Below are 139,724 nucleotides of genomic sequence, written 5' to 3'. Positions count from 1 at the left end.
GGCAAAGCAAAGGAGGGACAGGCAAGGTAAGCAAGGTGGGGGACAAAGGTCCTAGGCAGGTCAAGGCAGAGAAGGTGCATGCAAGGTAATGCACGACAAAGGATGGGTAGCAGAGCAAGGCAAGGCAAAGGTTGCCTTTAAAAAGCAAGGCAAGTAGGATGTAGGCAAGGGAAGGCGAGTAATAGGAGGAGCAGGCAAGGCAAGGCAAGGCTAGGCAAGGCAAGGCATGACCAGGCAAAAAGCAGCAGGAAAGTCAGGGTGGAGGATGGGTGAGCAAGGCAATGCAAAGCAGTGAAGTGTTATGTTGGGCAAGGGAAGAACATGGAGGGATGATTAAGGCAATATGTACTGCAGAAGGCAAGGCAAGGCAATGGAGGGGAGGGGAAGCGTTGGAAAAGTCCGGGCACCTCGGTGGGGGGAGAAATTGCAGCACAGCCAATATGGTTGATGTTGCAGTGGGGATACTGCAATATGCATATATCAAACCAGGAGTCCCATGGAAAGGAAATATATATGGACAGACAGATTCTTGATAGCTGTTTCAGAGAGATGTTTATTTCCCCAGCTGCATGGCTGGAGCTCTGCAGAGGAACTGTTCCAGTCACCGGACCAAGGGTCCTTCTACCCGCGCAGGGGAACACAAACCAACCTGAGGCTGAGCAGGGGCAGGGAAACCCCGTGTCTGTCCCCTCAGGGCCCCTCTCCCAGGGCTACACAGCGGGGAGAGGAGACCCCAACAGGTTGATAAAAGCAAGCTCTGTTTATTAGCAATCCAGAGGCACTTATATAGTATCCCAGCTTGTTAACTCTTAGGTGGCTTAAAACCTATCAAAGCGCATTTCTGCTTCTACATAATTAGACTACATTGGCAAGCTTCTACCTAGTTATGTTATGATTAAAAGAATTCAGAGTTCACCCTCCCTTCTCCGGGTCTTATCTGCACAGCTGCACATCCTCAAACTCCCTTCTTTTTCCCAGGCCTGTTTCTCACACAGGGATTTTCTCATGGAGACAGTTTCTCACACTAACCTTTGCTTGCAGGCCTATTGCTTGTATAGTTCTTTTATTGATCCCATAATTCTATCAATGACCCATGCCCCTGATCCTCTAACCATTCTTCAATAGGGAAGGACATGGATGGCAAATTAGGGAAAGGCAAGGAAATGGAAATACCTAGCTTGCCTATCCCCCACCATGGCATACCTAGATTTTTTCCCCTGCTCTTCCAATTCCTTGCTTCCCCATCCTTAGCCTTGCCTGGCCTTGCCTTCTCTAAACTGGCATTGCCTCACCAACCCCTCTTTGTCCTTCTGTCTTTTCTTCAACTCCATTGCTTTGCATTGCCTTTCTCAGCCATCTACCACCTTGAAATCCCTACCCCTTTTTTCTTGGCCTTACCTTGCCTTCTCCTCCTTGCTGTGCATGCTCCAAATTTGCATTGCCATACCAGCCTCTCTGTGCACTACCTTTGCCTGTATTAACACTCTATTGTGTTGTTTTGCCTTGCTCAACCATTCCCCACCTTGACTTCTCTACCCCTTTTTTCCTGGCCTGCCCTTACTTTGCAAGCCTCTCATTTGACTTGCCTTCCCTTGCCTCCCTCCACCTGGTCTTGTCTTGCAAATCCACCCCTTGCCATGCCTTGCCTTGCCATTCCTACCCAACTTCCACTTTCTTTGCCATTCATCTTCCTCCCCTGTCTTGCCTTCCCTACCAGTTCCTTTGCAACTGCCTTGGCATACCCATCTCCCACCATTATCTGCATAGCCCTTTCTTGCCTGCTCTTGCCTTGCCTAGCCCTTCCTCTCTCTGCCTGGCTAACTCACCCTGGACTTACTTTCTTATGCCCTGCCTGGCCTACAACTTCTGAACCTTCTTTTGTCTACCACTCTATTGCTTGCTTTGCCTTCCTTACCTCTCCTTTGACTTGCCTAGAATTGCCTACACTGACATTGCATGGCCTTGCCTTGCTTTCCATGCAGCAAGGCCAAGAGCAGTAGGCAAGGCAAGAGAGGCATAGGCAAAGGAGAAATAGGTAAGAGAAGGTAAAGTAAGGGTAAGCTAGGAAAAACTAGGCAAGGTACTGAAAGCAAGGCAAGGCCTAGTGACTCAGAGTACCTTTCCTTGGAAAGCAAAGGACGTAGTCCCCGTGTTGGCAGAGAAGATGATAAGGTGTCTTGGGGAGATAAACTCCAGCAAGAAATTTCTGTCCTGCCACCTTCTGTGTAGGAGCAATTGTTGGATGTGTTCGATACTGGAGGTGGTATCCAGCTTTCTACTGGTAAGTTCCTGAATGAGAAGGGCAATGCTTTTTCACTGGAAGGAACGCATGTAGCCCCAGTGTTGGAGGTGCAGAGAAGCAGCTGCCTAGTGGAGGTCAAGGGTGGCAGCAACTTTCTGTCCTGGCATATTTGGTGTGGAAGCACTCCCTCAGTTTGCATGCTGATGGAGTTGGTATCCATCTTTTGAAGGCAGCCTCCTGAAAGATTCCATTTGGCATGCAGTTGCTGCTTCACAGAGGTGGCCTTCTGAAATTCTGGCAGTACACTTATTTTGGACAAGGTAAGCAGCTATGCTCAGTCTTGGTGTGCAGCTGATCTGGTGCCCCTTATATGACACACGAGGGGACTCTCGCATGCTGTCTTGGTTTGAAAGACAGGTGCCTGCCAAGGAAGGCAGGAATTTCCCTCGGAATGGAGAATATGACCCCCTTTCCCTCCAAATTATTATAACTTTGAAATTTAGGGGCTTTCAGGCAAAGATATGGGAAAAGGAATAACAGTTCTTTACTAGTATGTATATGGATAACAAGGCAAACAAACAACAACAGCAGCAACAACAAACAGAACCAGAGACCCAGTGACAGCCTCCTCTTGGCCGCAGGCGCTTTCCCCTCGGTGCAGTTCCGGTCACGGCCGGCAGGGGCGCTGGTGGCTCCCGGCCGGGCAGGGCAGGTGCGGTGATTCCCCCCCGGCTGCAGGGGGTGCTGTGGCGTGAGTTCGGCTGTCTCTGTCTCCACATGGCAATGGCGGACGCAGCCGGCAGGAAGGGATGGAAAAGGGGCTTCCTTTACCAACCCGCAGTGGCAGCCGATCCCAGTGCCCCCTCTGGATAGTGAAAGGAGCTGTAGCAGGGACCTCGGAAGCAGCAAGCTGGAACGGCAGGGACGAGCAAAATCCCAGAGTGGTAAACGAGATGCATCAGAAACTCTGCAGCTATAGCTGGAACAGCGGGGCATCCTGGCAGGCAGGGGGTGTGGGGTTACAGTGTAGCAAAAAACTTGAAGCAGTAGCAGAGACACAGTGGGGCTGGGCAGTGGCAGCCCGGCTCCTGGACATGGCAGGGTGAGGCTCCGTTGGAGAGGGAAAGGGCTCGGGGTCCTGGGGTTTCCCCTGAGGCACCCGAGCAGATGGTGAAGGTCCTTTGTTTTTAGTGAGGTAGGGTGTTAGTAAGGTCCCAGTTCAATGGCCGCTCTCATTGAGCAAAGGCTCACCCACGGCAGGAGAAAACAGGGCAGGGCTGGGCTCTGGCAGCAGCAGAGAATTCCCCCCCCAAGCAGCAGCTTGACCATCCTCCTCCCAAGCCGACCGCGAGAGAGCTAGGAGCTATGCCCAGCCCCTTCCTCCAGCCCACATCTCATGGTATCTCTGCCCCTCCAAGAGAAACCCCTCAGCTATGATAGTAAAGTCAGCTGCACTCCCCCCCTTTCTCTATGGTTACTTCTTTTTCTTTCTTAAGCATTGTTTGTTACTGTTTCTTAGCAACAAAACGGGACAAAATTCCCTAAGAGAAAGAAAACAAAAAGGAAAAATCCTAACCTCCAAGAGATGCAAGTTTGGAACTTCCTAGGTGGCACAGGCTGATGCTAGGATGAGCGGGCAGGTTGGGAAAAAGCATGGCTTCCCCTTTCAAGAGGTTCCTGCAAACTCATGTGGGTGGCAGCAGGTCTTGGTGCCAGCAGCAGAGGAGGAGAGAGCAGTGACGGGTGGAAACCTTTCAACAGCAATGGGCACAGGCGGAGAAGGCAGGCAGAACTCAATCATAGTGCCAAGTTACTGCACAGAAAGAGATCCAGGGAAGACTGCCCAACTCCTTGTGGCACACCACATGACAGTCCAGGTCCCAGAGTGGAAGAGCCCACCTGCCAGCCAAAACTCTCCAACCCTAAAAATATGATGCTGGTATGCCAGGGACCATCAGCCACCCTTTTGTGTCTTGATTGCTGGCTATTCATCCAGAAACTACCCCCTCCTCCTCCCAGCACCTCCCCAATGACAATGGGAAGAAATTCACTGAGAGCCTAAACCCACAACAGAAGGTAAACCCAGTCATGAGTAGGCCAGGCAAGGGACAGGGAGGGCATGGCAAGAAAAAGCCAGACAAGAAAGGGGCAAGCAAGTCAAGGCAGGGAATGTGTATACAAGGAAATGCAATGAAAGGGATGGGTAGGCAAGGCAAGGCAGGAAGACAGAAGGTCAGCAAGAAAAAGCAAGACAAGGCAAGGCAAGGCAAGGGAATAGGTAAGGCAAGGCAAGGGGATAGGAAAGGCAAGGCAAATCAAAGTGGAGGAAGGCAAGGCCTGGGAAGAAAGGAGTAGGCAGGTCAAGGCAGGGAATCTGTGTGAAAGGCAGTGCAAGAGAAGAGAGGGGTAGGCAGAGTTAGAAAGTCAAGGGGTAGGTTTGAAAGGCAAGACAAAGTGAGAGACAGGCAAGCAATGCGAGTGCTAGGAGGAGCAAGTAGGCTAGGCAAAGCAAGGCCGGGCCGTAGGAAAAGGGACATCAAGGTGGGGGATGGGTAATTAAGGCATTACAAGGTAATGGAATGGTAGGAAGGGCAAGGGAAGTGTTACAGGGGGGATTACTGTAACACGCATATATCAAACCAGGAGTCCCGTGGAAAAGAAATATATATGGACAGATTCTTGGTAGATGTTTCAGAGATTTTATTTCTCCAGCCGCATGGCCGGAGCTCTGCCGGGGAACCCTCACAGTCTCGACTGAGGGTCCTTGCCCACGCAGGGAAACACAAACCAACCAATGGGGAAGGAGGCTGCCCAGGGGCTCGGGAAATCCCATGCCTCCCCTCAGGGCCCCTCTCCCAGGCCTACATGGCGGGGGGAGGAGACCCCGACGGGGAAGGTCATGGTGGTGTAATTAAGGCAATGCCAGGTTGGGGTAGGAAAGGCAAGGCAAGGCAAGGGAGGGCATGGATATGCAACACGATGCAAAGCAAGACACAGGCAGGGCAGAGCAAGGCAAAGGGTGTATTTGCCATAGAAAGCACTGGAGTGGTAGGCAGTGCACAGCAGGGCAAAGCGAGGGAGTTGCAGACACTTCAAGGCAAGACAAGGCAAAGGTAGGCAAGGAAAGAGAGTTGTATGCAAGGAAGGCAAGTAAAAGGAAGTGCAGGCAAAACAAGGCAAGGCCAGAAAAAAAGGGGAAGGGAAAGTCAAGGTGAGGGATGGGTATGCAACATCATTTAAGCATGGGAGGTGTAGGAAGAGAAAGGCAAGGTGGGAGTTGATAAGGCAATGGTAGGTTAGGGCAGGCAAGGCAAGTCCAAGAGACGGCAGGCAAGGGAAGGCAAAGGCCAGGCAAGAAAGTAGTAAAGCATTGATGAGGGATAGGTATCCAAGGTAGAAACGGGCAATGCAAAGGAAGGACATGAAGGAGAAGGCAAGGCAAGGCAGGACACTGGGGCAGTGAGGGAGTAAGGCAAGACAAGGGAGGGCTGGGAAAGGCTACACCAAACTTCCACAAAGCAGAAATTTTCTGTACATTTCCCTGGAAATATGTGGAGTTTCTCCCATGAGTAGGGACGCCAGCTTGGTGGTTACTCCCGCAGAGGTTAAGTGAAAGGGAACCATGTACTTTATCATCATTTTGGTAGTAAGTTACATTTGATTTCTAATCAATACGATATATGTTGCTAGCTTTAATATAGGTACCTTGATATTGTGCACTATTGTATGTTATGCTGTAATCTACTAGTAGTCCTTTTTAGTTTTATACTGTGTAGCAACTCTGATTAAGATCTCTCATTTGTTATCGCCTGTCTGTTTAATAAAGAATTAATTCTATAGGTAGACCTGATATGCCATCCTTGGAACTTGAGGGCCAGGGTGATTTCTAATATGTAGACTGTTGCCTAAGTCTAAGGCTAAGGCAGGGCTTGTCTGAAGCTCCTACTCATCCCATGACATTTTTGGTGTAGTTGAAGGCATGATGGCAAATGATTTCAGGAAGACAAAAGGCTTAGCAGATTACCTACAGAGGAACTGTACTCATATTGAAACCGATGATCCTTGGCCAGTAGATAACTGGTATGAGTGGGAAAAATACAAGAGAAAATAGATGAAAAAGGAGGATTGCTGAAAGATAAAAAAGGAAAAGGTATTTGTTACAGTAGGGATTCTGTAACATGATGTATCAAACAAGGAGGCCCGTGGAAAAGAAATATATATATATACAGACTGATTCTTGATAGATGTTTCAGAGATGTTTATTTCTCCAGCCGCATGGCCGGGGCTCTGCCAAGGAACTGCTCAATCACGGGACCTGAGGGTCCTTGCCTCCGCAGGAGAACACAAACCAACCAATAGGGAATGAGGCTGACCAGGGGCTAGGGAAACCCCGTGCCTCCCCCCCAGAGCCCCTCTCCCAGGGCTACATGGCAGGGGGGATGAACCCCAACACTTCACCCGTTTATTTTTAACAAAAAGAGATTTAAAACTTAACATTGAAAACAACAAGGACAGTTTCAAAACAAAACAAGCTACTCTCCTGAGTCTTTAAATGTCCAAACAGATTCTCCAGAACATCTTAAGGCTAACAGAAGGGAGACAGAACTCTCTGAGCATGCTTTGTGGGGAAACTGAGGCAGGAGAGGGTTTAATTTCTTCCCTCCCCCTTTTCATCCCCCCCTCGGTATTGGAGAGGAGTTGCAGGGAAAGGGAATTGTATAGGGAAGCCATGGGGTGAAAAACAGATTAGGAATAAACTGGGGATGGGGTAAACTTAGGAAAGGGTTCATATTGGGTAGAGAGTAAAAGGGGAAAGTAGGTTGTGGGTAGGGAAGTTGCTGGGATGGATATTGTTTATAATTTTGTGCATAACGGCTGCCTTTGACTGGAATACCTCCAGGCCCAGTTACATTTGCTGCTTGTAAACCCTTCTTTCCTTGTACTACATCAAATTATACAACTTCCCCATCTCCTACACTTTGCAGGTAATTTTTAGGGTTTTTCCTTTTAATGGCAGTTCTATGGATGAATAAATCTTCCCCTGTATCGTCTCATGTTATAAATCCATAGTTGTTTTTTACATCGTACCATTTCACAGTTCCTGTGATTTTCGTTGCTACAACTTCTCCTATCACATACTTGCGTGTTTGTCGTGGCTGCTTGTCCCGCGTGGCTGCTGCCTTGACCCCACATTGCAGCTGCTCCGTGCCCTCCGAGCGGCGCTGCTCTGGTGCGTGTCTGGGCTCTGTGCAGCCTCGTGTTGCCATCACCACCAGCCCTGCACCCTGCAAGCGGTTCTGCTCCGCCAACTCCATGCTGCTTTGAGAGCGGTCTCGTTTCGGCTCAGCACTGCATGGCTTCTCATGTCGCTATGGAAACCGCCGCTTCTCGCTTTACAGGGCTCTCTGAGCCATGTGCTCAGAGCGGGCTTCCACGCCGACCCCCGGTTCCTGGCTGCTTGTGGGGGCCGCCTCTCTGCTGCACGTGGCCCATGGCACCCGTGGCACCTGCAGCATTGCTCCCTCACTTGCAGTTGAGCAGCCAGGGACCCCGAGACAGGGATGGGGTCATCAATAAGGCACACTCCCCCGAGGGGGCCGGGCGCATCCAGCACAGGCACCTCCGCTGGCACAGCTGCAGTCACGTGCTCCTGGGATGGCCGCTGCGCGGCCTCAGCCACGGGATTACAGTCATCCTCTGCTCTAGGGGTAATGGGACCATACAAATGCTCCAAAAGAGCTTCAGTGATTACAAGGCATCCACAGAGAGGTTCTATCACTAATGCATGTTCTGTTTGATCCTTCATCTCACACAAGATCTTGGACCAAAAACACTCAAGACTAGTTCCAGGAGGATTAATACCAAAAAGTAAGTCTCGAGAAATATAGAAGAAATTTTTGAAAAGCCAGTTAAAAAATGTTCTAGATCTCCCGGAACAAATACTTTCTTGTTTTGTTGTTCAAGGATTCCTTTAACTTCTAGATACATTTCTTTCTGTGGTTCAGAGAGCCACATTTCCCACAATTCTTCCATAGTCCAGAGAGAATATCCAAACCAAGGTGAGAAGAGAGAGATCTAGAGTGGTTTTTACTCATGAATTTTCTGTCCTTAGGGATCATTATCTTGCCCGCAATTCCCCACCATTTGTTACAGTAGGGATTCTGTAACATGATGTATCAAACAAGGAGGCCCGTGGAAAAGAAATATATACATAGACTGATTCTTGATAGACGTTTCAGAGATGTTTATTTCTCCAGCCGCATGGCTGGGGCTCTGTCGAGGAACTGCTCAATCATGGGACCCGAGGGTCCTTGCCTCCGCAGGGGAACACAAAACAACCAATGGGGAATGAGGCTGACCAGGGGCTTAATACTGAAGGCTTAATGCAAACACAAGCTCACTCACTGCAGCCGTCCCAAATATTGCAAACCTCACTGCTATGCTGCAGGCATCTGTGCATAAGTAGATGGCAGTTCTGGTTATGAAAGACAGTTTTTATGGCCCCAACTCAGGAAGAAGATAAACCCAAACTTGCATACACTTGGGAAAGATCACCATATACCTTCAATCGCCTGCCCAAGGGTATAATCACTCACCCACAACAATACACAATGCTTTGGCTGAAATCCTTCAACAAATACAAATTCAGGAAGGATTACAGATTTATCAGTACACTGATGATGTATTGGTAGGAGGTGAGGAGGAAAGTGCAGTAAGATCAACAGCACAGGACATATGGAATAGGTTAAATGAAGAGGGGGTAGAAGTGCCTTCAACTAATTGTCAAGGTCCCTCTAATGAGGTGAAATTCCTGAGAACCTGGTGTGTAGCAGGACAAGCTGTAATTCCAGATGAAATAATTACAAAATTAGATGCTATATCTACCCCACTACTAAAAGGAAACTTCAAAATATCCTGGGTACTTTGGGATATAGGAGAAATCATGTTCCTGGATTTTCTATAACAATACCCTTGTACACATTAATGAGGGAAAATCAAACCTGGGAAAAGGGATTATTGTGTCTGACCCAAGCTCTTAAACAAGTAGAAAAATTCAACAGTGTCAGCCTGTAAAAATCCAAGGACCTTTCAATCTGTTAGCCAGCATTAAGAAAGGCAGTGCTCCACCAGAGGGAATTGCACAAGAACCAACATTGCACAAATGGTGTGCACGTATCTCAGGGGTCACAGATCAAATGGATGTCACTGAAGGGCCAACAAAACCTACAAAATTACAGATAGCTGTGACTCCAGACATGTTAACTTTACAACAGCCATATAAACCTGGTCCCATACTGGATACTCCTGTATTCACTTCAGATTCTGAAGTTAAAGATGTCTAATTTACTTGCACCTCAGCCAAACACATTGATGGTATATGAAAGTACAGAGCAGTTGCTCTTGAAACAAAGAAATTCACTCAACAGCAATGAATATCACTGTTAAGCAAGCATTCTTTATTTCAGGGCTGGGGCTGCAGCATGAGTGCTCCCAACCACTGGATGAATTAATGCAGTTTATATTTACAAGGCTGTTACATATTCATTACATAGAAAAAGAAATCAGTAACATAAAACCCACCTATTTAAAAAAGTCACTCTACGAACATGAGTTAACTGTTTCATGGTCTTTGCTGCCATCTGCTGTACTTTCATAAGAACACAGTCTGTCTGGTGTTCTTTGGTGGTCATTCCATAGACTTCATAGTTTGTCCTTTAATTAAACTTTCTGAATTGGTGCATGCTCAGTCTCTGTTACCTTGTTTTCAAACTAAAAAACTGGTGTTATTTCCTTATCATCCTAGATTACTTACTTCTCAGCCTTGAAGGTTGGTTGTTGATTGGCTGCTTATTTATTTTAAGGAATATTTATCCTCTCTTCTTACAAAGACATTACCAATTTGGTTACATTTTTCCTGAATATTTGTTAGTTTCTAGTTAAACATAATCTACAGATCCTGTTTTTCAACCTTGCTCTCTTTATCTTTGTTATGCGGTAGGGCAAAAGGTCTTAAAAACATTTTGTTAGTTAATTACAGATTTAGTCACATATGATGAGAACTCAGCAACTATCTTTCACTCTTAACATTGAAACAAGAGTGGAAGTAGTGGAAGAAGGAATAAGAAGTACACAGGTGGGAGAGCTGGAAGCTGTATGCTGGCGATAAAGGAGAAAGCAAGGATGACGTATGCTGATTCTTATGCAGTCTGGTGCCACATAGTGGTTGTGTCAGTGGGAAGCATTAGATTGGCAAGTGAATGGAAAAGAGGTTTGGCTCATTGGTTTCCCTGGAAATGTGCGGAGTTTCTCCCATGAGTAGGGACACCAGCTTGGCAGTTACTCCTGCAGAGGTTAAGTGAAAGGAAACCATGCACTTTATCATCATTTTTGTGGTAAGTTACATTTGATTTCTAATCAATATCATTTATTTTGCTAGCTTTAATATAGGTACCTTGATATTGTGCACTGTTGTATGTTATGCTGTAATCTACTAGTATTTCCTTTTTAAATTTTGTAGTGGGTAGAAAGTAACTCTGATTAAGATCTCTCATCTGTTATCGCCTGTCTGTTTAATAAAGAATTAATTTTATAGGTAGACCTGATCTGCCATCCTTAGAACTTGAGGGCCAGGGTGATTTCCAAAATGTAGACTGTTGCCTAAATCTAAGGCTAAGGCAGGGCTTGTCTGAAGGTCCCACTCATCCCATGACGTTGGCCTGGCTGGCCTTGACCTCCTGGGGGTTGCCTCTCAGCTAATGCTGACACACTGGGGCATCAGGCTTTTTTTTCTGCATAAAAGAACTGTCTTTCATGGCCAGGTGCCCAGGGCCAAAAGTGGGATGCTGCCTCCTAAAACTGTGAACGTCCAAGGACTGCTCCCAAAAGAAAGCTACCAGGACCAAGGGGTCTGGCTGGCCTTAGCTTCCCAGGGACCATCTCTTACCTACATTTGAGACACTGGGCTTTCCTTCCTGTGGACAAGCACTGTCCTTCACAGCATGCGACTGTTGAAGGGAAGTGGGATTCTGCCTCCTAAAACTGTGAACATCAGAGGATTGCCCCCAGATGAAAGCTACCAGGGCTGATGGGTCTGGATGATCTTGGCCTCCCAGGGACTGCCGCTCACACACACTGAAATGCCAAGCTTTCCTTCTTGTGGAAAAGAACCATCCTGTGTGGTCAGGAGCTTGTGGCCTAAAGTGGGATTCTGCCTCCTAAAACTGCAAACATCTGAGGATTGCTCCCAGTGAAAAACTGCCAAAATTGACAGGTCTGGCTGGCACTGGCCTCCTAGTAGCTGCCTCACAGCTGCCCCTGAGACACTGGTGCACATGACTTTTCTTCCTTTGGAAAAGCATGGTCATTTTTGGCCAGGAGCCCATTGTGCAAAGGGGAATTCCACCTCCTAAAATTGCAAATGTCCAAGGACTCCTCCCAGAAAAAACCTGCCAGGACCGGCAGTTCTGGCTGGCCTTGTCCTCCCAGGGCCACCTCTCAGCTGCCCCTGAGACACTGGAGCATTGGGCTTTCCTTCCTGCAGAAAAGAACCATCCTTCACAGCATGCACCTATGGAGGAGAGTGGGATTCCGCCTCCTTAAATTGCGAGTGTCTGAGGATTGCTCCCAGATGAAAGCTGCCAGGACCCATGTGTCTGGCTGGCCTTTGCTTCTGGGGACTGCCTCTCAGCTGCCCCTGACACACTGAAGTGAAAAGCTTTCTTTCCTGTGGAAAAGAGCCATCTTGCACAGCCAGGAACCCAGGCTCAAAAGTGGGCTTGCACCTCCTAAAATTCTGAATGTCCAAGGATTGCTCCCAGACAAAAACTTCCAGGACCAACAGGTCTGCCTGGCCTTGGTCTCCTGTGGGGTGCCTCTCAGCTGACCCCAGGACACAGGGGTGCTGGGCTTTATTCCTGTGGAAAAGAACCATCTATCATGGCTTGGAGCCTGTGGACAAAAGTGGGATTCCACCTCCTAAAATTCTGATCGTCCAAGGATGGATCCTAGAAGAAAGCCACTGTGTCTTAGGTTACAATGTAAGATGTAACCAAAAGTATGTATTCTATCACCATCTGTTAAAACCAAGTGTGGCAGTGTTCTTTGTCTCTTCTATGACACATCCCTGATAACTCCCTCTGGGAGTTATCTGCCCCTTCTGCTAATGGGCCATCCAGCCTCGCTGCATGACTCATCACATCCCATTGTGAGATGCTCTGCCCAGGGGGAGGAACCAAGCACTCTTACCTGGATATAATCTGAGGTTTGGAACACCACGCTCAGCCCTTACCTACTGGATTCCCAGAGGACAGGAGCTACATAGCAATCACTGGATCTTCAGAGGAAGACCAGACCCTTCTACAGGATCACCACCTCAACAGAACTGTATCTATCACTTCAAAGAGGACTGCAGCCACCACTTAATCAGACTGCTACCACCACCCTGACCAACAGGGTGTCAGGTCATATCCTTGACTCTGTCAGTTTAAGCCAGTGTTTCTGTATTATTGCCTTGTTGCATATACTAGTAAAGAACTGTTATTCCTGTTTCTCATATCTTTGCCTAAAAGTCCCTTAATTTCAAAATTATAGTAATTTGGAGGGAAGGGGGTTACATTTTCCATTCCAAGCGAGGCTCCTGCCTTCCTTAGCAGACACCTGTCTTTCAAACCAAGACACACCAGGACCAACAGGTCTGGCTGGTGTTTGTGGTGGCCGGTGAACACACATTATGAGGGAGAGAGAGTTTTCAGTAAGACAAACCCCTAGTACCACAAGAACCACTACCTGTTAGGGTGGCTGGAAGGGCTTCTCCCGGGATGCTTGTTCTGTTATGTTAATCTATCCCAGTTTGAATTCCCTGGTTGGCTGTTAGCCTCTACTCCTCATCACTCCCCCAGAGCTTCTCCATTGGTCCCTGTTCCCTAGTCCTGCCTTTTACCCACCCCTGGACAAGCACGCAAATGCCCTTCTCGACTCTTTGCTACTGACTATAATACTGAACCCACCTGTGCTTCTGTGGGTGCATGTGGGACCCCACAGAGCTGTATTAGCCGTTGGCCTCCCAGGGTCCACCTCTCAGATGCCCCCGAGACACTGGGGCACAGGGCCTTCTGTCCTGTGGAAAAGAGCCTTCCATTGCCTGTGGCCTAAAGTGGGATCCGTTTCCAAAATCCTGTACATCCCAGGATTGTTCCCAGAAGAAAGCTGCCAGGACCAATGGGTCCAGCTGGCCTTGGTTTCTCGGAGGCCACCTCTCAGCTGCCCCTGAGGCAACAGGACACCAGGCTTTCCTTCCTGTGGAAAAGCAATGCCCTTTGCAGCCAGGTGCCCATGATTGGGATTTGGATTCCGCATCCTAAAGCGATGATGGTCTGAGGACTGCTCTCAGATGAACACTGACAGAACCAACGGGTCTGGCTGGCCTTGGCCTCCCAGGGGGCCCACCTGTTAGCTGCCTACATGACACTGTGGTGCCAGGAATAATTTCCTGTGGAAAAGAGCCATTCTTCTTGTCCAGATACCCATGGCCAAAATTGGGATGCCAGGATGGCATCCACTCTCACCTGCCCGTGAGATGCAGAGAGAGGCTGAGCTGAGATCCCATCTCATCACCAGCCCTTTCTCCAGAAGCACTCACCCCACGGCAAGTCCCTCCCTGACCCTAACAACAAATGACAGTCAAAAGGTAAATCATTATCCTAATTTAGCACAAAAAAAAAAAAAACAAACCCACAGAGAGGTGACTTGGCCAGGGGATGCTGTGGCAGAACTAAGAACAGAAGGCAGAAAAACCTGTTTGTCAATTCTACCTCTTACCAGCATTACAGCTCCTGAAAACAACATAATGGAAATTTGCCTGCAAATAATCCAGCTCCTATTGCCCGTTATACCACCCCGGATGCTCTTCAGTGAAAAGATGCTATCACTTCCATGCATACTGTAAAAGAAATGCTAGAATCTGTCATTGGAAGATAGAAAAAACCTTTTCTGAGTCATAGAGTCTTGTGGGGACAAATAACATTCTAGCAATTTCCAGATACAAATTTACCTCCTTGTTTCTTCCTCTCTCCATGTGAGAGCTGGCTTCCATGAGCCATATCCAGATGAAACATTAGCTGTTTCCTTTTAAACCAATCATGCTAGTTTATCAGGATTGCTGTGGTAGCCCTGTGTATCGATTCTGTCAAACACTTCCCAGTCTGGGGTTGAGAAAGAGCAGTGAAGCACCAGGCTCCAGCGAGTAGACAAACTACAGGGATGTACCAAATGACCCACAGCCAGTTTGCTTCAGGAGAGGTAAAAGTGGGAGAAGACCAAATGGAGAAAGTACACCTGGCTGCTCAACAGGAACAAAGGGCAGGTGCCCAGGAGTGTGAGATGTGCTTGAGCTGACAGGCAGGCAGTAGGTGAGTCCCATACTACAGGACTAATCTTCATGGCCCACTGGCCCCAAACCCAGGCAGACAGCTGGAGCAGTGCAGGCAGGTCTCCATGCTGGGGGCCACCTGCTCCACCCAAACTGCTTGTTCCCACAAACCCAGCTTTGTCTGCCACTTGCTGTTGGAATGGGCTGTTTTCTACCACGCTCCACTGAGCCAACAGGGTCACAAGTGTGACAATGCTACCAAAAAGGAGAGGATGTGCTGAGCCAGGGAGACCCACAGAGATGTAAATGGGGACCAGGCTGCTGTGAATCTGTTCTGGAATTAAAGAGCAGCAATAAAATAACTGTTACCTTGTGAGCAGGGGTGACTTTGGAGACAGTTTCTGCTCACATACACCATCACGAAGCCTGTGGCCCTGCTGACAAGAACAGCACAGCCAAAACCTGTATGTCTGGCCTGGGCAAGGCTGAGTGTCTCTTCCCAGCTGGGAAGGAGTGAACAGGGTCACATCAAAGCACTTACATTCCAGTGCCCACAGTAAGAATGGATCTCTAAATCCAAACAAGTTCCCCCTGAGTTCTGCTACAGCTTCCCTCAATATTGGGCACCTCTTTTCCAGATTCCTTCATATTCCCTAGTGCCCTTCCCTTCCCTCACATTCCCTCTGCTGCTTCCCCTATGTTAGTCTGTCCTCCAGCCTCTTTGCAGATGCTGCTGACCACCTCCCCACCACAAGATAGAGCACCATCTCCTTCTCCAAAGGAAGTAAAATAACTCTCTGGTGATAAAACTTGCTTTTTTTTTTGTTATCAGATAGAGTTCAACATATAGCACCAGGATTGTTCATTGCTACTGTTCCTACTCCATGTGCATTAGTTGTCTGACCTTTAAGAAGGCCTCAATTTTTATTTTTTTTCCCTAACCCTTAAATGCTTAGGACCCTGTACAGGAAATGGTAAAGGTCTTCCCTTGGAACAATAAACATTTCTGATTATTCTTTCCTCTTACCACTTTCTCTGTTATCTGACTCACCCCTTCCGAAGATGTTTTCCTTGATGCTCTCCTACCCTCAGTTGTACATGGCCTGAGTGGATTTCTGTCATTTCACAGTGAGGGCAGATCTCTCTGAAATCAGTGCACCTGTGAACACAACTATGGGAACCTGGGGTGGGTATGCTCCAGAAGGAATTTCTGCATACAATAACTAGAAAAGGCTTGCCTCTCCAAGGATTTTGTCTCACAGTTAGCATGGCTCCAGCATAGATGCAGAGTGGGTTCAAAAGTACAGCAGAATATGCTTCCACAATCACTCAAGAGAACCTCCATCTTTTTGTGATGAAGGCTGCACATACAACATGCAATGGGAGAGGTTTTATCATTCAAGAAAGAGGCCTCTGACCTCTCCTCAGATTGTCTGTGCAGCAGCAAATACTGGGCACTGCAGGAACACGAGCTATCACTGTGTCTGGAACCAAATACCACATTAAGGAATGAGATAACTTCTCAATTGCTCTGCTCTATGGCCTGGATATTTGCTGTCTTTTGCCTGTTTGTTGCCTGGTCTGGGTTTAGGCCACCATGTTTTAAAGCACATAGCAGAATCACACCAGGCTTCCAGAAGTTTCTGGTTCCTAAAGGTAAGGCACTCAGCTGCAGCTGAAAGAAGAGTTAAAATACTTTCCTGTCACTGGAACCTGTTGGGGTTTTAGGAGCTCCCCTGGTTTTTTTTTGTTTTTTTCTGTTAAAGGAATTTTCCCCCATACATGTTGCTAGGGGAACAAATAGCCAGGTGCTTAAGAAGAACAAAAGACCTGGCTGCTCTTTTTGTTTCACCTGGGTGTGTGGTCAGTGGGTCTCGGTGGGAGAGAGTCTGCTTGCTTGGCTGCTTTTCCTCTCTACTGGAGAAGCCCTGGGATCCCAAGCCTGCCTTCCCTGCCCCGCTCGGAGCCAGGCCGTGGCCGCCCGGCCCCACCGCTACTTTGAGCCTTCGCTACGTTGTAGCCCTGCTTGCCCTGCCGGCCCAGACCTCCGGGGGTGGTTCCCCGCTTGGATACATCTCATCTGCCACCCGGGATTTGTGCTCGTCCCTGCCATTCCAGCCTGCCGTTCCAGCCTGCTGTTCCTGAGGGTCCGGCCGGACACTGGGATCAGCTGCCCAGCGGTTTGTGAAGCCTTTGTTCCATCCATCCCCAGGATCCCAGACCACCAGTGCCGCGTGCTCCCCGAGCTCGCTCCGGAGCGCCCCCTGCAGCCGCGGGGGAACCATCGCACCTGCCCCGCTCACCGGGAGCCGCCAGCGCCCCTGCCGGCTGCGAGCAGAACTGCACCCGAGGGGAAAGGGCCTGATAGCCGAGAAGGCTGGGACTGGGTTTGTGATTGTTTGCTGTTACTGCCATAGTTATTGTTGTTTGTTTGACTTGTTATATACATATAGACATATAATAGTAAAGAACTGTTATTTCTATTTCCCACATCTTTGCCTAAAAGCCCCCTTGATTTTAAAAATTATAATAACTCGGAGGGAAGGGGGTTGCATCTGCCATTCCAAAGGAGACTTCTGCCTTCCTTAGCAGACACCTGTCTTTCAAACCAAGAGATCTCTTGCTTTCTGCCCTCAAGTTACAAAGGCAAATGCAACAAATAAAGCAATAGTTAGCTGACAGTTGTGAGCCTTCCCGGAAGGAGAAACCAACTCGTTCATAGGCTTGAAATCACAGCTCATTAAACAGGCCAGGTTTGCAGTTTTGCCTGGCACTGTGCTCCCCAGGGCCCTGGAGGAATATGCAGGTGGCTGTTTTAGCCCTGGCTTTTCATTGGCACTAATCTAACAAACCCAGGAAAAAGACTGCAGGAGCCTCATCCCTGCTCAGAGCAGGTGCAAGGAAGAGGAGGGGAGGAAGGATTGTGGGGATTCTGCTCTCACAGCATGCATGACTATAAGCCTGTCACAGTTCTCTGATGAGGGGGAGTTGTGCTACCTTCTCTGTCTACCAACCCCAAAGGAACTGCAAGAGGATGAGGGGAGGGCAAGCAAAATGCTTCAGGAGTAGGCTCAAAGCCTTCTGTTATGTTACTGCATGCAAAGTTAAACATTTCAATTATTCCACCAAAAATCTTCCTCAAAAATAACTACTCACTATGAAACACTTCAATTTAAAAATACGTGTTTTCCACTGAAACATTTTGCCTGGCTCCAAGCAGGGAGCATTCAGGCTGTGCAGTCTGGGGTTATTATCTACTGCCATGCACTGACCTCTGTTACACCAGACTTGTCCCATTGGTGGCAAGATTGGCTGGACAAGAGTTGGATAGAAACATTCCTTTACAATTTGGATTACCTGAGGGATTGCTTATGCACTACACCTCATGGGAATTCCAAGAGCTCACCAGGGGCGTTAACACATGGGCCCGTGAGACTGTCAGCACTACAGAAGGCACTGCTCGGCTGGAAGAGCCTTAGTCAGGAATTGCGGATAGTGTGGGGTTCTGGATACTCCTCTCCTACAGCTTAAGAAGGCAAAACACATGCAGGGGCATCATATACATCATCTTGTTCTTAACACAGAATTAGCTATGTTTAGTAAATTCCTTGCTGAAGATGCCTGGCTGGGGGTTGCTGCAGCAGCCCTTAAGTACCAAGGAGAGGCCTCCTGTGGGGTCCCTGCTTCAGCAGCCCATGGTACTTCAAGCCCCTTTAGCCACAGAGCTGTTGTCTTTGAAAGGCCTGCACTGAGATCCCTAACATTTGTAATAATACCCCCTTATAATGCCCACTAATAATATCTGCTTCACACATCACTGTGCTGTAACTGCAATTCCCTGACTCCAGCTCCCCATCTTTCGCGTATTTTAAAAGCACTAAACTCCTACACATGAGTAGGAAAAAGTATTCCCCAGACTTCTCAGTATTTAACTTCGATTTTTCATCTTACTTTGTTAACAGCATTTGGTCTGGTTCTTCTGGTAGACCCAAGCTGTTGTTTCATGTTGTCCACACTTCTCCCTCTTCTTCCCCCATCATTTTAACAAGGGAACTTTCTTCTCCCTGAACCCAGTTGCATTTCTTAATACTTTTTTGACTGCTTGCTTACTGAGGCTCCTGATGAAAGATGAATGTCATTCTTCAGCAGCCTCTTGCTCCAGTCAAGCTTTATCAATAATTCAGCCAGGCCTCAATAACATTAGCTCTAGGTGAATATGACACTCATGCCAATTAACTGACTGAAAGGGCTCAAGAGATACAGGCAAGAAGTTTCTGTAAATTTTTTGAAACACTCTTCTGAACTTCTAAAAATTGAGTTAGTTCAATGAGTAAAGCTCAGAGCAGTTTGACACAGTTCAAAAGGTGCCAAGAGACTTAAGCAATGGATGTGCTAAAGCCCATCAGGCTCCATTCCCTTGCTTGTCTCCACCTGCTCTGACTGACATTACATTGTACATTACCTGGGACAAAGCCTATCCCTGTTCATATGCTCCTGGCTTAATGAGATGCTGGAACATGACTGCAGCATGTCTAGACAAACATCATCTTTGTGACTCTTTGCTTATGAACAACCTTGCTTAACTAGCCTTAGGCAAAAGGCAGCTAAAACTCTGAAAAAGGTTACTCAGGTATTTTAGTTGCCCACCTAGAGACACTGCCAGTGCTCAGTTCTACATGAGACTCCCCAGTTTCCTCCTGTTGAGCATTACCCAAATTTCCAGTGTCTCTTCAACCCCCAGCATCCCTTGGCCACCACATTCTGCAGTATAACACCTCAGACACAAATTTGTGGAAGAGATGATCGATCTGTAGACACAACTGCCTTGCAGGTGCCAAACACCATCCCAGTAGCTCACAGGGCACATAGACCTGTGGCAGTGCTCAGCACAGGGGTGATTTTAAGTCCTGAAGCTTGGAGCTGCTCAGGTGGAACCAGCTATAGCTGCACAAGTCCCTGCTCCCTCTCTTGCTGCATTCATTTAATGAGTGCTTGATTCAGGCACTGATCTCTGTCTTCTCACATTGAAGGCACTGAAGTATTTGGAATGGTCTGTGGAGAACAGTGACTTGGAATCACTCAGAAACTATATATATGTAGGGCCCTGTGGACAGAATATGTATGACTTGGATGGGAAACAGTCTTGTCTTCCCGCTCTCATCACTGGCCACTTGCTGAACTCACATATTTGGAGAGAGCTCAAATAACCAGAAGGAATAATTAGCTGCATGGAGGCCAACAACGGGTTTGAGGAAGCTCTTTCCCTCCTGGGCATTGTTGTACTCACCAAGGGTGGGTGAAAGGCTTGAACTTGTTACTAGTTGGCTGCTGCTCTAAGGCCTTCCCAGACTATAGTTCTGGTCTTGATTCCCATTCTAGGGGAAAGTGCCAGAGCTAGTTTTCTGTCAAGGATGAAGAGCTGAGTGAGGTTCAAGTGCCACAGGAATTTAAACAGGAGGAGCTAGAACCAGCCTCCATTACTGGTCTGCTCCTTATAAAAATACAAGAGTTGAGCAATGAAAATGCCTCATTAACCCAAACTAATTGTGTGAGAAAGAAGACAGTCACCCAGACAATTAAGAGAAAAACAGGTGTTATCTTCTCAACACAAGAATACAGAGATCTAGACTCAGCTCAGCAGCTCAGCAATGCTTTGCAAACACTTGCAACCACAAAGAAATTGCACCAATATTGGTGGTAGAAGGAGACACTGAGAAAGAAGTTGTAAGTCTCATCAGAAATAGGAGAAAGCAGGAAAATACTGACCCCACAAAATCTTTGCTGTGGGCACACAGTGGCTGGACCACCTACACTGTTTGTAGGGTCACTATTATGGCAAAGCTCAACACCAAGCCTTGCTAAAGTCTGCTTCTTCTAGTTCTCTCTCATCAAGCCCAAAAGCCTCTCAGAAGGAGTATTTTTGTCTTCTCCTGATGCCACCTAGTGCCCTTCCCCAGCCTGCTCAGCCGGAGCTCAGTGGTTCAGCCCTCAGAGCCCCTGAGCCACTGCCATTTCTGCAGAGGAAAGGAGGGTGCAGCTCAGTGGGGCCAGGACTGACAGGAACTACCTGATAGCAGCAGGGATATGGGCAGCTGGAAAACCACTTGGAAAACTGTACCAGAGGCAGCATTTGGACTGGAGAATAGCTTGGATAGGAGGTACTGAGTCTGCAGCACAGAGGATGACAGAAGCTGGAGGAGCTATTGGGCAGCTACACTACAATACAAAACATGCAATGGGATCACTCTTCAGAGCTTACTTTTGATGGTAACTTTTCATCCCTGAAGATAAGTGAGGGAGGAAGTCAGACCAACTATAGAGTGCACCTGGAAGCACAGCAAACCTTCAGGATCTCTGTTATCCCCCGACCACTCTCTGCCCAAAGAACACTGACCCACACTGATGTCACCTTAACCAGAGACGAGTGTTTAATCGAGTGCAAGGGAGTGACAATGGCACAGTGGGTTGTGCTGGGAGGGTGATTCCCACTGCGCAGAGGTACGGAATCTTCAGAACAGAAGTAAAGAAGAGGAGGCAGATCCATCTTACAGAGTACAATGAAAAACAACTTATGCATCTGGATGCAGCAGTGGAAATAACGATGCCTCCTAAGGACTTGCAAATACCCAGGCCTGAGGCATCTCAGCATAACTGAGATGACAGATTTGTCAGCACAACTGACTCCCCAACATCAGTACTGAACAGCAGGCAATGGAGCTAAGGTTTGTTTTTTATACATATATATTTATATATATAAATATATATATATAAAGCGCCTATCACTATATCAATAAACATTCTTTGGAACCACTCTGAGGGCAGAAGTAAGAACAGGAGTCAGCCTGTTGGTACCTCAGCACTTCTGTTTCTAACCAATTAAAAAAATTAACAACAACAACAAAAAAAACAAACCCCACAAGACTGCTGCCAGCCTGCCTGGCTGGTGTTTAATACTGCTATTCCATAGGGTTGGAGGGAGACCTATTGTGAATGGCAACAGTTTGCACTGTGACTTCTCCAGCTGTGCTGCAGAGCAGTACAGGAGTCACAGGAGGGCAGTGGGACACAAAGGCTCAGACTCGTTACCACTCAAAATGTCTCAGCAGCAGGGAGCTCCCATGAGGAGAGAGCAAGCTAACTGTGCACAAAGCTCGCTCTCTCTCTGTGCTTAAGGCTGAGTCAGGGACCCTTTGGACTCTTCCCAGACCACCAGACAGAAATATGTGTCAGTTATAAATACATCATGTCAGTTGGGGGCGTGTGGGGTGTGGTTGGGATGGGAGAATTTAGACTGGGTGCAGGGAGGAGAGAAAGGAAAAAGACACCTTACGTTTCCAGCACCGGAAAGAACAGTTTTGACCTCACGCAATAAGTCACTGGACCTTTTCAATAGTCTTATCTGGCTTATGCCCCATCATCTTTAAACACATCAGATGGAATGTTGGCTGGCCAAGGGTTAAACAATCCCACACAGTGGAGAGCAAATCGGCAGTCTGCTGAGAAGGTCCCAGCCACATCACTGACGACCTCAGAATCCAACTTGAACGAAAGAAACAGCGTCTTGGTCTCACACATCACTCAGGGCCTGCAGAGAGCCAATGACAAAGTGTCAGGATGGACCTGCCACAGCTCTACCAGTCCGCAGCAGAAATATGAATCACCACCTCTGCAACACAGTTATGGTATTTGCCTCCATCCCTACGACACTCTAAGGAGTTGTTTTCTGGAATCTGCAGTTGCAGCCCAGTGGGGAGATGATGGAATAATGCAAAAATACAGACTATCCTTCAAGAAGCCTGACTGAACTATGCTGGAGCATCTTTTCTTTACCCTCTGGTTTGCACTAGTAACCACAACCACATTTTATCTAAGACTTTTGGAGCTTTCCAGTGGGAAACACCAGTTCTGCAGGCTCCTGGACCTGGCTTTGGTAGGAGTGATCTGTCATCAAGGCATGGGATATCAGCCCGAAGAACAGCTCCTAAATGAACTCCAGTTTTCCCTGACTGACTCATACTCTGTCATACAAAATGCTGTCCTGCTCCGACTTGCCCATAGAAGTCTTTGGGGCTGCAGGAAATCCTCAGTCCTGTCTACTCCCACTCCTACCTCATCCTTGAGGAAGGCGTTGTGGCACAGCCTGGCTTACCTTTCGTGCAAACTCTGGCAGCACAAATGCTGCCCGGTGAATATCAGAGTTGTAGTATTTCAGACTCCTCTCCTCTACTTGCTGCTGCGAGAGCTGCTGCACAGGCTCCCGGAAATTTGTATTCTGCAAAAATAAAGCCAAGTAGCTCTGACTATTCGGGTAAGGAGCCAAAGACTGTGTAACAGGCACCCTGATGCATGGCAGAGAATTGAGACGACTCACAGGAAAACAAATAACTTTCTGTTCTAGTATGAAGTCAAAGGTTCTGCGCAGCCCCAGTCCCAAGAGCTGGGGTTTATGCTCTGTAATTCCTGTGACCAGCCCTTATGCACAGATGTCAGTGCATGAGGTCAGACTGCATGAGCCATGTACCAGATGAAGCTGTGAGAGTACCCAAGCATCCAAGAAGCAAGGCTTTCCTCTTCAAAGGAGAACCCATGTTTGTGTGAAGTTTGGTACAGTGCATGCTGCCAGCATCCATATTAATCATGTACAGCAGCAGCAATGCTGGCACCCAAACCCATCTAACAGTCACATTGAAGCAGACTGGGAAAAGAGTAAACTTCAGTGGTCTGACAGAGTTACCAGCCCACATCCTAACACTGACTCTCACTTGGAGGCCTCTGTGAGCAGATTACCAGCCACAGGCTGATTCTTAGCAGGTGCCCACTTTTTAACAGTCAGCACCAATAAGCCAAAGCCTTAACATGTTCTGGAAATCGGTAGTGACTTCCTCCCTTCCAAGTTTGTTGTACTAGACAGAAAATTATGACCATTTCTAAAGCAACTGGTCAATTCTGCACTTCATTCATCACTGAGCAGGCTGCATTGCAGCTCTGGGGCTCTGGGCTGGCAGAGTCAGGGCCCATCAAGAATCTCAAGGCCCCACAGCTGGGAGACTTCAGTGCCACAGCTCAAGCTCTGTAAGGGACAGCCTCAGGCAAGTTTCTAGGGAATGGAAAAGGGCACTTGAGGTGCCTGAAACTCACCGGGTTCTTGCTGCAGAGCATGAAGCCAATCTGCCCGCTGGGATATGTGGGGATGGTGCAATAGGCGTATTCCACAACTGGGAACAGAGACTTGCAGAACTGACGCATCTCCTTAATGAGATCCAGGTGCAGCCACTGGCACTCACCTATGGGAGAAAGGAAGTCAAGATGCAAGGTGAGAGCTGCCCCTCTTCTTTGCACAGAACTGTGCCAGGTGGTTCCAAGTCTCAACCTGTACAGCTCACGTAGTTTCAAAGACAAGACCCTTATGCCACTTTTGCTAAGCCCAGTCCAGCAATTAATGAAGCTGACATAGATCAAAACCACTGCTTTACCTGGGAGATGACATGTTTCATTCCCTGCATCACATGTCCCCAAGAAGAGTCCCCTCTGTGCCTCACACTTGGTATGTAAAAGCATAAGCCTCTGCCCAGGGACAGCATCCTCACCTTGGCAGCAGAGAATCCCATCTTCTCGCAGGGCTGTCTTCATCAGCTGGTAATAAGATTCTTTAAACAAACTTTCTGCAGGACCTGGGAGAAAGGTGAGTAAAGAAGAGTTTTGACCCTGGGTGAACTCTGGCCTGCACCTACCAGGGCAAAACAGTCAGGATTTTACCTTTGCTAAATAGCCAGCCCAGGTCCCCTACCAAAGAAAGTCCTAGCAGCTGCCTCTTGCTTCACAGAGCACTTTTTAAGCAGAACTCCTGCTCCAAACTGCCTTTTGGAGACGCCTCTCTCTGTGTTGACTAGAGCAAGACTGAAAGTGACTCAGGCACTCATTGATGGGTTTCTAAAATGAGGTGCCATATCTACATTTGGTCCCTCTCTACCTCAGCTTCACCCTTCAGAAATCCAGCTGCTTCACCACAGCCATCTTGAGGGTAGGTGCTGCAACAACAGTGTGTGAGCCACTGCTTTATCAGCAGGCACATGCGCAAAGCTGCCCTTGCCAGCATGGTGCTGTATTCCCCATCGAATTGCTGGACTCAGGAAACAACTCTGCCAGAAGAAATAGTTGCTGGAGTTGAATTCTGAGGAGAGAAATGTAACAGCTGGCTTGAAGGCCTGCTAATACAATTTTATGGTTTCCATCCTTCCCTTTCCCCACTAAAAGAACCAAGTTGGCAACAGTCTTTTCACTTGAAAGGATCCTGAGTAAGCTGGCATAACTTCCAAGAGGTAGGCAGAAGGAAAAAAATGAAGGAGGTGTGTGGAAAGCAGCGCTCTTTTATGGCTAGAATTCTTACCCATGGGGTCAGACGAGTCTGTGATAATCACATCAAAGGCTTCTTGATTTTGTTTCATGAACTCAAAACCATCTCCCACATGCAAGGTCAGCTTAGCACTGGAATACCCCACTGCCATCCCTGGGAGGTACTTTTTAGATACCTGGATCACGTCCTGCAACACAGAGAGCACAAGTGGGTCAGAGGAGGCTTACAAGAAGCTGCTTCTCAGACTACTGTGCAGTTGTGACTGGAAGAACAGCACAATGAGTCATTTCCTTCCCTACCTTCAGCGCAAGTCTGACTCGCCCATAAAATCCACAAGAGCTGCCAGCATCTTCAGCCAGCAAGCTACTCTCAGCCCTTTCTTACAGCCTCAGGATTCAGTGACACTGTTGGATCTGTCCATGCCAAACTCAACAAAAACCTGGAGCTTCAAAAGCTCCCTGAGGAGCCGACCAAATATGATTACAGGTCAGACTGCTCTGTGCTCCTTTTCCCTACGGAACATCACTTGCATAGGTGATCTCAGCTAAATCAATTTATTTTTCTTTCTAAGTGAAACCATGCCAGCAGGTTTCTGAACGCAGTATGAGAAATATCCCCATCTCTGCACTATAGCTCTTATATCAATCCACCTGTAAGATACAGTTTTCTCTCAAAAATCATTAGAAAGCCACTGCCCTGGGCCCAGCAATTGTACTGACTACTACCAACTTCTCATAACTGGAAAAAACAAAAAAATATGCCGGTGTCAGGCAGTGCTTGCTCAAAATCAGGCACATTTGCCTACTTAGCTGGCAGACAGAGCACACAGTCTCAGATAGCAGTGTTTCTTGTTCTTAACAGAGCTTTGCTCTGAGCAAAACTTTCTGAGAAAGTAAAATATCAGAACAAACTGGCTGATAGAAGGACTGGGAAAAGAGTAAACTTCAATGGTCTGACAGAGTTACCAGCCCACATCCTGACTCTCACTTGGAGGCCTCTGTGAGCAGATTACCAGCCACAGGCTGATTCTTAGCAGGTGCCCACTTTTTAACAGTCAGCATCAATAAGCCAAAGCCTTAACATGTTCTGGAAATTGGTAGTGACTTCCTCCCTTCCAAGTTTGTTGTACTAGACAGAAAACTATGACCGTTTCTAAAGCAACTGACCCATCTGTCACAGAAGCTGCTTATTTCCCGCTTTTGGTTGCAAGAGACTGCTCAGCAAAGCAACCATCCTCCTCGGCCAGGAGCAGTACTCTGTTTGGCAGCGAGGCAGAGGGAAAAGCAGCACCTCCACAAAGCCAAGGCACTCCTCCAGATCCCGTGCTTGGCCCACGTCTGCCTGGAAGGGCTTTAATCGTATGTGTGTGAAAGAAATCACATGGAAGAGGCATCCAGCTGCCACGTAGATGACTTGTAAGGCAAAGAGGTGGCGCTGTCACTGTCATGCCAGCAGAACCAGCAGCAAACACGCACGGTGCTGACGAGAGACAGGTGAAACCGCAGCTCCCGTGGATGCTGTGAAGTCGGGCTCGTTTTGCTGGGCAGCCCGCCCGCCCCGAGGCCCTGGGGCTCCTGCACGCAGCCGGGGGCCCAACGCACCTCATCGATTTCGCACTGCACCACGGACTCCACGGTCGGGTGTTTGACCACCTCTCGCAGCACTCCCCCGTCGCCGCCGCCGATGATCAGCACCTGGCAGAGAAGAGGGCAGAACACAGGCTGTCAGTGGAGTCGGCTCCGGCGAACTTTCGCTGTACGGCCAAAGGAGAACGGCGTGAAAGCCCTGAGGGCCCGTGCTGCCCGACGACCGGAGATGAACTGCGGGGGCCACGAGGCTGCCGGCCCCTCTCGCCCGAATGGCCCACGGTAGGCCCCGGCCGCAGCAGCCCTGCAGAGGCCGGGGTGGGTCCGCAGACCCCGGCTGGGGAGACCCCGCGGTGGGGACCGGGGACGACTCACCTTGCGGGGATCGGGGTGGCTGCAGAGGGGCAGGTTGGCGATCATTTCCTGGTAGGAGAACTCGTCCCGCTCCGTGCACTGGATCACACCGTCCAGGACCAGGACGTTGCCGTACGTGGTGCTGGGCAGAGCGGGGAAGCGGGGTTGGAGCGGGCCTGGGGCCGCGCCCCCCCGCTCCCTCTCCGCGCCTCCAGGCCCCACCGCATGGCGCTGACCGGCCCCGCCATCCACCCACCGCCCCGGGCCGCCCTCCCGCACCTGCGGAAGACGAGGATCTCCTGGTAGCGGGAGCGCTGGTGGTGCAGGAGTTCCTCCACCTGCAGCGACATGGCCTGGCCGGGCCATAGACGGCACGTCTCGCGGAACCAGCCCTCGCGGATCAGCGCCGCCGCGCCGCGCTCCATCCCGTACCGGAGCGGAGCAGCCGCTCCCGGACCACCTGCACTCCACTCCCGCCGCTGCCGCCGCCGCCTGACCCCGCCGGCGCTGGAGCCGCGCGCAGGGCCCTGCGGCGCCCCGCCCCCGCCCGCGCGCGCCGCCATTGGCCTGGGGCGGCCGTGACGGCCGAGCCACGTGAGGCCAGTGCGGGCGGAGCGGGGCCGCCCCCGCCGCCACGGGGAAAGGGCGCGTCCGACCCACACCGCCACAGCCTTTCCTCGGAGGACACCGAGCGCTCGGCACTGCTCCGCCCCGCCTGTGGAACCACGCGCGACCAGTTTTCGGGAAAACGAAGAGTCTTAATTTTTTAGGGGTTTTAAGGGTTGGATGCAATGAGGATGATTGGGGGGAGCATCTCTCAAGAAGAAAGGCTGAGGCAGTTGGGCCTGTTCAGCCTCGAGAAGAGACGGGTGAGAGGGGACCTCATTAATGTGTGTAAATATCTAAAGGGAGAATGCCAAGAAGAGGGAACCAGGGTCTGCTTAGTGGTGTCAACTACTGGGACATAAGGCAATGGCCAGAAACTGATGCACACGAAGTTCCACTGGAACATTAGGAAGAACCTTCCTGTGTGGCTGTTCTGGAATGGATTGCCCAGAGAGGGTGTGGAGTCTTTTTCACGGGACATATTCCAGATCCATCTGGACACAATCCTGTGCCATATGCTCTAGAATGACCCTGCTTGAGCAGGGAGATTGGACCAGATGCTGTGGTCCCTACCAACCAAACCCATCCTATGATTCTGTGGATGTCACAAAAGCAGATTTAGTTCTAGTGCTGGTGGGCCCAGGCGAGGGCTTGGCTGCCTTACAGAATGTGGTGTGTGCTGTGAGGAGCAGACTTTGGGAGAAATACACCAAGGTTATACTGAGAGCAGTTCTCCAACCAGGTTACACAAAGATCTCCAACTGCTGCACAACAGTATAATAACCTCACAGTAGGGGACTCCAGTACCACAACTTCACAGACACAACCAAGTGAATAAAACACTATGTAGTTGCTAGTCACTTCCATTAAAGACATTTTTAAAACCTATGGCAACTCATAAAGGGAAAACAGAAAAAGACTAAAATTAGGATCATCCCTGAAATGTCACTTTCCTTGGAATTTTAAGTAGAGGATTTTAACTACAGAGATTTTAACATCCCTGGGGCCAATGAGGCTTTTGCTAACACTTACTTGTTCTTCAAGTTAAAGAAATAACAAGAACTGGTAAGGCTGACAAGGAAGGAACTGGCAGGCTCTGCAAATGCACTTGGAGACAATTGCTATTTAACTGCCTTTTTAAGAAAACATTCTCTAATATTCAGCCATGTAAGCAGATTTTATAAGCAGAAAGCGACTCTGTTCTACTATTACAATGCTGCTTAGTTGGCACTGTTCGCACTAAGATACCTAATGAGAAAAACCTCTTCTCTGTTCCTTCCACTCCCTATTTCCCAGAAACAAGGAAAAAGATTGAAAACAAACTAAATCTCAGGCCTCCTCATAGTCTTTGTAAAATAAAGCCCTGATAAAATGTCATGTTCCCTACCTCTCCACAGCAATATTACCAGCTGTCAGAGGTCTGCATTAGAATAAGCTCTGTAACTGACCCATCAAATACTGATTACACTGTTTCTGATACTCTTTCTACAAAGACTTAAGGATAACTCACTGTATTTAAAACTTGGAGATGTTACTTTAACTGCAGAGGTTCAGCTGCAGCCTCTTACTTTCACTCTGTAAGTTTATGGTGAAACCATTGGTCTCCTATACCTCTTTTTTTTTCCCCCCCTTAAAATACAATCTTTCCATTACAATACACAAACACTGCGAGGTAAACACACTCTTTTTCCGTATTACCCTGTCTTGTAAGAGATGAGCTGTGCAGTTCAATTTGTAAGCAAGGTCTATCATGAAAGACACTCTGGCCTCACTTCCTCCTCTGAACTGCTGGGGTTTGAGTCACCTCTACTGCATCTCTATCATTTCTGTGCTACCTTTAGAGATGCCAAGAGGTTCCTCCCATACTCCAGTAACATGCTGATCTGCACTTCAGGCAGCTCCAAGAAGTGACGAGTTTAGCCTAATTGTGTTTGAGGACACAGGATAAACTTTCAAAATTATAAACAAAGCAATGCTGTGAGTACAATTAGAAAAAAAAAGCAACGTGAATATAACAAAAGTGACATCAATTAAAATGTTTTTCCTTTTGGAAAAAAAGTGATTTTAATGGTTTTAAAAACTTTCCTGTACAAAAACCGATCAATGACCAGTATTTGCTTTCCCATGGTGACAACACTTCTAACTATTGTTTCATTCAGCAGCAACTCCCACAGGTCCTGTAACAAAGATTATCTCTTTGGCCAGTGGTGTGTTGAACCCCTGCAAAAGAGTTAAACAAACACTTTAACTCTTCCTCTAAATTCACTCAAGACTGAAAACTGACAGTGTTACACAGTTTCTATCAAGAAAGGGTCGTGAGGCAGACAGAACTCTTCTCCCTCCAATACCGCCCTTAGATAGTGTTGCTCTTTTATGACTAAGTAACACACAAGAATCAAATCCTGTAAGGTAAACATTAAGTATCTATTCAGAATAAGAATGTTCATATGCGGCAGTACTGTTATTCCTCCCAAGCTAGGCAAGTGGTTCTCTCCACTTCCACCTATCTCTGATCAAAAAAAGCAACTCCCACACCCATTAACACAAACTTTTACCTCAGCATTTCAAACCTCCCACCCAGACTTGTTTTTGATTGCATTAATCCTAAATTGTTGGGGATTTTTTTTTCTTTTTTTTTTTCCTTTAAACTGATGTCAGTCTGTGATGAAACCTCTTCAACTAAACATATGCTAAAGCTCCCACACCAGTAGAGGACAATAGCTAAGCTCTGCCCATGGCTCTGGGGCAGGAGTGCGCAAACACTCCAGCTAGATGAGAGCAGGCTAACAACACACCTTTCAGCTTTCCCCATCAGGTAGGACATGCTCCGGTTTCCAGACTGTTGAAGTTTGTTAGCTCCAGCAAATTTCTGCACAAACAAATAAAACACCACCACAGTGAGGTTCCTGCTAAGTATATTCCATGAGATTCACGTGCTGCCAGATCTTTCCAGCCTCACAGAAATCTGCTTGTCGACTTCCCTGTGCTGGTCACAGACTTCCCTAAGTATGCATAAAAGGACAGCACAAAACCAGCAAGCCATGATTTGTTTATGGGTTTTTTCTTCTTTTCAATGTCAGTTAGCAATAAGTTAAGTAAAAAACCTCTGAGGTGAGACTATTACTAATAACAGTACTTGGAGGAGTTTTCCTAATAACAGTACTTGGAAGAGAACATGAGCAACACGCAAACTTGATGTGTCCTAGAACCACTGGAATATCTGTGATTTTTGAGAACTGAATTTGGTACTGGAATTTGTGGTGGTTTGCTGTGGTCCAAGTGTCATGCTTGTGATGTATAGAGGCACAGATGTGAGCAATGTATGAACAGGTGGGAAACAACAAGGGAGTCTGAGGGACTCCAAGGAAGCTCCCCCTGAATGGGAAGAGGTAGTAATACAAAGCATGAACCTGTGACTGGAAGCCGCATCTCAGCAGCTGTTAGGGAACATGCTGCAGATGCAGAAAATATCATATGCCCTCCCAGAGAGCCCCCAGCTGGGTACGTATGATCGCCCACATTTCTGTTCCTCCTTTCATGACAAGCCCATACCTTGCCTTTGTAACCTTGCTTGGCAGGATCAAACTGTGGCGACTCTTTTGATTTGCTGCTTCCTAACGGAGAGAGGAGAGAAGCTGTCACTAAAATTTTCAGTAAAGAACAATGCATTCCACAGAGTTCCTCTGATGATATGGAGGTTTCACTACAGCCTCCCACATGGTAAAATCCAGAACAATCTTTTAAAGGCAGGAGATGTTTTTGAATAGGTGCTTTTTTACAAAGGAGTTAAATCTCCTTTGCCTCCTAGTTCCTGGGTCCGGTTAAACACATAGAGAAAAGAAACAAAATTCAAGTCCACAACCCACCTGGCCAATTGTTTCAGGATTTTGTTTCCAAATCAGAAAAGGGATACTAAAGTCTACATTCCTCAAGTCAATTTCTTCAAGTATTTCCCCACTATAATGTAAGCACGTTGTAACAGTCTGTACTGCACTGGCACCCACACTCACACAGCCTTGTCAAGGCTCAGCTGGCAACATTTTCCACAGCGTGCAGCACTCTAGCAAGGGATCAGATCTTACCTGCAAACACGTTGAAGTTGGAATTGCTGTAATCAAAGGGGGTAAACTGCCTTGGTGCTTCCAGCTCCTCTGGTTGCTGGGGGGTTTTTTGCCGTTTCTTTTCTTGTGTTGGCAACTCTACTCCCATTTCTGCTCCCATTTCACTTGTGTCTCTCTCCCTCTTCCTAGTAGCTTGTTCCTGCTGTGAAAGCAACCCACAGAACAGAAAAAAAGGTAAGTTGAAGAAAGGAGAATGAAACATCTCTGCGGAGGCACCAGTGTGCAGATTAACTGCCCAATGGAGCCAGGCTCCAGTGATTGCTCTTGCCTTTGGCAATAGTAGCATGGGGAGAAATGTGCTTTTCCTGGGGCCTAAACTGCTATTCTTTTTTCTCCTCACAGTAGGGACTTTTATGAAAAGCCAGATTGTCATTCCCTAGGACATGGGAAGCTGAGATCTGCTGTGGCCCCACTGGCATATTTGGGGGAACCTATGCAGAACAACTGAGGATCCTTAAAGGAAGTGAGGAGCAGAGGTGCATCAGTGGAAAACTCCCTACTGAACACATGGAGGGATGTGACGATGTCCACAGCACAATTAGCAGGGGCCTGTTGTTACACCCAGGGCAGCACCACAGAAGGACTACTATCAAGACACTGTCATTCAGGTATTTCAGTTACAGGGCTCAGAGTTTCATTCTGAACTATCTTATAACAGTCAAAATGGACAATGGCTGGAAGGAGGAATTCTATGACATACCATGGCTTGCTGACGAACAGATACAATGTTTTGTGCTGCCTTTTTATGCAACTTCTGTGTCTGGACACGGGCAGCTATGGAGACAAACAAGCATTACTGTAAAAAGCAGGAGTAAGTTAGCCAGGGGCTTAGAAAAAGCAAGCAAAGCAGCTTGTATCAAGTCTCAAATGAAACAGAGTACAAATGTTAACAAATAATATCATTCATCAGGAAATCCATTATCTACAGGAAGCAACCTATGTGCCCTGGGAAAAGCATGCTGGCAGACACACTAAGGAAGGGAAGAATGGCTGTACCTGACTGCTGGGCTGCTGTCTTACTGGTTTCATTCTTGGAGTTCTTCTGTACTGGTGCCTGACTCATCAACTTCCATCGATTGCTGATCTGCAACAAAAAAATACTACCTGGAAACACTTTCTTGAAAGTTTTATGGCAAGAAGTTGTTTAAAAACTTGCTAAGACATGCTGGTCTTCATTAAGACTACCAAAGATCAAATTCAACTGTAAAAGAGATTAAGATCTGCTGCACCAGGTGAAGTAAAAGCAAATGCTTTATAAGTTCTGAGCTACAAATAAGCCTTGAGAACAAATGCAGATACTTCAGTAGAGTTTTCAGCTTTGACAGACAGGGACTATACATCAGAATGTCTCCAATCCCTGGTTCTTCAAAGGATATGAATGTCACAGAAACATGTAAAGTTTCTCAAGAAATACCCAAGGAGAAAAAAAAAAATCTATATTGCTGAGGCTCCTGATGGAAAATAAACTACTTATTTGTTTCTTTTGTACTACTTGGCAGGAAATTTTAGCATCAGTCTTACTTCATAAATTTTTGATGATGGGTCAAACTTTGCAGATTGTGAGACATAGGCAGAATTCTCCTCTGGAGGTAGGTACTGTAGAGAGGGAAAAAAATTTGCTTTGAATGCAGCATGTGACATTTAGCTCATTGCTAAAATGCTACTTGTTGTAAACCGGTGAGTTCATTTGAAGAAGTATTCTACAGACAGAACACCTTGTGGAAAAAAAAAGTTACCACGGCTATTGCCAAGAGAAATATTAAAGAAAGAAACAACTAAAAACCCCTCCCCACAGAACCAAAACACCCCCAAACAGACCAACCATCAACTGCACACCAGAAAAATTTTTGATATTATTTTCTAGTAATTTACCACTCCAAATGTATAACAGTATTCTATTGTTATTCTGATTCTTTACAAGAGTAGAATCAGCTCACTAACCCTAGCCATAAAGTACAGATGAAAATGTGAGGCAAATCTAGCATAAAGCATTAAAACTAGCTTTAAAAAACCTAGTGAAAGGTCTGTTTACTATGTAGAAAGACTTGTATCCAAAAGGTATTTAAACGTGTTTTGAAAACAAGTCCACACGTGTCTTTGCAAGAAGGACAATCCCTTCACTCTAGTCAGAGAGAAGCAGCAGCTGATGCTCTATCAAGCTCTTCTGATATGCCTGGAAAACCAGCTCAGAGCATCCTCTGCACTGGGTAATTTGAGTTCCACTATTGGGAGCTTTTACCATTTTAAATGGATTTTCAAAGGACTCCATTATTAGCTGAGCTTTCCGCTGTGCAGTGGTTAAAATCCTCGTATTTCCTGTGTTTTCATCACATTCCTTAAAAGAAAGGAAAAAAAAGGAAGAAATATTAACATGAATATTCTTTTGGTTTGGCTACTGCCATTTCATGCCATGCTGCTTCTCCCTCTGAAATCCCACTGATAGCAGTGACCCTCCGACATGGAATTAACTTGCTGGCCTCCTAACCCAGTTGTCTTGGTTAGGCCATATGCCTGACAAAATTTAGTACTGTTGCCATGCATTCCCACCTTATTTCTTTCAACACTTCCACACAGTTTTATCAGATTATTTAAAGTCTGTTTTCTAATACTTCAATACTGACACTGTTACAAACATACTGCTTACATTGAATATGCTGACAGTGGCAGTAGCAACAAGACATGTTGACTCTGGCTGACGATCTTGAATTGTCCTCTCAATGTCTGAAAACAGGCAAACATCTTCCAAAACTGGTGCAGGGTCTGCATGAAAAGGAGACAAAATTTTTATTAGATTCTTGTGTATTTTACTGTTCTTTTGTGTCATGAGATTTCCCTTAAAGTTTTTTCAGGACCACTTATTTCCCCCACGTCAAATCTCCATCACTGCATTATTAGCACAGCTTTTAGGTTAACTCTAAATTACCCAAGGCAGAGTTATTCTGAAAATCATCCGTAAGAATCCGTGAACTGTCATGTGGTCCAAAGAGGGCATTCTCCAGCTTCTGCAGAGAGATTCAGATTATAAACACCATTAACACACTATAAATCTATTATTTTCACATACTGCAAAAACACTTCAATGAAAATTCCAAAAAAAGGGATGAAACTCAGAGATGGAATATCTTAGTGTAGCTGATGTGCCAGAGCACACTGCATCTGGCATCAAAAGGCTACCTGTGCAAATGCCCACGAGCTAATGAGATGCTTTACTTCATACACATGATGAGGGAGAACGAGTCAGCCTTAGAAACTCATCTGAATCTTCTCTTCTTACAGCTCAGTCAATATATTCTAACATACTGACACTGTCCAGCAGCCAGAGTGTTTGCTGATGAAACCTTAAGTGCTGCTTTATAGTGGTTTGCAAAATACCAGTTTACACCTGGTAATATTATGAGTCTAGCACAGAAAAGTACCATTAAGCTAAAGCAGAGAGACTTGTAAAATGGATGACATAAGCAATTTACTAGCAGGTAGAATTTTGATACATTTGTTTCCAAGTTTAAGGCTTAAGACACTAGGTAAAAATATAATGCAAACAGTACCTCAGGGTTGGGTAGAGGTGCTCTCCTCTTGAATACTGAAGTAATCTCTGACTAGAATGGGAGAGAAAGGTAAGTCACTTAAAAGCCCCGTTTCTTCTAGGTTGGCCACCTTATCAATGTTTTCAACACATTTATTACAATCTAGCAGGTTAATAAAATTACTTTCTTCTTCTGCAGTGTTTGCACTTGGCTGTACATTTAAACACCTCACACAAGGGTACATTCTTGCTCACAAATGGTTTTTTTCACTACAAGAGGAAAGCTGTATTAATATCAACATGCTGCTGATATATTTTAACTAATGAACTTCTTATACCTAAGCTGATTTTTCTTTTTTGCCTCACCATAGCTGTAAAACATTTATGAGTCCATTTACACAGCCAGCAAATTCTGCAAGGCCCAGTTCTTCCTCACACAGGCAAATGTGATGTGCAGTATAAAGATAGACAACTGCCTTCTGTTCAAGCAGCGTCTGTTTGTTTACTGCTCCAGCTTTCCAGGAAACTAAACTGTGTGTAAGCCACCATACAGCAGACAGGCAAGAAGTTGCAACAAATCTTTCTGCTCTACTACAGAACACTACATTCAGTGTTCAGAAAGCAAACTTCAGCATACACATCATCACAGGTCACCATTCAGCTCCAGGGCCTCGCTTAGGGGATGCCAGTGATTAGTCTCAAGCTACTCCTACCTTGACAAGAGGCATCTCCCGGGCCTGCTGAATGAGCAGATGCAATTCATTAATCTGCTGGCGAACAAGTGGTGGGACAGGGTTACAGCAAGCAATGATACCCTGGGTTTCTCTAAAGAGAGAGAAGGAAAATTCAGTGTGCTGTATTTATGGCTAGTATGTTGGGCATTTGCATCAAAGGATGTGCAACTGGATATAACCACTGCCCTGACCGTGACAGAGCAAGACAAGTCAGATTAATCTCTGTGATGAAATTCTGCATCAGGTTTGTGCAGATGAGGAGAAGCTATCAAGTCAGCTCTCCTCTCACTTTTCTGCGGTCTGTCCTCATCATCATTTCATTCAGTATTACTTATGAAAGCTGAGCCCAGCAGTGGACCTGCCTTTAAAGATGCGTTTTTATTATTCTCAAGTATGGATGTTAGGTGATGAGTACCAAATGTTTGAGGAAAATATTGTATAAATTGGGTGTTTTAAGGGATCTGCCCCTTGCCCTCCCCACCCCTTTAGGAACTGCAAATAAAATCCAAATAAATTTTGGGGGAACTCATCCCTCTCTTGCTCTGTAGAAGTGAAGGAATCTCAGAGGGAACACGTGACATAGAGCAATGCAAAGGAATGTGGTTTATTAGTGCAATAAAATCCAAGTGATGTGTCCCAGAAGTCTGGAGCCTTCTGAAGGAGTATTGCTATTTATTTCTCTTCCAAATTGAACAACTATAGAGAAGAGCAGTACTGACAGCTGGAATGAAGGGACCAACTGCAGAACTAATTACACACTTGGAAGTGACTTGCTGGATATTAAAATTAAGTAAGACTCCTTCAGGGTGAACAAAACTTACTTGGGCAGCTCCTCTGCGATCTTCAACAGCATATGATTTGGTAGCACATATCTACAACACAAAGAGGTGGTGTGAAAGTAACAGAATGTTACACTTAAAAAACGACTTCAAAGTAGACAACTCTGCCCCCATTACAAGGTCTGAGAAGATGAAATCAGTTAAAAAGAAAAGAAACATAACAGGACTTCTGTGTAACAAGCAGCCTGAGGCAGTACAGTAATTTCTACAGGTAACAAACTAGTCCCATCTCAGGGGTGGAAGGGGCATAATCCAAGAGATTTACTGAAGCCAGTGTCCATAACAAAAGACTTCCTACCCTGTGCTCTCGTCCTCTTGACGTGCTATCTTGTCTCTCCATGCAAACAGCAGCCTAAATGCTGCCAGCTGCTGGGTGTCAAGATGTTTTTTCTGCCTCCTGTAGAGATCAAGGTAGGATTCATCTGTAAAGAGGGGCTTGATGTATTTCTAGACAGGAAAAAAGGAAGCACTCGTGAGCTTTCTGTTTTGCCTCTCAGACAGAATCTCACAAGGACACATCAGGGGACTGAATACACTCTGGTACAATGTATCTTTGAGCTTTTTATCCTGAACTATTGGTAGGAGCCTATTTCTGAAAAACACACATCTCATCCATTGTTAGGGGAAACCCAGCCTCATCAAATCCAGGAACAGCTTCACTGTCTTCAAGCTTTACTACATTACACAAAGCCTACTTTCAGTAGACAGTGTTTTCCATAGGCACAATATAGTTGTCTCAGAATGCAACTCTCCAGTAAGGCTTTGAACTTTTAGGAACATCCAGCAGAACCAGAAATGTAACATCTCTCTTAGAAAAGACACACCTGAATACATTGTGAGGCCAAGGAATACTAGCATTCAAAAAAGAGCAGGAAGGCATCTGAATCCAAGGACCATAGCTAGTGAAACAAGTGACTGCACAAGACTGAGTCAGAGTTTATACAGCTGTTTTCAGACAAAAAAAGAGGAAAAGATGTAGAATAGGCAAGGGACTTTCTCTCCTACTCCCATACTCTGATCCAGGTAATCAAACCAGGTGAAGCTTTACCTTCAGGCAGATGTCCCTGCTGCGCTGCCACACAACCTGCAGCTGTGTGGGCTGCTCGTTCCCTCTCTCCCACAGTGACTCCCTCACTTTATCATAGATGTAGAGCAAGTAGTGAGTGTCATCACGGGCATACCGGATCATTTCTTCTGGCAAAGGGCTAGAAAAAGAGCCACAATTAACACTAACACATTTCAGTTGTCCCACCAAACTGTCACTTTTCTCTTGCAAGGCATATTATGGCAAACTGCGTATGAGACATGCCAAGAACTAACATGGAAATGCTTCTGTTTTCTTAGTGAAAGATTGGTTAGGCAACAGCAGTAAAATGCTGTGCACTCTCCAATTCAGATTCTTGTTTGTGGGCTGGATAGCCGAACTGCTGTATATCTAAGTCACACGGCAGAACAGCTTGCTACGGTATTTGTAATAGCTCTCTTCTCTCTGCAGAGCCTACAAAAGTAGACTTGAGATCTCTGTGGTGTGCCGGGTGCACCTGCATAGCCAAGCTCACTGCTCCAACACCATCTGCTCTACCCTGCGCAGGTGACTAAATGTTTTTGTGGGGGCAGTAGAGGAGCAAATACTGTCTCCATAACACCGCAGTGGTTAAGAACTGTTCCTAAGAAGTGGGCTTCCAGGAGATTATAATTCCTTCATCTTTTCAGATCTTTCCAAAAAGAACTCATTTTCTAAAAAACATGGGAAAATATAACACTCAAAAACTTTGGACATAGCCAGGTAAATGCTGTGCTCATTCACTTTGAGATTAACCTATAACTATGGGTTCTGCAAGTAGAAGCTCTAGAAATGCAAACAAGGAGAAGTGCTACCTTGCAGCTCCAGCCTGTTTAGGGGTCAGTTTTTACCGTATCCTCCAGTCAGCCAGCTGGTACTTCTTGTCAGCATCTACACTGCAATACAGCTTTAGCAAGTGGTCCAAAGAATGTCTGCCAAGATTGAGGAGGCGAGCAGCTTGGTGAGTATCAAACACATTCACCAAGTACAGACCAAAGTCTCTTTGCAGCCATTCCACGTCTGAATCAGCACCGTGAAGGACCTTGAAAAGCATAAAAATTTGGGAATGATATGAAGAACATTTCTACTCCAGGCTGGTAGTACTGTGCTTTCATACTCATGTGTCTAGGACCAGATTTCTTTTCTCCGTTTTTTACTGTTAAGTATAGAACTACTAAATGAGTGCATCTGGCAAGTAATTCACAACTAACATCAAGGAAACAGGCTCCTGAACAAATTATAGTGAAAGCAGAATCAAGCGACCAAGACAAAGCACACAGTGTGATTTAAACTAAAATAAAGCTTAAACTAAAACAACAATAATAATAATTAAAAAAAAACCCTGGTGAATTTGGCAGCTGACCTTCACAATTGCAGGGTCTGTGAAGGTCTCATTGAGGATGTTCATGTCGCTGCGCAGTTCCAGTGTATCAATAATGAAGTCTTCTGTTCGGGTGGAAATCTGCATCAGACACGTCAAGCCAAGGAAGCTCCTGTAGGAATGGTGCTGAAAACAGGGAAGAGAGATGTAACCGAGGATTCATTACAGAAACAATACTATAAAACAAACAGCACTCCAAATGAGGGAAGAAAGAGCAACAAGGACTTCTTTGAGAAAAAAAGACAACTGGATGAGCAAACTTTCTCTTTGCAGTTACTAAGATGACATAAAAATCCTAAAGATTAATTGAAAGAAGATCAAATTCACTAAGAAGTGTGCAGCCAGCCATGCCATTGGAAAACTTCTAATACTGACACAGTTTATTTCAACCTTACAGATAATGTCTGACAGATCAGGGGTCATGAACTGTCTTCTCATGTTGGGGAGTACAAAAACCAGGAGAAAACCACAACCCCCCCCCCCCCCCAGAAGAATATAATGGTCTCTTAGCTCCTAAAAGTACATGTATAACTTTTAAATAGAAAAGGCAATTGGATTACCTCTAAGTCCAAGGCAAATTCTTTACAAGTCATAAGCTTTTCATTTAGTTCTACCAACTCATCCAGTTTGGTGATAAAATGACAGGGTGTTTCCTCAATGGGCCTGTACATCTGGCAGAGCAAATGAATTAGGCATGGTATGTTCACTGTCAACTCCCACCCCAACCTCCACCCTCAAACCTGAAATTTGTCAAGTATGGCTGTAAATGTACTGCATCTGTAGTTTAAAATTAAAGTGGGCACCAACCTGGAGTTCAGGTTTCTTGAGAACTCCATCTGGTGGAGAAAAATGCTCCAGTTCATACTGGTAAGGATGAGCAAACCTGTTGAAGTTAGAAAGAGACAAGCACAGACTAAATTCCAGTCCTCTTAATGAGGACAGAGCACAGAGGCTTTGAGAGCTGTGGTAATTTCCCTATTCTGTCTCTTTTTAAGCAGAGGTTTAACATAACTGCAGAGGTCTAAAGCAAATCACACACAACATAGTGTGGACACAAACACATGCAGAACTGTATACATGATGAGCATCAGCACAATCTGACCACACAGGTTCACCCAGGGGACTCCAAGCACCTTGCTGTCAGGTTAGTTTCTTACATGTCTTGCTCAGTTTTCTGCGTCCTCTGCTGATGTATGAAGTCTGCCAAAGCAGCTGGCACATCCAAGTCCTCAGGGCGCTCCTTTCTCTGCCGTCCACTTTTTGTGAGGGCTGAACAACCAATATTGAATAACTGGACTGGGTCCCTCACATAACATGTTCTCAGACTACTACTATCTCCCCCTCCACCCACCACAAGAGTCTCTGAATTACCAAAAATCTTAACAATTTAGTGCTGCTGCTTTTGCTGTCATTTTGTACCTCAAATAGCAACTAAGTTACTTGGCTGTTTTTAGGCAAGACACAAGGTGGTTCTGCTCAAAAGCTTGGATACAAATTGAAAAATCTTTAGAAAAATTTTTCAATCATTCCCAGTTTCTGAAAGTACAACTGCATCAGTGCAGAATACAGATGAACTGGCAGCAGCAGAATGTGTTACTGAGACAGGGTGTGACCAGCAGCTTTGATAAAGCACCAAAACCAAAGGTAGGTCTCTCCACACAGCTGGTGCAGCTCGCTCATCTGAAAGAATATCTGTAAAGCCAACTAGACTAGTCAAGACTTCTCATACAGAAGTGACTCTCGTGTATGTTCAAGGTGGTAAAAAGCAACAGCAGATTATCTGTTTGGAACAGATTATTTGCTGTATACCAGCAAGAAGATGCTGTTTGCTGACCTATCCTGACATTACACATATGGAAAAAACAGTGTCACCAAGATCAGTACACCCAAATATTCAACATCTCCTGCTATTTGTTTTTACAGTCAGTGATTTCTCCTCTAGACTGTGAGGACAGGTTTGTGTCAAATACTCACAACAAATTACCCAACAAAAAGAAACCCCTTACCTTCAGGCAAAGGCTTCAAAGCATTTGGTTTGATAAAAAGTTTAGGTACAAAGGGAGTATTGGAATTGTCAATCTTTTCATGAAACTTAAGCTGTGGTCGAGAAATATTCTTGGCGTGAAGCAGTCGGAATGTTTCAGACTGAGTTCTCTTGTGGAATTCTCCTGCCTATTTAAAACATCAGAGGTAAAACCAACATGACTTATCAGACATTCAGAGCTTCTTTTACTCTGATCTAACATTCAGAGGAAGAGTTATACCCCACACTTAAAACTGAGTCACTTTTTTTCAGTGAGGAATGAAAGTGTTTGGACTCAAGGTCATGAATTCATAAGCACAAGAAAGGCTGTTGAGCATGTGAAACTGAAATGGCATTTGAAAGCACATAGATTTCAGAATCAGATTTTCAGAACAGGAGAAAGTAAAAAAGAGAGTTACTTAGAATGTGTGAAAAACATGAGAGAACATTTAACTACTCAACTCCACTGGAGAACTGGTAGTGCAATGGCAGGGAGAACAGCTCAGCTAACACAGCCAAACCAAGCTCAAGGCCTCACCTTACGGTTCCAGCTGGAAACGATCATCTGTGGGTGCTGTAACCCGGCTGGCAGGACTGGCTGCTGGTTTCTGTTCACTCCTGATGCTTCGTCCAATAAGATACTCTAAAATCCAGAAAAACAATGTGAAACACCTGTTAAATCACCCCACTCAGACACTCTAGTCAGACTGAGTAAAGAAAGTCGTGTAGGTAGGTACCTCCATAGTCATCTCCCCCAAATTCTGCACAACACAAGACAAACATGGGAAGAGTATGGTGAATATCAGGGATGGGAAGAGTTTCTTCAGAGAAGCACTCTAAAATGTACAGACATGTTCTCAGGCTGTGAGGATTTTATGTCAAACTGTATTTAGTTTCCTCATGCATCCCATATTACCTTCCCTCCCTTTGGCCCACCTGCCTTAGCTGCTGGGATCTCTGGCCTAGCATATGGAAGGGTTTTTAAAATAAAAAGGGAATACATCAGATTGAGGAAATAGTGACTAATTGTGAAAGCACTGCCACTAAAGTTCTTGCAATGAAAAAGAAAACTTGTGGCAACTGAACACTTTATAAAAACCATATCCAGAAATAATTTGCTTACCACTCTTTCAAGAATGACGTCATTGGAGTCAACCAGCATATCAAATTTATCTTCCAGCCCTGTCACTTTGCTGGAATCTTTCATGAGGCTCCGGCAGCCATGGTACTGCATCACCTGGCTCATGCTTGCAAGAGAACAGCACAGCTGTCAGCAATCTGAAAGCAGGCAATCTAAACACTAAAACATCCAGTTCTCTTTGACTTTCTATACTTCGAAGTCCGAAAATAAATCATATTATAGATACCACCACATGAGCAGTGAACAGAAAAAGCACCTATACAGTATTAAGTGTTAGAAATAATTTCTCACAAACACGATTTTTAAAATGGACAGCCTAACATGTTCAGTATCAGGTGCTCCTCTCTGCACAGCTCTTCACGGCAATCATTATGAAAGGCCATCTTTAAGCTTGTCACTTCAGCTGCCAAGTGCTAGAAAAGCAGCTAAAATTAGATGTGTAAAATAAACCACCTTTTCACCCATGACAAGTTTGGAGTTGCCAAAGTAGGGGGCTACCTTCTGGTTTGGATTGAGAGCTATTAGCAACAGCCCAGAGATGCAAAGGGGCCCTTACCAGCGGAGCAGGCGGTCACCCTGCGTGTTGCAGTATGCACGGAAGCCAGGGAAGCTGCAGTAGAAATCATACTCGTCGCCAGGCTGGGGGAGCCCATTAGATGCCTTTGTTGCAGCCACCACTGTGCCAAGAGCATACTGTGCAAGAACACTCCATTATCAGCATTTTGTCAGTATTTTGTTCCTGTTTACCCATGATACTCTTTGACAGAAATGCACTTTGCCTGGCTGTTTGGAACTGCGTGGTTCTAATGTGTGGTATTTCACCAGGAGTAACTTCACATTAGCTCATTTACACAGCTTTAAATTATGAAAGTCTAAAAGCTAGATTTATAACTCAATCTACAATTACAGATTTGACCTGAAGTGGTGTCAGGGGAGGTTTATGTTGCATATCAGGAAAAGGTTCTTCCCCCAGAGGGTGGTCAGGCACTGAATAGGCTCCCCAGGGAATGGTCATGGCCCCAAGGCTGCCAGAGCTCCAGGAGCATTAGGACAACGCCCTCAGGCACAAGGTGGGATTGCTGGGGTGTCTGTGCAGGGCCAGGAGCTGGACTCGATGATCCTTGTGGGAGCCTTCCAACTCAGAATATTCTACAATTCTAAGTCTGCAGGAATGCAGATAATTACCTTATTACTTAAACAAAATACCCCAAATCCCTACAACTCTTCCTACTTGGGAACTAGCAGCCATTCCCTCTCTGGAAGCAGCATCGTGCATAGGTAAAACACACAGGGGCTGCGATTCATAACGCCGGGAGCAACTCCCATCGCGACAGGCCCTCACGAGGGTCCCGACTCCTTGGCATTCCCAGGAAGCCCCGGTGGCTGACAGGGTCAGGGCTCGACCTAGGCCGGTAACAGGCCCCGATACCCCTCTCTGGCCCCCGCACCCACCGGCCCGGCCCACACCTTCCCTCTCGCACTGGGTGACACCCTACGGGTGTCACCCGCTCGGGCTGGGGTCCCCACGTAGCCCCCGCGGGCCAGAACTACAGCTCCCGGCATGGCCCGAGCGCACACGGCACGCCGGGAGCAGTAGTGCCTCCTCCGCTCCCCCCGCCCCTCTCCGACCGCACCTTAACGAAGGCGTCGGGGCTGTCGAAGCCGGGCAGGGCTGACATCGCGCTGCTTCCCCCAGTGTCCGCGGGCGTCCCGGAGCTGCCCGCCCGCCCCGCCGGGCTCCCCTCACGGGCCGCAGCCGCCATGTTGATGCGCGGCGCTATCGCGAGAATCAGCCGCTGTTGCGAGAACGCAACACTGGTGGCGGGAAGGGGGGAGAGGAACAGCGGGGACCGCACTCGCCCCCAGCGGCAGCACGGGGCAGGACAAGCCCTGTATGGGATAGCAGGCCCTGAGGGAAGCGCTGACGGGCACCTGGCTGGGCTTCAGTGCCGCAGACGCGGCCTTTTTCGCCCCACTAACACCCACCAGTGGGACCCATAGAATTACAGAAGATCCTGAGTGGGAGGGGAGCCAGAGGGGTGGATCATCGAGTCCAGCTCTTGGCCCTGCACAGACACCCCAGCAATCCCACCTTGTGCCTCATCTCAATGCCTGAGAGCATTGTCCTAATGCTCCTGGAGCTCTGGCAGCTTTGAGCCGTGACTATTCCCTGGGGAGCCGGTTCAGTGCCTGACCACCCTCTGGGTAAAGAACCTGTTCCTGATACCCAACCTAAAACTCCCCTGACACAATCCCAGCCATTTCCTGGGGTCCTGTCCCTGGTCACCACAGAGCAAAGATCAGTGCCTGTCTTCCCTCTTCCCCTCGAGGGGAAGTTGTAGACTTCGATCAGTTTCCCCTCAGTCTCCTCCAGGCTGAACAGACCAAAGTGCCCTCGGCGGCTCCTCTTCCCCTCCAGGCTCTTCAGCATCTTCATGTTCCTCCTTTGGACACTCTCTAGCAGCTTAATAATCTTCCTTATATTGTGGTGCCCAGTCTCCTTGATGGCCACACCAGTGCCTAGAGAAGGGCTAGGGCAAATACGCAAATTTGTGACTGCCACCTCCCTATTTCCCAGTTTTGGAGTGCAGCGCTTGCACAAGCAGCTGGGGAAGCCCAGGGAACCCTGTTTGACACTCCATGCTGTGCCTGGAACTGTGGCTGTGACCCTGAGCCCAAAGAAGCTGATGTTCTTATCACAGAGATGACATCACATCTACTAGGAACAAAAATTTAGGGGTTGTATGGTCACAGTCTTTTTATACAACTGACAGACTTCATTCAGCTCTTACCAGAAGGGAAATAAAGCCAACAACCTGAACTGATCAAAAAGACAAGTCAATAGCAACAGGAAACTCAAAAAAAAAAAAAATAAAAAAAAAAAAAAAATTGTAATCTGCTTCCCTGTCCCTGCCTAATAAAGACTTAGGAATAAACAGGAACACAGCCAAACTGTTCACATTTTGATGTAATTTATTAGCACAAAAATATTCAAATACAACATGGCATCTAAACATGGCTACTCTGTTGTATTTTGTGCATTGTTTTTAACATTTTTCATTCATAAATCATAACTTTATCTTCAACCTCATGTTTAATAACCATTATTTTCTGTTTCAAGTTACAACCAGTTCTACCCCCCATCTGCCTCCTGTGCCAAACCCTAACCTTCCCTAGTTATTTCCCAACACTGCTTTTTAACCCAGACACTGCAGGAAGCTCCCAAGTGGTATTTATTTGTACCCTACATCCAGTTTGCAGAGTGATCGGTGGCACAGAGGCAACCTGACTTTGCTCAGCTCAAGGTTTTCAAATCTTGGACGTGGTCAAAACCCTGATCTAGTCAGAAACGCAAATCCTGAACTAGTGTAATGAGCAGACAGACAATTTCCAATTTTGAGGCAAGAATCAAGTTTGAAAACAAAGTACAGGAGGAAACAATGGTAAAATTCTACTTCTCTTTCTTTCCAGTTATGCAGCTCCCCCCAAACCTAAATGAAGCCTCCTGCACAAGCGCATTGAGCTTACTGCACCCACATCAACAGGAATGACCAGGGCAATAATTAATCTGCAAGTTATTTAGTTACATTGCAAAGTAAGTGAAAACCCGTATAGTTATTTTCAATGGATCTCCAGTTCCCCAAAGACCAAGTAGAACCATAGACATCTGTGGTACAATCAGTCTTCACTGTCCTGGAAACCCAAATCAAGTGTTGTGTTTCAGACAGCTTGTTTTTCCAACAGCAGCTATACATTGGCTTACACCAACTTTTAATATACAATAACTCTCTTCATTTACATTTAAAAATATTTGACAAAGGCTGTATTTCAGTCCAACGTTCAGTTTCTGTTTGTAGAAGAGCAAGTTTGGAGTGAAAAAGCCTCCAGAATTAAAGGCTGTGCATACTCTGGAATCTTCTGTTACCAGAAAGGACACCTAAAGAAAAGAAAGATATTGTATTAATGTTGACTTGCATGTAGTTTCACAAAGGCAACACTGAGAAGGAGTGAGATTCCATACAGACTAGGCACCATTTTAGCACAGGAAAAGTTGCCAGGTGATCTTTGTCATTTTTAAACATTAGCAGGAAAGAGATCTACTTCCTTAAGCATAGTTCTAAGTTATCTAACTCTCAAAATGACACTGAATCATCTTTGTTTGGTTCTTCAGTGTAACTGACCATCACATTCCTTATTTCAAACACTTAAAATGTAAAATCCCTGTCACTACTTATAACAGCAACTTTCCTAGAGGACTGTCTATGGCATTGCCATGGGCTTCCAAAATCTACCAGAGCAGATGCAGTATGTGGTAAGGCTCCTATAAATAACTAACTACACAAGTGAGGTTCTCTTTAGTAGTTCCTTGCTCAGACTATTCCAGAACAGTTTTGCCAGGTTAGCTGAGTGACAAACTCACCATCCAATGTAGCACTGGCACAGGTTCTCATGAGAAGTTGCTTGTTTAATGAGCAGTTCTACTTGTGTGGGTACATCAAGAGTTTCATCATGAGAGAAGTCTCGACCTTGGAAATTAAAGGATGAAAAAAAACCATGAAAGGAATCACAAATCCTGGTCCTAATCCCTTCAAGTACATTATCTGGCAGATCAGGAGTAGTTTCTTATAACATTTAAAAGTGTAAAAGTTTGCAACTAAATGCTGCGAACTATGAAGCGAACTATGAAGGACAGCAGAAATTCAACTTCCACTAACAAGCTAAGACATGCAATATATTAAGTCTTTGTCATTACAAACACCTCTGTACTTTTCAAATCACACTTATTTGTATCTAAATGCAGGCACAGTACTTAGGTTTTGGATAAAACCAGGAAAATGGCCTCGTCCACTTAATCAGAATATGTTAAATTCAAGGATTAACACAAAATACAAACACTAAGGATAGTGCTGATCCACCAGATTTTATGTTTCTTTTATATAAACATAACTACATGCTCACCAGTGAGCTTATCTCGAACCCTGTTGATGATCTGAATTGCCTTCTTATTTAGAGCTTCTGGCTTCACCAGACCATCTCCTACTAAAAGACAGAGATAGGACACAGAATTAGGACTTCATCTGAACAACAAAAGCATTTATTCTGCGGTTAGATGTGCCCTTTCCAAATACCATTTTGAGAGCAAACCCAGATGCATTTTCTATAGATACAACCGTTTTTGTTGGAGTTGAGAACTCAGGTAATTATATTCCTCATTTATGCTGACAAGAGACTCTATCTGTCCCATCTCATATAATTGCATTTGGATCATGATGAAATTTTCTGATCTAAGTTTCTGGATCAATATAGAAACAACAATGAAACTTACTGAAGGAATGGATGGATTCAGGCACTGTGGTCCCAGTTTTTTTATGGGCTGTCTCACCCAATTCCACACTGTCCAACATTTCTATTGAAAAAACCACAAAAACACAGAAGCATCAATGTGAAGCTGAAAAGCAGCTGAAATATTCTTCTGGAAACATTAGCAAGACTGTTAATCAGCTCATTTGAAAAGCGTATTTGTGACGTCTACCATCTTTTCTACTCACCTACTGACTGACTGGCTGAGTAGGAGTCTGTTCTTGTTCGCGAGCGCTTATTGCCCTTTGTATTTGCTGCAAGAAAACAAGGAATTGGAAAGCATGAACTGGAGTTTCAGTGTTTCAGAGCAAATTTGTCCCCAAACAATACAGATTTGGCTGCCTTTCTCCTTCTCCAGATCTGATGTCACCTGAAAATAATTTCAATCTCCTGATCACTGCTGTAATTTCATATTAAAATCCCTAAAATCGTGTGCACACAGAAATACCACATGCAAACTAACAGCTTGATCAGATTGTTAGAAAACACAATGGATTTCAGGCTTCTGGATTTCTTGTATAAATACTCTCTTGCTGTCACTATTTTATCAGAATCACTTACTGTCCATCAATCTCCAATTCAATAAGGGATCATACACAAAGGCTTCCAGCACAGCCATGACACTGTCCTTGTGTTCACGCAGCACTTCCATCACCGTGTGACAGGTGATTCTGTAATTCCCATCAAGGCCTGTCACCTTTGGAAGAAAAAGAAGTGAATCAACCACTGCTTTGTTCACTCTGCAACTCCAACCGCAACACTCAGGGAGCAGGAAGTGGTTTTGAACTGGAGTTCACTATGCTTTGTTAAGAGAACAAGACAGACGTTAATTACAAACTAAGAAGCTCTTTTCTCCATGAAGATGATCTTTGTGAAGTACCATGCAACTGACTGTGTCTGCCTGATATAAACAGCTATTTGAAATGGGGAAACTAAGGAAGGCCTAAGAAATAGGAGGAATTTCTAGTTTATTTTCTAACTAAAAGGTTGCTTTCCACTGTAATGTATTGCAAATATCACCAGAGATATTTTAACTCACAGAAAATTAAACTGAAATATTAACCCCTCTGGTTCTTAAGGAGTGGTGAAGTTTAGCCACAACAAAAAATACAGGAAAAACTGAGAAATGGTTGCCATTTTTCCTAGGAACAGTCCCCTCCAAATCAAAGAGGGGATGCTTACCTCCATAGCATTTGTCAGCATCCTTGTTAATCTAAATGGAATCTTCTCAGGAAACTTTTCTCTTGTCATTGCAACCTAAACACATGATGATGGAGAATAAGTAAATTAATAGGTAACCTACTCTTTATTAAGTACTGGGATCTTTTTGCTACAGTCCTGAAGATTTTATTCCAAATAGGAAATAAAGTCACAACTTTGTTCCTCATTTTTCACAAATTACTGGGAGAAGCCAGATGATTAACTTGCTAAGAAAGGGAAAACTCAAGCATGTGCCCAGCAACACAGATTGCCTATCAGCAGCTTAAATAGCTCCAAGAAATTTCATGGAAGTGATGTTAGCACTGCTTGCTTGTTCCAGTAGTCAGCTAATCACCAAGACATGCCTCTGAGATGAAGTGTCTATTATTTTCATCTTGCCTGTAGGTAAAGGGAAGCTAAAAAGAGAGCCAAAGGGTTTGCCCAGGATCAGACTCCAAGGTCAGTTTGTCCTGGCTTATAGATTAATTTCTGTTCCACTGGAAAATGTGAAATATTACCAAAAATGTCATGTCGAAATACAAAGACTTACCTCAAAACAGTCCCCAAAGTCGATATGCAGGATCTTTCCACTCAGTCTGTCTAACATCAGATTGGAAGGGTGTCTTTAGTGAAGGAGTAGGAGAAAAAACAGACCATGGGTGACAAGACCATTACAAAAACCCAAAGTAAATCACAGCAGCTCCAGTCTGGAAAGATATTTATCTTCATGAACAAGACAGCCAGTGATAGCTTGCTTGTTCAAGTTCTTCAGTCTCAGGATGAACAGGACCTTCCTGACAGTACATCTGTCACATTACTTTTGTAATTACCTCTCAGGAATTAGAGATCTTCTCACCTTGGAATATAAATAACCTCCTGGACCAGAACCATCAGTATATTTCTTGGATACAAATGCTTATGAATGTTTTTCAGTTAGGATAAATATTTCTGCTTGTTTTATGCTTTTTCATTTTTTTCAGTATAGAAAAATGTAATGCATTATGCTACACTTGAAGTAGCACAAATTGTTTTACCACCAACAGAGAAGAAAATCAATCCAGACTAGCCAAAAGCAAAACTACAGTGCTGTATTCATGCTTACATCTTCCAATTTTGTTTTAATTCCATTTTCAAAGATTTATAATTTCATGTTAGAGACTTTTAAGTTCAGAAATAAGAGCTCTTGTTACTAAAACATTTAAGGGTTCAGCTGTTTTTGCATTACAAATTTTAAATCTAATATACATTGTCTTCAAAAGTATTTTGGAAGTTATATTGTTAATAAAATGGATGGAGTCTGTAAAAGGGCAAAATTAGAACTTGTGGTCGTTGATGTAGTTCCATCTGTATTCATTTCAAAAAGAAAGAAAGCCTTATTTGTACTCAAGATACACAAACTGCATCTCATACCTGCAGTGCTGAGAATAACAGCAGCACAATTAGGACCTGAAAGATGGTATCACGACAACACAGCAGTAACCACAATGGAAGATGTTATCACAAGATCAGATCCAAGGAATGAACTGATAGACCTTCACAGTCTGTGCTTTTAAATAAAAGAAACCTTTATAGCTTTACGTACCTGTCCCCAAGGCCCAAAATGTACCCAACCATTGACATCACAGCCAGTGAACGGGTGTAATTTGTTCTTCTGTCAAACCATACCTACGAGTGGAGACAAAATAGAAAAAGCCAGGCAGGCACGTTGCATGTTTCAGTTTATATTTTAATTTATACATTAACCATTTGCATTTTGCACAAAGCAGAACTGTGATATGCTTAGGTTCAGTAGTGCCCTTGAATTAGATGTCCAAGTCATTAAGAGAATATATTCTGGGGCTTCTGCTTTTCTCTCCCCTGCAGAGTATATGGAGACTGACAGCTCCAGTCTTGTGCTTTGCACTTCACCTGTGTTCTGAGCCTTGTAAGGCCCCTCGTGTGGGGACACATGTGTGGATATGTGTTCTGCAGTGATTTGGCTGGGGTTTAGGATGAATAAACTCCATCTCTCACTCATTCTGCAGAGAAGATAATTACACACACTAATGTTTGCCAGTACTTGTGTTGAACTCACCTCCGAGCTTGGACTTTTCAACCACAGCAGCTTGGCAAGGTCATCCCCAGCCGTGTTATTGACAGCATGTTCAAATACTTCTACTTTCTGCATCAGAGTCAGGTGGTCATAGTCTGGAGCCATCTGTAATTCAGAAGTGACATTCAGCAAATTAAAAAGCCACCTCCAGTAGCCTCTGGTTGTACTGTGAGAAACACAACAATCATAATTAATTTCATATCAAGTTTATACTTAAATTATTTGTAGACTGACTAGTATGTTTTGAACACAGTGAGATGATCATACAACAGTGAAGAATTCTTTTTAAATGGGATAGCAAATGATTTAGTATCCACAAAGTCAGTAGCCCACAGCCCTATTTAACCAGAAAACTGCAAAGGTAAGTATTTTTCAAGAACCATTATCCAACTAAGTCTTCCGGGCTGGAAAACACTTTCCTTTTTGGCATGGAATTCCAAATTTTCTAGTCGTGTTCAGTTTCTCCCATCTGTCTAATTTTGGCCCTGCTGCTTAGACACAATGTTTGCAATGCCAGCAGCATGGCGCCTTGTACGAGGCACATCAATCATGCAAAATTCCAAACACATATCAGTCACCAGATGGCAACAACTCGTGGTCACTGCTACAACTGGAAAGGAAAAACAAATAAACATATGGCAAGCTATAACTCTTATCTAATATTTTTTATTTATTTTAACAATCAGAAAAGAGACAGAGGAAGAAGCCTTGCACCATTTTCCTTCATTAAGACACTGGTGTCCTAAAAGAATGTACCAAAACCTCTGCCAGCTTTGCCTCTTACCCTCAGCATGATGCGATGCTCAATGTTGAGCAGGATCTTTTTCTTCTCTCTGTAGTCTCGGATCAGTGCGTGCAGCGTGTCACAGTGGGGCACCCAGCCAATTAAACCTGAATTTGTTGACAGTGGAATAACAGCATATCTCTGGATGCTATAGGAGAAATGGAGAATCACAGCTCGAATTGTTGTTTATTGTGAATTACTAGATTTTGAGATGCTTAAAACAACTACTGTTAAATCTGATTCTGGTCCAAATTGTCTTGTCAATAGTTGCTCTGCTTGTCTTTTCAAACAGAGTTCAAACATCCATTTGCACAGATTGTTGCCAGATAATCTACAGACAAGCTCAAAGTTTATGTGGTTTTCACTGAAAGGCTGCTTTCAGAAGGTGCATGTTAGTCACCTACGATGATCTGTTATTTGCACATGATATTTGATGTGTTCTTGCTTGATAGACGCTCTGCAGAATTGCACTCAGTGACTCTTCGCCAAGCTATTTAGTGACTATAATAAAAAATCCTCAGCAAAAACCCATTCTCAGGCTCCTAAGGCAGTGCTCAAGGTGTCTTGAAATAGGCGTTGCTTCAAAGACCGTAACAATTTACAAGATAGGACTTCAATTAAATGAAACAAACAATCCCCTCAGATACATTTCCTCCGTGTTTGAATTCTATGAATGCTGTTTTTCTTTTTAATTAACTTAGTTCCAAGATTTGCCATTTCTTCACAAACCAACTGCTTCTGCCAAGGTTTACTTGTGAAGCTGCACCCACATAAGGAGTCACATATGCACAAACACTTTCAGTGATTACCCAGAGCACACACCTGAGGTTTTTACGAAGAGAAGTTGGGTCATTTGCTAGCAGAGTGTTGACCAACCCAAAAAGCTGCATCACTCTTTCATCTTGGCGAAGGTCTTCATGACCTTTCAGAAGGAATACAAACTCATGCCCATTGCTTCCTGCAAAAGAATTAGTGCACAAAAGTTTACTCTCATTGAACAAACAGACAAGAGTAAATACACATGCACCCAAAAACTGGAAAGTGTGGCAGTCAGACTGACTAAGAAAAACCTCATCTGAAAGGAAAGGTTGGAGAGGTTTTACCAGGTAAATATGTAGTTTGACCTGAGAGCAACAACTGTTTAAATACTGGCATAGCTAAGTGAAAACTGCTCTCTCTTACCCATTAATGTCAACTTCCTGGGCCGCTGCTTGGAGGTGATGACTTGCAGTGAGGGTGCGATGGACTGAATCCGTATGATGGGCTGGTTGGGATCATATGTTCCTGGCACTGCCAATTCCAGATCCCGGCACATTAAGAGTTTTGGTGACACATACTGTAGTTCCAAAGAAGTGAGCTACCAAAACCAAAAGAAATACACCCCCTTAGAATTTCAGTTCAATCTCAAAGAAGCACCTGAAGAGTTCATGCTGTCAAGGGACCTAAAACAGTTGAGGCAGTAACCAATACTTCAGGTACTTACAGGAAGTGCTGCACGAACACCAAATTTGCAGCAAACCCTATGCAGTTATCTCCAGAATACTGAATTAGTATGTTCTGAATAACCAGAAAACATAAACCGAAGGTTGGTATTGACAACTTGCACTGTAAGACCCACAGAAGAACTGAATCTCCCCCCTCACCTGAGGCAGCTGCTTTGAGATACGTCTGAACACATGATAATAGAGATCCCAAGCCTGAGTTAGGTCTTTGACATTTCCTGATTTCATGTACTTCCTGCACCATTCTTGAGCTTCCATAAGATCTCTGCCATAGGCCTAGGGAGGAAAACAACAGAAGAAAGAATTTTAACAGACTGTAGTGTAACAGGTGGAGACCACTTAACACCTACAAAGAGCATCAGAGTCTCTTTTCAAATTGCACTACAAATACTTGATATCACATTTTTATAGCAGATCAGAATTAAATATCCAGAAATTCCTGGATCCAAGATCTGCATTGAATTTATCAAACAACATTGCTCGCAAGTAGACTTCATTATAGGAGGCAACTAAATGCTTAGAATCACCCTTTAACAGTAGGCTCACAAGCTCAGTTAATTCTCTGTTATCTGTGCTAGTGCTTACTGTGAGCAAAGCAGAATAATTAACTGCAGAGCAGTCATTGTTTTCCAGTCCCTATCAGGCACCCTGCCAATACAAGACTCCAGGGCAATCTGGACCACCATGGCCCCTTATACTCACCAAAAGTGACACCGATGTGAAGATAAATGTCAATAATGAACTCTGCAACTAACATAATGAATCCCAAGGGATTCACTTTTTGTGTTAAATGGCAAAGGTTCTTGTAACACAGCTGGGGCAGGTGGCTGTCCTGAAGAACAGCCTCTTGGCTGTTTGCTGATACCTGATTGAAGGATGTCTCCTTTAAAGTCTGAGGCCCACGCTCCATCATTGCATGAAGTGGTTCCAGCACCTCAAACATTCCCTTTACATTTCTTTCTCCAAAATAGAGACGAGATGCTTCTTCCAACCCTTCATGCCACATCTCGTGCCATAGGATGGCCACACGGATTAGCTCTTCACTCACCTGTTTTAGGAGAGAAAAAAAAGATTAAACGCCTAAAGAAATCCCTGGGACTGCATCCTGACTTAAAAATGCAAAACTCCTTTCTTCTCTAATGTTATGAGATATTTGTTCCCGGCAGCCAGAGGGAGCCACAAGAACTACCACAGTGATGGCACATTTTTTTCTGCAAGAAGCTTCTTGCAGACCAGGCTTTTCTCACCTTATTTGTTACCTTTGAAATTTTCTATATGCTTGTGTAGCTTGGCCTGAAAGCACTATTTTTCATTTATTCATAAAAATCTTTATCAAATTAATTAAATTACTCTTTCCATGCTATGCTCAGTAAGTTTTGTTTCTATTTTCCATTAAGCAGGAACACCTCTTTATGGAACAAACACTTTTCATGTATTTCTTCTCTAAATTTATTCATAAGGAAATACGAAAACTCAGTAATTCTCAGTGTGAGAATTATTTTAAAATAAAGCATTCTCTGGAAATTACACTAATACTGTAACTTCTACCAGTTGCAAATACCCCAAATTAATTGTACTTGAACAGAATCAACAATGAATAGTCATTTTGTGTTATTATAACTGACATCCATCCATCCAACATAACACACTTAATGCTATATTGAGCACTCACCATCATTGCCTGCTGCACCAGAGTGTTGCTGTGCTCACACATGTTTTTCAAGATCTTATTTGCAGCATTGTGCCGAGCAGTGGTCGTAGATTTAGAAGCCACAGTCAAAGGATAGATCAAAGCCTGCAAGGGACAACAATCAGTAATACTTTAGAACCCCACAGAAGAGCTACATAAATTTAATAATTAGCAAAACATCAATAAACAGCAGCCTTAGGGACAAACAGGAGGAAGCAAGCTTGCTTCTGGAAAGTGATGATAGGAATTTGCTACTGGAAGTCTTCTGATCCAAAAGGCTTTCAAGACTTTAATCCACTGAGTAGCAGAATGAAATTGAGAGCCTCTTTCAAACTAGAAGAACAAAACAGGTTTTAGGATTTTGTGATATTCCACACTGTGGAAAGAAATTTAGATAAAACCTGTGAGGTAGGTTCTTAGTAGTTACTTAAAGACATTTAAGGTGATTTGCACTACCCAGTAGACATTAAATTACATTAGACAAAGAGTTCTTCCCAGGCTGCATGGCTCATTCACCTCTTTCCATTTTTATATGAACAGTGCTGAGGTGAAAGCAGCAGCAGCAACAGAAATTGTTCTCAGCCTCACTGTCATCACTTGCTCTGACTTCCTGTGCAGGCATCTGGATGTGGTGAAATGGAACACAGGAAAGGCCTTAACTGACACCTGTGAAAATTCCTCCTCTAAGCTAATGCTTACCTGGGGATGGTACCGACCAATGTCTGTGAGCAGCTGATGAATGAGACGTCCTACCAGTGGTCGAGGGGTGTCAATTCTGGCAATGAGCTGAGGGATAACCTTAGTAGTAAGGATAAGGAAAATAAACACCCCTGTCATCTCATGTGTTCACTGCACCAGATGTTCTGCCCTCTCCTGGAGACCTCACAGCCTTTAAAGGGGACAGGGAAGCCCGCCACTCATTTTTGAGTTGGTCAGAGGGTAACACAAGGTTCCAAACAGAAATGTGCAACAGCTCAGTGAGATCACAAGTGTTCTGTGCAAAACTGTTACAGGATCCTACTATGGAAAGCTGCATCTTGAAGTATAATGCTTAAATAGGAAATAAAGTATTTATAATTTAATTACAAGAGTCATTCTACAAGGCAATCCTGAAACAGATTGTGAACTACATCAGAGCAGGACAGTGGTATTTTATACTTGATCATCACTAAATCCGCATCATCTTTAAGAATTTTCATTCTCATTAATATGTACTAATCTGCATATCAATACAGAAACATTTCTCATTTTTGTGTTCAAGATGCTTATTAAACCAGTAACAGACTGTACTGCACACTGCTCTCAGCACTCACCTACAGAGGATCATTTAGCTAAGGATCATCAAGGATATCATGCAGCAAATCCCCAAACTAGCCCCAGAACTGGGATTTCTCTTTGTGTTATTTACCTGCAGCCAAGTGTCTATTTGGATCGCCTTGACTCCTTCTACCAAAGCCTCATTCACATCAGGCCAGTGACCATAGTCAAACCACAGAGTAAGGACTCTAAAAAAGAGAAATACTTTTGTTAGGAACAAACAAATGAACACACAACCAAAACAAAGCAAAAACCACCAACCAACCAAAAAAAACCAACCCACCAAAAAAACCCCAAACAAACAACAAAAAAAACCCCAACCAAAACTCATTTACAAGCAACTTCTCTTCCCAGAACCCTCAGAGAGCAGGGATAATCTATCTAACAAAAATTAGCCTGGACTGAAGCATTCACTTAACTCAACCGTAACAAAAAATAGCAAAAATGTGTTCTACCTAATCTGCAACCATGTGCTCTTGTCAGCTGGATTTCATTTACTATGTGCTTTATTATGTACCTTAGAGTGTCTTGTAGGTTGTTTCCTCGAGACAGAGAGATGGATCGAAAGAAACCCTGGACAGCAGGGACTGTGTACATCAAGAGGGTCTTGGATAAATCCTTTTGGAATGAAAATTGCTGCATTAGTTCTATGCAAGCACATCAGCCCACATGAATCCTAAACTCAAGAAGGGGAAAGAGGAAGAAATATGTGGAAATATAGATGTAATCCCCATTGTAGCTGACGTCTGCTCATACTCTTCATTAGGACATGTTGCTCCTAGGATTTAATGTTTTGCTTGACTACACAAAGGTCTTTCAGCCTGGCAGGGTAAACGCTGTGAAATGGTTTTATACTTCAGTTTGTTTGCAAAGCTATGGACAGCAAAGCAGCCTAAAAACAACCACCTTACTATAACTGGTAAATGAAAGAGATTCCTCACAGTCTTCTGTGAAGGGCTTAAGTAGCAGTACTTGTTAATGCACTGTATCACCTATGACAGCCACCTCAGCCTCTGCTTTAGGCCACAGCTAATAATCATTTGCATTAATTTAGCCCATAAAATTTTCCTGTGTTTAAGCAGTAAGTACCAATCTCTCAACATGAAGAGGGAGGAAGGAGGTTACCTCAGTGACTTTTTTCTGCACTGGGGATGGGATGGGGCTGTTCTCAGTGCTCTCTGCATCGCTCTCACTGTTGCTGCCCTCAGCGTTAGCACTGGTGACACTGGCTCCGCTCGCGTGACGGAGTTTCTTCTTCTCATCTCTGGCTTGGTTTTGATGTTTATAGTGAAGCACTGCTTCAAAGTTCATCACTGCCCAGGCATGCCAGGCCTGCCAACAGGAGAGAACAGAAGTCAGAAGGAAGATGACTCCTTTCTGCAACATGCACTTTCTAACTGTTAGATACAATCCAACCTTTCTGTGTTTGCAAACAACAGCAGTAAGTAATACCCTGCCGACAACACAATGCTTTGATTTCTCTAATTGCTTGTAATTTGAACTGTCTTATTATCTTAAATAACATCATGTTGAGTTCTTGGCCAGGAACTCCCTGTTGAATATTAAAGCAAATGAGCTTGGTACCAAAAATTAAATTATGTTTGCATATACCTTAATTTTTCAAAGGCTAAAATGAAAATTAGTATGTTAGGACTTGGGGATGTGTAATGGGAAAAAATGCAGGAGATGGCTGCCCCAGAGAAAATCTGGCACCAAATATTAATTGAAATATCACAACCCTGAAATCAAGGGCTCTTTGGAGAATTAACAGGGCTACTTTCCTTGTTCAAGTTTACTGACTGAGAACAAGTTAAATTTCTCCATTTTCTTTCTCCTTCATTGCTAACTGACAGGAGAGAGTCTCAAAAGCAAGAACAGAAACTGAACTGTGGCCTAGTTTTACCAACCAGATAAAATTCTAAACAAGAATCTCATGGTTGCCTCGGGCCACTTTCTCTGTTTTTTGGTTCTGTTTTGTTTTTTTTTAATCCTACTGGCAGTAACAAGGCAGACAGTTATAGGAGATCTTCCAATTAACATATTCCTTTCCTGTAGTATGGGATTTGATCAAATTTATCTGGCAACTTTTCTGTAATGACCTTGTACCAGTTGCGATCATGCTCCGTTGCAGCACTGTAGTATTGCAAGACTTTGGGGATGGTGCTCTCGTTGATGCCTTGCAGGTTCAGCTGCCACTCACCCAATTTCAGGAAACACCTGGTTAAGCAAAGGGATTATTGATTCAAAACCTAAAATGAAAACAAAACCTCTGGACTAAAAGGCAAACTTGTTATCTGGATCTAAAAGACATTCCATGTGGTGAATCCAGTCAGGAAGCTTCTCCTGCAGGCTGGATGCAAGGTTCAAAATATCTCCATCTTGCTTGTAGTGTGGAACTAACTAGTTGAAGCTTTAATTTAAGAGGAAAGGTGGGGATCAAACTTTTTTCCTCATCTGTAAGAGTTATAAAATAAATGTAAGAAGATGTAACAGCAACACTGAAAGACTTCATCAGTCTCTGCTGATAAAATGCATACACACGTGGTGATGAGCTGCACTGAGCACCATATGAATGAGCCTTTTGGGGAGAACACTGACAGACAGACAATGGAAACACAGAGGAACTGTTCTTCCCCCAGCCAGAACCCCATTAAGTCATTGCCTCCTAGAGGAAAGGAAAAACAACGTATTTTTACTGCAGCAGGGTGGGGTTGTCAAGGTTTGTGCAAAACTTAATACTTTGCTCCCTCAGCAGACTTTAAATGCCACAGTTACATGGCTGTCTTTTCTGTACTTTGAGTTTTCCAGAAAGCGTTGTGCAAGACAAAGATTGTATGCAAATCATCACTAATTTGTTTTCCATGATAGTCTCTGAAAAAATAAGACAATGGTGTTACCAAGTTCCCATCCCAATAAAAGCAAATTGAGTGCATGCCTCCCTTCAAAAAAAGCAAACCTTCAATAGAAAGCACTATGCAAATTTTAATTTAAACAGAAAAAAACAGATCTGGCACCTACAGATCCACAGAGAAAAATGGAGAAAGGGTTTTTAATGCAACAATATTATAAGAGACCATCACATGCTGAGCACCTACTGCCCAAAGCACTGCTGTTCTGCTTGGCAGCCTGTGTACCTAATACAGATGTGCCAGGTGTGTGGGAAGTGTTTCTTTCCTAGTGACTGCATCTCCTGAAAAGCAAAGAAACAGCCATGCTGAGTGCTCTGCCTTCTGCCAGTGAGCCACAGTGCTGGAAAAATACAACTAGCCACCAGCAACAAATACAAGCTTGTTTAGGCTGATGTGTGCCAGTAACATCTACTGAACATTACATGGTAGATAAGAACGTAATACCAAAGCAGCTAAATGAGAAATCCCCTGTTTTTTTAATCAAAGCATGAGCTTTGTCTGAAATGTGTCACCTGCAGGGACCCTGCACCTCAGGAAAGCCTTCGGTTTCAGTCTAGAGCTAAAGGGTGCCCCAGGACCCCGTGCTGACCGTGCCATGAGCTTATGGAGCTCCTGCTTGTGCTGCTGGTCCTCGGTGGCGATGGCATGCTGGGCCTGCTGCTGCATGGTCTGCACAAAATGCTGCATGTGCTGGAACGCGTCGATCTGCAAAGGGATAATGGAGGCAGTGAGGACCACAGGGCTTAAATACAACTTCTCAAGGGAGAAAGACAATGAGGAAATGAGTTTTCACTGAAATAAAAATCTATGGTTTTCTTCCAAAGCTTTTCAGCCATTGACATCCCTCTAAAGTCACTTTACACTTTGAATATGTCCAAATAAATGAAGAGGTTAGAGATTGTCGTCTCTGAAATGGCTAAACTGAGGAACAAATAATTGCATCCTTCCGACACCAGGCACACCTTCATTGTCATACAGACAGATAGTCAAAGGTATGACTGACCATAACAGAAGTTAACACCATGCTCTGATGTGCAAGAACTCAACTCTGCCAAAGCAACAAGGTCACACGTACAGGGAGAAAACTTCAACAGCAGAAAATGTTCTGTTACTGCCCACGCAGTGTGAGATTCTAGTACAGATACAGAGGTATCTCGTTTGCAGCTGAGCACGAACTAAGTCTGGCAATTCCAACAATCGAATGTTTATAGGTTAGAAACTGTATCTGACCAGGACAATACCAAACAGACAGGATCACAAATCCAGAGAAGCCTACCTATAATATGCTATGGCCAGACAATAAAAAAAAGACAATTCGAGAAAATAATGCCTGAAGGAAAACCTGCAGCTTCCTGATCTTTCCTCCTAACCTTCCGGCTTTGGCTAGGCTTGAAGTACACACCATGGGATGTTAACTAACGCAGTACTTGTGCTCGTGGCACGAGCTCTGGTGTGCCCCAGGTCAGAGAGGGTCCAGCTGCGTTCTGTGTGTCGCTGAAGCGACTTCGGCATCAGAAAAAGTGCTGCTGACTGAGCTAGCTAGCTGGCATCTTTGCAGAGGGAGACACGGCAGAAGCCGATGATATCGGCTCACGTTAGCTCGGAGACAAAGGAAGAGAGAGGCTGTTCTGGTCTGACGCCTAACAGGCTTATTGTTAGAAGTTTCGCAACCTGAACAAGCTCGGAAGGGATGGAAGGCGATGGGATGCTCTCCCGAGGCTTGTCCTCAGTTTTATCGAGAGCTTGAAAACCCGCAGTGAAAGGGGAAAACAACCAATGAGTTACAAGCCAGGGGGAGGATACAATTTAACAAGAACCACTGAGGGAAACCGAGAGGCGGGAGTTATAACAAAGAACCAATGAACAACCGAGTAACCGAGAATTTTCCCAGACCAGGGGAGGTGGCTTGTACCCGGGCACCGCCTGGGGGGTGTGGCTTAGGCTTCTGAGCCGCCCATCGACCCACCCTCTGAGTCTGCCTCTTCAGGAAACTCGATCCAGGGGATGGGCTGGGATTGATTGGCATCATGCTGCCCCAGACCCACAGTGGGCTGGGTCACAGAAACAATTAACGTTTGAGTTGCTTCAACAAATTGAAGTCTAGATTTCTCCTAAGGTTATTGAAGAAGTACAAATGTGCATTGCTCCTTTGCCAGAATACATAGGGCAGTAGTGCTAAAGCAACTTGCACTACCAAATTCTGAGGGAAAAAATATTTTTAAAATTCCTTGGAAAGAATTCTGGGGTAGGAAAACCCAAAATTAAAGATTTAAGAAAAAAGTATGCACACTTCACTGGAAAGAACTAAGACTAAAGCTCCTGCAATCTGCAAGGTACTTTCAGGTTAGGAACTGCAGAATATGCTGTTAGAAGCCTAATTTACTTCTGCGAATCTATAGGAATGAGCTATGTTAGAGATACGAACCACCTGAGCTCAAATGCCTCATCTATCCCTTTCAAATGTCAGCGTGCACAACTCCGTGGTGAGGAAAAAGGGTATTAGCCCAGGGTGAAAAAAAAAGAAAGGCTCATACTCTTAACATTAACGTGGTGTATTCCACAGCTGGTAACCTAGATAGAAGGGAGGGGGGGGGGGGGGGGATAACAATCTTATAAATAGTGATGCTAGACATCCATTAAAAATAGAGAAAATATATTGCCAAACAGTATCAAAAACTGACACATGGAGCACTTAAGACTGAAAGCAGTAAGTCTTCCAGAACAACTGAATTCCTAAGTTTTTATGCAGCCTTTTTATGGGATATGGCTTAGAACACAGCTGCTGGCAAAGGTCCTTGTTAGAAGAAATGTAATAGGGTTTACTTATCCATTTTTATCTGTTGTTTGAGAAAAGACTGTCGTGGAGCTCTGCAAGTGCTGTGTGGTTGGTTTCCTTCTAGACGCCATCTTTTTTCCTGCTGGATTTGGCAAGTGCCAAGATGGCAGTCTGAAAGCATTTTAGACCAACAGAGGAACCTTGAACTGCTCAGCTAGAAAAAATGGTCATTTCCCACCATACCAGCCTACATCAGCAGCTTATTACTTAGAATACCAAATGAAGTGAACACACACAGTTACATAAAACTACACACATCACCAGGTGTAACTATGTATTATTTATCTATTTTGGTATCAGTTTTCCCCCATTTTCATGGACTCCACCTATTCTTGCATCAGTTAATTTTAGACATGTTCTCCCAGCCCCTTAATCTTTGTGCCTTCTCTCATTCTGCTTTCCACAACTGCATCAGTGTCCTGCACCATGTCCATCTATTTCTTGATCACAAGTCAAACACCGCAAAACACGGTTTCCCTCACAGAGGCAGGCAAAGACCCCACATACTTCTGGGGTCATTTACTGAAGAAGGTAAGAGGCAATTTCACTGTTTTACAGAGCCAACAGAACTGGGCCTCAGCAACAGCTCCTCTTGCCTTTTTAATTCAAATAAAGAATAGTTAGGTCATGGCAATGTTCCCACAGCAATGGCTCTGCTCCAGTGCTGGCAATCCCAAAGGCAGAAAAAATAAAAAATACGTGGCAGAACATGAGGATAAATGGAGGCTTTAATGTACATTAAAAAAAAGATAACTTATCCAGTCTGAAGCTTATTGGATTTGATTATGTAAATTCTCCCTGTGCTGCAATGTCAAAAACATTCACCCTGGGCTCTCTGGAGCCAAATTGTTCCCATGACAGAAGCCCCTGTACTTTCCAGTTCTTTCAGTTAGAAATTTCCAATAATCTCTTTAGTAAAAATCAGTTCTGCTCAGCAACTAAGTGCAAACTGTTCAGGACACTTCTCAAACTGGTAATAACCCCCCCTTTACTTCCCTCTTTCAGCATGTAACCCTGACCACAGGTACAGTGTAGAGACTTGGCAATCAGAACAGTGGATGAAAAATAAAGTACCAAACCTACACAGGACAAAAGAGCTACTACTGACCATTAATCTTGGCTACATCCTTTGGGTACCAGCTACTGGTTTAGCAAAAATACTCTTTCTATGTATGAAATAAAATTAGGGCCAGGTTTTCTCTGCCTTACAGAGTTTTAAAGGAAAAAACCAGCTTACAATCTGAATAACAATAAGGAAAGGAATTAGTTACTCTCTTTTAGGGGAGCAAAAGTAAAATCTCCAGCCTTGCCTTTGTTCTGTGGGGAACATGAAGAGCTATTGTGTATGGCATTTCACAAAACCTGAGCAGTGAAACAGAGCGCTGTGTTCTCCTGTACCTTACGGGCGCTCTTCCACATGTGCTTCATGTACGCGTAAGTCACTTGGGGATGGACTGTTGGCAGTGGGTGATCCAGCTGTCGAGATGGATCTACTCCCAAGAGCAGGACAAGAGTCTTATGGGCCAAAGCCTGGAGAAAGTGGCAAAGACAAAAAGCAGGTTTAAACAAGCTCATTGTTACCTCCAGCTCATATTGCTTCAGAATTGCCCAACACTAAAAAAGTACATCTGACCCTCCAGATACAACACAGACACAGCAGACTCCCTGGACTCATAAGAATACCACATGATAAACCTTATGTCTTCCTTTGGATCAGAGCATTAGATTCTCATTTCAGAAACCAGTAGAAAGTGTAAAGTCTCTGTTTAAAAGTATTTGGCAATAAATTTTGTGGTGACTGTTAAAATAGAACTCTAATGTTTAACAGTAACATCACATTCTAGATGCTCTAGCAGAGAGAGCTATTATAATAATCTCCAGTGCTGCATAAAAACTTACAGTTATAGCATGCAATAAAAAAATTGGCTCAGGGGTTCTCATGTATAATACCAGTCCCACAAAAATAACCTTGGCTACAAGCATGAACTCTATGCTGGTTACAATTTTAGCATTTCAACAATTTCTGACTAGTTTCTTCCTCAGAGGAGAGCCCATACCACCTGGGCAATGAAAGCATTTAGGAATGCTCAAGGTTGAAGCAGCACAGCAAAGCAAATTGTCCGAAAACTTGCTGAAGAGGACAGAGCCTGACAATGCTCACCAGCCTCCCACTCTTGCCACACAAGCTGGCATACTTGAGCCAAGTTCTCATGTCCTCATGAGGATTCACAACAAGAGATCGGACCATCAATATTCTTTGCCAGTCTTCCACGATTCGCTGACAGCCCTGAGAGGAAAAAGAAGGGAGAACTTACTAGTGTTTGGTCTCCAGTGTACTGCACAGAGCCTTGATTCAGAATCTGAAGGGACTTCCATCAAGAGAGAGAGTTCTGTGCCCATAATTCACAGCAGACTGACATTACAGAATCACACAGAATCACAGAATGAACTAGGTTGGAAAAGACCTTTAAGATCATCTAGTCCAACCTATGATCTAACACCTCCTCATCAACTAAACCATGACTCTGAGTGCCACGTCCAGTCTTTTTTTAAACATGCCCAGGGATGGTGACTCCACCACCTCCCTGGCAGACAATTCCAGCACACAATCACTCTTTCAGAGAAGAATTTTTTTCTAAAGTCTAACCTAAACTTCCCTTGGTGCAGCTAAAGACCGTGTCTTAAGGAACTGTCTATTTCTTTAACACTGCAGTGCATGAAGAAGGTTCAGTCCCTAACTCTCACAATCTGCAAGCAGCTCACTGCTTGCAGTCTAACGATATCCTCTAATGGAAAAAGGAGAAAAGCTCCTAAAGCTGAAATGCATCCAAAAATCAAGAAAGCTCTTAGTACAATTCCACAGTGAGTCAAAGTGCCTTCCAAAGTACCTTCTCAACCTATTTTTGGTTTAAATATCAACATGGAAATGGTAGAAAACCAAATGGTTGCAAAGATATTTTTGTTACTGCCCTTTTCCTTGCATGTATTGCTTTTGGAGGCTGGCACCTCTAAACTGGTTTTCTGCCAGAAACTGCAGCTTCAACTGCTGTGCTGCTTGTGAAAGCATTGTTTGGTTCTTGTCTGTCTGATGGGAGAGGCACAACACTGTCAGAGCAGGATGAGTCTGTATTTCAAACATTCAAGGACGCTACAGAGAAGTAGAATTGTGGAAGGGACCATAGCAACCAAATCCATGGTGCTTTATATAGTGGCCAAGTACAGGGTAACAGTGATGTTCCAAAGTTTCTATTCAGCCAGCGACTACTTAGTTTTGAGGTAAATAAGAGATTTTCCAGTGGCAGCAAGGACCTTAGCACCAAAGAAGTTATTCTTTCCCTTTTTCCCCCAAGTTGAGGGCTGGGAAGGCAAAGCTTGTTTTCTAACACCCAAATAAACTTCTTCCAATAGGCATTTAAAAAATTATTAAAAACCAGCTATAAAACGTTAAAGAACTGTATGTACTGCTTTCAGGACTATAAAAAGCTGTATTCAGACATTACACTTCCTGCCACTTCATCTTTCTACCCCAGTGGACTGGGCCTGAGCTTTTCCAGACAGGAATGCAGATTGGAGACTAAAAGCTTTGTCACAGTTTCCCAAACAGCTAAAAAATACACAGCAGGCTTTCATAAGGTGGCAGATTATAGCAGTCCCAGTGAAGAACTCTGCACAAAAGTTCTTCCTCCAGGCAGCATTTTACCTTAGTTACGCCCTTTTCGTCTTTTACCCCCTTCTCTTGCAGAAATCACCTCTTTGAACAGTATTCCTGTATGTACTACTGCATCTGAGGATATTCACTTTCACTGTAGGGATGCCTCTTATAAGGAAATAGTGTCAAATATTTGTCTGATTTAAATTTTCAGAGGTACTTTGGATTTTTGATGTCTAGAGTAAGAAAGGCACAAACTTCTCTTTCAATACAGGAAAATCAACATTGCTAAAGGTCTCTTCTGAAAGGTCAAGGTTAATCATAGCATCATTTAAATTGGAAAACATCTTTACGATTATCAAATCCAACCAGAAACCTAACACTGCCACTGCACCACTAAGCCATGTCCCTAGGTGTAACAAATCAGCTGGAAATGTTCTTGTAAGACACCCAAAAGGAACAGAATAATCTTTTATTTTACAAGCATGTGAATTCTCTGACCAGTTTTCCAGAATTTGGAGAGAATTCACTTCTTAAAATGCAGCCAGCCAGGTAAAAAGTTCAAACTAGCCTGATCCAAACCAGTATTTCCAGATGTAATCCACTATTGAGATAAGCAGCCTTGGAGATGTTACTAGTGTCTCTCTTCTGTATACATCTATTTCAAGGCTTAGTTCACCCTTTTAAAGTGTCATATCAGGACCTCAGGAACATTAACCTGAAAAAAAAAAAAGCCCAAACCAAAACCCCAGACAACCAGGAAAAGCACAAAGGAGATGGAGCATGCAGCCATGTGAGTGTGGATGTTACTGGGATGGAGAGAGACATGGAAGGATTTACTGAGCCACCACACTGATTTAAAAGGAAGCTCTTCATGCCAGCCCATTGGCATCTCCATCCTTGACCTTTACATGGATGTACCTGCAGTCTTTCCCACCAGATCTGGCGGATGATCTCACGGCGTTCTGGTACAAGTTTATACTGGATAACCTCTTCCAGCTCTGACAGCATCTGGCAGGATACCATAGCCTGAAGGAAAAATTCACATTCCATCCCAATCACTACAGAACAAATCTATAATTAAGGAACAGTGTTTTGGCATCAAAATCTTAAAATACATAGGCTGCCCAACAGATAAAGGACCAACTGCTATATATTGGTACCTAGACGACCTGCTGATTCAAACTCCCTAAATGTCAATTTTTATTTCTTTTGAGGGGGTAGAGCTCACTTCACTTTTAGTTTGGCCCAAAGCTGCTCCTGCAAAGCTGTATGTCTTGTCTGACAAAAGCCATTTAGCTTGTGGGCGTACATAGGTCTTGAGACAAGCACCACTCTGAAGTTTTATGCACATTTTAGAGACGGTCTGAAGCAGCAATGAAGGGAATGAAGTCTGAGCGCTACACTTACCCCGTAGGCTCGACTGTAACTCTCTCCTGCCATGGCAGTCAGCTCAGCATCCAGCAGGTCTCTGGCTTTGTCGATGCACTGAAACAGAACAAAATATTGGGGCAAAGGTAGTGTGTTTCATCTAGAGTCAACTGTTGACACTGCTGTTCAGCTGTTTCATCTCATGGACAAAGCTGGCATTGTTCCAACTCTCGAACAAGAACTAGGAAAGGATCTTATCAACAGAAAGATTTGACAGGAAAACAGTGTCCAGGGCATATATAGGGGGAGTCAAGGTGTCTTGGGGTGACTTTATGATGTGTATCCCATATCACTGCCGTATGCCCAGAAATTAACTTTATGCCTTTCTATGCCTCTAAATTGAGCCTGAGAGGGGGAAGGAAAAACTGAGCAAAACTTTTTCAAAGCAGTTTGCAGCTTGTTCAAGGTCACACAGAGATAGCAACTTTTGCCCAGCTGCGGCAGGCGAGGGAGGAAGCACCCGGCTTGCTGTTTCCCGAGTCAGTTTTTTGGCCAGTGGTTCAGCTTCTTTTTCTCCAAAGAGAGACTGAGAGTTGAATTTTTTTCCCTTCCCTGGAATTTCGGATTTTCTCCCTTTTCCACTGGACTGCTCAATATTAGAACACATCAGGAGGACTTTCCACCAAGTGCAGAGGGCCTGGCCCTGGGCCAAGCCCCAGCTCTGAGGAGACCAAAGGGAGGACTTTAACACTTTCCCAGGTTTTTTTCTCCACAGCGAGAGATTTTATTATTTAGCATTATTATCCTTTTCCCGTGTGTTTGCTAAATAAATAGTTTTTATCTCTTTCACTTTCCTTTGAGGAAAATTTATTTTCCCTGAACCTGGTGGGGGAGGGGTGGTGACCTGCCTTCTCTCAGAGGATATATTTCTAAATTTGGCCAAACTGGAACACAAGGGAGCTTCATTCATCACCTGCACAGTTTGAAGTTTGTCTTCCTACAAAATCAAAGTTTGCAGTATTTCTAATCCTACTGTCATTGTAGAGATCTTCATAAACAACATTTGTAGAGGAAAAGTTCACATTTTAGTGCATGAGAGTTGGTTACAAAAAGGAGCCTCAAGAAATGAGCCTCTTGATACCATACAATGAAAGAAAATAGCTTTTGTTGTTTTACATAACCCAACAGGATTTTATGAATTTTACAGGACAGCAAATTCCATGTCTCATCCTCAAACTAAGACAGGCTCTTCAAGCATGAAATAAATCCTGCTCTAGTTCTAGTCATTATATAATCTCTCACCTATAGCTTTTCCTGTTCAAAATGTTAAAGGTTAATCACAAACTCTACTCTTTTGAATGCCTGGTTAATTTTACTGTGCACATCACCCAAAAATTTATGTACGGGTTTTGACAGCACAGATTGAATTACTCCTTTATCTAAGTTGGCAAGCCAGCACAGAATTCTGAGAAATGGGACTTGAGCTTCCTTGGAAAGTAAACAACACGTTTCACATGTACAGAGTCGCTCTGCAAATCTCTGTGACAAACAAGCATTATCAATACAGCTCTGTTTAATAGACTCATTCCTTGTCTTGGTATCTCAACCTAAGATTTAAGATTTATCAATGCTACCAGAAAAATTACAGTTATTGTACATGATACATATGAGCACTTCACCGAAACAGCTGTAAGAGAAAGAAGTGCACAAAAAATCCATTAGGAACCTTACAGGTGTCTCAGGCATTCCTGGCAATTCACAATCAGTGCCTTGTAGAATGGAACCTCTGCTGACATAATCCTTGTGCCCTGCCTGTCTAGAAAAGAGGCACAGAAGTAAAAAAAAAACAAAAAAGACTAAGGCATTCTTATGTTCTACAGCACTGGACCACTACCATCTGTACATACATTCACTGCTATGTTTCTGGAAATACAAGGTAAGATCTATCACCCAGGTCTAATATATCCATGGAAAAAACATTATTGGGCAATTCATAGGTTATAGCCAACCTCTTTAAAACAGACTGTTTTTCTATTAAACTCTGTAGTCTAGAACATCTTTAACCAGGTTTTGGGATACCAACAAGGAAGATAATTACTTGCTGAGCCAGTGAGAAAAGGTCCTGATGTAGTGCCAGTACAGCCCTGTAGAAAGCACCATCATGGGTATCCCTGGGGATCATGCAGGTATATTCTTCCATGCTGTCCCACTGACCTGCAGAGACACAGATATCTTCAGTAATGCAACGGCCTTCTCTGCAATGTGAGAACAGAACAGAACTATGATGTCGTGCTTAGACATCAGTGCCTAGGCCTGAGTGCTGTCTGGTACTTCTGCATTTAAGTCAGCTCTCCGACAGCTTATCTTTGTCAGGGACACTGTTACATATATAAACATACACATAGCTACAGACAAGAAAAACATATGCATTTTTCTTCTAGACAAATTGTTATCCTTGTGGAAAAGGTTCTTTCATTCTTTGTGATGAAAAAATTAAAATTCTGACACTTCCAGAACATTTGAATTAATTAGTACCATACAAAGAAAAAGATGAATTTTTCTCAGCAAAGGCTGGCAGAGAGCAAGTGATTCATAAGCTTCTCTAATAAATATCTCACTATCAACATAAATGGACATTTGGACCACTACAGATTTATTCCACTTAAGATTGTCTACTCAGCAGACACAACCTCTAAAATGCTCAACAGATACTGTTCTTCTTGTAAATAAGAGTCTGCCACAAATCTGAGAAAGTCTTTTTATCTCATTTCCAACCTGAGCTCTGTTCAGTGTAAAGCCAAGCAAAAGGGAGCATTTAAGCAACTGATCACCTGCTCAGATCACTCTGTTACTAGAGACCACACGGGGAGACTTGATGTAAATGCAGATTTTCCAAAGGACTTCAATATGGAACGACACTTACTTCATTTCCCAATGTAAATAATGCGGTTCCTTGATGTTGCTGTTTCCTGTATTCTGTAGTTCTGAAGTAAGTTAAAACTATCTGTACTTGCACTTCATAGGCTGTCACACCCCAGCATAGGAGGATACTTTACCTAGACCCCAAGCAGCAGCAGCAGCCATCCTGGCCATCTTAGCTTGAGTTTCATCATTCACCTGGGTCCACTTTTCACAGCATTGCTGGTGGAGCTGCCCCCTAAGAAGAATCCACAATTTCTGATCAGCAAAAAGCCTCTTCCAAGAATTCTGCCTCATTAAACAACCACTTCCCACTGATAAGACAACAACTAGCCCCATTGTTCTTTTTATACTGAGTGGAGAATAGGATTTGACTCCTCTGGCCAACTCATGCTAGTCTGACGATAAATATCCTATCATCAGAAAATAATTTTAAGGCACACTATGTTTTGAAAATACACATCCAAAGAGAAGTTTGCATTTGTTCCTCAGCAGCTCTTAATGCCTACTTTTACAAATTGGACTGATATTGCCAGTCTATAAATACAGGAGAAAAACCACCTAATTCTCAAGAAAACAAACAAACCACCACCAAAAAAAGGATGCTTAAAATTTTTGCAAGTGTCATTAGAAGAAACGTATGATCTAAAACGCTTGGGCATGGCTCCTACTGGCAAAAATTTTGAACTAACTCATCAAGTCTGAAGAGAAAGACTGCAGAATGAATGTTGCTGTAACCTCATATGAGGACTTGTCATGGCAAGATCTCAGAGGGAATCTGAATCTTTCATCTCCAGCAGAGAGGAAGCATCAGGATTTTTTATATTATTTCTTTCAAATCAACTGTGAGTGCTCCACTAATCAAACCAATTACCCTCGGTGTTGCAGTTCCAGAATTTCTCAGGCTGGATACTCTGTAGCAGTGAAACAGCTGCCAACTGTGAGGGAGAACAACTTGCCTTCCCTACTGTCACCCTCCCCCCTCCCAAAAAGGAAGATGAGTTAGTCAAACAGAACCAATGGGCTGCCACAGGCAAGGCAGTAATTCTGACAGCTTAATGGCCCAGGAGGAAAAAAAACCCAAGGCCAATGAAAAACAAAGCCAAACCTAGCAACAACAGTAAATCAGGACCTCAGAGATGCTGATAAAACACTATGGGTCCTACAGGAATAACTACATGAGGAGACAAATAGCTAAGAATGTTTTGGCTGTACTCTCAAAATATCACAGCAGAGTACTGAAACAATGATGCTGCATAATATAATTCTAGATTATCTGCCTTATCCTGTCAAGCAGATTCCAGCAGCACAACCAGTCAAGTTGAATGCTACTGAAGAGTATCAGCAGCTAAACTAGGGAATCCTCAGCCTCAGGACGGCCTCTCTAGAATCAGCTGCAAGGCAGCAGACAGCACTTTGCAAAAGCACTTCTGAATTGTAAAAACATCTGCACAGAGTTGTACTCCAGTTCCACAAGAGAACTTGGAGACTCTGATTGCTGTCATCACTACAGACTATCAATAGATCCCTGATATCTCAGTCCAACAGAACAAAATTGTCCTTCTGTTGTTCCATAGATTTGTTGCTGATACATGAATAAGTAGGAGGTTCACAAAGGACACTTTACACAAATACACATCCTCCAGGAGGGAAAAATTCTTCAAATCCCTGATGAGAACTGCCTACTCGTAGAAATGCTGATTGAGGAATGCTCAGTAAGAGATCTATTTTCTGTACTGGAAAAGCTACACCCTGTATGTCTCGCCCTCGTTCAGAAACAAAAAGGGCAGAAAAATGCTGTCAGAATTTGGTTTCTCAAACAGTCCTGTTTCTAGCAGTAAAATGACTTTAGTGAAGAGGAATCTCCTTACTGTGGTGCCATCCTGTGGGTTCATGTCAGGACCCATCAGGAGAGAGCTTGTGACATACAAAGCTCAGTAGAAAGGTGGAATCTGGACGAACCCACACCTGCCCCTGGGTAGAACTGCATGCCACAGTGAACAGGGTGCCTTCTCCAATTACCTTCTTGGAATTGAATAGCGAGGAAAAACAGAAGCCCCCCGTTAAGTAGCAAGCTGTAAGTCACCAGCAGCTCACCCTCTCACAAACACTGACTTGAATCAGTTATGTGTTGACAACAGACATTTGACACAAAGCTTGAAATACTAAATGTCCACAAAGACGAGGCTTAAGAAATGCTGAAAAAGACTAATAAGGAAAGCCTCATCCTTCTACAAGGCATAGGTCTGACACTGAATAAACACAGAACTCTCTCCTGTTTTAATCAGAGTTTAAAAAGGAAGGTCACAATGAACTCCTTTTATGACTGTTTCTGACAATTTCTGCTCAATTAATGTTTTCTCTATTTACAGTGTCTTTCTCTGTTATAAATGGAGTTGACTTGATTACAAGATTGCAGATTCTCTTCCAGAGAGACCTTAATTCACAAGATGGCCAGTCCCAAAAGGCTTAGAGATGTTATTACCAATTCTGACTTCAATGAACAAAGTGAGATGCTGCACAAATACTCAAACTATTAAGTACACGGGAGTAAATAGGAATTCAGGCAAAAAAATTGCACCTGAATGGTAACATCCAGAGAACAGATAAACACCATCTCCCTCAGTCTTCAGGCATTCCCTGCTTACCATTCACCAAGTGCTTCCAAGCAACGCATCCGTCCCAGCATCAGCTCAGGATCATCTTTGTTTGTGTCCATCTTCTTGTCATAGGCCACCAGAGCATCTTCCCATTCATGAAGCTTTTCATACCAGGTAGCTTGAATTTCCTAAGGGAAGGGAAAAAAAAGTAAAAATAAACAGCAGGATTAACATTGATCATTCTGTATTAATTACCACAGCTTTTCCTAAAAAATTCTGTGTCTATGCTGGTCACTTCATCCTTCTTTCATTCTAAATATCATCATGGACTTCTGTGATATAGAGAAGAGCCTTGAGCTAGTGTGAAAACTGGAATCCTGGCATTGCTCCACCTGCCCAGAAATGAACTCCAGTTTACCAGAGGGATTAATCCAACATCACCCCCTTACTCAGTGCCACTGAAATGCCAGCTCAGCAGCTGGTGCTTTTCTTTTTGGAGAGGTGGGGTGAGTGGAATAGGAAAAAGGGTAAATCAATAACATATTCCACTCCCCATTGTTGCACATGCCTGCATTCAAACATGAAAAACAGCCCTGTTTTGTAAAGCTCTTAAGTGCAGCTGTTTGAAAAATCATGCCTTTAAACTAACTGTAAAAAAAAGCCAAACTTCCCATCTGGCTACTGCTAGGCAATTACTTAATACAGCAGGTAGTATGAAGTTGGGGTCACACCCTTCACAAGGGAAGGCTATGGTTTGTAACAAAGCCACTAAAAGTTAGCAAAGCAGTGATCCTTATCAGCTAAACACTTTTCTTCAGTCTTTATACATTTTGTTTCTCATTTTCAAGCAATAAAATGCCTTAATATATTTCCACACTTTTCTCTGCCAGTGTTTTTCTGCTCAGTCCGTGGAAGCTCATGTCTTGACATAGGCTGCAGAGCAGATTCTTTTCCCAGATCTGTGGGCAGGGTCACTATAAACCATGCTTTGCATGGTTGCCAGGTCTTCCACTTAGCCCTTTAACTTCTCAGCTAAGTCATATTTCAATTAAGTCCCTGAAAGTAGAGCTCACAGCTCCTCTTAGTTTTCTTTTTATTGCATATTCTGGCAAACTCTGTGCTTTGAACTACATTTACTGCTAGAACTATATTGCTGCTAAAGAGTGAAGTCAGAATTAGGTAATGCAGAACTTTGCTCAATCCACCCAAGGAATTATAAGAAGCTGCAAATATGTTCTGAAGTCCGTACTTCTCCCAGAAAGGACTTATATTCCAGTCTAGGTTAAAACCACACATAATACTACACCAGAGGACTTCCACCATTTTGTGCTTATACCTAGTCCCCCCTTTCTAGTGGCTACTACTTAAAGAAGCTGGTCTACTGTGCTTCCAGGGCTGCCTTCCTTTTCCTAATCATCCTAAAATGCTACAACAATTACCACTGCAAAATCATCTTTTTACCAGTAGAACTGTCAGGAGAGCACAGGTGGTTTGGTCCTTGAACACAAATTAAATGACTTATAAAATGAGAAGAAAGAAAAAAAAGGTACATTATTCTGAGAAAGACACAGAACAAATACATAATGGGGTTATTTGATTTCAGTGAGCAGTCTAAATTGTAAGGGACTGGTTAACTTGCTGTTCTAAATATTACCTGTAAACACTTTTGAGAGAGGCTAGAGGCATGACTTCTATTAAAATCCTTACCTGGAAGGTGTTGATGCAGTTTCTCAAATCCTTCAAGCTTAGAACAGGAACTTACTCCCTCCCTTCCCAGCTTATCCTAAATAAAAGGACTTATGGTGTCAGGTTGCTAGTTGCTCACAGCTGCATTTAGTATCAACAGCAGCCGCAAAATTCTCCTCCAAGTCAGGTTCTTGCAGCTCTCCCTGTACCCAGCATTTGCTGCAAAGCACCCACTGAACATCCCTGTAGGCAGCAATGCCCTTCACTATGAACAATGAAATATTATAAGCAGGGATAGAACCTCCATGTGATTGATTGAGAAAACACACCACCACCCACCAAAAAACTAACTACAGAAACCATAAAAACATAAGACATGAAGAAGCAAATTATCCAGCAGGACTCACCAGCTCCCCAAAGTGCTTCATGGCATATTCTAGCACCCCAGCAGCTGCTTCTGGCTGTTGGAGTTTATTGTTTATGCTGGAAAGGCAGGAAAAGAAATATGATTTAACACAGTTGGCATATTAGGGGTTGGTAGAAACTTCTACTTGATAATACCAAGCTCTATCATTTAGAAGTACCAATGGAACACTCTCCTTTTTGTTTAAGACTTCCACATGAACAATTAAACTACATAAGGCACAGAAAGACTATATTTTCAAAACAACAGGTGCACATGTTCTCTGCACATAATCTGTTACACAAAACAGAGATGGTATATGATTATCAATTCTAAGTAACAGCCTGCATAGTGAGAAGAATTGTTGCCAATAATTTTAAAGGCATGATTTTTCAAACAGCTGCACTTAAGAGCTTTACAGTACTAACTTTTTTCCTTCCCTTTCTCTTAAACAGATCACCATCTCCTTTAAAAATCAGAGTAGAGATTTTAATGATGCAGGAAACAGTCTGTATCATTAAAACAGTTGACGATTATCACCAGGAAATTACATAAAAAGTGTGCAATCCTAATTTCAGTTTCACATTTAATACAAAGCCTCTGCATTGGTAGTAACCAGCACTGGTGCTTTTCTTTTGCTGGTTTTCAAGAACATGCCAGAAACTGGTGCCATCACAACCAATCCTCAGTCTGTACCAGGGAGGCACTTGCTTTGCAAGGCCAGCTGAATTTTATGAAGCACAAGCAAACAGGCTACTCTTGAACCTGATTCTCTAGTTCATGATGTACAGCTATTCCCTTAAATAAATAATTTCTATTTCACATTGGTTTTCTTATCTTTCTATCAGAAACGGGGTACTCAGTGAGCAGCACTTCTCCTAAACCCCAATTTAATGAGGAAATTAACTTTTTATTAAGCTTCTGGTGTTTTATAAAGCTCGTTTATGAACAGCCTCTGGTTCATTGCCCTCCTCTTTCCCTATTGACACTGGAGAACCAGAAGTGCAAAATGTTCAAGGCAACATCACAACACCTGAGCACCAACAACACATCCTATAGCCCAATATTAACATTAGTTAATGTTTGGAATGGAAACAGCGTAATTAACAAAACAAAACATGGCAAGAGAGCAATGCAAAGAGACTTTCTTTCTGCAAAGAGTCTTTGAATAGGACTATACACACAGGCAGCTCTCAGAAATGCTCTTTCTTGCCTGCCATCATCAGAATGGCTACATGATTTCCCCCTTATAAGAGAGCAGGGGATCAGTAAGAGACAAGCAAATCTGAATTATTAAAAGGAGTAATATACAGACAATAAAAGGGAAATTTTTCAAATGAATGCTATGTTTCTTCTGTCTCTGGAAGCCTCCTTTCCTGACAAGTAAAGAATCAAGCTCCTAGACATACTCTGGATACCTGTGAAGATCAAGTAAAATACTCTTGGAAATACGACTTTAGATTGGTTGAGCTAAAATCAGATTTAGCCAGACTAAAAATACACCATAATCACAGTTCAAGATGACTGGCACCCAACAATGGGAAGCACTTGAAACAGACCCATGCCATTTTTTTAACAAGATAGTCAAAGATTTCACTAACTCCAGCTAGCTTCCCAAAGGGAAAGCTTGGCAGCAGCCTCATAAAAGCGATAAATGGCTGTCACGTTTCATGCCCTGATGATTTTGAGAGCCATTGGCAGACACATCACTTCCAGCATGTCAGACAGTTAATTTCTTCCAAGTTATCTTTCTTGACAACACTTGACAAAGTTGGCCATTATCTTTTATTATCCGACAATGAACACTGCTCTTCTACCGCCCTGGTGCACTCAACTACTCATTTTGTTTCTTACTTTCTTGGCTGTCCAAAGTAGAATTAAGTGTCTCAAATCTGTTAATCGTTAGGTTTAAGCAAAGAGAAGGAAAAGATGGGGAGGAAAAGGAGAAAGACTTTGATTTACAAGAATACACAGCAGTAGTTGTTAATCATAAATTACTCTCTTGTAACAAATGATCTAGAACAGAGTGAGCAGTGACAGGTGATTTTGTGGACTAGGATAAGCCTCTTACTGGGATATCTCCTGGCAGCTGCTTCTCCCCGTGCTTAGGACCATTTCTGCGAAAGCAGTAAATGTGGTTCCCCGCTCCCAGCCCATTTTGTGTACACACTCTTTTAACCTGGTACACTCAAAACACACATTTAGAAAATACAACATTCTGTGCTTTCCTTCCCTTTCACCTTCCTTCCATGAAGGCACTGCCCCTCTCCCTGCACACCCGAGGAGTCTATGCTCAGACAGAATCTTCCTAAATGTCATAACACTCTTAAAAGCACTACAGAGCTGTTTTCTAGCCACTGTGCTGGAGACTGAACAGAAAGAAAAACACTGCAGAAAAGCATCCAGGCACTCAGAAAAGGCCCTGGCTAATATTCCAGCCAGGCAGAGTTGCTAGGGACTTTTAGCCACAGTGTTGCTGCTGGAAATCAGGGCAGTTTACCGGATTAGGATCAAGGGGATGGATTTCTCCTTGTATCTGGAAAAAAAAAAAATTACAAAATCTCTCCGTATTAAAAGAGAAGGTAGAAAAACATCTTTCAAGATAGAAACAATGCTGTTGGCTAACTTGTCAGACAGTAATTTAAAGTCTTTGTTTACTGGCAGATGTCCTTGCAATTATTCCTAGTTCAGAATAATGTTAAGTTTAATATTAAAGGAAAAGATCTTGTTCTCCATGCCCACTGAGGGAAGAACATATTCATCAGTTCATTTTTGTTAAAAAGCTAGAAAAACCCCACCACTATCTCCTACTTGAAGGCTTGGCAGGAGGGCATAAAAGAACATTTTTAGGGCATTTAGAACATTTTAGAATTTCTAGGTGTACGTTTGGTAGGTCACAGGTTACATCTCATCTCTCAGGAAAGGCCCAAGTATTCAGCTCTGCTGCCAGCTATGGGCTGGCAGAGCCTTCTAGTACTAATGCTCAAGGAAAGTATTTCAAAAGTATGTATTTTCAATGCTAACATACTTACCTAAAGTATTTGGAAGCTATTTCAAGACAGAGCTGTCCCATGCTTGCAAGTGGGGCACCACAGAAATAACAAGATTTCTTGAGTCATATCAACTAGACTTTTATATACTTAAAACTAATGCACTATTTTCAGTGCTTAATACCCACCATTTTGTTTCACATTTTTTTCAACAAACATCGTGATTAGAAAAAACAACAAAACAACAGAAGATCCTTATACTTTCCGTCTAAATGAGCAAAAAACAGTTGCAAAACTAATTCTTATCAGTAAAGTTTGTATGAGTTCAGCCCACTTGGGCTCACTGCATAATTAGATTATGCAGAACAATATAATTTAAATCTGCCCCCGTTTATTAAAAAATATCTGTACTGTAGCCAGAATAATGTCCAACCCTGACCTATTTGGAGCACTTTATCATGATGAGTGGGATATTAAAATGTAAACACGCCTCCTGATAAAAAACATTTTCCAATTTATGTCACTCTATCCCCACAAGAAGTGACTCCCTAATATAAAAATCTTGGTCAAAAATCTTACATCTTCAAATTTTATTAGTAGTGAAAGGCTACATAAACCTACTTTTTGATTATTAAGGTATCAACACTGTAGGTCTTACATGTACACTGAGTTAGAATCACAAAAAATAACAATATTTAAGAGAAATATACTCCTACTGCTTGTATATTTTAAAGGTTATTTAAACAGAAACTAGACATGAACTGGGAATCAAAAACAACTTTACTGTCTTCAGTGGGAATCAAACTGAAATGATGGACTTCTCCCCTCCACAAACCCAAGGCATAAATGTGTAATGTTTACTAGAAATGTCCTCTTTTATGCAGTCCTGGGAGTTTTCTGTCTTCCATTATCTTTGATATTGACGATATTCTCTGTCACTCAAAATATATAACATTTTCAAGAACTCAGAAGCAACCAGACTCTCTCCATCGTCTCATTAAAAAAAAACCCCTTTATTTTAATAAAGCCTTTTCAAGCGGTCCCAAACTTATCCATGAGGGAAAACACACATTTCCTATTGCCAAGAATGCATCCCAAAACATAATAGAGAAACGTTATTTTTGCAATAAAGCAGCTTGTATGCAGAGTCTAGACAAGAAGACAAACTCTTCTTTTTTTCAGTCTCCTCAAGTTTGTTTAAAAAGATTTTCTATGTGATAGATTTTACCAGCCTCAGTCAAGCTTGTTTTTCCTTCTGAAGACGTGCTGAGAGCTGCCTCTGGAATTGGAAGGCATTGCTACTTTGTGGAGACTTGGGGGAACAGATAATCCCCTGGCAAAAGGAACTGGCTTTGTTGGCCATTTTCCCCAGTTCTGTGATTTATTTGTGTTCAGGCATCCCCCAGTCCTTGACTCAAGAAACCTCAGAAAACAACCGACAGTCCCCAAAACAACTCAGAAAACCAACGCATGTCCATCATGCCACTAAAAATTATTCCCATTCCAGGAACAAATATGTTTGAGAAACTGATACCAGGAAAGAACTGTTTTCAATAGAGTTGTGATGTTCAAGTGCTTCCAGGCCAGAGCAGCCCCTTTGGCTTCCAACAAGGACATACCACATTTCTCACAGGCATCAAAACTGGACAAATTCCCAATCTTGATATAAATGCTTGCAAATCAAATAAAAACATTCATCAGATGTGAAAGAAAAATCAGTGAAAAATGTTACAATAAATTTCTTAGCCAGCCCTGCTGCTTAGGCTGCAAAAGGTTTTGTATCACCTATTTTTTATTAACCAGAAAGCAGAGAAGAAAAAAATTGCTAAGCAAAAAAAAGGTGAAACACAGAGCTAGACTTTGTGATTTGTTATGCAAAGAGGGAATGCCTTAAATAAAAAAAGAAATCACAAATGACAGCAGGAAGTAGCAGTGTTTTGTTTCTCATTGAGCCCTCTCCCCTGTTCCACCTATCCCATATAACTTCAGAGATTTACAACACAGTCCCGACCATAAAGCTGTAGCAGAGTGAATGCTGGAGCATTTATGAACATCTCCAAAGCCAAAGGTGAGCAGTTTCACATTTCCTGGGAGTGAAAAGCAGGATTTCAGAGCTCCAACCAAGTGTGGACTCCATGATGGGCCAGCTGAGAGCTGACGAGAGCCTTTGCCACCTCAGCAAGCATGAGGAATGCCAGATTCTAAGCATTTGCCAGATGCATATTAAGAGGTTTGCGATGAATGGCTACCAAATAAATAGCCACAGGGCACTGAGCTTTTCTTCTTGTCTCAGCTTCGCATACACCTGCCAGAACAGCTTCCCAGAGAAGGCAATCATTTAAACTCACTTCTAATTTAATCTGGCCCTCCAGGGACAGGAGATAACTGGTTCTGATCAAGTAATACTAATATATTTGAATTTAGTAACTTCAATCAACATTATAAACATATGGCACGTACAAATTGAAACCACGTTTAGCTTCAGTTCTCCCAACCACTTCAGAACTACATCATGAATGAAGTCAAAAAGGATTTGTCTCGTTCTTGACCTTAGGATCTTGTCTTTTTAGCTATCGTACCACAGTATTTCCACATACAAAATATAATGGAGGAAAACTAGGGTGATGGATTTCAGGCCAAATAATGCTCAATTTCTCCATCAATATTGGGGAAAAGAAAGAACAGGACCCACTCAGTAATCATGGAATTCATTTCTCCCCAGCTATGCTGCAAACTTTACCTCTTTACAAAATATAACAGGATCCAAATAATCATAAGTAGAATAGTACAGAACAGCGGAACAGCTTTTGTCAGCTCCAACTACTGACCTAACCTGGCAATGACTACCATCTGTAGCTATTGCTGCCTCAGTGACCACATTCAGTTCTCCATGAAACTGGGAAAGACCTATCTTTCAAATACTCATTAAAATGTCAAATTCCACTAAGGCTGGTATCTCTGCCAAGGGATGTCTCTGCCCAAATCTCCTTTAATGCTTTCTCGAAAGTAATGACAGATGGGAAGATTTGTGCTCTCTTCCATTCCCGCATAATATGTCTGTTGTCACCCTCTAACACAGAACGGAGTATTCTCTTTTAAAACAGATAAATCAAAGCACCCAGAAGAAAGATGGCTTGCATTCAGATATACAAATTAGAAGCTGAATCCAAAATAAAACCCTGTCTCATTTCCAATTAAATACTTCAGTTTAGAGAAGGGATTTGGAGGTCTTTTTGCAGTGTTTTGTAACATGTATTTCAACTGAATCTTGGATCCTTCCAAAATTTGTATAAAGAGGGAATGCATGAACCTACAAGTGGCTCCCCTCTTCCACATCTGCCTAAGACAGGAGAGTTATGGTAAGTGGGAGCAAGAGCAGAATGGACTGAAGTCCTGTGTAACACAATGGAGGTGTTAGCAGGGTGGCTTTTTGGGGCAGAGAAGCAGAGCCTGGCCTGTCCTATTCTCTGTTCCAACTTTGACAAAAACATGTTTCTCATCACAGGAAGCCAGAGAAGAATTTGCCCCTGGGAATGACAGAAGATCCAGCTGGAAGAGGGCTCAGACAGGATTAGAGGCAGAACAAAAAGGTCAGGCTTTCATCTGTGTGCAGTGGCACTTTCTGGTCTGAAGTATAAAAAGCAATTTTGCTATGGAAGGTTTCTGGAATGTCCATGACAAAAATTGGCTGAAGCCTATGGTCTGCTGTGGAGGTACCCTCAGTGCTTTAATCAAATTGTACTTGCATATCTCTAGCAATATCTCAGCTCACCAATCCCACACAGTGTCCTCGCCAGCTGACACAACAGACCCACTGGTTTTCTCTGGAGCACAGCACACAGGCAGTCAGTCACCCACAAGACAACTGCTTGTTTGGAGAGCTCTAATTCTGACCTCCTCCTAAAGATCCCCTCTTCCTTCTCTATGAATATTCAGGTTTATGAGACACCTGTATTCATAGTCCACTCCTGCAGTGCTTTGATGCCTTCATCTCCCAAAATCTTTGCACTCTTGTGGGTCTTTTTTGGAGAAAAACTATTAGCCAGCCCCAGTGCAAATCATAGCCAATAACAAAGCGTCAAGCAACAAGTGTAGCAGAGCTGAGGAGGGAGAGAAACTGCATCAACAAGCAATTGGGCTTTCTATTTAAAAGCAAATGTCCGCAAGGCTTTTCTAATGGTTCCTAATCAAGCAGAAATCCTGCAGCCACTTTGGATCAGCAAAAGAAGCCAAGATGGGATAGTGAGTGTCAGTTGGGTTTGCCCTAACGTCCTTTGTAAGAGGTGCAAGATTAGCTTTCTTGTTTGCTTGGACATCAAGAAGCTTTCACAGCTTTTATGCAAGGAGCAGATATATGAGGCATTTAATCCTTTATTTCATCTTATTTCTGCCCATTATCATAATCAGAAATTTTGCAGGAAGATGCAAGAACCCACATGTTAGGCAATCACAGAGCAGCTGGTCTGGGGAGAAACAACTTATCCTGAAGGATCTAGAACTAAGCCTGCAGACCCTTTGCAGAAGTCTGCACCTTTGCTGAAATGGTTTTAGTTGGGGATCAAACTGCTATAATAAAATTCTGAACTGGTAAAAAGATATAAAAGAGGAGAGGAAGTTGCCATTTCAGCCAGCTGAGACTGGACCAACACTCTGAATGTCTATAAAAGTTTTAAGATTTACTCTAAAATCTACTCTTTACGTAACTGTGAATGTTTTGATTACCCATAGATTTTCCTCTCAAAATCCTATTAATAAACTGGCCTCCATAACACTGGAGTTAGATCACATTGCCTGTAAAAACAACCATCTTGTGTCAATTTTAGATAGACTCTCACCATTACTTAATATCCTTTCACTTGCCCACTATGAATAAACAGAGGAGTGGGTTTTTACTTACATATTCTGCAGATTTCATTCCATCCCACCCTCAGATATCCCACCTCTAAAAGAACAGCACTGGATTTTACAACACTAATAGTGTGAGACCCCAGTGTCCAGAGAGAAAAGGATTAGATGCTTAACTGACTAATTTGCTAAAGTATTGTCTAAATTAAGAAATACTGCAAGCATAGAGTTACCCCCTACAACTTCTGGGGAATATATTAGTACGACTTGTAGCAGCCAGGGCTACCTTCTAGGGAGTTACCGTCCTTGAACTTCTATAAACTCACCCATTTTGAGCAGCCTTTTCACATTCTGCATCTCTAATGCTCTCATGTTATTAACTGCCAGAACTAGTCACCAAGAGGGCTCCAATCCAATAGGCAATAATTGCTGGAAATTCTCCTCATTTCCTAGCCTTCTCCTACACCCCTTCAAGACAGAACTGAGGGAAGTCTCTTCTGCTCAACATTTCCTGGCTGAAACCTGTTCCAATATCACCCTGTAAACACCTGATATGAACAGATGAACTGGGAGGGGCCAGCAAGCTCTTCATAGTTTCAGGGGGGTGGAAGTAAACAGAAAAATAGTATATATTGAGACAGACTTCTAAAGTGCATAGACTCTGACAGGAGGGGTCTGAAAAAAAGCCACTTCTTCAGGCTCCACCTTCAGAGACTCACTTCATTGGAAGCAAGGAAGGTACAAGGCTGCTGCAGGAAATTTCATACCTACCCCAGCTGCATTCAGACTACTGCAGTCAGCCGGAAGGTTTCTGTTGCTGTAAGCAAAAATGCCAGCAAGACCCACAGTTCAGCTGGCATGGCTCTGCATTGTCACCGTGTCTGTGGCAATCTACCCAGCACTGCTGCAGAAGCCTCCCAAGAGGAGAATGATCAATGGGAATGCACAGTTGAAGATGCCAGGCTGCTGTGAGGAGATCAAGGAGCTCAAGCTGCAGGTAGCCAACCTCAGCAGAATGCTGCAGGAGCTGAGCAAGAAGCAGGAAGGGGACTGGGCGAATGTGGTGATGCAGGTGATGGAGCTGGAAGGGAGCACCAAGCAGATGGAGTCCCGCCTCATCGACGCTGAGAGCAAATACTCCGAAATGAACAACCAGATAGACATCATGCAACTCCAGGCAGCTCAGACGGTCACACAAACATCAGTTGGTAAGGAGGGAGTCACCAAGCTCCCAGATACACCTCTCAATGCACAACTAATGACTAGTTCCTAGTGCTAGCATGTTCCGCTAATGTGGTTAGCAAGTATGCATACTGAACACTGCTGCTTAAGCAGTGATCCTGAGAAAACTAGTTTGAATTTGTTCATCTGTATTTTTATATCTATGTCTGTTCTCAGGGAGTGCAGAAACTGAACAGGTACTGCATTTCTACATTTCATATTCAGTCCAGCATTTCATTTTCTGAGCACTACAGTACCAATCCTAAAAGAATGAGAGCTGTCTTTGTAAGGGAATGGCTCTGGCAGTAATAACCTCTGAGTTCACAGTGCTGACAGAAGACTAGAAATTGTTAAAACAATTAGAAATGCTCTCCAGGAATTACTAAAGATTTGTAATTGTATCTTTACAACTGTCTCTGAACCAGAGTAAAAAAGAGTGATCCATTATTTTTGAATGATAATTCTTAAAAATTCAAGGCTATAGATGATGCAAGATACAAACTGTAGTATAAACCTAGCCAGACCAGTTAAATTCTTCAAAATTCTCTTCCCTGAGGGAAAATTTCACTGCACATAGTGATTGCACAGGCCTGTACTAAATGTGGAATGCAGGTGCATTTTTAGATCAACTACCTGGAAAGGCACTTCTACAAGAAAGCATCCTCTTTGTTGACTTTTCTCTTCAAATGAAATTCACTGAAAAGAGCTTAAATCTCAGTCTCAATTGGGTTTGCCAAAAAACTTCATTTGGATTTTTTTTTACCATTAAGGAAAAACTTCTAAATCTATTTACTTAATTCTTCCTCTAAAATAGTTCCACCTGGTTAGTTTTGACACATCCTTATTTACAGTAGGCCTTAAAAAAAAAAAGTCTCGCCATTAACAAGTCTCTTTGAAGCTGTAGAAAAAACAGTAACACACAGCAGAAACTGGCCCAGAAGGTATTTAAGACAGATGTGTCTCACCTCATCTGGTAAGAGACATTTTTGAAAACTGTCAGACAGGATAAAGCCTTGCTTCAGCTCATTTATCCTCCTCAGAATAGCTGTGCATTTTACCATCTTCAAGTCAGTTCCTGCACCAGGAGGAAAAGAGGCTTTCACAGACTGACTGCAGCTAAAAGGCACCTTCTCTGTCACAGACACCAGTGCAGAAAGAGCTGAACAAATATCCCTCATCCACAACCTTGGCCAACATGTTCACACACTCAAAACAGACACCTGGCAGCAGGCCTGGCCATCCCATTAGATAAGTCTTTATTACTGAGAGAAAGGGTCAGCAAATATACCTTCCAGCACAGACACACAGTGGCAATGTGAAGAGAAAGCAGAGATGTCCTTTTGCATAGCAGAGGTTAAAAAAAAAAATTAAAATAAATAAATTAATAAAAATCACAAAATCCCAGTGTTACAACACCTTTTGCCAATGCATACTCAAAACGAAGCCATTTCAGGAAAACATTTGACTTGTGGAAAGCCTTCTTCATTACTCCTTGTATTACAAACTAAACTTTGCAGAAACCACCTTCACAGAAGAGGAGTTCTTTCTGCTCAGATTCTCACTTTCTGGTTCTGATTCAAGTAGATGCTGTTTATGACTGCTCATCACTTTACCAGAGGAACTACAGAATTTCTGGTGTTTACAAGCTACCTCCTGATGAATTTTTGGGAATTCCAGAGCTGGAGGTAAGGATGTTTAGTACACAATGTATATGTTTTTAAAAATAGAATCAAGAAATACTTCTCTACAGAGATGAAAAGAGCACACACTAAGTTTTGCTACCTTGCACTTGCCATCAGCATCTTTACGAAAGCAAACTTCAAGGAAGGAGAAAGTGTACACTTAAGAGGGAAAATAGAAAAAGGGTTTATCTAATAATTTTTTGCCATGGATTTTAAACAAAATAGAAATTTCTTCAGGTTGTGAAATCTGGAACAATGTCTTGTGTTAAGGGAACTGAACCTTTCTAAGTCTACTGACAAGTAACCACTGCCTTGTTTTTCTATTCAAGGTGTTCTGTGACATGGAGACAGATGGAGGTGGCTGGACTATCATCCAAAGACGTAAAGTTGGTTTGACATCGTTCAGTAGGGACTGGAAACAATACAGGGAAGGATTTGGCAATATTAGGGGAGATTTTTGGCTGGGGAATGAAAATATCTACAGACTTTCAAGACGCCCCACTGTTCTGAGAGTAGAGTTGGAGGTAATTAATAAGCTCTTAATTTCAGCAGCAAAAGGCTTTTTGTACAAAGTGATTCCCCAGTACCAGATACCATCTCCTATTTCTGTAGGAGGCCCAAAGGATTTGCAGGCTTTAATTACAGGAGGAGGAAGTAGGATCAATCTAGGGATACATTCAAACACAAGACAGAAGTATGTTCTCTCCTGTGCAGTGGCACAACTTTCTGTCTGCACATAGACTGTGTCTTCAGAACGCGCGTGGTTCTAGGAAATCCTGCAAAAGCCACTGCAAACGGAGATCAAACTGCTGACCATCTCAGATTTAAAAATTCAAAAAGAGATGTCCCATAAAGTTTTCAAGCCTCTGAGTATTTTCATTGTGCAGCACTTCCTTCCAGCCTGAGTACAAGAATTTGCATTGCTTTACCCTCAGTTTCTTCAGTCTGCTAAAGGCTTGGGTTTGACTTAGACTAGTTTATAGCTGGCACAATAGCTTTGAGGGATGGGATATGTATAAACTGAAAGGCTTTACATCTAAAAGTCACTGTTTCAGAGAGGAAAAAACATTACTTGAGGCAGCATGCGGACACAAGGATTTTGAATGCAAGAGCTGCACATCAGGTTTCTGACATATTGTACAATACCAGTGCAGGTAAGACTTGAAGTTTCATGCTTTGCAAAGGAAAGTTCCTTTGCCTTAAAAGAGCAGTTTCTGCAGTCCAAGATAGTAAAAATATATGTATATAACCATGGATGTTGGAGTCTTTTCATAACCATTCTAATCGGACTGATTTCTTCTCCCCTGTTCTGTGCAGGACTGGGAAGGTAACACACGCTATGCCCAATACCGGCAATTCACCCTTAGCAATGAAATAAATAGCTACCGGCTGTTTGTGGGGAATTACACCGGGAACACAGGGCGGGATTCCCTGCGGTACCACAACAACACAGCCTTCAGCACGAAGGACAAGGACAATGACAAGTGTGTGGATGACTGTGCCCAGTTCCGTAAAGGTAAAACACACAAACCCCTTCCTGTCCCAAGAGAGCTGCTTGGGTCAGTTTTAGAGAACCCAACACTCCCTCCTTCTGTGCAACTAGTAACATCTGAATGGTAAATCAAGGGAGAGGTGACCAATTCTGGAAAATACACTTATGTGGAAATCTGACAGTTAAAGCTCATTTACAAAGAGCCAGACTGTGTATTACAGACATCGGTACTCTTAAATAACTTTGTGTGCTCTCACCTACACACAGTTACCCAGCCCGTAATAGTATCTGCCAGACTATCTCACATGCTGATGCAATACAGTGATACAGGAAGTTATTCCTTAATATCTATCAGGTTCTTATTTTTTCGTACGTTTTCAAGTTGTAATATTAGGCACCTGTAATTCTTCTCCTATACTCACCTCCACATTCAGCTTGATTTGTGATCTTTATTCCTACCTTATTACAAGACTCTAATGAGGTTACTCTCGTCATTTAATTTAGTATTTTTATTTGAGTTCAGGAACTTTTTAAACACCTTAAGATGCTCTAGTGAATTACCCAGATTCATTTCCTATGCTAATTCACTGAATCAGAGTCAGAAACATGTCAAGGAAATATTCTCAGAGGAATGAGCAACTAAATGAAAAGCTATTGGACTAATTTGACTATAGAACTGTAACGCCTTTAAGTTCCTAAATATCTATGTTAAGTTTTGAATTTACCTGCAATCCCAACTATTAGAGTCCTAAACTCCAGGGATTAAATGCTGCATTCTGCTCACTGTCTGACAGAAAAAGTAGTAATCATTAATACAAATGACTCACCAGGAATCTATTAATTTGTTTCCCGACAAGGTGGATATTGGTATAACTGCTGCACAGATTCCAATCTCAACGGGGTTTACTACCGCAAAGGAGAACACACCAAGAACATGGATGGCATCACCTGGTATGGATGGCACGGATCAACCTATTCACTCAAGAGAGTGGAGATGAAAATCCGGCCAGAGGATTTCAAACCATAGAAGGAATTACCCTTTGATTGTACAGCTACATGATGTCATCGTGCAAAAGGTGGGCAATGAACAGCCAAATAGTTTTTCATTTCATCCAATACATGCAACAGCTATGTACTGGTGATGTACACAAATGCTGCGACACCAGGCACAGCCCCCAGTATTATCAGGGCTCAGGCTTATTTCCTCCTCTTCGGGCTCTTTCCAAAGGGAAAAATATTGTGTTAGAATAGGTTAGAACTGAACGCACTTATAGCACCTTCAGAAAACCTACGGGTGTGTTTTCACTAACAGTGTGACTACTGGGTTGCCTTAGTATTATTAACCAGATAGGCAGGGACTGAAAAGCAAAAGCCTCTTGGCTGCCTTTCCTTCAGTGTCTGGAGCAAGCAGTGCTGAGCAACTCCTTTCAGAAAGTACTCAAACCACAAAAGTTATAGACTCATTTCAAGCCAGAGGAATCAGTCAGAAGTGTCCCTGATGCACCTTTCTTTAGTGTATAGTAAGTGGCTTACTTTCCCACAGATGAAAGGAACAAAGCTCAAAAGTGTTGCATTAATTAGCATTGTCCAGATTCTCCCCTGAAGGTTTACTGCCACCTCCTGCTGCTGCCTCAAATAATCCCCACTGAAGGCTGCCCTAACAGATAGTAACACTGGAGGAGGATTTGTCCCATGTGCCCTCTGATGTTTATTTCTATTCACACAAATCACCTAAATGCTGATAAACGAGAAAAGCAACTTTCTGGGCTGTCCCCAAATTATGTTCAGGTTAGAACACAAACATGCTATATGTCAGTAAGGCTGAGAGTGAACAGCAGGTTAGCCAAAAAAGTCCAGACCCAGCCAAAGGACCCAACTCCAACACTTAAAATGACTGTATTCATGAGCAGAACACTAGTACACACCAGAGAATCCCTAAGCACCAACAGTTATTTCAATGTAAGGGGATGTTCACTAGCATAGCAGACTGAAAAGTATCAAAATCTGTTTTGAAAGCTACCCCAGTTGGAAGTTACCTAGAGATGGGCTGTCAAAAATAGTACACTTCTCCCTTGCATAACACAATGTTAAAGATAACAGTTAAAAAAAAAATGAGACTCCTCCTATAGCCCTACCATTGTTTGAATATGTTGGAAGAGATCGTTATCATTAATATATCTATTTTTAGTCACCTTGAAGAGAGTTTGAACCTAGATTAGATTGTTCAGTCTTGTGTGAAATGGAAGATAAAGGTGTCTTGGGAATTTACGTGTGTTCAACTATTCATACTGCAAATTTCAACTGTGTGGACCTATGATTGGAACTATTTTAACTATGGTCTATAAAATAGATTTTTAAAGGTTTCTAAAACTTTTTCATTTCTAATAAATTGTTTCATTTTTAAGTGTGTTTTATGTCAATTTTTTGCTCCTTGCTTTTTTGATACACAAAGAAACAACTGCATGAGCAACTGAGACCAAGAAAAAAAATACACTGAATTCTGTATTTTCCTCAATGACATGAGGCAGAACAAAGGGTGAAAAAATAAAAGAGGAGAAAAAAAATTGGAAAACACAATTCCAAGGGAGTAGGAGGGTTGCAAGATTCACTGCATAAAGACAAAGTTAAGTTTTTGCTCAACCAAGATCAATTTCTTCATCTTAAATAGCTAAGCTAACATTTCTGTGATATGGAACACAGATCCACATTTTAAAATATGTAGTTAAGCACCCAATCCTGTGCAGGTATTTCAGGCTAACATCTGTGTTGCTGACAAAGCTCAGAAACAACACATACTTTATCATATCTTCTATTTCACATATAAGCAATGAGACCTATCTAAGCTAAATCAGCAGAATGTGATGAGAAATTTTAATTAAGAACTTCAACTTTTCTGACTTATTTATAATGCAGGTGTAGAAATCTGTCTCATTTAACCTGCAGCCATTTCATGAAATTCCATAGTGAACTTGAAGGGTGAGAAGGGGAAATCAGAACTTTTTCCTGCACTTCTTCCTGCAAAACTTCCCTGGGCTTCTATCATAGTTCTAACCACACAGTAGAAGGACAGAACTCAGCAGTTAAAAGTGCACATTTGCAGGTAGTTTAACTACATCTTGTGACAGAGACTAAAATCCTAAGAATTGCCTGGATTAATCCTAGTGGTATCTTAAATTGTAGCTACTGCAAGAGCAGAAATCTCACCAGTTGTGGTCCTACCTGATGAGAGACTCTAGAATAGCTGGGGTGGGACCTTTTTGAAATTCCAGCTCTTTGTAGTGAAGAGCCTTGGCATATGCTCGACATTTGGCAGCTCTTTCCCCCAGAAGGACAATGCCATTGTCATCTCTCAAAGGCAGTGGGCCCTGGGAAGAAGCACACACATCAAAAGCAGGATAAGTATTCCAAACTAGTCATGAACTTGTCACACCCCTTCCACAGAGTAGCCACCAAGCCAGCACTAGGAGGAGCTGCCCAACAGCATCTCTACCTTGTCACTGTGCTCCATGAATTCCGCCAAGTTCAGTAGAGTCTGAGTGACTTCTGCAATATCCTGAGAAGTCAGGGCCAACTCAATGCTTCGGATCAGCTCATCCTGCTGGTCTTCGTTCAGTTCAGACCAGCATGAAACAAAAGCAGCATTGAAGAGGTCTCTGGGGAGGAACACAAAAGACAGTGAGAGGTGGGGACTCATGAGGAAAAAGTCTGACAATGGGCTCACCTTTTTATTCAGAGAACGAGAGCTACAAAATACACCTACGTGCCTACCTGCAATAAATAGTGATTAGTTCTTATAAAGCTGAAACCTTCATTTAAAAAATAAAGAATAGGCTGGTATACTACAATAATAGAAATATTGTACTATCACATGCTATCAAAGTTTCTCCAAACATGCTGGTTGCAAAAAAGCATTGCAGCTTATTCCACTCAAAGGCATTTTTATTCCCCACAGTAAATACTCAAAACTATTTCATACTCTGCTGTTTTTCCAGCTTCACTTATTTGCCTTATCTTATTTCTAGACTAATATGCAGAATTCCAATGAAAGATTTTGTGCACATCATGGAGCAGCCAACTAGGAAGGGTGGAAATGAAATCAAGATGTTGGCTTTTTCATTTATCCCAAAGCAGGAACTATCTCTATTTATGAAACCTAAGAGCTTCTAAATAACTTTATTTTTTCCTTATAGTATCTGGCTTGCATCTGTCATTTCAAGTGAGATAAAAATCCAGAAATACTGTACCGAGCCATGGGATTATAGGCCTGAGCCAGGGCCCAACATGAGCGCAGCGATGGTGAGGAAGAATCTTTCAGCAGCTCCAAACTCAGTCTTCTTAACCATTCCAACCAGTCATCTTTGGAAACTCTTCTTGCTGCTCCCCAGGCCTGCAGTACAAAGGAAGACAATTCACCTACCAAACAAAGCACTATCCAAGAGCAGAAGAAATCCATCAGCAGGCAGCATTACTTCTTTACAGCTCTAAACCACATGCTGAGAATCCATTTTCAATTTTCTGAAATCCATCACCTTTACCAGATAATCTGCAGTACTTAAGTCTCATGTCTAAGAAATCTTCCCTAAATGTACTCCTGTCATGACATGGCAAGTATTTAACATGAACAATCCTTTCTCTACAAAAATACATGTAGAGCTGAAGCCACAGTGAAACATCAGCTTAAAAATACTTAATGCATTTAGAATTACACTTTTAAGTCCAGCATTTTCAAACCAATCCATCCCATTACTGAGTGCTGCATGCACGTACTGTTCAAACCTAGCCAGTGCTCAGCTATTAAGTTCTGCCTTCAAGAAAATATAAAACTAAGACAGAAGAGGAGCAAAAGCAAAAATACGAAAAAAGGCAGAGGCTCTGAAATAGATGTCTCTAATAGGGAGAGATTATTCACTGTGATCTAGAAAGTCTTGTTCATACTTAACAAGTGTAAAGATTACTACAAAGCTATTAACAGTCTAATAGTTCAAAGTCTCCTATCTTTAAAATTGCTCAGCACCTTTTAATTTTAAAGTCTTTGACCTCACTACTTTGACCTCAGTTTTGTACAGAATAGAAAAGCAACATAAAAGCAATATAAATAAATGCAGTTCACATAGCACCAGGCAAACTCCTTCAGTGTGACACATTAGCTCCTCCCTTCAGTAGAAAATTCATGCTGTGAAGGCTCCAGTCTTACCTTCTGCAGGTTGATGGTGCTCACGTGTAATTTCTTCATGGGACCTGTTTCCACAGGACCACTGGCCAAAGTTTCTCCCTGGCTGCTTCTCAACATTCGATGCTGATAAATCAGGGGATCCTCCTCTTCATCAGCAAGAGTGTAACCCTACAATAATTGATTTACAGTGAAGATCACACCTGCACATACAGAAGCAATTCTCTACAAGCCAAACAGATGATAAAGTCAGAGCACTTGCAGCAATATCTTACAGCAAAATCTGTGAAGCAAATAACTGTGTTTCATTATAATGATTACACCTTATAAGCCAGAGAACTCTAAACAATATCCCTTTGCTACTCAAGGTAACTGTTAAGAACTCTTAGCTGCTAGTATAAAAAGCCAAAATAATGTACATTAAAACAAGCACTCCTGCCTATTTGACTTGCTGGTTGCTTGTTCCACACAAATTGTAAACCAGTTACTAAATTTTTAAAATGTAAGACATTCTACAGAAAATACTGAGATAACAAGGTCTCCTCAAGTCCTGAAACCATGGAAAAAATAGGATAAATCCACATTTAAGAACTACCAAGAAGAAGAATAGTAATGACACTGGCTACAAGTCTAAGTTCTTCTAAGTGCCACTATTTTTCTATAGGAAATATTTAATACCAGTAGACAAAAATTTTCCCAACGCAATCTCGAAGTCTCCTTAAAAAGCTGCACTTCAAACAGAAATAGAGCAACAACCATTCCTCATTTTATGAGTAACTCCAAGTGAAGGTTCTAGCTACATGTTTCAACATGACAACATCCCAAAAGTGCAAGCAACTGTATACTTGTCAACTTACCTTTACAATTCTGCAGATGAGAACATCATAGCGTTGATGGTTAATTCTGTGTCGCACCAGGACTTTGTTCACCATTGGGATAAAAATTTGGTACTGTATAAGGGAATGCATCATAAACTTGTTACTCAGCAGCACCAAGAGCAGTAAAATTCCATCACATTGTTTCATTAATAAGAAACCAATTCTGACAGTTTGATTTCAGTAACTCCCAATTCCAGAAACAATGAAGAGAAGAAAAACCAGCTCTCTTGAAAATCCAGTACATTACAAAACTTCAACTTTAAAGCCTTGATCTTTGGGACAGTCACGCATTCTGTGAGTTTTCAAGCCAAAGAGCAATATTACCTTCTTTCCCAGCTGAAACACCAGAGAGGAGAGGGTGTCCATTGCAGTTGTTCGTAGCTCAGGGCTCTGATCTAGTGTTCGTACGATGGGATGAATAATCCGTGATGCATAATCCGTGAAATCCAGGGATTCTGTCAAGCGGTCCACTGTTTCTAGAGCAGCTCTAAAGTCAGAGAAAAAAGAGGGAAGAACTTATCTCTCAGAGCGTTAAGAAAGAAGAAATAAGACTGAAAAATACTTGAGTGCTCAGTCCTTCTAAGATTAATAAGAAAAACAGGCCACCAGAACTCTGTTAATGCAGCCAGTACTTGCAGGACAGTTTGCAAGTGACTAAAATACTGGCAGGTGAGAATCAGAAAATTTAAAAAAATTTTTAAAACCTCAAAGAAAGAAACAAACAAAAAAACTCCCAAAAAGCTAGTAACAGTGCTGTGATGTCCAAACAAAAATAACCTTCCACAATGATTTAACACAGAAAAGCTGAGGAAGGGGCTAAGTGGTATTTCATTGTAAACATTCATCCACTGCAGAAGTTGGATATCACAGGTAAAACTGCAAAGAGAGAGACTGCAAAGCCACCAGCACTTACTTGCGAGCCACCACAGGGACATCTGGGGCATCAAACAGCTTTACAATGGGAGGTAGTAACAAATGAAGGTAGTCATCCAGATTAGCTCCGAAGAGCTGGATTGCATTAAGTAGCTGGAGAGAAAAATCATAGAAGAGGAAAATGTCAAGGGGTTTGAATGGATCTTAAAGATCATCTAGTCACAACCTCCCCTGCCATGGGCAGGGGCACCTAGTCACTAGACCAGGTTGCTTAAGGCCATTACCAGCCTGACTCTGAACACTGCCAAGGTTGGGGCATCCACAACTTCCACACGCAACCTGTTCCAGTGTCTCACCATCCTCACAGTAAAGAATTTCTTCCTAATAGCTAACCTAAATTTCTCCTCTTTAAATTTGTACCTGTTACTCCTTTTCCTGTCACTACAGGTCCTGACAAAGAGTATCTCTCTGGCTGCCCTGTAGCTCCTTTCATATACTGGGTCTCCACACAACCTTTTCTTCTCCATGCTGAAGAGCCCCAACTTTCTCAGCCTGTCTTCATGGGGGAGGTGCTCCAGTCCTCTTATCAACTTTGTGGCCACCTCTGCTCCAACAGTTTCATGTCCTTCTTACATTGAGGTCACTAGAACTGTACATAGTGCTCCAGGTGGGGTCTCACAAGAGCAGAGTAGAAAGGGGAGAATCACATTCTTCAACCAAAATGACCCAGTGTGACTCAAAGTCATGGATGAGATCCATTTTAAACAAGTCAATATTCAGTGAAAAGTTGCTTCAACCCTGCACTTTAAACAACTGTCTGCATCATTTCACACCAAGCCACTGCTGAACTGCACCCGTCCCATTTGATTGTGCAACACACAAGCAAGGAGCCCTGCTGAGCATGGCACGCTGGGAACACACCTGCCTGGGCAGTGCCCAAAGCAAGGCAGTTGCTGCAGCCCCACTCACCTTCACAGAAACAATGCGACCCTGACTGTTGTCATGCATGAAGACTCGTAACATGTGAGGAATGAGCTGAGGCAAGTAAAGTTTGAATTCGCCGCCTAGAGCTACCACAATCTGCTCAATAAGTAGGATAATTGTGCTCTGTATGGAGTTGTTCATAACCCAGAAGTCCTACAGAAGAAAGAAAAAAAAGGGGAAAAAAAAATCCAGCTCAGTTCTTCAGCTGAGCTGTACCAATTACAAGAAAAAAGCTGTAGGAGACAGTCTGTAGATAAATTCAAGATTGCAGGGAAGGACTATACTTTCTGTTTGTAAAACACTCTACACTTCCATGTATATTTATAGTTGTTGAAAACAACCTCTGGACAACTTATTTTTACTAATCCTTCTACGAGTTTGCAAACATTTAGTGAAAATTATGTGAAATTACACCTACTTATGAACTCCAGACATCTCTTGCTAAAACTATGTTTCTGAAAGTAGTAAGTGCACAAAATCCAAGTGCTGAAAAGAACTCGGTCACTACCAGAATCTGAAACTACACTTACTTCACTTATTACCAATAATGTATATTGTGACTTCAAAATAAATGGTATTTCAAAATACAGTTATTACTTCAAATATATGCAATTCTGTACTTCATATGAACTTATGAAGTAACTGTTACTTTTGATAATGTATTTGATAAACATTGTCCACCTTTCTGTGGCAGTAAAGTACTGGCTTAAAGATGGTACTCACTCTCATTAGGGTGACAATTTCATCCATATAGGGCCGAATATGACTTCTGACAAAGGACACCAACATTCCTAGCTGCTGGAACAGGAACTGGAAGGAAAAAATGTGTAATAATCAGTGTAGCTTATCCAAATACCAAAGCCACTGGGTAAAGAGTTTCACAGCATTTGCAAGTTCATTTACCAAACAATAGCATGCATAGCTCCTATGTACTTAAAATCTGGGGCTAAATTTTTGGCAGCTTCATCTCAGGAGTTTGGGTTGGTGGGGTTTTGTGGGTTTTTATGGGTTTTGGTTAATTTTTGTTGCTGTTTTTTAAGAGGGGAGTGGGGAAGAAAAGTGATTTTGGGTTTATTATTATATTATTCCCCCCAGCTTGCATCAAAAAATTTGTGAGCTCAAAGCCTCAGTCAGTCAAGCACACAAAGAGGGGTTTATGAAGTGCCAGCAAATCTATAGTGTCAGAACAGACTTGCAAGCACAGACACCGCAATTACAGAGCATTGTAATTTAGATTTGAAGGATGCTTCCAAAAGTTTAGCCCCTCGTCTTTTCCCCCTGCCTAAAAACCAAACTGACACACAGTTTAAGATACTCTTTCTGTACTCTTTACCATCCCCACCTATTGGTGAAAAGTTACTGGGGAATGCAGTTAGGTCCTTGCCAGAAACACCACATTTTTTTAAAATGATGGTTGATTGCACCATCCATTGTTCACCACCAAGAATTTTGACTTAGACAATTTTATTTGGATACATTATGACAGTTTTGCAATTCCTTTTATCACAATACAATCTTAAACATTCAGTTGTGACAATGTTTACTCTTTAAATTAGTATGAAATCACATGGGCTAAATCACTTTGATGTAGATAGCCTATCTTCTCTAGAAAAATAGGAAAATATAAGTTATCATCCATTAAATTTCATTTCTTCATGCAGTTTTTGAAGACTACAGTCACAAAATACAACATGGAGCTCATAAAAAGAGATAACACTTTCATGAGAACTAAATAAGAAATAATCTCAGCTTCTTTAGTTAGAGCAGTACACATACATTTACCAATTATGAACTCTGAGCTCCCATACTGTGCCTATTTTTTGGTGTAGCGAGAGGATGCTTACATACAGGACAAGGACCTTCCTCTTTTAGGCTTTATGTCATGCATACCCACCTCAGCTCTTCTCCCCAGTACACTTTCACCATCTTCTTTTACCTGAAAATTTTTAAACAGAGTGTGCACAACTGCATAGCTTTCAAGCAACTTAGATCAGACAGGTCTAGAACCTCAGCCAACCCAGACGTGAGATGTTTTCCTTCCAATCTGAGTAGTAGTTCAGGCTGGGAGAAAACAGCAGTTCTACAGCAGAGTTGGGATTCTGCCAAGGGAGCACCCATCCCACCTATAAAACACAGCAGCAGTAACGAGTACAAACTGCCCTTCACAACTCAGAGCGTTCGGCTGCCTGAAGAAAAGCCTTGGCAAACAGCAGGCATCTCTGGTTCGGTGAACCTTAAGCCCATCATCATCTTCACGCAATTCTCATTTCCTTCTATAACTGTAACTTAAGTGGGAAGGAAGAGAAAGCACTGCTTTGGAATCAGCACCCACGCTGCTCTAAATGTTAGCAGACTGTATCAAATTGAGCTTTCCTTCTCAGAGATGAGCCAAAGTACACGGTTGCACCAGAAATGTGAAGAATCTACCCTTATTATTTAATAATACTGTTTGCCACACAGTATTAACACAGAGATCACTGAAAGCTCTGGAAGCTGCACAGGTGTTTTCCTGAACAAGAAACATCATCAAGAACAGCTTGATGAAAACACAGAATCAAATACTGGCCTTCCAAGGATTATGCTCAAAGCAGCTGTTTCAATAAAAAGCAGAAAAATTGTTTGCATTGGACATTCCAGTAAATGCTCACAGGAGGGAAAAAGCAAAGCTGAAACTCACTTCTGCAGCATGCTTGGCATCACCACATAGCACAGCAATGCCCAAAGCCAGTCACAAGTCTCTTCAAGGAAATGGATTCTTAATTTCAGACAGTGGAATAGGAAGAAGGAGTGGTCCCCTAGCACACTCACCTCTCGGATGGCACCATCACAAACCCGTATTACATTAAGGAACGTTGGCATGACCTGGGGCAGGAACTGCACACACTTCAGTCCAAGGGATTTGAAAATAAAGGTGATGGCCTGAACTACCATAGTGTGGTGTTGGGACAAGGATTGGTCTCGGAAAATTCTCATCAGTGCCACCATAGAGACTGCTGGATAGAACTCATCCAGAGGGAGGTTCCCCATGTTCACCAACATCTCACTGGTGCTGTAGTCCGCTAGGAGAAAGAAGGCAGTGTCATAAGCTAGGTATTAAATTGTCTTGAATATGGGTTCAGGAACATCTGAGTTTAAGTTGAAAACATATACACTAACGAGTTTTTAAGAAGGGGAGACAAACTGGTAACAAAACAGTCAAGATCTCTTTGTAGATCATAAAGCTATCAATCTGACAGAAATTGAGATGCTTACAAGAATCCTGGCTGGATTTGGACTCTGAGAGGCTGACGGCTGAAGCATCTCGAGATTGATCAATCATGCCAATGTTCACTTTGTGTTTATAAGGGTCCAAAGCACCCAGCAGCCCTAACACACGAATAGCCTGAAAAGACATAAAGAACATTCACCAGAACTTCATCACTAGGGCCAAAGACAACACTCAAATCCCCATATTTGAAAAGACCCTGATGATTTAAGAGGGAAAATCCGGAACTAAAGTGACTGCCTGGAAATAACAGTGCTTTCCATCCAGCTGCTGGAGGCCATTTCACTGGCTTGCACATGCACTCTCTTAATTCTGCTTATTGTATTTTGCTCAGCCACAACAATGATCTCTCCCTCCCTGCCTCAAATCTATGCAGGCACGTTTATTCGGCAGCTCTCTCTTCCCAAAAAGGTTTTCTAAGTGGCTGTATTATAGTTTCATGTTCATACCTCTCTGCGGGTGCCCTGGTTTTGCTCAGTCTTCAGGAAGTTCAGAAGCACCTCCAGCAAAGTTGGGTACTTCCTATATGGTTCTACCACATAACCGGTGCTAGCCACAAGCTGCCCCAGTGTCCAAAGAGCCACCTACAAAGATAAAGCCCAGAGAAGATTAGTTTTGACCAGGGAATTTATTATGCCTTCTGGTACATCAGTCATTCAACTTCCGTAACGTTTCTTTGAGCATTTTAAGGTCACACTGCAATGTGTTTCCATGTTTGGAAAGCCCTTAAAAGAACATTTTTCAATAAGCAATAGTAAAGAAAGTAATAATCAACAATATCTTAGGCTGTCACAATTGCTCTCACTCAGGGGTACAATTCAAATAAGCATTCAATTCAGTAGGCCCAAGCCTTCCAATAAAAACAGCTTTTTCCTCCTTCTTGTTCTTCCTCTTAACAGCTCTGTATTATGTCACAACAGGCACTGCAATCCCTCACCTGTGTGCCCTAAGTGTAACTCTGCAGGAGAGACTTGAGTGATTTAAAGGCTCATTTTAGCAGCTATGATGGGATGTGTGGATATTTTGTTACAGCTCTGGTCACAGCAGCTGTCAAGTTTAGTACAGTTGTAAACACCTACTTGTCTTTTAGCCAGCAGGGAGGAGTCCTGTAGCATGTCCATAATTATAATGAAGAGCTCATCCACCCACTTCCTCATTTCCAGCCCACTGACCTATTGAAAGACAAAAATTCATCCTTCATCTGGCATTGCCAAAACCTTAACAAGCACGGTGAAGACGTACCTGTGGTATATCCCTACCTGTGCAAGCTCCCCTATGGTAGCCAGGACATTGTTAATCACGCCTGGATTGGGATCTGGATCAGGATCTTTCAGTTTCACAATCAGTGCCTGGTGGGTGACAGTGGGACAAATTAGAATGTGTTTAAAGAGTACTCAAAATTACCTTTTGTTTACACCTGAAATTGACTCCACAATGCACCTAGTGAGAATTTCAACAGTAAAAGAAACTTGGTGTCACAAACTTTATGCAAATCTGGAATTAAATTGGGCTAAACTGTCACCTACACGCATTAGTGCGGTAACATCTACACCGATTTGTTTTTTTCCTGCCATGATGAAGCAAAAGAACTGCAGCTCCTGAGGGTCATGTAACCACTTGCTGTGTCATCTCATTCCAAAGTCACCAGGAAATGTAGAGATCCTACCTTAAGGATAGGTTCCATATACGGACGGATGAGGCGTGGAGCATTAGAAACCAGGTGACCCAACATCCTGGCACTTTGCTCTTTAATCCTGCCAACACCGCTGTGTTCCAGCTCTGTTAGAATCTGCATAGGAGACAATGGAAGCAAGCAAACTGGGAAAATAAAGGCAGGTAAAAATTCTTTGCTTTTCCTTCTGTCACAACCTGGCACTTGTAAAGGCTGTTTTACATTTCACTCTGTTATCATTTATTCTAAATTAAGCTAAAATTATTAGCAGAAAAGGGATGGCTCCAAAAGAGGTACCATGCATTCACCTAAAAGCACTGCAGAACATTCTTCCTCAACAGAGATGGAAAGCACTCTGCCGCGATGACTAGGGGTGAAATAACAACTGCTATCCTTCCTTTCCCTTCCAAAACAACCATAGAGCTTCAGTTCAAACATCTATCATGCGAAAGATTTGCTGAAACCCACTATCCTGGGCAGTAACTATTTTCCAAAAGAGATTGATTCCCCCACTCTCCATGCACTTACAGCTAGATAGCACAGTTCTTTGACATTGCCTTAGTCTCAGTATCAACTACTCTGTTTTCCCTGCAGGCATCCCTCCTCCTTACCTGGATTAACATCTTTCGAAGGAAAGGCATGACAAAGGCAGGGTTCATGCTGCTCAGGCGCCCCACAGTGCAGATGGCCAGTTCTCGGATTTCAAACACTTGATCATTTAGGGCCACAAAAAGAGCTTGCAAGTTTTCAGCCTGGGCAAGGTGAGCATCAAACCGCTCATCCAGAGAAGCCAACACGCAGAAACGTATATCAGGGTCTGCAAGAACACATTTATTTCTCTTTAAACATGTGTTCCTCTTTTTGCCTTTGTTCACAAAACAGCCTCAAAAATTCTTCACATGAGCTTCCCCAGAGCAAGACACTCTATCAGTGTTTCACACAGAAAAAACAGGACGGGTCAGCCCAGAAATCTCTGTGCTGCTCAACATGCCCCAATAACCAAATCACTACAGTGCCAACATCCTGCACCTGCAAGTGTCACTTTTGGATGCTATGTGGCAACCTGAGATGAGTTCAACTAAAAGAATAAAAAAAATCAAGTACCAAGATTCAACAAGAAGGACCTATTCCTTCCTAAAATTGAAGGCCATGACTCAGAACAGCAGCAAAAGGGGTCTCAGGGTTCTACTTAGTTCAAAGGATTACCAAGGGCACAGCTGGAGCATTTTTCACTAGCATTGTACTAATATCTCGAAAATCAAGATGTGGAAAAAGAAATTGGGAGACTTTTTTTTTTCTAATTTACCGAGAGTGACAGCTTAGTTTAGTGGCAAATACATTCCAATTCTATTACAAATTCTATTCTTAATATCATCACCTGCTCACACGATAGAATTAACGTGGTAGGAGAACCCTTTTCTCTGAATCCCACACTAACCTGGGTCAGTTATTCCAACTACAAGCAGTTTGCTGAGGACATCAGCCACGACCTGCACTGCTGTCTGACTGACCACATGGGCATGGCCACTGATCAAGTGGATGGAGGGTGTGAGCAAGCGAGAGCAAGTGCGGGCCGCTTCCATCCGGATCTCCTTGTGTTCGCTGTTCAGGAAGTGATCTGCGCAATGCCGAACAAACTGAGTCAGGGAGTGGCCTGAAAAGAAGATGATGATGGGGCATTAAACACAGGTTTACACCTCAATTACCAGTTTTACCAGGAGTTTAAAGAACGTGCTCCCAGAATTTTCCTGCTACTTGTACTCTACTCCAAAGCACCAGTGTTTATATCCCATATGCCCTTGCCCCCTGCTTCCTTATTTCATCTTACCTTCAAACTCAAAGCTACCAAGTGTACGAAGGGCAAGGGTGATGCTCCCCACATCACTGGCCTCTGGGATGTTGGTGAGGCTGGGGGAGGCCAGCTGGTGGGCAAGGCCCTTTGGCATGCCTGGATGTCGCAGAGGCTTGTGCATCAGAACAAGAGAGAGCATTTTCAGCAGCCCATCCTGGATATCCTTCTTCAGCTGCGGGATCTGACGGCTCAAGTCGTACAGCACAGCTGTTAGAGCAGGGCTGAGAGCGAGAAGCAAGCAAAAGTCATTAGAAAAGAAACAATGATGTGCATATTTCACCTTTTTGTTTATTTATGCCTTTGCCAATTGGAATATAATTGTGGGCATTCGCATGTGACAGCAACACCTGCCAGCAGAGCATAGGGTCCTTGTGTGAACTGAGGCAAGAGATGACCTTCTTGTATAAACTTGGTGAGCGAAGTCCTAGGACTGCTGCACACATCACTACATTAGCCAGTGTTGCTATAATACTGTTACAAATTCAAATTACTTCTTACACTTACGCTTTTTAAACATAAAAGCAAATAATTCACTTGCAGGTGACAATATTAATATAATTTAAACAGCCTTGTGCTGCCTGAAAATTTTTTCCACACCTTTCCATACTAACAACTTCATTAATTCCTCCAATAAGAACTGTCAGCTCCAAAGGTGAAAGAAGCCGGGAGCAAATATTCAGCACTTCAGCTCTCCTTCCCTGCCAGTTTGATATGGCACAAATCTGCTGGCTGTCAGATGCTTTCAAAAATTTTGCAGGTTGCTGCCAAATGTGTTTGAATAATAGAAAATAAAGGAGATTTCTTTTGAACTAGTTTTTCCACAAAAAGATTTCTTTACTGAGGTATGAATTCTCTTAAATAACTCAACAGACACATTAACATTTAAAACATACCCTTCTTCTGAAACAGCTATACTGCTTCTGAAAGATCACTTAAAAGCAATAATCTTCCTTCTCAATCTGAAGCTTTGAAGATCTCACTCTGTATGTTCAACAATGCCATCCTGTGGCTAACAGGAAAATGTATTTATGCTTACCTCAGGCCCACAGCCAGCATAGGTTCCAAAAGCTCTTTGATGTCCTGCTGGATACTGGGTCCCATGGCTCGTGCCAGCATACTAATGCAGGTGAAGACTGTGGCATCAACCTGCACAGACTTCTGCCTCCTGGAAAGGGACCACATAATTACAAGGAGCTGCTATTTTTCAGACATCTTTCCTCATCCTACTTCTGTGTTATCAGTCTTACAGAAATACTTCTGATTTTAATATAAGAATTTGATCCCACATTACAAAAATTATATAAAGAGCAAGTGTTTCCATTTCTTCCTCTAACTTTCACATACTTACTTGTGGGCAAAGTCCTTTGGGGGAAGAGCTGCTTTTATGATTTCCAGGACTTTTGGCAGGTAAGCTTGAAACTCAGACCTCACGGCCACAGAAAGCAAACCCAAGGCCTGGAAGGCTGCTGTTCGCTCCTTCTCCTTCTTCACACAACTGAGAACATGATTCATGGTGTCTGGAAGATACTGATCAGCTGCCCACAATAGAAAACAATACAGACATGAGAATTCATTTAGGTTTATACAGTTGCATCACATTTGCAACTAAACTTTTACAAGTTTAAAACTAGAAAACAGACATAGTCATATTAAATTTGATGACATGATCAGTGGCAAATATGTCACCATATAATAAAAATTTCAAACTACAGAAGGCTTTGTTTTTAAAAAGAAAAATGACCAGAATAAAAGAGCTATAAAACACCCCCAGTGCAACAGGTTTTATATACATGTAAGAGCCAAGCATCTTGGTTTCATAGCGATTGACTGGAAATTTGGAGTAATTAACACAAAGATTGTTTCAACCCACTAAGAGCATCTTGGTGACTTGTCTCCAACTCTGATACTCTCCTAAAATTGCTTGATAAATCAATTGTTTTAAAGCTGGCAGGTATTTCCTAGCATATGCAACAGGGAAAAAGGAAGAGAACTCTACTGATACTTGGGATATACTGAGTGAGAGCAAGAGAGAATTCTCCTCTAAGTCTGACATACTGAGGAGAAAACAAAAAAAGAAGGTCTTTATATCTTATGGTATTGATCACCAAATTCTGACAATAGGTTTCAATCCATTTTCTTCATCAGAGCAACAATTTGGCATCAGCTATCAAGTCACACTTATTGAGAAAAAAAGACTGTCCTCCCACAGAGGAATGTGCTCATCTGACAAGAACCACATGTGGTGTGCTGCACTGCTTGCACAAGTTCATCTGGACCAAAGAGAGCTGGATAACTTCCAGCCCAAATTCAGCAACATTTCTAACATCCAACCATCTGTCTTGTCACCTGTGAATGCTGAAGGACGGAAAGCTGCCAACCGTGGTAGCAGATTGAGAACCGTCATCTGGATCAAAGAATTTTTGCTGGTTCTGCACTTGAGAACCCACTGGCAGACCTGGAAGGAAATAGATTAGGCTTTGAAGGATGGCCATTGGCAGTAATGCACAAATGTTTATTACCTTTGTGCTTTTAGGCATTCTACTGACATTTGGCTTCAGAGTCCATCAAAGAAATGGATAATTAAGACTGCTTCCAAAGGAAGTAAATCACTTGCCCCAAGAAAGACAATGACAAAGTCATGATATATATAATTCTTGAATTTTGAAGGCTCAGTTCAATACTAGGCAGTATTGCCTGCTAAGTAAGCACACAGAGGACAATTCCTCTGCAAGAACAGATGTTGAGAATGTTGGTAGACAAGCTGAAGAACAAACACTTACTTGATCAAATTTCTCTTCCATTAGATCCCTGCAGCATCGACTTTCTACCAAAGTAGACTTTGCTGGGACAGGTGAGGTTGCAAAACCCATAATTCCTTGGTGAGCACTGTACCCCAGAAGACCAGCCAAAGCATTTGACTGAGATGGCTGAAGAGACTGAAAGCTCGTGAAGGGAGTAATGTGGCGAGGCTTGGTACTGAAGCCCATCAGGTCTTTGCAGTACTTGTCATGCACAAGCTGCTGCTGAGTGATCTCTTCCATCTCCTCTCTAAGGCGCTGGGCAAAGTAGAGAACCATTAAAAAAATAAAAAGTAACTGAATAAGACACTCCCAGTACAGTGCTACCCAAATCTCCTGAATAGCATCCTGTATAATCAATATCCAAATGGCTGTAAAAGATCAACTGAGTAAAATCCAGCAAAAATATTTGGGTATCCAACATGCAACAGAGTCCTCATTCCATAGAAAAATCTTTTTCCTTGTATTTAATCAAGTTAATAGCCTTTCTATTGGAGATTAATACCTCTTCAGCCCAAACTTGTCCCTGTTATTCCTCTGACACACTTTAATGCTCAACTCCATGTTCAGATGAGTTTTCCACCCAACAACCCCATTGCAACACTATGGGATATTTCCACAGACTGCAGAGTTGCTATACACTCTCAATCAATCCCCACCTTGTTCCTTTGCTCACCTCTCCCTCCATACTGCTGATTCTCACTAGCTCATTGAGGATCAGTAAGGCACCATGGATTCGGTCATCACGATTCATTCCTTTCTCTTTGGCCAAAGTCTCATCAAAGCCCTTCTCAGCCTCTTCATATGTATGCTTGGGGGAAAAGAAAAAAATCTCTGTGATAATGCAGAAACAAAGCCTGTGAGAATGAGGTAGTACTGCCAGTCAAGAGTTACTGATGTTCTGAATTTTCCAAGAGTAGCCACAAACCTCAACTGAGTAATAACAGAAGTATAACACACGAAAATTCTGATTCATCCAGAAGTTGTGGACACTGCTGCAAAGCATTTTCAACAGCACTAATCAAACAGCATGGTATCAGCTTCATCAGTATCTGCAGCATTTACTTGATTACAAGAAATCCAAGTTCACAACATTTGACTGCAGTGTCCAAAACTTATTTCATATCACAAAGCTTGAATTCATGTGGCAATAGCAGCAAAGCAAAGGTTCAGGCAAAAGAATTCTTACTTTTCTCACTCACGTTATATCTACACTAATAAAACCCTCTACTAGTAAGAGATGACACTAGATAACTGCATGACTGTAAAACTAGGTCAAGTTCAACAGCTGAAGATGAGGTGCAGACAGAACAATATATTCTTGAAGGAGTTAAGTCTTGCTTACTTTTACAGTAGTAGGCTAAAGGAACTACTCACTTTGGAAGCCATTATATTTTCAACCCTTTGAAGGAGAGGCAGTTTGTACTGACAAAGGTGACACAGGTTCTTAGTTTAGCCAGCTTTTCTGAAAACTGGCACTTCATCATCTTCCTTGCATTATGAGGGGCTGCTTCAAAACAAAGTTATTTTCTTACTCTGTACCACTGGGGCTTCTGCATCTCTTTTGGCTCCCGTTGTGTGGTGAGGATAAGGCAGGCTCTTAAGGCAGAAACAGCTCCCTCTCGGATGGCCTGTTTGGGATCCCACACAGCCACAAATATATTGTCAAAGAATGGCTGCACTTGTTGGAAGAAGAAGGTAGGCACGCTGATTGCCAGCTCACGCAAGACAAGAACCTGGAGGTGTGGAGGGAAACAGTAACAGTTTGGAAGATGAGCACACAGAGACAAACCTCATCACTTTTACAGTGTAGTACCATTTGTTTAGACTGTTGATGTCTGTGAGCTATTTCCATTTCCACACTCTGACAATTCCTAGCGTAACTGTGTCTTGGTCTTCATTAGTCACTGGGCTAATGGAGAAGCAATGAAGCAGCACTATGTCTGCCATGAGAGCATTAAAGATTCTCAGACATGGATTGGCAGCCATTCCCATCCTGACAAAAGCTTTTCTGCAGATTTCTGTGCATATTTCCTACCACCGTTCACTAATCCCAACTATCCCATGACAACAAAAAAGGGATCACTTACAGCTGCATGTCTACGACCTTCATTCCTGTCAGCTCCCAGCCATTCCAGAGCTCGTTTCACCTCAAACTCCACATACTCAGCTGTGAAGGTGTCACCAGCCATTGCAAGCCGCCCGATAGCCTTGGAAGCCATCTCCATTACAACGGGGTCATTGGATGGCAAGAGGTTCCTCAGGTAGTTGGCAAACCTGCCAATACGGGTGGCATTACCTCCTTCAACACCAATAAGGCTTGCTGCAGAGAAAGGGAGCAATGCTGCAGTTCTCCCCAAGAGTCAGTGAAGCAGACAGTAGGTAATCCCTGGATGAGAGCCAGTATTCCCTACACATTGCTTAAAGATTCCCATTAAGTCCTCCTAAACTGCAAATCCACAGAAAAAAAAAAAAAAATCAAGCAATAGGAAAGGGCCACCATTCTTTTGAGCCTGAACTTTTTAAGTGAGCAGGAAAATGCATCTGGTAGCCTCATAGATTTTCCCCATTTTTAGTTTTAAAAGAGAAAAAAATAATTCACCCTGGGTCACAGACCCATTCCTAATAGAAAAGCATCCATCCACATGCAACTACTATGGCTGGTCCACCTCACAAGAAAAGCCAAAGACTGAATGGACCAAGGAAATTATCTCCTCCTCAGCCCTAGAGACAGTCTCTCCTGGCCAGGGTGGAGGCACTTCATCAGGCACCAGCATGGCAGAAGTTTTTGCTGCCAGGGTCTGGGTTGTAGCTGCTCTGTAGATAAAGAGGCCGTCAGTGTCCAGGGTTGTCAAGCTGGCACCTTTCAACATCACTAAATTCACAGAAACAATTCAAAAGTGATACTGTCAGCTTAAGATCTGATGTTATTAACAAAGATTTCTCTAAGGCATTTATGCTGCCTTCAAACATTGGGATTGGATGATTATGTCTATGAACCTAAACCATAAACATCTCTTTGACTATTAAAGAAGTAGCTGCTACAATACAGGCTACTTGCTTGGAAGGCAAAGTATTTATGCAAGCTGACTTCCCCAATAGTGAGGATTCAGGCAGCTCTGCAATCTCACAGTGAACACACAGACAGAGCCACTGATGGAGAGGCTGATCAGAATCAAAGCACAAGCTATGTGAGCCCCTCTTGGGGATGGAAGCTGCTGTTATGGAACCAGGTAAATTTAAATAACAAGAATCAATCTCTGCAGATGGAAAAGAGTTGAGAAAGTCAGCCTACCCTGATACATATAAATGGGCAGCAAAAAGTCTTCTCAGCTCAACTCCAGAACAAAATTTTCACATGCTCAGCGTTCACATTTGATGCTCAACTCCCAGAAGAGCTCAGGGCCCATTAAGCACCAGGTTTTCAGCCACCCTCAGCAGCTCCCATGCTGACACTTCACACAGATTTTCAGAGCCCAGCAACTAGAACACACCCAGCATACTGAGCTGTCAGACATCAGGCCAGGTGTATTAAAGCTCATTCCTTTTGAAAATCTGTCCCTAAAGATATTTGCATGAAGAGAAAATTCACCAGAGGAATTATGTGCTTTTACTCACCTATTGCCAGAATGCCACCCTTCCTTTCATTTGCATCAGAGCTAGAGACAAGCTCAAATATGTGATGGTTCAGCTGATCGTAAAACCTGGTAGATTCTTCCTGACTCATCTGTAAAAGCAAAAAGTTCAAATCAGCTTTCAGCATTCTCTCCCTCCCTCCTGCCCCAAAACCTCCATGAAGACAATGCTTCTTATGCCACTTAAACAGAAAGAAATTAAATCAACCATACTTTATGAACTCAAAATTGTTTATCTTATTTGTGCCCTATATGCAGCAAGCTTACTTATTCTGGTACTTGACTACCCATTTGTGTCCCCAACTCGCTCACCTCTCCTACATGCCAGGGGGCAAAGATAAGTTCCCTGCTGTGCCCCATCTCCTCTCTAAGACCAGCTTCCATATTCCAAAAATCTCCATTGCCAAGGCACCCAGCCCATGCTCTACACTCACATGATACACAAGGATAAATAATCCCATTTGCGGCACTCACCTCACGCAGCTCCATGGTGACATAATGCTGCAAGTCCTTGGCAGCTTTTGCCCTTGTCTCTTCGCTGCGACTCTTCAAGCCATTGGCAAATTGCTGGAGAATGGACACAGTGCCCGACATGGTGGTAGTATGCTGGGGCTCAGGGGCATCAATTCCTGTAAATTCTTCAGAGAGACATATTTTTTACTGCTTGAATTGAAATCTTTGAGCTTCCTTCTTAAGGCTGTCCCTCCTGACTGTTTCCAAAATATACATAAAGACGCTGTGTCAACAGACCATAAAATTACAAGTAATGACTGTATTCCTTAGGCCTTACACTCCATGATAAAACTGTATTACCACATATCTTGACCCCCAGCCTATTTGCTCTCTAGTTCCTCAAATACCAAAATACATTGCAGTAGGTCAGGTGCCCTATGGTGATCTAATCCTAAATCAAGGGTCATGCAAGAGCTGAAAAACAGCAGGGTCAAACTAGGGTTTGCAATTACCTAGTGTAAGTAAGCACAATCATTCCCAGGATTATATCACTATCATATCTGACTCCTCCCTGAACACTTTCATCCAAGTTTCTCCACAGAAATCTCAGTGTTACACCAACACAAGGAAGACAGTACTGAGGGCCTGGCAAGTGTTACATCCTCCAGAAGATATTTAGAGATGGGAAGTCCAGTTATAGCAACACCAATCATTGCAACAGGGGGTTTCCTAGCATAACACATAAACAAACTTTCTCAGGAGCCTTTCTTTACGTTAAAAATATTTTAGATGCTTGACGCCCCCCCCCCCCGATATTCAGGTTACATAAGACCAAACCAAGCACTGACACTAGAACTTCAACTGCTTCTCCCCAAATATTCCACACGCGGTCACAGACATCCAGCGGGACCATAGGTGAGATGGCTACTGGCAGGAGCCAGGAGAGGCTCTCCGGATCAAAGAGCAGCCAGGGGTTGCTGCTACCCATCGCCCCAGCCCGGTGTCCGTGCCTGGGATTCCCTCAAGGCCACAGAACCCGGCGGACAGGACCCGGCAGGCCCGACGCCGGGGGGGGAGCTCCGCAGGCCGGGAGTGAGGGAGGGGTGAGGCGGGGGAAGGCGGGCACGGCCGGCGGGGCCGCAGGCGGCACCACCGCGCGGCCGGGGGCTCGGGCAAGGTCAGACCGGGCAGGAAGCGGGAGGTGAGGGGAAGGGGATCCGACGATGACAAGAGGCACCGCCGCTCTCACTCACCCGCCGCCGCCCCTGCCGCCGCCGGCTCCCCTACTCCGGGCCCCGCGCCCGCCCCGCCACCGCTCCTGCAGGGCCGGCGAGCCGCTGCTGGCCAATAGGCTCCCAGGAACGCCGTGATCGGCATCCTCTCTGACCAACAGAAAAAGAGGAAGGGGGAAGAAGAGCTCAAAGCTCCGCCCCTTTCCCAAGGAACCGCAAGGACAATCGCCTTCCGACCAATCATCAAGCCAATCATTAATGACTGGCAGTATGTCTAACCAATAGAATGGCTGGGCTTGCTCAGTAGGCACACCTTTCCGATGCCGGCTTCCGCCCTTCCGTGAGGCGCCGGCTATGGCCGGAGTACAGCATGGGTGGATGGAGTAGAGCAACCGGCATCATCTTCTTGGGCTTCTTCGAAGCGTTTAGCACTGTCCCGCACGACATCGTGGTCTCTAAACTGGGGAGAGATGGATTTGACGGATGGACCACTCGATGGATAAAGAACTAGCTGGATAGCCGCACGTAAATAGTTGCGGTTGTCCACATGGAGACCAGGGACGAGTGGTGTCCCTCAGGGGTGGTACTGGGGTTGATAGTATTAAACAACGTTGTCGGCGACACAGACAATGGGATTGAGGCACCCTTAGCAAGTGACAGCGAGCTGTGTGGTGCTGTCACATGGTGGAGCGACGGGACTAGAGCATCTCCTCTATGGAAGAAGAGAAGGTTGTGTGGAGATCTCAGAGCAGCCTTCCAGTATCTGGAGGGGCTTACAAGGAGGCCAAGGAAGGACTCTTCACCAGGAACAAGGGAGAATGGGCTCAGACTTAAAGAGAGGAAATTTAGTTTACATGTTAGGAAAATGTTCTTCCTGTAAGAGTGGGGAGGTCCTGGCAGAGGTTGCCCAGAGAAGCTGTGGCTGCCCCATCCGCGGAAGTGTCCAAGGCCAGGTTGGACGGGGCTTGGAGCAACCTGGGACAGTGGAAAGTGTCCCTACCCTACCCATGGCAGACGGTGAAACGAGATGAGCTTTAAGGTCCTTCCCAGCGTAAACCATGTCCCGGGTGTAAGCCCTGTGTGCGCCTTGCGCATGCGCAAAAGAAGCAGGGCGCTGCCATGTCGTGCCCCGTGTGTTCCGCTGAAATGTGTCCGGCTGCCCGTGACAGAGCAAGGGCGGTTGTGTCTGTGCCGGGCGTCGGGCGCTCCGTGGCGGCTATGACGTGAATCGTGGTGCTGGCGCGTGCTGCGGGGTGACCCCTCGCCGCCGCGCGTGACGCCGTGGGCCGCTTAATTTTCCTTTTAATTTGTACATCGGGAGGTGCCGGCGGGTGCGGAACCCCTCGCGTAAGGCCGTGGGGGTGGCGAGGCCGGGCGGGCTGGCGGTCGTGGTAGGGCGGGTAATGGCGGCACTCTCGCCTCCCCCACGGGGTGCTATGGCGGCGGCGCCCCTCGCTCCTTCCGGGCCCTGCCGCCCTGCTAACGCGCGCCCCTTTCCCTTCTAGGTGCTGCTGCTGCGAGACGGCGGGGCGAGCATGGGACCAGCAGACCTGGTGCAGAAGATCAGTATCAGCGCCGAGAGCCCTCGCGGGAACGAGAGGAACGGCAGCGGCTCGGCGCTGGCGGGCGTTGACGGGGCCGCCCCCGGCAGATGGAGACACAAGTGTGCAGCCTATGTGCTAGCGCTCCGGCCCTGGAGCTTCAGTGCCTCTCTGACCCCTGTGGCGCTGGGCAGCGCGCTGGCGTACCGGGCCGAGGGAGCACTCGACCCGGGGTTGCTGGTGGGAAGCGCCGTGACCGTCCTGGCTGTGCATGGGGCCGGCAACTTGGTGAATACCTACTATGACTTTTCCAAAGGCATCGATCACAAGAAAAGTGATGACAGGACATTGGTGGACCAGATTTTGGAGCCGCAGGATGTAGTACGGTTTGGAGTCTTCCTCTACACTGTGGGCTGTATCTGTGCTGCTGGGCTCTATGCTGTCTCCACGCTCAAGCTGGAGCACCTGGCCCTGATTTACTTCGGAGGACTTTCCAGCTCCTTCCTTTATACCGGAGGTAAGTGCTGCATCCCGTTTGTTGTGAATCTGAATGTAGATGTGATAGAATCAGCTGAATTGTCAAAGGTTTCTAGAAGACACACGTGATCTATCTAGTGCACTGCTATTAGATGTTTGTGGTATTTCTTGAAGTACTGGTACATAAACTTGCATTCTTTGCAACTGAATGTTGTGGGAAGAGTCATACTAAGATCTTCAGCTGGATAGTGGTGTTGAGGCATTATTATTTACATACATGGCTTTAGATGCTTGTCAGAACTATTACTGAACCTTTCTGTGATGTTTATCTCATATCCTTTAGCAGTGTAGCTAGTGGCGTATTTTCTTTCCTTTGGTGGGAATGTTACTTTGTTTTGGAACGTTTTCTTGTTACTCTTTAGATGAAGCTTCACTATGAATGCTGAACAGTTTGTGATTCTTCTTAATAAGACAAGGATATTTTTGTGTCTTCCTGTGTTGGATAGATACAAACATCATTACTAGGAGAAGAACAAACAACTTAGTTTCAAACTGCCAGACTTTCAGTTATGTGGGTTTCCCTGAAAGAGCCTTGTCAGTTTTGCATTTTGTTCTGAGCATTTCCTGTATTTCTTCAGGATCAGCTTGTAGTATGCATGATCACACTGTACCTTATTTCCATAGATTTCTGCAGAAACAGGTACTTCTAGATGGGTATTAAAACCTGGCCCTTAGTTTTTGTTACATTGTTTGTCTGGAGAAATCCAGAAACTGCTTTTCCTTTGTTATCTTTCATAAAGGAGATAATATGTTTCTTGTCCATAGCTGCATGTGTATTGGTTGTTTGGCAATATTCCTACAGGAAGAGGCTGAACTGTTATGTCATCCATTCTCTTCAGTCATTTGAATTGTTTGATGATGCTTGATTTTATTCTTGTGTCTTGCCACAGGAATTGGATTTAAATACGTTGCGCTTGGTGATGTGGTGATCCTGATCACCTTTGGGCCCCTGGCTGTCATGTTTGCCCATGCAGTGCAGGTTGGTTACTTGTCTGTGTCACCCCTGCTCTACGCTGTCCCTCTGGCCCTCAGTACTGAGGCTATCCTGCACAGCAACAACACACGGGACATGGAGTCGGACCAGCAGGCGGGAATTGTCACCTTGGCCATCCTCATTGGCCCCACCTTCTCCTATGTTCTCTACACCGTGCTGCTCTTCTTGCCCTACCTGATCTTCTGTGTGCTGGCCACACGCTATACCATCAGCATGGCATTGCCACTGCTCACCATCCCAATGGCATTTTCACTGGAAAGACAGTTCCGGAGTCAGAGCTTCAGCAAAATTCCTCAGCGGACAGCCAAACTCAATCTCCTGCTGGGGCTTTTCTATGTTTTTGGCATTACATTGGCACCTGCTGGTGCTCTGCCCAAACTGTGAAAAGAGCTGTAGAGTCAGGCCTCATTATTCACTAGTCATGCCAATTAACAGTGGATGTTATGAGTAAATGACCCATTATGGACAGTGAGAAGAATAGAAAGACCACCTTGCACTGTTGATAGTGAATGTTATGATTTCTGGTCTTGGATAGCTTACACAGCAGACTTCAAAAAAAGTGATTCATCAGTTCTTCAGAAAGGGTGAACTGTGTGGCTTTGCTTTGAGGAGCAAGGTGACATAAGGTCAAGGAAATGTTTAAAGAACCTCATCCTTTTGCCACCTAATTTTTTCACTTTCAGTTCAATGAAAGAGCCTCAGGTCACACTCTCCATTCACTTCACAAGCACAATGATTGCTCATCACTTCTTTTCTTACCATGGTGAAGGAGTTCAGTGGCTCCCCTGTGGGAATCAGAAAACACTGCCAAATGTTTAGCATCACAACGTAGATGCCATTACTTCACTCTCCTGTAAGCATAGTTCATCTTCATCTGTTGTATGTTTTAATTTTTGTTTTGTTTTTCCTAACCAAATTTTGAGCTTTTATTTCCAAGCCCCCTGAAATGCGCTAGATACTGATTCATGAACTATTGCTTCTGCTTGTTCCATATAGTCTGGAAATTTCAAAGTTATAAATCTCTGTTGGTTGTGGTGCTAAAATGGAGCACGATTAGACCACTGCACAAACTTTAAGCCAAAACCAGTAAATCTGTATTGTGCTACAAAAGCTGAAGCTGTAAATGCAAACCATGCAACTGTAAAGCCCTCAATGGGTAGAAAAACAAATGGTTTCCATTTTGGTGTTTGCTTAGAATTTACTCTCTGAAATGACAGGTTTTGAGTTAAGGGGGAGCTGACAAAGTGCCAGATTTCTCTGAATAGCTATGGATTAATGGATACATAGGTGGAAAACAAATGGATTAAAAAATTTTTTTTTCACTTGTTTTTCTCTGCTATTTTAGAGACCCACAGCATTATACTGAAATGTCTTATTCTAAGAAGCCAAGTTCAGCAAAGAAGAAAGATACAGTGTTAGAAAAAACAAATCTGAATTATTGCATTGGCTCTGCATAAAAAGAAGGACTGGAAATGGGAAGAAACCAATGTTGTTAACATGATTTTTCCTAATGGAGTCCAGAGTTTGTGTCACTGAATCACAATTAAGAGATCACTGAAGGGAAGTTCCCCACAACTTTTCCCCCCTTTATACCTTACAGTGTTGCTTTGTTTTCTCCTGCAGATCTTGCCACTTGCTGTTCATGTGGCCCTTTGGAGAATTTATTGTTTCAGCAGTTATGTAGCTGTGTGAAAAACATGCTAAACATAATGGGGAAAACATGTGCCTTCCAGTCCAAAGAAGGATTTGATCTGTACCATATTACTTAGTGGCAACTGAATTCTCTTCTGTTTTATTTAGTACCTGTACACAGGTTTTAGTGAAAAGCTTGTTTGCAGGAGCTGTGGAAAGCTCAGAGGAATTGACACAGGTGTTGAACTAGAGCTGGTGGTGCCAGGTCACAGCCTTGCTTTTGAACAAGTGTGTATGTGAACGACTGTATGAAGGGCTTTTACACACGAGCAATAAACTAGCAATAAACTCACATGGTGTTACCCTGCATCTGTCATAGGTAAGTTATGCCCTCTGGAAGAGCCAGGTGTCCCATTAGTGGGTTGTACTGACAGCAGTAAAGCTGAGTTAATGGTACCAGATTACATGGTACAGCTGTTTAGAGACTGGTTTTATGGCTTCATGTTATCCAGTGTTACCCAGCAGTTACATCTGAGCTGAAGTTAATGGGAAGGAGTTTTTGCGGGCCTGTTTAAAGAGCCACAACTTCATCTTTTATTTATTAAAATGGGCAGATGATCATGATCTCTCTAATCTGGATAGGCAAAGGACAAGAAGAGATGGGCTTCAGCAACTGCTTTCTACAGCAAAATACTTGTTAGGATTAAAAATAAAAGAAGAAAATGCAAAAGTTCAGCTCAGATGGATGGAGGGGGATATCCAGAAGGTTTTGGAAACTGTTTTCAATGCAGATATACACAACAGAGTTTCTACTGTTGCTTCTTTGTGGACCTACAGAATGAAGAAGAGCCTGGCTCCAATACGCATTTCACATTTCTGCAAACCAAAAGCTTTTGTAGGGATAAGGGCTGAGCTGACAAACCTGTTAACCTTGCAGTTGGGGATATGTGGGTCTACTGGGTTAATCCTGCCCTTTGTAGCAGCTGTGTGCTTCATTTTATGACAGCTTGGTTTTGAATAGCTTTCCATTTCAAAGAATGGTTAGTTACCTTTTCTCTACTTCTTTTACAAAAACTAGAGTACTCCAGATAAATTCCTTAAAGTAACTTGGCTTGTATCTTTGATAACCGTAATTGTAATGATGAGAAGGTCATTGGTGCCGTAGAGTACGTAACTCTTATTGTATCTTGGCTACCCTTGCCTGGGTAGGATGTCTACTTAGGGCTGGAAAGGACCAGTGCTTTTTGTTACTGAGATGAAACAGCTCATTAGTACAAAAAGATGTGTGTGGAACACTTTCCAAGATAGGGGGGATTCAAAGTATTTTAATAGTAAAACTGAGATGAAAAGTTTGTAATTCCTTACTCCAGATGCTGGTTACTTCCAATTCCCTCTGAAAAACAGTATCGTTCAGGTTCTTAAGGATATTAGTAATAACTAACACATTCTTCACCATGTGTCATGGTTTAGCAAACCAAACCACTACACCATGGTTTTGAGGAAGTCATTTAACTTCTGTCTCAGAAAACAGCTAATTTTTGCCTACCTCACAGGGATGCTGAGCTGACATAATAGAGAGCTTTGAAAGTAAAAAGTGCTTTATCTCTGTGTGCTTTCCAAAAAGCTTATTAGTACTAGAAAACATTTTAGATACGAACTAACGTAAAGGGTGATTTAACCAATGTAATTAGGCCAAAATAATCTTCACATATAATCATTGAGTAGTAAGAGAGATTCATTTATTGGTTTGCTTTGTGATGAAGATGCTGGGTCTCTTCCCCTACTCTACTTTTCCCTGTCTCATGCTACTTTCCCCAAATATAAACTTTAGAAACTTCTTTCAGGTCTCTCTTGATGAGCTGTATTGCAGTGTGATGAGTGTGCACTGGTAGATGAACAGATCTGTAGCCCATATGTTAATGTGTCCTAAAGCACCTCCTGGCCTTTCTTCTTACCCAATAAGCTGTCTGAATGTTAGTCTGTTAATTATGTTTGATTCTTTTATATTACTCAAGTTGTATATTTGCACATGGATTAAAACATGGTCACGAAAAAAAGAGGGTCTTCATCTGCCACGTTTATAGTATAATTGCCTGAAAAATCATACTTTTTTTGTGTGTAAAAGTCCTTTTATTAATCACATAGTCCTGTCCTTCCCTATCACAAGGCAAACAGTTCTGTAGCAGTGATCATCTCCTACTAACGGCAGACTTAGAGTAGTTCTGGTATATTCATCAATGTGCAGAATTTTCTCTGATGCAGTTTTTTGTGCCATGTACTGTTCAGCATTTGTAAGGAGGTTTCAGCTGAACTTTAATATCTTTAATAAAGATTAACTTCTTCATCCTCACCAGTTTGTTCTGCCAGTTTTCCTGTGCCATGGTCACTGCTCCATAGAACTATGACAGCATAATGCCTCCCCCGTATGTGTCATAAACGAGCCTAAAGCACGGTTTGAAATTTTCCTGCCTCGGCCACTGGTGCAGTGTGCTCCACAAACGCATTTGGAGGTAGTTACAAAGGATAAAATGCAGGACAGCATGGCATTGATACATGGGCTGATCTTCCCAAATAAGGAGGCTGTAATTCTGAGTGTCTGCAGATGGCAGCGTTGCTCTTCCATTGCTGCTGCAGCGCCTTTTCTCTATGGGAACCTGTTGCAAGGGTTATTTTAGTGTTTGGTTGTATCTCACTGGGTCTCTGCTGATGTAAGGGTACTTGAAAGATAAATGGCTGCAGATGAATTTCTGTTGTGCAGATTATGACTGGACAGATGCTCCTGGCCTAGGCAGGTACTGGCAGAAATGGGCATTTGAAGGAAGCCAGTCAGCTCTTAAATTTTAAAGCCTTTGCTGATGGCTTAATAAGCTCTTTCTGGTCAGATGCTGAGGGCTGAGCTTTCAAAAGAGCGTGGGCAAGCTATGCGTGAAGGGCAGTACACTCATGCAGGGAAGAATGCAGTGTCTGCACACTCTATGAGATGTACTTCTGTTCAGTCAATTGCTTTTAACACATCTTGAATCCCCAGTGGAAAATCTTAATACTTTTACAGTGTTTTTAGGAGCTCGGACTCTGTTCTTCCCATTACTTGGGCGAGGAGACTGAGTCACTGCTGCTTACTCAAGGTGATCCTCCTTGGAGGAGAGTACTTGAGAGTTCGCCTTTCCAGTCTGAAACCTTAATAACTAGGCCTTTCCCCTCACACCTTGCTCTGTCTGGTCACTGGTAGATTATTTTTATTTGAATCACTTTCAGTCACTTTATACTTTGAGTTTTACCTGCTTAATTACATGTTTAAGGAATGAAATGCTATTCTGGCTTCTTAAGGCTATTTTTAAGGTGGAATTAAATATCCAGCCAAGATAAAATCAGTGGCTCTCAGCATTGCCTAAACATGTGTAAGTTTCAATAAGCCAGGGCTTATTGAATAAGCAGGGCTGGCTTATTGCAGCTGTATGTCTAAAGGAAACAGGCCCAGTGCTGGACAGGATCATGCCCATGTTTTGTTGTCTGAAACAAGGTCTTTGTGCTTTTCTGAACTCAGAGTAAGACCCAAAATGAACAAATTTGTCAAGAGATTTTTTTACACTCTTTTCTGATGATAACTTTCAATGCTGTCAGTGTTTATTCTTGCTACATCATGAGGAAAACCCATGTTTTAATCCAGATGTTTCAGTGGCCACAAGGATTTGTCTTAATGACAAAAACTTGAAGGACATAGTTAAGCATTCCTTTGGGGTCAGCTGAGAGAGTGTGACTTCCTCCAACATTTATCTCACTGATCTACAGGAACAGTGGGTTATCAGCCAAGTTTATCCATTCCCTCAGAAAGAAACCTGTTTGTGCATCTTTCCCAGGCTTCATACGTGCACTATCCTGAGTGAGAAGTTCACACACCAGAGTTCACAACTTCTCCACATGAAGATCCAAATGTTTTTTAAAAGCAGAACAAATCCAAACAAAGCTATAACCCCTGACTGTCCTCTGCTGAATTCTCATTGGCTTGCCAGGACCTGAGTGATTTGAAGAATTAAAAATCTATGGCACCCATCATGCTACTTTATCATGAAACAACAAGGAGAAACTGCTCATTAATGAGATGGCTGATCAAGATGAACATGCTGGCTGAGAGATGTGTCACAGGTGGTTTGTCAGGAAGCAAGGAAAACAGTGAGAACCTTGCTAAAACACTGGATCTGAAATGCTGTTCTAGGAGCTTGAGAGTGTAGAGAGCTTAGAAACAGAGGAGGTTAGGGTCTGCCTCCTCCAGTCTGCCTCTTGGTTGGCACCTTTCAGATGTCTTGTCCTAGGCTAGAGTAGCACTGGGCAGGTCTGCTAGTCTGGCAGTGATTTTAGGTGCTAAGTGATGTGGGAGATCCTGGCACCCACTCTTTGTTCTAGTGCTAGATTCATGACCGGTTTGTTAACTGGGAAATGCAGAATAGCCCAGCAATTTTAATAAAGCCTAGACTCTTTTTTAGAATGAACAGAAAGGAAAGTTCTTTTAGGGAGTGGTTTGGCTTGTGTGTCCTGTCACTGATGTAGCACAAAGAATAAAGATGATGCATATAGGTGTGCAATCAAGCCAAAAAACAAAGCCTGTGCCCCAAGTGGGCTGGTATACTAGTGGTAAGGGAATAAACCAAATGCTGGTTTGATATAAGGGGCAAATTCAGGCAATTTACATCTCATGCAGCATTTGCAAATACATCTGCACAAATCATCGTGCTGTGGGAATTAAGCAGTTTCTCAGACTTTGACCTAATGGAAAGAGAGTCTAATAAACCATCTTCCCAGTCTCGTTAGCTATTGTCCCAAGGGTTGATGAAATGACTTCAGATAGAGTATAAATTACTTTCTGTATGACATGAGGCTGCTGCCACAGTTAAGTCATATTTTAACCTGTGGGGGATACCTCTACTGCTATATAAAGCTTAGGTCCAGTCAGTATAAATAAAGGAGAGTTTGGGAATAACATGCTAGAGATTCATGTGCTTTTGTGTGTGTTCTAGAGCTTAATAAAGCCTTAAGAGTATACTTGGTGCTGTGCCATACCATTCTTCATCTGGTCTTTCTTCTTCCTTAAATTAGTTCTTAAGTAGAATTTGATTAGCCACCTAGAAACACAAAGCTGCCTCCCCAGTGATGTGCTGTAGGCTTTCTGTAAAGCTCCTTTCTGAATGGATCTTCTGCAGCATCCCTGCTTCTTCAAACCTTTGTTGCTGAGGTTTCCAGGAAAAGGTGGAACAACATTTGCATGTGCATGGGGAGAGAAAGATTAAAGGTGAAGATCAAGAAGGGAGTTGGAGAGATAGCTATATATTAATGAACTTCGGGAGCTGAAATCCGGGTTACTTTGTGTCAAAAAATTTTTCTTCTTTTCCCCCTAGCTCATGTGGCAGGAATCACCTGCTATTCTGTGAGCAATGGGGGGCCTCTGTCCTCCTTTCAGAGGCAATAGCCTGGATTTTAAATCCATATCCTAAATGACCTAGTTTTCAAGGTCATTGGATCCCAGGATTTTAACTTGCTCAAATGCAAGAGAAAGGATGAGCCAGGGAAGGTGAATCTAAACTACTCCAGGTTTAGTAGTGGTTCTGTCAGTATCTCTGCATAAGATGTGGATACACAGAAATTCAGGTGTTCTAGAGAAAAAAAAGTCTTTCTTACATGTAGGGAATTTTTGCTGTGTTACATAGTGCCGCTTTGTAGCAGCACTACAGATATTCAGCATTTTCACAAAACTGATGGTGTGGTTCTTAGACTGAAGAACCTGGGATTTGGAAAAGGGAGAGGACTTGGCTCAATGTATGAATTTCGCATCTGCATCTGAGATAGCAAGTCCTGTGCATCTGTCTATTGTCCTTCTCCTTGTCTTCTGAAGAGCTATGTCCTGGGAAACCCTTAAGCAGGAAATTAGTCTGTTTCTAGTGTCTATGTGTGTATAGGAATCTTCAGTTTTGAAGAATGTTCATGGCCAGAAACAGCCATGTCCTAAACTCCTATTACAGAAGAGTGTTGGGCTAGGAAGGGTTGCAAGTACAAGTACATACATGAGTGATGCATATTCCCACTAAGAGTTAACTCATCTCCAGATGGTGAAGAAACAAATCCAAGTAATTTAGGAGCCCTGCATGTCTCCTGAGGATTGAGACATAAACAGAATATCAATTTCTCTAGCAAGCTAACTCACAGGAGGAAAAGAAAAGGTTGTTTTCTAGACGCCCATATGTTTTTTGCGTGTGAGAGAGAATGCATGTTGCATTCTGACTTGTCTAAAAAGCATATTCTGGAGGAAAAGTTTAAGGGAAGAAATGTTTTCCTCATTTACTAAAGTAAGGCTTTGTACTTTCTAGGGAAAATGGGATTTGATGTAGATTCTTTCTCTTACTTAAGACCTCACCATCCTACTCACCATTCCTCTGCTAACACTTCTGGAGGGAAAACTGAAATCCTATGAGTCCCTGTCTATGTATGGGGGAAGGGACAGGGAATAGTTTGAGTTGCAAGAAGGTATTGCAGTAGAAATGTCTGTGCTGCAATGGGAATAGTGGAAATAGACTGTTCAATTTTCATCTGCCAAACAAGAGCTTTAACAGTAAAATTGACCCAAACTCTCAGGCTATGGAGGTGCATACAGAAATGTGGCATTTGGAACTTGTGTAGCTTTAAGCAGTTTGTCTAAAATAAGTGTCATAAAACACCTTGGGGCTGGGGCTGACATTGATGGAAAGGGTCACCATCAAATGGTGCCAGTCCAGGTGTGAATGTCAGAAACTGGCTTTTGTGGCAGGAGGGCTGTTCACAATAGTGGCACAGGCATTTGTAAAATGTCAGTGGCCAAGCACAGCCTGTGCTCCATTTTTTTGTCCTTGACCTGAGACAGTTGTCCAAAGAGACTATGGTGTTCCATAGTTTCAGCAGGCACTGCTTCCCCTTTCCTGGGGTGACAGCCCTCTTGGACAGGAAAGGACATTTGAGTGCTGGGAGCTTTGAGCTCTGCATGTGATACCTGTCTGTAAAGGATGCAAGCAGCTGTGCTCTTGTGATGATGAATCAGGAAGAGTCATTTACAACAACAAAGCTGATGTGGGTGGGCACAGGCATAAAGGTGAAGGCAGTGCCTGGTGAAAATCTAATGGTATTTCAGTGCACTTCCAGAGCCCATTCCTGTCTGCGGTTTTACAGGTGGCAGCTGAATCAGAGGTGGAAATTAAATAGTTTCATTATCAACTCCTTACACTTCAGTTTGCTATAAATTGTTCAGTCACTGCCAAGTGACTGACATTGAAGAGAGTCCCCAGGCTTGATGCCCAGCTTGTGAATATAGTTTCAGTCAGTGCTCACCATTCATACTATCATCCTGGATGGGCAGAACAGCCTGGATATGTGGTTATAAGGCAGGACTGAAGTGAGCTGGAAGAGCCATATATGGGGAACCAAGACTGGAAGTGGAATATGGCTATGGGGATCTGGCAGAGCTTTGTACAGTCTGGCAGAGCTACCAAGCATACCAAGCACTGGCTGGGATGTGTTGGAGTCCTGGTGAAGAGGGAGCTGGCTGTCAGCAACCTGCTGTGCTCACCTCTGGTGCCTGGTACCTCACAGCATCATTGCTGGCCCTGGGCTTTGTCCTTTGTCTGCAGTGGTGTTGCAGCTTGTCTTACTGCCTCACCAATTGGGATTTTGTGCTTGGGCTATAAAAAATCTGTTCAAGTCTGAATTCTGCCATAAAACTTGCTACACATGAATGGATGTATTTACCAGGCTGCATAGTGAATTAAGCTCAGCTCTTGATGAAGAAGAAAGTCTTGGTTTATGACAGTTTTTTGCTTTGTTTTAGTTCCAGTATAGCCTTTAACAGTTTCCATAATTTTCTTTTGCAAGCTGATAGCATATTTAGAAAAAAGAGCACACCTGGTTTGCAGTGAAGTGAAAAAAAAAAGACTACAAAGTGTAATCCCTGAGACAGCACTGGTATGTGAGAGGATTCATACAAGATCCCTGGCTGCTCAAAAGGTGTCTTGGTTTGAAAGACAGGTGTCTTGGTTTGAAAGACAGGTGTCTGCCTAAGGAAGGCAGGAGCCTCCCTTGAAATGGAAGATGCAACTCCCCTCCAAACTATTGTAATTTTGAAATCAAGGGGCTTTCAGGTAAAGATATGGGAAACAGGAATAACAGTTCGTTACATATATATATATATATGTATATATATATATATATATATAAAAACAAGGCAGGGAAAAAAACTGATTTAAACTGACAGAGTCAGATACGACCTGACCCTGTTAGTCAGGGTAGCAGTAGCAGTCCGATAAGGTGGTGGCTGCCGTCCTCCTGAAGTGAATGGATGTGGTTCTGTTGAAGAGGTGATCCTGTGTAGAAAGATCTGGTCTTCCTCAGAAGGTCCAGTGGTAGGTATGTAGCTCTTGTCCTCTGGAAATCCAGTGGGAAAGGCTGCCTGTGGTCTTCAAAAATCACAGTTTATATCCAGGATGGGATGCTTGGTTTCTCCCTCTGGGTGGAGCATCTCACAATGGAATGATGAGTCATGAGATAAGGCACTGATGGGCCATTAACAGGACATAGTCTTGAGGAGGGAGGCAGGGAGCACTGCCCCACCTGGTTTTAACAGCTCATGAAGATGGTGATAGAATACATGCTTGTGGGCACATCTTACATTGTATCCTAGGACAAAAGGTCTAGTTAAGAACTTACAAAGGGTACAATAAGCCTTACCCATATTAACAAGTGAATGGGTTTGATTTATCTCCAGAAACTACAAAGGTTGAATTTTCTTTCTGCAATGCTCCGTGTGCTGACACAGCCACTTCAGGTACCTGGAAGGTGACATCATTTTGTCTGGTTGTCAGTGATTTTTATTCCTCTCTTGGCACCAGTCTTTGTCTTGTGTTTCATTAAGAAGGGAGCAGTTCCTTGAGCGTGCTTTCTTTTCCAGAAACACATTCCTTCTCCTTATTCATTGGTAGAGTCTTTGCATGAAACATTCAGTGGTTGTTGACAGCACTAATAGTACTAAGAACACACCAGGTGTGATCTGGAGTATGACCTTCATGAATTACTGTGAGGGGATGCTTACACACCATTGCTGATTTTAGCTCCTGATTTTTTTTTTTTTTGTTGTTGTTGTTGTTGTTTAGGACTAGCTTTAAGCCCATTGGTAGTTTCTGTTAACTCCCTACAGAGATGGGCATAGTGTGTTTGACTCCTCTGTGTTTTGTTCTGTATTTGTAAAGACATTTTTCAAGAGGTTGGTTCCACTGTATTTACAAGCTCCTTTGTGCTGTAGCCAAACACTTAACAGTCCTTGAGAGATTATTTTGTGATTTAATATGGGTTCTCTATAAAGAAGAGAACACCTCCCCTCCCTCCATGCTTTTCTGCTGATGCTATTGCCTTTCACTGCCATAACCTTAAGAAAAAGCTGACAACACAGAGCAATACTACCCAGCCAAGGTGGGCTGCCAGGTCTGGGCTGCAGAGGTTTGTATCCAGTCCCGCATAGACAGGAGCAGGCCCTTCCATACTAGCTAGCCCACCAGCATCCTTTAGAAAATGGACTTTATCATCCTTTGTGTTTGTGGATGTTGTGAGCTGTTGTTTTACAGTATCTGGGAGAAAGGTGTATCCTACTCTCCTTCCAGTGGGAACACAAGACAGAGCTGGTCTATCAGAGCCTGACTTCCTTGTACCTGCAAAATCTTTATTTTTTTCCCTGTGATGATTTACAGGTTGTTACCTTGCAGGCAATGCCGAAGCCTGGGCTGGATCATGTCATAAAAGACTAATTGGGCACCTTCTATCCAAGCACAGTAAACTGAGATCATGACCTTTCAGGGATTAGGAATCCAATTATCTGGAGAAATGGTTCCAGATTGAAATACCCTTCTAACCTCTTATTGCTTAGTATTCCAAATCTGTACCACCTTTTTGTACTGGAAATTTCAAAAGTCACACAATAAAAAAGATGGGAATTACCCTTAAACAGCTTCCATAAAGGTTCTAGCGATAATTCCATCTCTGAGCCTGTTTTGAGTACTTTCTGGATCCAGATGAGCCAAAGAGAATTGATGATTTTAAAAGATTACACTTATTTACAGGCTCTCTGGGGTGAGGCAGAGAGCTTGTGGGACTTACTGCATTTCAGATGCCTGAATTTGCTTCTTCCAGGAAGCAAACACCCTACGAATTGTTTTCTTTAAGTTTTTAAAGCAACACAGAGTTGTGGGGTTTTTTTGTTTGCAAGACAGAAAATATTAACACAACAGGCAGTGTACGATCAGTTGTTCCTTCATCTGGCCACTGCTGGTTCTCTGTAGGATACTGGTACATAATGGGAAGTTTACCACCAAAGGAGTTAGGAATATATACAGTTTGTTTTTGTCTGGGGTTTGAGTCCAGATGTTGCTATGACTGTTGTTTTTTATTAGTTTAATATATGTTGAAGTCTACAAATATATGCTGGGACCCAGGTGGGACAGATGAGATGTGACCAAGTTCTTGGATGATTGATAATGAGCAGGGATGGGAAAATCAATTGTGTTAATTCCTGGTTTGTCACTGGGATGGAGAATTAATGAGAAAATCCCTCTAACTTAATGGTATTTGCACATTATACAGACTGTGATGAAATGATCTTCAGACACTGCTTGGCATCACAGTTATGGGGTTACTGTAGATCTAGAGGCAGGAACAGAAATCCACAAGCACAAAAGCTCCTTTCACAAACAGCCACCAAGCGAAGACACAGACTGGCTAAGAGAGCTGAAGAGAAAACAAAGAGACATCATCTTTGCTGCCGGTAGTGTGCATTTAGGAACATATTGTAGGGGCTGTGGCATTGGTGTGTGATGATTCATATTGCTGAGGGGTGCTGTGCTACTGATAAACACTGTATCCTATGGGAATCCTTCCTGCCAGGGGTCTTACAGCACTCTGTAGGCAGCAGGGAGGCTACTTGTCTTACAGTATGGTGATTTCTAAAAAGCTGTTGAAAACACTTGAAAGATTTTAGTCCCCATCTTCTTCTAAGCTCAGGAATGGCTGGCAATTATGCCCACTGAGCATGAAGTTTGTGCCAGACCAGCAACAGTGTTACGGCACAGAGGGTGAACCAGTGGTGCCAGCTTCCCTGCAGTGACTGCCAAACAAGCCAGGTAGGGTAGCAGCAGATGGCCAATGGACCTCTGGAGCAATTTGTGATGCTGTCAGTAACACCTTTGCAGAACTGAGCACACATGTACCTACTTGGACAAGTGGGGAATGCTAGTCTTGTTCATGACTGACTGAAAAGTGGATCCATCTCTGCAGCTGCCTCCTGTCTGCCAGGAGTTTGTCCAGCTGAGACAGCAGGAGTGTAATTGATGGTGTATTACTGGATAAGACATCCATAAACCTTGTGTACTCAGAACACCTGCATCCCTCTTGCTTTTCTTGTCAACCTTCCTGTCCTTGCTGGTGTACTTCATATGCCCTCCCATTCTCCAATCTACATTGAAGTATGCTGAGTGCTTAAAATCCCAGAAGTTCCCGGTTCCCCAGGGCTGTCAAAAGGGGAATAAAAGGAAATGCTGTATAGAAAGTGATACTAAATTTGTTTAGTGTTTTCTCTCTAAAGATCTGGTGCATGTTCTTTTCTTTCCATCTCAACATGTCAAGGTTTTAGTTGTGATGGAAAGTTTTGGAAGAGAATGATTAAAAGTTCCCCTTTCTGACAGGCCGACGACTACAAGTCAGGGGAATAGGCCAGACCTCAAATGCCTCCAGAACTCTGCGGGTTCTTGGACTGCCTGGACTGCTTCAATGTAGCTGCCTCTATAGCCTAGAGGTCCCAGTTTGCAAATCTAATTTTTTTAGGAGAGTTCCTACTGGACAGATCCTAGTTATCTCCTCTAGGTTGTGTTATCCTCAGGTTTTCTACAAGAATATCTAAACTTTCAGTGCCTTTCTTTGTATTAGCCAGATCCTTTTGCTACCAAGAGATGTAAGGAGCATCTTTCTGCTACAGTCTCCTTGGTAAGAAAGGTCCCAGATTTTTCACAGTTTCCAGACTGCTCTAGAAAAGATTCCCAAGTTGTTTTCTCTCTTTGCAGGTTTTGAAATTTTAGCTGGGTTGAATGCACTGTGAGACTTGTGTGATAGTGGTTGTTTCAGAGATCACATGCTAGACATATCCAACATGCTGCTGGGCAATGAGCAGGGACAGGCTTTCCAAAGCTCTACAGTACATAATCTGCTATGAGTGTGGGACATACCTTTCTGAGATACAAAGGGGTGATCTTTGTCAAGATTAAGATTTAAATAAATTTTTTCACAGGTGCTCAGTAAAATCCTAGACTCAGGCAGAGACAACCATGCTATGACGATGTTTAAATGCTGGAAAGGAATTGCCATGGTGCCATGGAGAAAAGCAGCTGAGAGCTCCCAGATTGGATTTCTACCTCATACATGGCCGAGGCAGGAATTTCTTCCATTTATTCTCTGTATGTTGCCTACCTGGGAGGAATTGATAACACCGTAAAACAGTATTTCTAGGGTGTGAGTATGTTATGCCTGGTAAGAGATGTAAGATTAATTTCTTCCAGCTATCAAAACATCCAGGAGAATCGCTCTTAAGTGCCAGTATAAATGCACCTGTAATACATGGTTTGACTGGTTCTGATTCCACTGGAGGATAAGGGCTTGCCTACAGTCTCTCAGCTTCACTACACCTTCCCCCAGAGCCAGCAGGGAAATTCAAGAGTAGTGGGCTGAAAGCAGCACACAGTGGATTGGTGGTGTTGCAGATATTAGGACCAGGAAGTGAAACTATTTGATGCCCCTTTACTTTTTTGGGTTGTTGTAAGATGGGCCTAGAGGTAAGGGGAGCAATTAGGGACCATTCTTTGTCAAAATGCACTGAGAAATCTCTAAGCCCAAAAGTGTTTTCTGCTAAACTGTTCCTATATTCCTGCTTGGAATTCCTCACAAAGGAAGCAGCTGTCCATTGTTGCTTTGAACATATGGCCAAGGTGATTTGGATTTAATGAAGGCATGTTGTATCCCCTTCTGAATGTAATTGAATTCAACCCTGACAAAGCCAAACGAGGTGGCCACTGTGGCTGCTAACTGTAATTAGAGAATTCTCTCTGAGGAAAAAGAAAGTGAAATCCCAAGCATTCTTAGTTCCCATGATTTTTTACAAGTTTGTGGAAAGCTGGCACCTTAATCCCCAAGCTGTATTTTGCTTGGAGTCCCTCTGTTTTCATGAACCCCTGCTATGCCTGTGTCACACGAATATCAGACAGGGAGATCAGTGAGCAGACTGTGCTGTGTCTATGTGCTCTGACATTACAGATGCGCTGCCTCACAGTGCTTAAATAGGTGTTTGGATGGCCCCAAACTGGATCACTTGGATGAGGCGAAGACAGGAATCATGAGGCTGTGAGATCCATCCGTATTGATGCATGTTCTGTTTGGCTGATCCTCTGAATGTTCCTGCTACTACCAGTGAAAACTACACTGATATGCTATGAGACAGGATTCTCAGCACTGAAAGCCCTCAACAGCAAAACTCAGTGCAGGTCTATGCCCACTGGATGTCCTGGGAAGAAGGGCAAGGTGTTACTGAGGGACAGAAAGAGTTGCTCCATACTGAGGTTTAAGAGATAAATTGCAAAAGCAGCTAGTGGCTGAGGCATTAGTCTGCAGCTTGCAGGCTCATGCTAAATTCTTTGCTCAGTAACAGGTTTTGTGTATAATAGTGGATCACGTTTCCCTTTTGGTCTCAGTTCCTCATCTGTAAAATAGGGATAATGGTTCTCAGCACTGTTGTGACACATCTGTTAATACTTTGAGGTACATAGACACTGTTGGAATGAAAGCTTCTGTCAGTAATTAAGATGACAGTTTAGATGTTTTCCTGGGTGATCTCCCCACACCTGGTTCTGGGGAAGGACTTGCTGACAAGAGGCTGAATCAGGACTTCATTTCTTTTGTTCTGCTCTTGGTTGCAGGGGAATTCTACCTCCTTCTGTTTGGGGCTGCATGCTGCAGTGCATGATAAGTCTGTGAAGAAAAAGAGATAAAAAAGCAAAAGGATTAGTATCTAAAGGGCTCATCCACTGTGTGCTCTGAAGAATCTGCTCAAACTGAAGCGTCTTGGAGAAGCTGCATGTATCTCTGTATTAGTTCTGACAAGGGGAACGTCTCTGTATCTCTATTACTAAGGTTCAGCAGCTGTGTTCCTGCACCCTGGACAGCACTTACTTTCTTCAGACCATGGCCTGGAGGGAATATTGAAGATATGGCATGGAAAGCTGGAAGCTTAAACTGGAAAATTTGGGTTGTAGGTAATAGAGTATACTTGATAGGGTTAACTTTGTTTTATTTTCTTGGGAAACCATGGCAAGATTTCCTTTGAATTGTTTGTTTTCTTTTGAAAAGATCTTAAATATTGTGGACTGGTCATGAGCCTGTCTTGTGATGTACTGCAGGCAGGTCCACCCTTCCCATGCCAGCTCTCCTTTGGGAAGTGAGTGGGACTTAGACTAAGCACTACATCTCAGCTTTGAGAGTCTACAGGAGGGAAATTTGTGGTCTGTCAAGCATGGAGTTTGTGGTTGATCCATGGTCATTGAAAGATTTCCTTGAAATTAACAGTATGAATTGCTTAGGAATTGAGAAAGAGTGGTGAGAGAAGGAAAGGAGAGCATGGAAATAGGTCCAGGAAGAAAATCTTGTGTTAAAGAATAGTCAGTAGTCAAATTTCAGCATTCTTTTTGCTGCACAAGAGTTATACTTGGATGAGTCCTCAATTCAGTCTTATTTGGCTGAACTGAATGCTGACAGTATATCAGTAAGTAATTTGTGGTGATAATAGTCGTGAATTTACTTTCAGGAAAAGCTACCTTTGCTTAATTCTTTAAGGGCTGGAGAACTTGTAGAGATTCATTATCTGGTTTCAGAGGTTCCCTTCATCCAGCTCGACTCCTGTCTTAACAAGGGATTAATGTGTCATCTGCCTGGCTTCTAAGTTATGGTGGGAAAGTGGAAAATGATGAATGTGACGGAGTAGAAAAACTTGATGTTCATCTTCGTGAAGCAGATATTAAAATTCTTCAACAAAAAAGAATCTGCACTTCAAAAGTCTGAACTGGCTGAGGGTTGATGAGATGTAACAATAGGAATAAGGGGAAGGTTTATTAGCAATATCCCAGGAACTCAGAGTAGCTGAATAACTCATAAATCTTTCATTAATTTTACAAAAATGGGGGATGAAATCCTAAACACTCTAGATAGATATACAGAGAGATATATTTCTTTTGCCTGCTAATATCTTGGTAAATTATTATCTCTTGAAATTAAGAAACTAACTGGTTTGAGTTTTTATTATTTTCCTGCAGTCTGAGAATCTGTTGAACACTTTGTCTCTGAGTACTGTGATCTCCCTCAATAGAAGGAATGGAGAGGGAGAACATTTGAAATACTAAACAGCAGATTTGGCTGTGAAATTATTATTCTGAAGTGGAAATGGGATAAAACAGGTAAACACCATTGCACTCCAATTTACTGTGGAATCTCTGTGATTTCAGTTTGCAGTAAATAATGTGTTTTGTACTCCTTATTCCCTGGTAATGTCCCAGTAAAATGGCTCCAGGAAGCCAAATTTGCCTCCCAGAAAGGGAGAGATTGAGGGAGAGTAGCTGGAGCATACTTAAATGTGCATTTCTCTTTGTATCTGCATTCTTACGTTGCAGTTGTCATTGCAAAGAGGTCTGAACCAGATCTCTCAGTCCATGCTTAGAACCGAGTCCTCTGGTGGATGGGGTCCTGACCAGAAAGAGGGGATAGGCAATGAGGCAGGACAGGATAACTCAATGGAAACCACAGGCTGAGGGTTTAGTGGAGAACGGCCATTGAGGAAAGGAGGCTAGTTGGAGATTTGCAGGCCTAAGGAAAGTTCTGTCTTGTTCCACGTAGCTGTGTTTCATCCCCTCCTGGGAACCTCATCTGTTGGGAATGTTAGAGGATCAGGGACATGGATCATTGATAGAATTATGGGATCAATAAAAGAACTGTAGCAAGAGCCTGCAAGCAAAAGGCCTGTGTGAGAAAAACTCTCCATGAGAAAATCCCGGTGTGAAAAACAGGGCTGGGAACAAGAAGGGAGTTTGAGAAGGTACAGCTGTGGAGATAAGACCCAGAGGGAGGAGGGTGAACTCTGAATTCTTTTAATCATAACATAACTGTAGAAGCTTGCCAATGTAAGTCCAATTATGTAGAAGCAGAAATTTGTTTTGATAAGTTTTAAGCCACTTAAGAGTTAACAAGCTGGTATACTATATAAGTGCCTCTGGATTGCTAATAAACGGAGCTTGCTTTTATCAACCACATTGGTTTTGGACTGCAATTTCTCTCCGCGCCAGAGTCCACAGACTTTTTTCAATTCCAACACTGATCCTCCTTGATTTTCATAGCTTTGCATGTGATTCCAAAAGTGTATCAGCCTCAAAGCCAGCTTCTTAGGAGTGTGTGAGGGCAAGTGGTCAAAAGTCAGCATGGAATGCAATTCAGCAGCCCTGTGGCACCCCCAACGGTTTGAGAACTTCCATCAAATCTTGGTCACACTGGAACTGTCCTCTCCTCATGTGCTTTTCACATCAATGTTACATGCAGTTATGAAGGGAGCCAGATATGCAGGGGAAAAAACTGCTTTATTCTTCTCTGACATCTTTTTGTTGGCCTCTGATGCTCAATTTTAACAAGTTCTGAGGGAAAGATTTGTGCTGGCAGCAGAGGAAGCCCAAGTGCTCTGCTGCTACAGATGATGAGAAAACAGTTTCCCTCAGGCTGCTCTGTCAGTATGGTTCAACCATATCCACAAGATCCTTTCTGCAACACTAGGAGACCAGCCCATTCTGTATGTGACTGCTGAAAAGGCACTGCTCAAAAAGGATTAATTCCTGACAGATGTATCAGGAAGCTGGGGTGGGAGATCTGTCTCATTGCAGAGAGTCACCAGGACCTGTCTGGGTCTGGATATGGAGGCAGCCCTTTCTGAAGCTGCTAGGCCACGTTCCCGCATTTTCCTCTAGCCTTCTGCCTGGCTCCCCAGGTGACTGCACTGCCTGTGCCACACAGCAGCTCTTGTAGTTGCTGATTTCTTTAAGGAAATACCAATAGGCAGAAAGGCTTTTTATCCTAGTGTTGTTCAATCCCAGATCCCTTGTGTTCAGCACAAAGTAACTTGCATGCACTGTGAAGATTGGTTGGAGATAAGGCTTCAGTTACATCACTAGATGGAGCTCACAGCATAAGAAATACTTGATTTACAAGAGCCAAATGCTGTTATTGACTAAACTGTCTGGTTTAGAAGGGACTGGTGTGAGAGAGTGGCAAATTAACATGTGGGGAAAAGATGGAATGTGAAGTGAATGGAGTGGAGCATGGAGGGTGTAGCGGGTTTGGTTCTGTAACCGGGCAGAAACATCAATTTAGTGTAGTGGTTTGGCCCAAAATACTCATTACTGTTTATCTTCTGTTAGATAAGAATTAGGAGAAACGCAAAGCAGGCACCAACTTTGAAAGAATATAAAGATGTTTATTAACAGACCTAAAAGAAGGAAAAAAAAATTATACCATACCTTCAGAACTCTTCTCCTCCCCTCACCTTCCTCCCTTCTCCCACTGACAATGTAAAAAGACAACCCTTAAGATGTTCAGTCTGTTTACCACTTCCATAATAACCTTGTTCAGTCCATTTAGAAAGAGAAGTCTCTCTGCTCATGCCATGAAAACATTATCACAACGAGACAGCTGCCCACTTCCAAATAACTTTGTTCAGTCCATTTAGGAAGCGGTCTCTCTGCTCGCATGTGAGTCCCTTCCCCCGACTTGCAGCTTTTCCCACAACTGCTTTTGAGGGTCCACTCTTGAAGTTTTTTGGGGTACAACTTTAAGGTTGAGCCGTTCAGAAACAAAAGTTCTCTTCACCCATCTCTGGGAGCATTTCATCTCTAAGAACAGAGGCCCTTCTCCTTCCCTGGGGGCAAAGGGTCTTCCTCATCTTCATCTTTAGGACTATCTCTGGGATCATCTCTAGGAACTGAGGTTTTCTCCTTTCCCATTTGGAACAAAAGTCCTCATCTCTTCCATCTCTCCCTGTCCAAACTTCTCATGAAATTACAGCTGCATCAGCATCTGCCTATCTCAGTGCAGGTGCTTTTGCTTACGAGTTGAACACTCCACCCTCCATATCTTCATGAAATTACAATGGGATACTCTGATATATCATAGCTTCACAACAGAATTTCAGCTTTAAGCATCTCCTCTTTCTCTTCCCTCAGGTTTTCAGCTCTTCACAGCAATAAAAGGGTTAATCTCACCTTGGCCTTGAAGCTGGAATGTGGCTTATCGAAGTGGAGAGGGGGGAGAGCCAAGCTGCTCCAGCTGCCCACAGCAAGGCAGTGGGGGGGGTTCCACGGATGGAACAGGGCCCATCGGCTCCAGGATGGCTGTGGCCCGGCCCGGCCTGGCCTGTGCAGGGCCTGGGCCGGGCCCACTGGCCCCTGCATGGGGCCCGCAGCCACCTATCCCAGCACCGGAAACGAGAGAGAGCTTGGGGGGGGAGTTTGCCTATTCTTAAGTGTGTATCACAGAGGCGGTCACAATTTTCAGTGGCTTAAAGAATTGTCCATATTCAAACTGGCTAACTGATAGGTTCTGTCAGGTCATGGGGAAAACTGTAAGCACTCCTTTGCGATAACATCACTTCCGAGACTCAGCTTGCTAACCTATGACAGAGGGTACTAAAGGATGGGGGATGAGGAAGCACAAAGTTGAGAGCTATTACTTTGGGGTTGCAATTCAGTGAGACACTGCTCTGAGGATCTGCTGTATCCCATATTTCTGGACAGTTTGGGCACCTGTCCTAAGAGTGTGTTGTGGGACTATTACTGGTAAGGACAACTGATACAGGACAATGACATCAAGCACAGGTGTATGTGAGCACATTGTCTCTTCAAGCACATGCCCATCACAGAATAAATATACAAATAGTCATCTGTTTGCATCAGTTTATTTTGGCCTTTCTTACACTCCAGGCAAGTTGCCTCACTGACATCACTGGGAGGAACACACTTTCTTTATGAGGGAGATTGATTCCTTTGTGTCCACTTTCTGTAACAATCCAATATTCTGTAACATTCTGATACCATCCAATCATACTAGGCAGGAGGAAAAGAAGTGTTATATTCCATTTCTGTCAGTATCAACATCAGAATCAATCAGAGAACTCATCATTTGTCAAGGCACAGAGGAAAAATAATTCCAAATGACAATTGTAACTAAGCAACCTAGCGTGACTAGTGAGCGGGAATGGAAATGAAATGAGTGAAACATTTTAGTAACTGATTTCAAGTAACAAATCTGTTAGATAAAAAAAAAATCTTGCTCTCTCCAGAGACGTTTTGCAAAAGAAGGAAGAGAAACTTGCTGAAAGTTATTTGTTGTGATTTGGATGGCTAGTAAACTGTTTGTGGCAGGGATCATCAGGGGCCTCAGGAGCCTCATTTTCTATGGTTGCATTGCATCAAGCACATGGACTACCCTCTGCCATTGTGAGTATGCATAAAAATACATTCAAAAAAAATAAAAATGGACTACAGCCAGATTAAGGTATTTCACAAATACCTTAGCATGTCTCGAGTCTCAGTATTACATGTTGGGGGTTGGTATAAGGCACTTGCATCATGATTAATGTTTAGCAAAATCTCCCACTCACTTATTAATGGATAGATCTTTCATGCTTGGTAATTGCATTGTTAATGCACTTCCAATACAAATGATGATGAAATGTCAATGTGAGCACCACCAGGACAATTGTGCCAAAGCTCAGCATCCTGATGGACTCTGCACAAAACCCAGCCCATGCCTGGTGATATGCGACTGGAGTTGGCTTCACATTTGAATAATATTGTCTTTGCTAGGTATAAATCAGGATGGAAACCTCATGGACCAAAATAATTTTTGTCATGCTTGAAATGACTCAAGCAGAATCATACAAAGGATTAATTTGTTCTTTTCTGCTATCTCTCAGCATCCCAGGGGCTTTAAAGCCAGCATGGGAGAGATGGTATCTCTTGCTGCCCTCATATCTCTTTGAAGTTGGCATCTTTCTTAAGTCTTGGGCATTAACATCCTCCTCCACAGGCAGACAGTGACAGCAGCAGCATGTAGTGGCTGTAGTATCATTCTTTAGTTTCTTCAGCAGAGTATAATGACTCTGCCGTATCACTGACACAGAGCGTTACTAATTATGATGGTTAATGGGTTTGATTTACTTAGAAAGAATAATGTGCAATAATTCTATTGTCAAAGCTGAAAATCTGGAGTTCCAGCTTCAGATCCTGTCAGTACTGTTGTTACAATCCTTTTTGTGCTAGGCAAAAGTGATTCAGAGATGTTATTTCCCATATGTTTTAGAATACAAGCTGCCTTGGGAATTTTCCTTTCCACTGATAAGCCTGCTTTGCCATAAAAAAAGCTTTTAGGAAAAATCCTGCCTTACTTTTTCTTTAGTGTGCTTAAAATTTTCTGTAATGATGCTTCTATAAACAGTAAGAAATATTTATTATCTGTTGTGTGGAAGTAAAGGAATCTGCTGGGTTTTTTTGTAGTGGTAGGTGAGAGACAGCTCTTGGTAAAGAATATGAATGGCATTGGTTCATTTGAGGCTAGACAGGCCCTGCAGTGCTGTGTTTTCTGGCTCCCAGACTACCTGGGACTGCCTAGTGCAGGTCTGCCTGTCTCCTAAGCTTGAAGGAGCAATTTTGGAAGGAATTGCTTACACCAGGGGAATTTCATGCTATCCCTGTTGATGTGCAGTTTGAAAAAATCATTACTATTGCTTGGAGTATCAAAGTCTCTAAAGATGGTTTGTGCTCCAGTTGAGCTGTCTCAAAGGTGGTATAGTTCCTGTACACCTCTGTGCTGGTTTAACACAGCCTGATTTTTTGGTGGTGGAGGGGGGAAGCCACAGAGGTGGCTTCTGTGAGAAGCTGCTAGAAACTTCCACTGTGTCCAACAGAGCCAATCTCCGATGGTTCTGAAGATGGACATGCTGCTGGCCCAATTAGAGAAGTTGGTAACACCTCTGTGATGACATATTTAAGAAGGAAATCAAAACCACGCACAGCTTTTTTTTTCCAAGGGGTGGCAAGGCACCACTGCCGGGACTATCCTGGTGCCAGGTGTGACCATGTGGCTGCGTGGGTGCTGTGATCTCAGCACAGCCCGTGGCAAACTTTGCCTGCTGGGCTGTCTCTAGCCAGCCATGCCATGGGCAGAAGGGCAGGGGCAGCAGTGGCTTCCCCTTATTGGTGCCCCACATGAAGAGAGGTGTTGAATGGCACTGGTGCCACGGCGGCCACAACCGCCCGCACGGTGGCAGCGGGGGCCACGTGGCCAGCGGCAAAAACATGGTGAGCGATTCCCCGACACGGAACCTAGATGAGATCAACTTCTCAGTGCTGCAAAATCTTGCAGAAATCTTTGAACTGGTGGAATTTGTGGGCAATGGTACTTACAAACAGCAGTTGTTTTCCTCCTAGTTGGAGAAAGAGGAGGAAGTGAGGACATGTGGAGGAAACCAGCATGGTGGCAGCAAGGTCAGTAGAAAGAAAGAGGGGGAGGAGGTGTTCCAAATGTTGGAGTCGAGATTTCTCTGCAAGCCGTGGTGAGGACTATAATAAACAAACTCTCCCTGTAAATCTTGAAGTCCATGGGAGGATGCAGAGATCCACTCGCAGCCCGTGGGAAGAGGTGCTCACACCAGAGTGGTTGGATGCTAAAAAAAAGACACAAACAGAGAGAAAAGACCTTTGCTTCCAGAGATAGAGAAAGGGGGCCCTTGCTTCCAAACTAAACCAGCTTATCCTTAAAGACTACACCCCATGGACTAAATGATCCACACCATGCAGTTTTGGGAAGACTGTTTTGCCCATGGGCGGGACTCATGTAACAGCAGGTCGAGCGGGACAGCTATTCGTGAAATTAGAACCACGCTGGAGAAGCTCACGGAAAACTGTCTCCCATGGCAAGGACCCCATGGCATAGCAGAAAAAAGAGACTCCTTTCCCTAAGCAAACTGAAGAAAGATTTTGAGTGAAGAACTGACCAAAACCCTCACACCCTGTCTCCCTGCCCTGTCGGTGGGAAGGAGGGAGGGGCTGGGGGGGAAAAAGATGTTTTAAAGGCTTATTTTATTCCTCATTCTCCTCCTCTGACTCTGTTAATAATAAATTTCCTTTATGTCTTTAAGTTTGAACCTGTTTTGCCCTTAGAGTGTTTTCTCCTAATCCTTATCTCAGCTCATGAACCCTTCATTACGATTTTTGTGAGTATCTGATATTTTAATCAGTATCAAACCATGACAACCTCATATCTCTCTAGGACAACCTGGCTGCTTTTCCAGTTTCTTCCCACTACCTAGATTTGACTGGCTGTGATTTCCATGCACCAGTTAAGTTTCTTAGATCAGCAAGATCAGTTCTTTGCTCAGTAAGCAAGGTGGAAGAGGTCAGATACAGTGCAGCATTTTCTGTGATTCAGGAATCTTTATGTCTTTGTTGATTTAATTATGTCTTCTTGGGAGCAAGAAACATTCACCAGAGGTAAAATAATTTTTAAAATTCCACATTTCCTTTCCCAGCTGTCATTCTGAGATCCAGGGACTCTGTGCTTACAGCAGCTAAAAATAAGCTGTACTTAAACCCTAGTGACTATCATGATCTAGTGAGTCACACAGTCGACACAGCTTTAATCTGTAAATCTCTGCTTCTCCAGGATCATATTTTGTGATCTATGCTCATGTCAGTACTTTGCATCAGGGTCTGGCAAAGAAATAGCTCACATGTCCATTGCACTGTCTGTTAAGCCTTAATGATGCCAAAGCACTAACAAATTAATTGTTCTGCAATTGAGGGAAAATTAAGGCAGGGAAATATTATCCAAAGCTTCCCAACTGACTGTTGACAGGAATAGCAGCATGGCCCCCTTAGGCATTGAATGCAGCTTTCTAGCTTAAACTTTGTCTAATCTGTGTGCACATGACATAGGTGTTTGACCTTTCTTACAAAATCTCCTCATAAGCTGCTGTCCAGAGCAGTTGTCCTTTAATATTGATGCACATGAATATCACAGTTGCTTGATCATGATCCTTGACAGGAGGGTGGTATTTTTCAGGTACACTTGAGGAAGGAAAACAAGAGTTATTTAAAATATTTAGCAAGGAGTTGTCAGAAATCTGTGATTTTTCCAGCCAAGCTCAAGTCTCACTGAAGCCTATATTTAGATTTTTCGAGCTTCAACAAGAGTTGTATGAAGCTGTTATGCTGCCAGCTGTGGTGTGGTGCTTAATGCATTTAAATAGATTGCATTTCTCCCCACTTCTTGCCCGTTGATGGACCAGTAGCAGAGGCTTGTCGAGGTGAAGGCTGTGTATCAGGTGTCTGATGTCCTCTGGAAAGCACCTCCACATTTTTTTCTCTGTTTTTAGGTAAAGTCTCTGAGGCATTGATACAGAAGAAACACAGTGCAGTGGAGCCCTGGTTTAATATGAGATCTTTAAGAATGCTGTAATATCCAAGGAGATATTTCATGGCAGAAAAGAGGACAATGTTGAATTCTATGTGATTACCTACTAGCTCAGCTGTTATTCAAGTATCCATTAAATCTGTCTCCCCTCAAATGAAGCAGAATCTTCACCATCCTTTCCCTCATGCTCCACTGAAAGAGTTAATAATGTTCCTGTTTACAGTCCTGCCAGGATATTTTTAATTACCTGCATTGTTTTATTACATGATGGTGGTATTTGCTCCATTAGGTTATTGGCATCTTTGCAGGAAGTAAATAAACCTACTGGCATCCATCAGGCTGAGTAATTACAGAGAGCTTGTTTATTTTTTACAGGTTTCCTGATCAATACTGGCACTAGCTCTGCAGACTGGGCTCCAAGCCTGCCTGCTCATGCAGCCAGTTTATCCTGCTGCCTTAGCAGTCAGCTATTTGGGAGATGATGAGGGTTTGATCATCCTGAAAAAACAGGAGTGGGAGAGATGAATGCTATAGGCTCATCCCCAAGAGCCTAGGCACAGGCAGTGAATGCCCAGACTGTGCCCTGCTCTCTTCCTGTAGGATTTTACATCTTATGGAATCTAGACTTTGTACCACAGGGAGCTGGGAGGTGCCTTTGTCTGGTTGTGTTTATTGGTATCTGTGGCTATCTATTCAGTGAAGCCTCCTGGGCCAAATGTGTTTCATGTGCACATAGGAGACCGGGTCCACTCACCAAGCTCCTGCCTTTCAGGTCTATGTTTAGAAAAAAAACCTGAAAAATGAGAGCCCAAGTGTATTCCTCTTCATCTCCTCAGCCTCATATGCTCAATTATACTTGTCCAAATCAGATGTGAAATGCTGACTAGCAGAAGAGGATTTTGTATTTTAGTAGAAATAAGGTGCAAAGTGGGAACAGCCTAATCCAAGGCATGGACACAATGTCACTCTGTTTTTCAATCCTTGCAGTGCATTGCTGGGGATTTGTGCCAGCCAGCCATCTTTAGCAGTGAAATAATTCAATTGATGCCTTGAAGTGACTACCTAAAAACAGAGGCTAGACAAAAATAAGAGAACAAAAGTAGGTATTTATTTGAAGGGCCTTCAAAGTTACACCCTGGGCAGTCAAAAGGCTACAAGGGACTCCACCCAAAATGGACGCTGGGTCACGGGTTCTTCACACTTTTATAAGTTTGGTCCATTTGCATATCAGGGTTAATTCTCCAATTATAACTTTAGTTCATGATGTAATTACCCCAAGTTTGCCCCCCCCCCCCCCCCCCCCCCCCCCCCCAAGGCTTTAGTTTACACTTTTTGGGGCCTGGGACAATCAAGGTATCCTTGAAGAGCAAACCTAGGCAGGTGTTCTTATGTCTAACCAGCATGAGAGAACAGTAATTAATGGGCCACACGAAACTTCAGAGTTACACACTAGGCAGTACAGGATTTGAAAAATATAAAAGTTAAAACCTAAGGCATCACAATGACAGACCAAATGCATCCTTAGGAGTGGAAGAAATAGACATCATCATGGTAGAATTGGCATGTTGTGTGTATGCACTCCTTTAATGGCTTGTTGATACAAATGCTCCAGAGTGGGTCACTGCTGGGTTGTGGAGACTAACAGAAGACCCTATTCAGAAGGAGATGGAAGAAGCTAGGGACAGCAGAAGGTTCTGACTCCTCTTCTAGTGAGGGTAGAAAGGGAAGGA

At 43.4% G+C, this 139,724-nt stretch overlaps 6 protein-coding genes across 13 annotated transcripts in view; 2 read left to right on the top strand and 4 right to left on the bottom strand.

Moving 5' to 3' along the window:
- PAX7 (paired box 7) overlaps positions 1–7,557 on the bottom strand; it is an 85,279-nt gene extending 77,722 nt beyond the window's left edge. The window contains exon 1 of the mRNA XM_032131328.1: positions 7,434–7,557. Within this exon, the coding sequence (XP_031987219.1) occupies positions 7,434–7,557 (124 nt within the window). The remainder of the gene's footprint in view (positions 1–7,433) is intronic.
- A 13,457-nt stretch (positions 7,558–21,014) lies between these two features.
- SRM (spermidine synthase) lies at positions 21,015–27,429 on the bottom strand. The gene is made up of 8 exons (XM_032131565.1): positions 27,183–27,429; positions 26,925–27,045; positions 26,565–26,657; positions 24,997–25,150; positions 24,197–24,280; positions 23,748–23,893; positions 22,759–22,881; positions 21,015–22,194 (listed from the first exon to the last, which is right to left on the bottom strand). The coding sequence occupies exons 1-8, from the start codon at positions 27,326–27,328 to the stop codon at positions 22,177–22,179; spliced, it is 885 nt and encodes a 294-aa protein (XP_031987456.1). The 5' UTR covers positions 27,329–27,429; the 3' UTR covers positions 21,015–22,176.
- Positions 27,430–29,539: 2,110 nt separating this feature from the next.
- EXOSC10 (exosome component 10) lies at positions 29,540–44,121 on the bottom strand. The gene is made up of 25 exons (XM_032131564.1): positions 43,969–44,121; positions 42,891–43,027; positions 42,317–42,440; positions 41,732–41,836; positions 41,177–41,342; positions 40,328–40,439; positions 39,978–40,053; positions 39,731–39,841; positions 39,153–39,296; positions 38,641–38,831; positions 37,775–37,931; positions 37,025–37,173; positions 36,709–36,759; positions 35,867–35,978; positions 35,176–35,226; positions 34,554–34,632; positions 34,275–34,390; positions 33,870–33,965; positions 33,152–33,226; positions 32,627–32,714; positions 32,331–32,404; positions 31,592–31,772; positions 31,062–31,123; positions 30,305–30,378; positions 29,540–29,729 (listed from the first exon to the last, which is right to left on the bottom strand). The coding sequence occupies exons 1-25, from the start codon at positions 44,095–44,097 to the stop codon at positions 29,699–29,701; spliced, it is 2,691 nt and encodes an 896-aa protein (XP_031987455.1). The 5' UTR covers positions 44,098–44,121; the 3' UTR covers positions 29,540–29,698.
- Positions 44,122–45,287: 1,166 nt separating this feature from the next.
- On the bottom strand, positions 45,288–109,840 carry MTOR (mechanistic target of rapamycin kinase). 4 transcript variants are annotated; one of them, XM_032131526.1, is made up of 59 exons: positions 109,717–109,840; positions 108,485–108,648; positions 107,994–108,102; positions 106,466–106,698; positions 105,911–106,111; positions 105,052–105,186; positions 104,358–104,633; positions 103,924–104,032; positions 102,926–103,112; positions 102,614–102,742; positions 101,554–101,798; positions 101,164–101,379; positions 100,337–100,542; positions 99,720–99,842; positions 99,313–99,402; positions 99,133–99,225; positions 98,503–98,637; positions 98,041–98,170; positions 97,597–97,847; positions 96,683–96,724; positions 95,512–95,598; positions 94,774–94,941; positions 93,845–93,957; positions 93,256–93,418; positions 92,911–93,003; positions 92,078–92,224; positions 91,128–91,270; positions 90,374–90,536; positions 90,103–90,248; positions 74,658–74,733; positions 72,613–72,752; positions 70,102–70,202; positions 69,144–69,259; positions 67,085–67,162; positions 66,596–66,703; positions 64,187–64,312; positions 63,424–63,555; positions 59,779–59,894; positions 58,380–58,497; positions 57,406–57,612; positions 56,798–56,898; positions 56,372–56,468; positions 55,663–55,761; positions 54,946–55,068; positions 54,139–54,321; positions 53,415–53,549; positions 52,954–53,128; positions 52,594–52,729; positions 51,772–51,919; positions 50,970–51,092; positions 50,478–50,560; positions 49,446–49,518; positions 48,878–48,952; positions 48,257–48,392; positions 47,884–47,949; positions 47,661–47,741; positions 47,294–47,374; positions 46,755–46,860; positions 45,288–46,271 (listed from the first exon to the last, which is right to left on the bottom strand). In XM_032131526.1, exons 1-59 carry the CDS (start codon positions 109,838–109,840, stop codon positions 46,256–46,258), a joined length of 7,776 nt encoding a protein of 2,591 aa, XP_031987417.1. In that variant the 3' UTR covers positions 45,288–46,255. The 4 variants fall into 4 exon arrangements, with proteins under 4 accessions (XP_031987417.1, XP_031987418.1, XP_031987420.1 ...); XM_032131527.1 differs by having other exon boundaries at positions 47,294–47,371; positions 109,717–109,761; XM_032131529.1 differs by lacking the exon at positions 66,596–66,703 and having other exon boundaries at positions 109,717–109,761.
- Positions 82,734–89,287, top strand: ANGPTL7 (angiopoietin like 7). Of its 2 annotated transcripts, none has more exons than XM_032131531.1 (5): positions 82,734–83,696; positions 85,291–85,394; positions 85,721–85,915; positions 86,709–86,907; positions 87,741–89,287. In XM_032131531.1, exons 1-5 carry the CDS (start codon positions 83,318–83,320, stop codon positions 87,908–87,910), a joined length of 1,047 nt encoding a protein of 348 aa, XP_031987422.1. In that variant the 5' UTR covers positions 82,734–83,317; the 3' UTR covers positions 87,911–89,287. The 2 variants fall into 2 exon arrangements, with proteins under 2 accessions (XP_031987422.1, XP_031987423.1); XM_032131532.1 differs by having other exon boundaries at positions 82,736–83,696; positions 85,294–85,394.
- Positions 109,841–110,072: 232 nt separating the features above from the next.
- Positions 110,073–116,749, top strand: UBIAD1 (UbiA prenyltransferase domain containing 1). Of its 4 annotated transcripts, none has more exons than XM_032131626.1 (3): positions 110,073–110,424; positions 111,201–111,753; positions 112,664–116,749. In XM_032131626.1, exons 1-3 carry the CDS (start codon positions 110,410–110,412, stop codon positions 113,149–113,151), a joined length of 1,056 nt encoding a protein of 351 aa, XP_031987517.1. In that variant the 5' UTR covers positions 110,073–110,409; the 3' UTR covers positions 113,152–116,749. The 4 variants fall into 4 exon arrangements, with proteins under 4 accessions (XP_031987517.1, XP_031987518.1, XP_031987520.1 ...); XM_032131627.1 differs by lacking the exon at positions 110,073–110,424 and adding an exon at positions 110,708–110,734; XM_032131629.1 differs by lacking the exon at positions 110,073–110,424 and adding an exon at positions 110,816–111,026.
- Positions 116,750–139,724: the final 22,975 nt, after the last annotated feature.

This window comes from Corvus moneduloides, chromosome 22 (genome assembly GCF_009650955.1).
Source record: "Corvus moneduloides isolate bCorMon1 chromosome 22, bCorMon1.pri, whole genome shotgun sequence".
Lineage (NCBI taxonomy): Eukaryota > Metazoa > Chordata > Aves > Passeriformes > Corvidae > Corvus > Corvus moneduloides.
This window is presented reverse-complemented; position numbering and strand designations above follow the sequence as displayed.

Coding starts and splice junctions, on each gene's coding strand:
- SRM (XM_032131565.1), bottom strand. CDS start 27,328: ATGGAGCGCGGCGCGGCGGCGCTGATCCGCGAGGGCTGGTTCCGCGAG. Junction 27,046..27,182: donor GAGATCCTCGTCTTCCGCAG/GTGCGGGAGGGC, acceptor CGCTCTGCCCAG/CACCACGTACGGCAACGTCC. Junction 25,151..26,564: donor TGCAGTGCGAAATCGATGAG/GTGCGTTGGGCC, acceptor TCTGTGTTGCAG/GACGTGATCCAGGTATCTAA.
- EXOSC10 (XM_032131564.1), bottom strand. CDS start 44,097: ATGGCGGCTGCGGCCCGTGAGGGGAGCCCGGCGGGGCGGGCGGGCAGC. Junction 39,297..39,730: donor AATTTGCCTTGGACTTAGAG/GTAATCCAATTG, acceptor CCCTGTTTTCAG/CACCATTCCTACAGGAGCTT. Junction 35,979..36,708: donor ATCGCAGAGGAGCTGCCCAA/GTAAGTTTTGTT, acceptor CTCTCTCTTTAG/AGAAACCCAGGGTATCATTG.
- ANGPTL7 (XM_032131531.1), top strand. CDS start 83,318: ATGCCAGCAAGACCCACAGTTCAGCTGGCATGGCTCTGCATTGTCACC. Junction 83,697..85,290: donor GGTCACACAAACATCAGTTG/GTAAGGAGGGAG, acceptor TTCTGATTCAAG/TAGATGCTGTTTATGACTGC. Junction 85,395..85,720: donor TGGGAATTCCAGAGCTGGAG/GTAAGGATGTTT, acceptor TTTCTATTCAAG/GTGTTCTGTGACATGGAGAC.
- MTOR (XM_032131526.1), bottom strand. CDS start 109,840: ATGCCGATCACGGCGTTCCTGGGAGCCTATTGGCCAGCAGCGGCTCGC. Junction 106,699..107,993: donor GGGTGGCATTCTGGCAATAG/GTGAGTAAAAGC, acceptor CTTTCTCTGCAG/CAAGCCTTATTGGTGTTGAA. Junction 93,419..93,844: donor GTCCCTGTGGTGGCTCGCAA/GTAAGTGCTGGT, acceptor CTCTGACTTTAG/AGCTGCTCTAGAAACAGTGG.
- UBIAD1 (XM_032131626.1), top strand. Junction 111,754..112,663: donor CTCCTTCCTTTATACCGGAG/GTAAGTGCTGCA, acceptor GTCTTGCCACAG/GAATTGGATTTAAATACGTT.